We start from the raw sequence: 144,179 nt of genomic DNA on the forward strand, positions 1-144,179 counted from the left end.
CTCTGTTTTCTAGAAGATATCAAACCAAAATATGCCACCCAAGCAGCATGAGGAAAAAAAACCAACAGTGAACATTTCTTCACTAAAATATTTTAAGTCTTATTAAAAATGTGCTAAAATGACTATATATGTATATGTAGATAGATAGATAGATAAAATCTATATCAGATTGCCTTCTCAAGGAGAGAGTAAAAGAAGGAGGGAGGGAGAGAATATGGAACTCAAATTTTTTTAAATGTTAAAAATTTTTGTTTATATATAATTGAGGAAAAATAAAATTAAAATTAAATGTAAAAAAAAAAAGATGTGCTAAGGAATTGTGGGTAGGTTTTTGTTTTTTTAATGTTCATACTCTTTGACCCAAATATCCTACTGCGGGGAATATGCCAACCCTCAAAAACTCAAAGGCAGAAAGGAAAGTTATAGATGCAAGGTTCTGCTATTCTTTGATGTCTTTAATTATACTATACATAAATCCCCCACACTCCTCTACAAAATAAAAAAGAAAACAAAACAAAACCCAATTTGTGAGTAGATACAAGCCACTTTAGAGTGTGCTTCCCATCCTTTCCTTTTTCTTAATATTCTGCTCTACTTTTCTCCCAACCTGTAGGCTCTTCCTTTTCTTCAGCCAAAAGCCAGATTCAGGGTTTGGCCAGGGCTAATGAAGGGGGAACCATTATCCATCCTTCCTGCCCCCAACACTGAACCTCATTTTAATAGTAAGACTAACGAAAAAGGGTGGCTTGTTTCTTGGAAACACTCCCTTCTTATCTTTGCCCCTTAGAATCCCTAATTTCCTTTAAGGTTTCTCTTATATATTGCCTTTAAAGGAATCCTTTCTTAATAGAATGTAAACTTCTTGAAGGCAGAACCTATTTCATTTTTGTCTTAGTATTCCCAGCACTTAGCACCATGCCTGCCACATAGTACACATGTAATAAAATACTTGAGTTAAATGGAACTTCCTTCAGTTCAAGAGGTTTCTCTTTGTTGAGGACAAAAGTAGCAACAATGCTTGTGGAAGGAAGCCTGGGCAACATAAAGAGAAGAAAAGAATATCCACTCCAAGGTCTAAAATCTAATAATTGGTTAACCAGATTTCTGACTCATTTGGGTTCCCGAGATTGCCCCTCCAACAGCACACTCTACCTCCCACTTTGTTCTTCCTCCTTTTTTTTTTTTCAGTGAGGCAATTGGGGTTAAGTGACTTGCCCAGGGTCACACAGCTAGTAAATGTCAAGTATCTGAGGCCGAATTTGAACTCAGGTCCTCCTGAATCCAGGGCCGGTACTCTATCCACTGTGCCACCTAGCTGCCCCTGTTCTTCCTCCTTTTAACAATTGCAGTGGTTCTTTGAACTTGGACTTGGAGCAATAAGAATTGGACTAGAATCCAAGAGGAGGTTGTTCTGTGGACTCTCCCCATAAAAGGTCAGGTCATTCCGGGCAATCAGCTCCCTTGCCATTAGCATGAACACTTCATCAATATTCTTGGACTCTTTAGCAGAAGTCTCCAAAACTGCAAGAAGGCCATGTTTCTCTGCCAGAGTGCAAGCATCTTCGAAAAGAACATGACGTTTATCCCATAGGTCAGCCTTGTTCCCTGGAATTAAAGACAAAGCAACAGGACACGGAGTTGTGTAGCCTGATTTTTAAGAATGACATATTTTTAAAATAATGCTTTATCTCAACAAAATGTTCCGTAGGCTAGAAAAAAGACAAGTCTATTGAAAATAAAGTAATATCATAAACATCACAGTATGTCAATAAAATGCAATATTATCACTCCATAAGAAATTAGATATGAAGATTACAGAGAAATATGGAAACTTTATAGGAAGTTATGCAGAATCAAAACGGAATCTAGACAACTGTCAGTACTTTTTTTTTTTTTAAGACTCTTAAAAAGCCAGTATACTTTTGTGTATCAATGCTGAGGGAGGAGAGAAGTAGATTACCTAATTTGGGGAGGGGGGGGGGGGCGGCATTTTTCATTCCCACCATAGAATCTCGGGGTTGGAAGGGATCCCTGAGTTTATCTAGTATAATTTGAGATTAGAGAAATCCCACCCTACAACACCTCTGAGAAGTGGCCATCCAGCCCTCCCTTGAAGATTTCTGTCGAAGAGACATCCATTCCCTCTTCAGGAAGCTAACTGCACTTTCTGTTGTTCAGTCATTTTAGTTGTGTCAGCTCTTCATGAGTTGGGATTTTCTTGGCAAAGATACAGGAGTGGTTTGCCATTTCCTTCTCCAGCTCATTTTATAGATGAGGAACTGAGGCAAACAGGATTAAGTAACTTGCCCAGGCTCACACAGCTAGTAAGTATCAGAGGCCTGATTTAAACTCATGAAGCTGGGTCATTCTGATTCTAAGTCCAATGCTCTACCCTCTGTACCATCTCGCTGCCACTGCACTTTAGGATACCTCCAATTTGTTTTTCTTTATTCTGAGGCTTAATCTGCCCATCTGGAACTTCTGACCATTGCTTCTGGTTCCATCCTCTGGGGACTAGTAGAACAAATCTACTTACTCCCTTTCCCCAAAACAGTTCTTTAAATATTTGAAGTTTCCTTTCATATCACTTCTGAGTCTTTTCTCCAGATGAAATACCACTAGTTCCTTCAGCCAGTCCTTGTGTGGCTTGGTCTGCGGTCACCTCCAGACCTCATTGCCTTCCTTGGAATGACTTCTTCTACCATGTCAGTTTGGGGCTGGGCCTGTGACTTCATAGGTGAAAGAAATTTGCTGTGAGGAAGCTCCTACCAGTATGGCATCTGCTTTGTCATTTCTAGCCTTAGACACTTCTAGCCTAGGATACTTAAGTGATTTGCCCAAGATCACACAGCCAGTATTAGGACTTGAAAGCAAATTTTCCTGACTCAGATTCTTTATCTACTACTCACTTAGGCCAGATTTACCCTTGGCCTTTCCCCTCAGGACCAATGGTAATATTAATATTCATCATCCCAGAGTGTGCCAACATACAGGGCCACACTCTTTGTATACAATTTTTTTCTTCTTTGTCTACTATATGCATCATTTGTGCTATTCTTTCGTTTTTAAATTTTTTGTGCTATTCTTTAAAATATGGTGCCCAGAACTGATCCTGGTAGTCCAGATGTGGTCTGGACCAAAGAGGTGATCATAAAATGATAGATTTAAGGCTGGAAGGGACCTTCAACGTCCTCAAGTCCAACCCCCTCATTTTACAAATGAAGAAACTGAGGCCTTTATCATACCTATCAAACTACCTAGATAAAGACTAGAGTTAATAGAGTTGGAATTATTAAATTCCACATCCTACTCTTGAGCAAATCCAAACAACTCCCTGGTTTTTGCCCTTACTTCTTCTCTTTCCTTACTCTAGACTTGTGGCTGGGGTTGGGAGTTGTGGAGTTTCTGTCCCCTATGACTAGAATACTTTTCATCCTTAGCTTGGCCTCCTGGCTTCCTCCAAGCCCCAGTTAAAATCTCATCTTCTGGGGCAGCTAGGTGGCGCAGTGGTAAAGCACCGGCCCTGGAGTCAGAAGGACCCGAGTTCAAATCCAGCCTCAGACACTTGACACCTACTAGCTGCATGACCCTGGGCAAGTCACTTAACCCCCATTGCCCCACAAAAAACAAAAACAAAACAAAAAATCTCATCTTCTACGATAAGCCTTTCCTGATCCTCCTTAATGCAAGTTCCCTCTGTCTACAATTTACCCTATACATATCTATATGTAATATGTACATATTTGTTTTCATATTGTCTCCCCTCATTGGACTCTGAGCTCCTTGAGAGCTAGGACTATCTTTTGCCTTTCTTTGTATTTCTTTAGCTTGGCGTAGCCTCTGGCACGTAGCAGGTGCTTAATAAATGTTTAGTCAGGGGCAGCTAGGTGGCACAGTGGATAAAGCACTGGCCCTGGATTCAGGAGGACCTGATTTCAAATTTGGCTTCAAACACCTGGCACTTACTAGCTGTGTGGCCCTAGGCAAGTCACTTAACCCTCATTGTCCCGCAAAATAAATAAATAAATAAATAAAATAAAATAAAAATAAATGTTTTGTCCCTGCCTGGTATATACTGAGATTTTTTTTTTTTACAACTCTTCAGAAGGACTGTATCAGAAGACAAGTTGTATAAGTTGTTAGTTACATTGTGACCATTGGATGAAAAATTAAGGGAGAAGGTGCTTTCCCTAAAACAATGAAGTGGCTGAGAGTCCAACTTTTTTCAATGGAAATAGAGAGCTGCAGAGGTTCACACTACCATTGAAGAAACTGAATTATATATGTGTGTGTGTGTATATTTTTAAATTAATTTATTTATTTTCTCCCAGTTTCTGCAAGAGTTCTGAAAGAGACAGAAATTTACATTTGTGGGGAATTGCTTTAGCGGCAAGTTGTGAAAGATGGTGACCACAGTAATGATTTTTTAAAGTGCCCATAACCACATTTGTAAGAAATGACATGCATAGGCTTTTCAAAACAAGCTGTCCTCAGTCTCTATGTATGGGCCCAGGGAAAGGGTTTCAACTCTAAGGGAAATGAGTTGTTACAAAGTAACATTGTAATCAAGTCTTTACATAAGATTAGAACCGGAAAAGGAAACCGTAATCAAAGATGTGTGTAGGATTAGAGTGAAACAAGAAATGATATAGTTAATGCTTAGAGACAAAAGTAACCAGATTATACCCAGAATGCTATTTCTTTCTCCTTTTATGAGTTCCTATGACTAAAATTTGGCTATTTGGACCACAGGGCCATAACCAAGTTCAATGTATATAGTACTGACTAGGGTAGAAGATGTGGGCAATAAGTACATAATTCAAGAAGGAAAATTATCTGTGGGAGCTAGTTATCAGGGAACGATTAGTGGGGAAAGTATGACTGGAGGAGAGCTCTCAATAATGAATTATAAATTGCTCGGGATTTGGGGAACTTGAATTTAACCCAGTGGGGAAAACTGGCAAAATAGCTCTGGTCTTTCTATTTCAATCCAGATCATAATTTTCCTTCTGGTGAGAAACTGTGACCATCTCATCCAGAACAGAGCCTCTAAACGCTAAAGAATTAGAATAATTTAAGGTCTATTAACAATGAATGATTAAGTAATTAGTTATTTATAAGCAGTAGTAATTTATTCTGAAGGCTCTAGCACTGTGCATCAATAGCAGTTTACTACAGCAATATATTCACATTTAAGACTATGAAATCTTTCTCTGCATTTCCTTCACTGTCTGTACCTATCCCTCTTATCCCCACTTTCTGTCCCTTTATTCTTTTTTCTTCTCCTTTCCTTTTCTTCTTGCTTTCTCTTTCTCTTTGACCTCCCTTCTTTTTGTCCTTTATTCTTTACTTCTTGAATCTTCTCTCTCTCTCTCTCTCTCTCTCTCTCTCTCTCTCTCTCCTTCATTGGGTCACGCATAGTATGGAATTAAAATATATGTTTGCCATTTTTATCTATGTTCCCTGTTAATCTGAAAAAGGAAAAAAAAGAGTATCCAATGCATGAACATTTTGTATTTCACTTAAAAAATACCCAAAGACCAGTTGCTTCCTATTTTTTCCTTCTAGGCTAGTGACCCTTTATATTTAGAAAGGGTCCTCATTCCTTTTTTAAGCTTTATGGTAATGGGCTAACTTGTTTCCTGCAGAATTAAGCTTAGATAATTTTGAGTCATCTATAAATAGATTCAATATTTTATGTCGATGAGCTCTTCCTATTACGCCAAAAAACCATAAGTACACTGGTGGGTAACTGGTTTAATGTGATGTGCCTCTCTTGATGCTTCATGAAACTTAACCTGTTAAAAACCAAATAACTAATAGGGGATGATGATGTTAAATGCCTTTAAAATACTGTACCAATAAGCATTATGACCAGATTTGCTGCCCCGTATTTTTCTATTTCATGGATCCAGTGAGGAACAGATTCAAATGTGGATCGCCTTGTCAGGTCATAGGCAATGATAGCAGCATTCGCACTTCTGTAGTAGCTCTGGGTGATTGTCCGGAATCGCTCCTGGCCAGCAGTGTCCCATACCTGCATCTGTCCAGGTAAGGAAAAGAGAAGAGCTAAGGCAACCCAGCATTACTACAGAACAAAGGCAGCTAGAACAAATCCTCCTATAGTCCAAGACCTCCAAATGAAACATCTCCAAGCACTGACTCACTTAAAAAAATATTATTGGGATTTTCATATTCTACTATATCCACTGCTAGACCACATGGACCCCCACATTCCCAGCCCCTCACACTGCCTCTTCCCCATACCCTAGAGAGCCATGCCTTATAACCAAGAATAAAAAAGCAGTTCAGAGAAACTAATATTTCAGAGGTCTGACATCTTGCATGTATGGTCCCCACTTCTACAAAAAATGGGGAAAGGTACTTTCACATAGCTCTTCTTTAGGACTATGGAAGACTTATTGAAGTTGACACTGGATTCCAGTGTGACAAAAGAATTTGAACACTCACTTAAAATTTATTTGTAACAGGATTTTTTTTGGGGGGGGGCAGGGCAATGAGGGTTAAGTGACTTGCCCAGGGTCACACAGCTAGTAAGCGTCAAGTGTCTAAGGTTAGATTTGAACTCAGGTCTTCCTGAATCCAGGGCCGGTGCTTTATCCACTGTACCCCCAGTTGCCCCTGTAACAGGATTTGTTAATGGGCCACCCATCCGACTACTCCTATTTCATTACACACAACTACTAGAAGGATTATGGCACAGTAGAAGAATTGTTAAACTTGGGCTCATGGGACCCAAGTTCAAATCCTACTTTTAATGCTTACTAACTTTATGACCTGGTACTCCTCATTTAATCCTTTAGGCCTCAGTTTTCTTATCTGTAAAAATAAAGGGATCTGGGGGGCAGCTAGATGGCGCAGTGGTTAAAGCACCGGCTCTGGATTCAGGAGTACCTGAGTTCAAATCCGGCCTCAGACACTTAACACTTACTAGCTGTATGACCCTGGGCAAGTCACTTAACCCCCATTGCCCTGCAAAAACAAAACAAAACTAAATAAATAAATAAATAAAGGGATCTGACTAGATGACCTCTGAAATTCCTACAGTTCTATATCAATGATCCTTTGATATTATCAGACTGTAATTTTTTTTTTTTTGCAGGCAATGGGCGTTAAGTGACTTGCCCAGGGTCACACAGCTAGTAAGTGTTAAGTGTCTAAGGCCGGATTTGAACTCAGGTACTCCTGAATCCAGGGCCAGTGCTTTATCCACTGCGCCACCTAGCTGCCCCCTATCAGACTGTAAATTATGTGAGGGCAGAAGGATCATCACCACCACTACCACAACAGTCTAATATAATAGTACTTTCTATATATTGTCATTTGAATCTTACCCGGGACCTTAAAAGGAGATATTATTATTTCTGTTTTATAACTGAGGAAACTGAGGCTCAGAGTGATTTATCTGTGGTCACATGACTAGTGACACCTATGGGTTGTGAACCCAGGTCTTCACGATTACAAGTCTTACATCTATCAACTATGCCAGGCTCTCTCTTTATGTCTTCCACATCTCTGAAGCCTTCACAGCACTAATCAGGATGCTTTGCCTCTTGTAGGCCCTCTGTAAATAATGTTTGTGGAATAAACAACTGAATGAATGAATTAATGGATTGAGAAGCTTTAAGAATGGAGGGATTGGGGCAGCTAGATGGCGCAGTGGATAGAGCACTGGCCCTGGATTCAGGAGTACCTGAGTTCAAATCCGGCCTCAGACCCTTAACACTTACTGGCTGTGTGACCCTGGGCAAGTCACTTAACCCCAATTGCCCTGCCAAAAAAAAAAAAAAAAGAATGGAGAGATTATGTAGCTGAGGTACAGACAGTGCAAAAATGTGAGTATGGATTAAAAAACTACCACCCACTTTAAATTATCATTTTTTTAAAAAAACAACTATTGACTTTCCAGGATGATTTCAGAAAAACCTGGAAAGAAATGAATAGATACAAAATGAAGTAAGCAGAACCAGGAGAATGTTGTACACAGTAAAAACATTATTGAATGATAAAGAACTGTGAATGCCTTAGCTATTCTCAGCAATACAAAGATCTAAGACGATAATCCCAAAGGACTTATGATGAGACATGCTATCCACCTCCAGAGAAAGAACTGGTATTATCTGAATAGACTGAAGTATACTATTTTTCACTTTCTTTTTTTTTCTTCCTTTCATTCTTTTAAAAAATTATTCAAGTCACTGTACAAAATGACTGATATGGAAATGTTTTACATGATTGCACATGTATAACCTATATTAGTGGAAGGAAGGGAGGAAGGAGGGATAGAATTTGGAACTCAAAACTTTTAAAAAGTGTTTTAAACTGTTTCAATATGTAATTGGAAAAACAATAAAATATTATTTTAAAAAATTTTAATGGTCCTGGAGGAAGAAAAGGATAAAAATAAACTAGTGACTTGCCATGGTAGAAAATGCTCTACCCACTAATAACCTTTTTTGGTTTGGGTTGTTTTTTTTTTTTGCGGGGCAATGGGGGTTAAGTGACTTGCCCAGGGTCACACAGCTAGTAAGTGTCAAGTGTCTGAGGCTGGATTTGAACTCAGGTACTCCTGAATCCAGGGCCGGCGCTTTATCCACTGCACCACCTAGCTGCCCCTTAATAACCTTTTTTATAGTCAATCACACCAGATTGTTTCACTATCCAAGCATGAAAATCATACAGCAAATTTAACCAGCCCTTATCTAGGAAATCATACTTTGTGGTTTGAAAGGAGTTCTGTATTGCCTTATCAAAACAGTAAGTTTGACCGACTAAGATTTAAGCCTGATTAGTTGCATGAGAAGCTTGGTAATACAGTGGAAGGAGTGGAGACAGGACAAGGCAGGACACCTGGAATTGTAGTCTGACATTTGTCCTTGTCAGATAAATTGCTTCTCTTTTCTGGGCCTCAATTTGCCTTTCTTTGTATCCCTAGTCTTTAGTGCTGGCACATAGTGATTAATTAATAAATGTTTTTTGTATTGAGAAGGCTTCACAAGATTGCTGAAGAGATCCTTGACATAAATGTAAAAAAAATTTTTAAAGGTTAAAAACCTTTGATCTAAGATAAGCATACTAAGATCCTAAGAACAGATTTTCAAGTCCTCAGTAAACTAGAGAAGGAAGTAGAGACCCTATCAAAATAGAGAAGTCACTGGCAAAATAAGAAGTGTATTTAGGTGATAAAAAAAGGGGTGTAGATTGGGCTCCCACAAGATCTGGTAAATGTAGATCACTTGAGTACACCTAAATGATTATCAGTACTAAAGACTAATTCAACTTTTTGGGACAGCTATGAGATATAGTGGATAGAGTGCCAGGTCTGGAGTCAGGAAGACTCATCTTTATGAGTTCAAATCTGGTCTCAGACACTTAACGGTTATGTGAACCTGGACAATTCACTTAACCCTGTTTGCCTCAGTTTCCTCATTTGTAAAATAGACTGGAGAAGGAAATGGCAAACCACTCCAGTATATTTGCCAAGAAAACCCCAAAAGGGGTCATGAAGAATCAGACACAACTGCAATAAACCCAACAACAGCAACAATTCATCTTTCTAGAGTGCTAAAGTGATTTAGATACGTTGTTTAGCCACAGAGTGGCAGGATAAGTATTCTTCTTAGCCAAGAGAAGAAACAATAAAAGTTCAGGGTGATTGAATGATTCCTTATATAACTTTGAGGGTGAGAAGGGAGAAAGACAAAGAATTAAAAAGAATTAATGCTGCAAATGAATGGAGATCTTTCATTCCCCTTAATTGTTTGAAATCATCTAGAACAGAGGTTCTTAACCCAAAATCCCCAGACTCCCTCCCCAGGTCTGTTAGTAGTTTTTAGGGGGTCCATTAACATGGATGGAAAAAAAATTACACCTTGACTTAACCATAATTGCCTTCTTTTTGTGTATTTTGTTTTTTTACATCTAAGAACACTATTCTCAAAAGAAGTCCATAGGTTTCATCAGACTACCAAAGGAGACACAAAAAAGGTTGTGTCCTTGGTCCACAACCAACATCTCTCCTGTCCATTTCCATTGCTCTGTCTTCACTGCCACCACTCTTTATACAGATCCACATTTCCCTCCGGCATACCACAACAGCCTACTTTCATAAACTATCTCTATTTTCTTTTTCCCTCAATCCATTCTGTATGTCCTGTACATGCATACAGGCAGGACAATCCTTCTTCCTTCTATCTATTCCCTGAGTCAAGAACTTTCAACGGCTCCATAGTATCAAAGGACTAAAATTCAAATTCCACAGCCTAGCATTCAATCCAGCATCAATTCACCTTTCCATTTTTATATTAATCTTAGCACATTGCCTAATACAAATACAAAGTAAACATTTAATAAATATTCTATCTCTATCTCTCTTCTGTCTAATCTAATATTATTTCTCTCTACATTCCTATCTGCCAATCAAATTGGGCAACTCTGTACTCACACAGTCATACCTTGAATGTTTGTCCTGCTATACACCCATCCCCCAAAGCCCAATTCAATTGCCATTGCCTCTGTCAAGCTTTTGCTGATCTCACTCATCAGAATCCCCTTCAGATCTCTAAGAACACATTTTTTTAGTTGTTTAATGTACTTTTTTTGGGGGGGGGCAGGACAATGAGTGTTAAGTGACTTGTCCAGGGTCACACAGCTAGTAAGTGTCAAGTGTCTGAGTCTGGATTTGAACTCAGGTCCTCCTGAATCCAAGGCCAGTGCTTTATCCACTGCGCCACCTAGCTGCCCCCTGTTTAATGTACTTTTTAAAAATTGTATTACTTTTTTTTTTAAGTGAGGCAATTGGGGTTAAGTGACTTGCCCAGGGTCACACAGCTAGTAAGTGTTAAGTGTCTGAGGCTGGATTTGAACTCAGGTACTCCTGACTCCAGGGCCGGTGCTCTATCCACTGCACTACCTAGCTGCCCCAAAATTGTATTACTTTAAAAAAATGTTATCTGTATCCTTAGGGTTTAACACTGTGCCTAGTACCTAGTAAGCACTTAATAAATGCATACTGGTGACCAGATTTGTGATTTTAGCTTTGCAGGGGGTAGCCAGGAAGGAACTCTCTAACCAGTACAAATAAGCACCTTCTCTGCAATTTATACTCTCAGAAAATTGTCTGGGGCACTGAGTAAGTTGAGTGATTTGCCCAGGGTCATATAGCCAGTATGTATCAAATTAGAATTTTATTTTATTTTATTTTGTTTTAGTGAGGCAATTGGGGTTAAGTGACTTGACCAGGGTCACACAGCTAGTGTTAAGTGTCTGAGGCCGAATTTGAACCCAGGTACTCCTGACTCCAGGGCCAGTGCTCTATCCACTGCGCCACCTAGCTGCCCCTCAAATTAGAATTTTAACCCAGGTCTTCCTGGGTTTGAGGCCAATACTCTAACCATACTGCCTTTTAAAGTCATATAGGCAGTAAGCATTAGAGGCAGAATTTTACTGAGGTCTCTTGGCTCTTCTGAGCCCAGAGCCAGTGTCCTTTTCTTTGCCAAATTGCTTAATAACTGGTTTACACTTATAATAGTCATGTTTTCTTTACCTACCCCTTCCACAACTCTCTAAAATCTGGCTTCTGCTAAAATGGTTCTCTGAAAAATGGGGATAATAGTAACACCTTCCTCCCAGTGTTGTTGTGAGAATCAAATAATATTGGTGAAGTTCTTAACATAGTGTTTGACGCATACTAGGGACTTAATAAATACTTTCCTTCCTTCTTTTCTCCCTCCCTTTTTTCCTCCCTCCCTTCCTTTCTCTTTTCCTTCCTTCATTCCTCCCCCTTTCTTCCTTTCTTCCTTCTTTCCTTCCTTTCTTCCTCATTCCCTCCCTTTCTACATCCCTCCCTCCCTCCTTTCTCCTTCCCCCTTTTCCTTCCTTCCTCCCTTTCTCCTTTCTTTTTCCCTTTCCTTCTTTTCTTCCTTCCATCCATCTTTCCACTGACACCAATGTAGGAGGAGGTAGCATGATACAGCAGAAGAGACATTAGCCTGGGAGTCAGCAGACCTGGGTTTTAGTCCCTACTCTACTAGTAACTAGCTATGTGACTTTTTTTCCCCCTGGTGAGGCAATTGGGGTTAAATGACTTGCCCAGGGTCACACGGCTAGTAAGTGTCAAGTGTCTGAGGTCGGATTTGAACTCAGGTCCTCCTGAATCCAGGGCCGGTGCTCTATCCACTGCACTACCTAGCTGCCCCCAGCTATGTGACTTTGAACAAGCCACTTAATTTTTCTGGGCCTAAGTTTTTTCACCTGTAAGGTTAGAGAATCTTTTAGGTTCCCTTGAGTTCTAAAATGCTACGGTAAGGACTCTTGCTAAATCTCAAAGCCTTTTGTTCCTGAATTCCCCTGTACATTTGATGCTGTCTACCACCCCCTTTCTTACTGAAATTCTCTCCTAGCTTTGGCTTCCACAATGTTACCTCGTCTTGGTTCTCCAATTACCTTTCTAGTTGTTCCTTCTGTTTTCTGGCCCAAATCCTTTTTCCTCTTACCTCCTAACTGTGGATGTTCCCAGAGGCTAGTTCTTACCTCTTTGTTCTTTTTTCTTTACACTCCCCTCCGTGGAAAACTAAAGAAGTGCTATCAGAAATATAAACTGTGTACCCCAAGGAGACTGTGACAAAAGGTCCACAGTACCCACAGAAATACTTTTTGAAGTAGCGAAAGATGGGAAGCATAATAGGTGCTCTTCAATTGTGAAATGGCTGAACAAATGGTGATATATGAATGTAATGGAAAATTACTGTCCCTTAGCAGAAGTGTACAACTCACAAAAGTCCCAAGTATTCCTAGACTAGATTAAAATGTAATTGGGAGGGGGCAGCTAGGTGGCGCAGTGGATAGAGCACCGGCCCTGGAGTCAGGAGGACCTGAGTTCAAATCTGACCTCACACACTTGACACTTACTAGCTGTGTGACCCTGGGCAAGTCACTTAACCCTCATTGCCCCGCTCCCCAAAAAATGTACTTGGGAAATGTCTAACAAAAAATAATATAAATGCAATACAACATAGATAATGTTTATTGTTGGTTTTCTAAGTCAGTGTGCAGCCCACAGGGATTAATTTCTATATGAGTTTGACACCACTGCTTTAAGGTAACAATAGATATGAAGAAATGGGATATACATGAGAAGACTCCTTTGAACTGCTGTAGAGGAAAGGATCAGGAAGATTATTTATACACACACACATATATATGAATATATACAAATTATTACAAAAATATTAATGGCAAATATATATATGTACATAAATGGCAACAACTGGAATAAAACTCAAATCAAATGCAGTGATCAGGCTGGGTCAATATAATAAAAATGACAATGCTACCAAATGCCATGATCAATATTGGTTATAGATGACCGATGTTGGAAAGTACTACCTTCCACTTTGGAAAAAGATGGTGGACCTTGAGTGAGAAATATTGTAGGGGGCAGCTAGGTGGCACAGTGGATAAAGCACTGGCCCTGGATTCAGGAGGACCTGAGTTCAAATCCAGCCTCAGACACTTAACACTTACTAGCTGTGTGACCCTGGGCAAGTCACTTAACCCTCATTGCCCCACAAAAAAAAAAAAAAAAAAAAAGAAAGATTGTACACTCTGTTAGATGAGGTCACTATCAGTTAGTTTTGCTTAACTGTTGTTTTTTGTTGTTATTTGGCAGGGGGGCTTAATTGAAAGGGGATTTAATACTCAAAATCAAAATGCATTAATAAAATATATATATATGGGCAGCCAAGTGGTGCGGTGGATCGAGCAATGGGCTTGAAATCAGGAAGAATTATCTTCCTGAGTTCAAATCCAGCCTCAGACATTTACTAGCTGTGTGACCCTGGGCAAGTTTCTTAACCCTGTTTGCCTCAGTTTCTTCATCTGTAAAATGAGCTGGAGAAGGAAATGGCAAACCACTCCAAAGGAGACACAAAAAAAACCCCAAATGGGGTCATGAAGAGTTGAACATGACTAAAACAACTCAACAACAACTCTTTTTATTGATGATTCCCAAATCTAGATCTATGCTCATGCCAATTCTTCCAAGCCCTAGTGCCATTTTGCTAACCATCTAGATACAATTTTTACTTTCATGTCAAGCCAATGGCTTGTTTTCTGTTCCATATAATGGGGATAATAAAAGGACCTACTCCCTAGGGTTCTTGTGAGGATCAAATGAGAACCTTGGAGCACTTACAAAAATCTTAAGTATTATAGCTTTTCCCCCTCAGAAATCCCGGTCTATGTCAATGATCCTACTACTCACCCATACTCAAAAACTTGGAGTTATCTTTATTCCTCTGCCTAAAACTATCTTACAAATGCGTCATCAAAGACTGTTGTTGTTGTTGAGTCATTTTTGAGTCTTTGTGACCCCATCTCTAGTTTTCTTGGCAGAGATACTGGAGTGGTTTGATGTTTCCTTCTCCAGCTCATTTTACAGATGAGGAAACTGAGGCAAAGAATGTTAAGTGACTTGCCCAGGCTCACAGAGTGAGTTAGTGTGTGAGACCAGATTTGAACTCAGGAAGATGAGTTTTCTTGATTGAAAACCCAGCATTCTATCTGCTGTGCCATCTAGCTGCTCACTCAAAATGTCTCTTGTAACCAGGAATAAGTTGGAACCACTGTTTTTGTGACTGTGCTTCTCAGAGGTGATTGTAAAATTTTTCAACATGAATACTACTAGGAGGTATGGCTGCATCTAGGAGCCCTTCAGGTTCCCTGAGCTGGGTCTCCTGAGCCCTTCAACTGCATTCTCTTTTGAGAATTTGGAAATCATAATAACTTCAGGAGGTTTCTAGTAGGAGTATGGTGGGACCAGCTCCAACCAGGGAGCCAATTGTTGGATTTTTCAATGCGAGCATTTCCACCTCAGAAATCAGCAAATGCTACAAATCAGGACTTGGTTTATTGTTTTTGTTGATTCTCTAAACTTAGGAAAGCAATGGAGAAAATGTTAATGATTCAAATTAAACTTTAAAATGTGTAATGTACAAGTTTTTCCCCCTTTAGGGAGCCTATGATTAAATATCAATGATCATTATTATTTTTTATTATTACCCCTGGTTTCACCTATCCCATTTTCTAGTCTAGCCCTTTAGCAGCCTAACTAGTTTCCCTGATTTTGAATTTTCCCCATTTTAGGCCAACCTGCACATGGCTGCCAGATGAGTCTTCGTTATAGGTTTCTTACATCAATCAGTCACTCACATTACTTATCAAAAACCTTCAATGACCTCTTATTTCTTTTTGAGACATATCTAACTCCCCACCCCCAAACCTAGCTTTTAACTTCTTCCACAAAATGATTTCATCCTTACTTATCCAACACATTTATTTTCTCCAACACATACCTTCTGCTTTATTTAGGCATTCCCAGGAAAACAGCATCATTATTCCTATCTGGGCCTTGTTCCCCTGCCTTCGCCCATCTGCTTTTCCCAATCCCAGCTTCTACCTTTCAGGGCCCAATCCAAATCAAAGAAACCTTCCAGAACAGACAAAATTTTCCCCTTCTCTGAACTTCTCTAGCATTTATAGGCTATGCCATATAATTTAATTTTTTTATGCCATGTCATTTAGAACTTCATTCTATACTTCTCGGGTTTCCTTCCAGTGAGCAATCCTTTTTATCTATGCAGAGTGCCATTCTTCTAGAGAGCATTGGATTTAGAATTAGGTGACCTGGGTGTGATTCTTGCCTCAGATACTTACCACCAGTTTGACCAAGGGAAGTCATTTAACCTCTTAGAATTTCAACTCCCCCACCTACAACATGAGAATAACAGTATTTACATTACCCACCTCTTTGAATAGTTGTAAAGAAACACACACACACACACACACACAGAAACACAACAGTTTACTTTGCAAACTGAATCTAGAGTTAGAGGACCCTGGGTCCCTAGTCAAATCACTTAACCTCCCTTGCTTCAAGTTTCCTTTCTGCAAAATAACGGGATTGAACTAAATGACCTCTAAGGCTACTTACAATTCTAGATTGTTGATCTTAAGGAGCTATCTAAATATGTTACCATTAGTTATTAAAAATACTTTTTAAAAAATGGGTTTCAGATGTTTTCCTGGGGCCTCAATCTATGGGTCTAAGCCTTTGGGAAGTCATGCTTAGTGATTTAACCAACCTCCAAGAATTGGAATGAATGCCCTGGAAAGAGAAAGCTAAAGAGAAACTTAATTAGGGTCTCTAGTAAAGGATTTTTGTTGGGAAGAGAGGGGGTGTGTGGCTTTGAGCAGTTGTTCTTCAGACTGCTGAACAACAGAAACTCCACTTAACTGAAAGCAGGTAAATTGTGGGGTCCATATTAGGAAGAACTGCTTGGTGAAACATAAGTTACTCTATGCCAAGTATCACACAATAGAAGCGTTCATTTAAAGCTTCCAGAGGCCTTTAGATGACATTGGGTGTCACCCTTTCATTTTACAAATAAAAAAGCTAAGGCCCAGAAGTATGAGATCACTTGCCAAAAAAAAAAATCATTTATGTAGCAAAGATCAGAACTAGCATGTGAATACAGGTCCTTTGACTCAGAATCAGTGGGTTTATCACTATACTCTAGTACCTCCCCCAAACCTCCAATCCTCTATTTCTTGAGAATCTTCCTTTGGTGTCTGCCATCTAGCATAAATCACGCTGGAGCTCAGTGTCTGGAGAGTTAGTTATTTTGACTTGGGTTTGGAGGCAGAGAAAGTTACTAGTATAATGTTACTTGCTGAATCTAATAGCCTTTTCTCAGTCCTCATCCTTCTTGACCTCTCTGCAGCCTTTGACACTGGTGATCACCCTCTTCTCCTCTCAAAGGTTTTCCTCTGTCCTCTCTAGGTTTTTTTTACCTTGCTATCTGACCTATTCTTCTCAGCTTTCTTTGACGACTCTTCATCCAGGTCAGTGATGGTGATGATGGCTTTGTGCTGGGCTCTTTTCTCCCTCTCTACTATTTTGTGTTACTACAGACAAACTGAAGCCTGGGAAAGACCTTAGCTTAAAAAAGCTAACATCTTTTTTTTTTTTTAGTGAGGCAATTGGGGTTAAGTGACTTGCCCAAGGTCACACAGCTAGTAAGTGTTAAGTGTCTGAGGCCAGATTTGAACTCAGGCACTCCTGACTCCAGGGCCGGTGCTCTATCCACTGCGCCACCTAGCTGCCCCCCAAAAGCTAACATCTTCCACTGCATCTAGGGCCATTTCTAGTTGTCCTGATCTATATCTTGCCACTGGACCCAGATGGCTCTAGAGGAGAGAACTAGGCTGGTAACTTTACACAGCTCTGAGTCACTTAAATCCAATTCACTTGTAAGTCAAGACATAACTGAACTGATGTCATTGGTCATCTTTGAGAATTGTGAGGAAATGGGGATTGGTCTCCTCTCAATCTGGACCTGTTTGAGGAAAAAGGTCTGCTTCTCCCCCCCACCCCCCCCACCCCCTGTAGCAAACAAAATCACATGATTCAGGGAAACCCTAGGCTGGACACAATTAGATCTGCTCCTGAGCTGTGTCCATATAAGGGAGGAATTGAAGAATTGTCCCTGTATCACCTCCCACACTGGCTAAGAAATACTGCGTTCTGATTAGCTAGTTCTCCCTTGTAGATTGTAACCCTTGAGTCATCGGAATAATGGCGAAAAAGGGGAGGGGCTATTGGCATTAGGGGCTAGGAGATAAAAGGCCTGAGAGCCTCCATTTTGGTGGTCACTCCACAAGAGGACAAGGGGTGGCTCGTTCTCGCAAGAATGACAATAAATGAGCCTTTGTGAGTTCCAGAAGTTATTGAAGTGATTTTTCTCACAAGAATGAAGGACAAACAACAACAACAACAAACTACTTGGTGATCTCATCAGTTCCCATGGATTCAATTATCATCTCTATGAAGATTACTACTTGTCTTTCCTGAGCAGTCACACATCACTAAATGCCTACCAAACATTTCAAACTGGCCATTGTACAGGCATCGCAAATTCAACACGTTCAAAATAAAACTCATTCTATTTCTCAACCCTTTTCTGAACTACCCCATTTTTGTCAAGAGCATCACCTTCCTCCCAATCATCTTGGTTCACAACCTAGGAGCTATCCTGGATTTCTTACTATCATTCATTCTCCTCATCAAATCAGCTTCCAAATCTTGACAATTCTGTTTCCACAACATCACTTAGTATTGATTCATACAGAGTTCAGGACTATTCAAGAGAAGTGAGCAGAAAGGGGAGAACAATTTCTACAAAAACAATTTTGAAAGACTTAAGAAGTCATTTGAATGCAATGACCAACCAAAATTCCAGGGGAACAGTGATAAGGCATGTTATTCACTTCCAGACACAGAGGCGATGGGTTTAAGATGCAGAATAAGACATATTTTTAGATGTGGCCGATGTGGAAAATTGTATTGTTTAAGGAGGAACATCTCTTTAAAATGTTTTCTTGGGGCATCGAGGTGGCACAGTAGACAAAGCACCGGCCCTGGATTCAGGAGGACCAGAGTTCAAATCCAGCCTCAGACACTTGACACTTATTAGCTGTGTGACCCTGGGCAAGTCACTTAACCCTCATTGCCCTGCCCCCCCTCAATGTTGGTGTTAAAATGTTTTCTTTTTCCCCCAATAGGGGCTGCAGGAGGGGAAAAGAGAGAAGATAGAGAAGCCAAAAACAAAAAGGAAGAAAAGGAAAAGAAAGAAAATAGAGTCATTCAAGGGTTTAAGGGGGTGGGGGGCAGGCAAATACACAGAGAAGAACACAGAGAAGACCAGTACGAATCACATATGAGCAGGACAGTTTTGAAAGTTACATGTTAAATTGATTTTATTTTAAAAGAAAAACAAACAGTACAAAATAGAGATTTGCAGTTTCTTATACAATCTTCTTTCCTGTTCTACTATGTATATAGAAATGTCTATTTTACTTGGCATTTGTTAGGTCCAGAATTTTTTTAAAAATTAAAAGCAGTAGTGAGCCACTGAAGGTTCTCGAGCAGGGAATAGCACAGGCTTACTTTTGTTTTAGGAATATTAATTTGGCAGCTGTGTAGAGGATAGATTAGAGATGAGAGAGAATGGAAACAGGGAGAGCAATTAGGAGGTTATTACAGGAGTCTATGTAAGTGTTGAGGAAAGCCTTAACTAAGTAATAACGATGTGATTGGAGAGAAAGTGACAGATATGAGAGATGCTGAAGTAAAAATTGCAAAACTTGACAGTTGATTGTATTTGAAGCATGGGGAGGGGGCAGAGATAAGAGCTGAGGTGGGGTCTAATGTCACCTGGGTGACTGGGGGGAATGGTGGTTCCTCTCAACACAACTGGAAAGTATAGCAGACAATTCATGAGAAGCCACCCAGTACCTTTCGTGTGTCTGAGAATAAAAGACGTGGAAGTTTAGAACTTTGATACACTCTCGTTAACAAAGGTAGTATCAATCTCACTGGGTCTCTCTTTTGATTTTTCGGTCTCTTACCTTCACTTTTTTCCCATCCACCTCAAGAGAGCGCACAGTGAAGTCTACTCCAATTGTGTTTTGCTGTGTGTCTGTATAGAATCCAGATTTAAAGTGTTGCACCACACATGTCTTTCCCACATTCGAGTCCCCAATGAGGATGATCTTGAACAAATAGTCAAAGGTCTCTTCTGGAGCCCTGATGAAACTGGAAAACTGCATGGTTCTTAGGGCTCAAGGTGAGTTAAGGGAGACAAAAAGGAGAAATATAGATTATGGGATCCATTTAGATATTGAAACATGCTGTTGGAGGGGAGATGACCCTCCATAGTCTCATGATTATTATACATGTGATCTGATTTTAGGGATGCCTCTAAGACAAAGACTTTCCCTTCTGTGTCTAGCATAGGGCCACTGAATATATTCTGTGCCCTCTGTAGTTAACACCATTGACAAACTCTAGTTATAGTAAAATCAGCATAAACCAATTCCCACATACCAGAGTAAATCAATTTCTATAATGAAGACAACAAATCATCCATGCCAGCAAACACCTGATTTGCAAGCAGGGATATCTAGAGGCCAAGGGCAACACCAGTTTGGAAAATAAAATGATATGTAAAATGTAAGAGAAGAGGATGATGGGAGGTTATGATCAGTAGTGCCTCTTAAAACAGTAAAAGCAGTGGAGAGAAAAACAATTTAAGGAAGCTGAATGACAACCAGCAAGACAAAAAACATCCCCAGGGTATTTAAGGATAAAATTGGAAGGACAATGAACAGATTTTTTTTTTAAAAGCCTTGTAAAGATTTCTATCATCAACTTTTGTCCATCAATGATAATGGAATTACAATATTTGGATTCTATCCCCACAGTTCCCATTGTGCTGTAGGAAGAAGTAGAAAGCCTGAAGGTAAACAAAGATGAGAAAAGCAGCTGGACCAAGTATACACAGAAGTCCATATGGGAAGAGATAATGAGTACATTGAGGAATAGATTTTCAAAGTCTTTGAAAAAGGGCAGATCACTAAAAGTTTGTTTATTATTACGCCTCCCTAAAGAAAACGAGAAAATATTAAACACCACCAGACTAATTTCTCATGTTTGAAAAAAATTCTTAAAAGAATCATCTATAAGCGATCGAGGGAGACAGAGACGGACGTTGAGAGAACGAGGAGGAGGAAGGAGAGAAAATGGCGTCCATGGACTATAGTACCTACAGTCAAGCTGCAGCCCAGCAGGGCTACAGTGCTTATGCAGCCCAGCCAGCTCAAGGATATGCACAGACCACCCAGGCATATGGGCAACAAAGTTATGGAACCTATGGACAACCTACTGATGTCAGCTATACACAGGCTCAAACAACTGCAACATACGGGCAGACTGCATATGCCACCTCTTATGGACAGCCTCCAACTGGTTATACTACACCAACTGCACCTCAAGCTTACAGTCAGCCTGTCCAAGGATATGGGACAGGGGCCTACGATACCACCACCGCTACAGTTACGACTACCCAGGCATCATATGCAGCCCAGTCTGCATATGGCACCCAGCCTGCTTACCCCACCTACGGTCAGCAGCCAGCAACTGCGGCGCCTGCAAGACCCCAGGATGGTAGCAAGCCCGCTGAGACTAGTCAGCCTCAATCTAGTACAGCAGGCTACAGCCAGCCCAGCCTAGGGTACGGACAGAGCAACTACAGTTACCCACAGGTGCCCGGCAGCTATCCCATGCAACCAGTCACCGCAACTCCGTCCTATCCTCCAACCAGCTATTCCTCTACCCAGCCGACTAGTTACGATCAGAGCAGTTACTCCCAGCAGAATACCTATGGGCAGCAGAGCAGCTATGGACAGCAGAGTAGCTATGGTCAACAGAGCAGCTATGGGCAGCAGCCCCCCACTAGTTATCCCCCCCAAACTGGATCCTACAGCCAGGCTCCAAGTCAATATAGCCAACAGAGCAGCAGCTACGGGCAGCAGAGTGCGTTCCGGCAGGACCATCCCAGTAGCATGGGTGTATATGGGCAGGAGTCTGGAGGCTTTTCCGGACCTGGAGAAAAACCGGAGCATGAGTGGCCCTGATAACCGGGGCAGGGGAAGAGGGGGATTTGATCGTGGAGGCATGAGCAGAGGTGGGCGGGGAGGAGGAGGAGGAGGACGCGGTGGAATGGGGTAAGAGCAAACCTTTTCTCCTTTTACCTAATTGTGTTTCATCCATAGGATTTTCAGTGGAAAGAAGGGACTGAAAGATATAAGAAAAAATTAAATCTACATTTCCATGGAAAAAAAAAAAAAAAGAATCATCTATAAATAGATTGAGGGAAGCTTGATGAAGGTATAAGAAAGGGAATAGGCAAACTGGTTTTGTTCTGTTTTTAGTGGGGCAATGAGGGTTAAGTGACTTGCCCAGGGTCACACAGCTAGTAAGTGTCAAGTGTCTGAGGTCAAATTTGAATCCAGGTCCTCCTGACTCCAGGGCCAGTGCTTTATCCACTGCACCACCTAGCTGCCCCTTGGGAATAGGCAAACTTACAAATATATATAACTGCAATTCACATTTTTAACAATCACAAAACTGACTAACAGGTATTGAGAGTACAAGATCCCACTGTGCTTATTATTTGTTCACTATAAAAAGGTTGATTTCACAGTGGTTCCACACTTAACCAAATGGTTGGTTGATTTAGGGAATGTAGGTTATTCCTTGGGAACTGGAATCTACATCCAGTCTTTCAATAACTTATGCATCCTGATTTCTTCCAACCTCTCCATTGATGCAAAAGAGAGCTGGCTTTAGATGACTCAGGTTGGGCAAGATAGAGTGAAAGGTCATTCAGTAAGGGTCATTGGGAGAAGAGATGACTGGTAGTGGTAGGTGATGTTTGTTTAAGGGCTACAGAGGCAGCAGTTTGTTAACCTGATAAGAACAATTAAGAGGTCTGTTGTCTTCCTGTGGCATGGATTTAATGGAGAACCCCCAAATCTTTTCAAAACTGATGACTATCATAATACAAGGGACAACAAAATTGGATGATAAATTGGAAGCTTTGCACTTAGGTTTAAAAATTTAAATTTATACGTACAAGATGGGGGAAATATGAACAGATAGTAGTTACCTGAAAAAAAGATTTATAAGTCTGAATGAACAGTAAATTCAACGAATCAGTAGCGACAAGGTATCCAAGAAAGTTAAGGCAACTTTCAACTTCAACAAGCATTTAAAAATTTTTTTAATTTTTTTTTCGAGGCAATGAGGGTTAAGTGACTTGCCCAGGGTCACACATCTAGTAAGTGTCAAGTGTCTGAGGTCGAATTTGAACTCAAGTCCTCCTGAATCCAGGGCCAGTGCTTTATGAACTGCACCACCTAGCTGCCCCTCAACAAGCATTTATTAAACACCAACTATGTGACAGTTGCCTAGGTCACAAATACAAATTCAGTCATTGCTTTTATGGGCATCTATTAGGAATTTGAAATCCAAGTTGAATTCCCTGAATTTCTACTTTTAGAAGCTCCAATTAAAATGCTGCCTTTTCTTCCTTCCTTCCTTTCTTTCTTTTAGGTTATATATTACTATCATGTTAAACATATTTCCACACTAATTAGAACAAAAGGAAAAAAGTGCAAGAAAGAATAAACAAGAACAATGACAAAAAAAGCAACAACAAAGGTGAAGATAGTAAGCTTCAGTTTGCATTTTACATAGTTCTTTTTCTGAATGTGGAGAGCATTTTCCACCATAAGTCTTTTGGCATTGTCTTGGATCACTGTATTGCTGAGAAGAGTTAAGTCTATCACAGTTGATCATCACAAAATGTTGTTGATACTGTGTACAATGTTCTCTTCTGCCTTTTCTTTCAAGCCTTCCCTAATTCCCTCACTTGCTAATAAAGTCCCCACACAGACTGCACATGATGCTTTGTCTTGTAATTCTCTAATGAGCAAAGGCATGAAATATTGTGCAGTATAAGAGAACTAGGAAGACCTGGGTTCAAGTCCTACTTCTGACATATAGTCAGTTTGACCCTGTGCAAATCACTTAATCTCTTGATTCTCTAGGCAATACATTTAATCTGTAAATTGCAAAGCAGACTGCTTGGCACAGAAACTTCCTTACCAGCAGGTCCCCTAACCCAGCAAAATCATAGTTCCTCATCCCTTCCTATTGTAGGTTATAGCTTTCTTAGAGTCTTAACCCCCTACCAGATTGAGATCTTCGAGAAAAAAGATTGTATCTTATCTAAAATTCTTATCACCCCAGCAGCTAGTACTTGATAAATATTTGTGCCATTTAATGAGGTAACCCTTCACATCTCTTTTCAGGAAGGTCTGAAATCAACCTAACACTCCTTTTTACCTACAGCTAAACCATCCTTCTAAAAGATAAGCCATATAATCCATCCACCTTTTCCTTTTCTCCATTTAAAAGCCAAAGAATCACTTCCGCCCTTCTGCCACTGGAACATGAACCGAAACCTAGGGTTTCCAACAAACCTCTCTCACCTTCCTCCACCAAGAAAAAAAAAAAAACCAAAACCCCCAACACCCCCGCCCCAAACCCGTCAACTCTCACCCAGCAAGCAATGTAATTGTCTACCCCTACCTCTACTTCCTTCTCCTCCATTCTATCTTCTGCCTCCTTCATTTTCTGGGTCACCTGTTGCTTACCTGTTTTTTCTCACCTGTGCCAGCAGGTAATGATTTTTCTTTTGTTTTCTTTCCTAGCTCTTAGTCCCCCCCTTCTACCTCCTGTCTCACTGCTTGGTGGGAACTGTAGTTCTGTCCCCCAGGTGTTAGGTTTGGCGGCTACAGAAAGTGAAAGGAAAACTCAATCCCCTCCCTCCCAACCAACCCCCCCTCCCCTCTAGCCTGGAGCCAAATCCTAAATTGGCCAGACAATGCTGAGTGACAGCAGCTTTCCCACTAAACACTTCTTTGTCCACTGTGTGAAAACTGGAGACAAAAAAAAAATAGCCAATAACTCTCCCCAGAACCTACAAAGCTGCCACTTGTTTCTTTCCTTCTTTCCATCAATGTTTCCCACCCGTCCTTTTTTAGTGACAGTGGGAAATAATCAACATAGGCACTAGATATTGAGATGTCTGTGGGAAGGTTTTAAGTGATTGGGTCAGATTTGTAAAGACAAAATTATATGGGAGGATTAATTGAGGAAGAGGAGTGGATGTCAGGAAAAAATGAACACCTGAGCTGAGCTGAGCTGAGCTGGCAAAGGGTTTATTTGTCTGGAGGGGAGGGTTGGTCCTCCCCACCCTGAAAAAGCTGGCAAGGGGAGAACTGAACAATTCCTGCTTCACTTCTTTTTTTTTTTTTTTAGTGAGGCAATTGGGGTTAAGTGACTTGCCCAGGGTCACACAGCTAGTAAGTGTTAAGTGTCTGAGGCCGGGTTTGAACTCAGGTACTCCTGACTCCAGGGCCAGTGCTCTATCCACTCTGCCACCTAGCTGCCCCCTACTTCACTTCTAAATAACCACAAGGAAGGAGACAAGGTTAATTATCCAGGGACCATTAGGAGCTCAGAATTGATTAATTCATCATGGTGGATGCTGGCTTTGGGGGAAGTTGATTATTTTTTTTAAATATTCTATAATCTGGGTTGGATTCTACTTTAGGCTTCACAAAGGCTGGAGGGCTAGGTCCACCTTTTCTGTGGGGGTAACAAGAATATGGATACACCTACTAAACAAACAAGTATATGTAAGAGAGGTCCTGTGGTGCACTAAATAGAATGCTGGTTTTGGAATCAGCCAAGACCTGGTTTCAAGGTCTGCCTCTAACACATACTAGTCCCATTACCATGTACAAACCACAACATTTCAGTATCCTCAGATCAGAGAGTTCTCTGAGCTGAAGAAAGAAAGAAGAAAAGAAGGAAGGAAGAAGGGAGGGAGGAAAGAAGTGACATGGGGCTTGGGATATATCGAGGAATTAAGGGACTATTAAAGTTTAAATTGGCCAACTAGATATCAGGAGGAACACACCTAAGAAGTAGGGGGAGATTGAATTCTATATCAGGAAAGTCAGTTAGGCACAGCTATTACCTGAGCTAGGAGATAGATAACACCAATAGTCAGAACTATCATTACAAAAGAAAAATCTCCCTGACTCTCATGAATCTCTCCCCACCCCATCCCCAAAAAGAATTTTCTATTGTCAAGTGGTCATCCTATCTATCTTCTATAAAAGCTTTGGCCTCCCTTCCATTCTGGGAGAAAGATGTCTCTAAGTCATCTCTTCCCCTTGAGGCAGTCTTCCATTTCCCTCTTGGTCACTTTCTCCAGCACCCAAATAAAAGACCATTTTATTCTTTTTTTTTTTTAGTGAGGCAATTGGGGTTAAGTGACTTGTCCAGGGTCACACAGCTAGTAAGTGTTAAGTGTCTGAGGCTGGATTTGAACTCAGGTACTCCTGACTCCAGGGCTGGTGCTCTACCCAAGACCATTTTATTCTAATTGGACTGTGTGCTGAGATTCGGAATTCTTTACAGAGGTATACCTAAGAACCCCCATCACCTGTTTTCCCATGACAGAAGGAAGGAAGGAAAGTGAAAATACAGTAAAAAAAAAATAGGCTTATTCTGGGGGTGATTACTCACTTGATACAAGGATTCACATGGGGATTCCTTCAAATGGCAAACATCACTGACCATATAACATAGGATTTGTCTTTTTTTATTATTATTATTTTTTAGTGAGGCAATTGGGGTTAAGTGACTTGCCCAGGGTCACACAGCTAGTAAGTGTTAAGTGTCTGAGGCCGGATTTGAACCCAGGTACTCCTGACTCCAGGGCCAGTGCTCTATCCACTGCGCTACCTAGCTGCCCAGGATTTGTCTTTTTAAAATAATTTATGTATAATTTTCCAGGGATGTGTCTCTTGTATAAAGGTTTTTACACGGGGTGCCAAGTTGGAGCAAATTCTGCTAAAAGCACTTGCAGTTTTTCAGCATCTATTTATTAAGAACTGAGACAGGACCTGGATTTCATTTGGAATAGGGCACTCCCAGGTGAGGAAATTTCTTCTCCCAAGGTAGATTAGTACCTCCCCTGTAACTGATAGTCTTAGAGAAATATCCTCAGCACTTAGAGGTTAAATGACTTGTCCAATGTCACTACTTAATAAGAAAGTAAGAATATGGGACCCTACTTGTGAGTAGGAGTGTCTGAAACTCCCAAATGAGGAAACACTTAACAATGCAGATCGGCATCTTCTCTACAATTAACCCTGAGAAGTGACTTGTGCAGAGTCACACAAGCAGCATGTGTCAAATAGGACTTGAATGGAGGTATTACTGGCTGGGAGGCTGGTTTTCTAACCACTAATCCCTGCTTTCTTCTTTCAGACAAGAATAATTAGCTATAATAGGAAGCTACCAAGGGGCAGCTCCCTATGCACTCCCCAGCAGCAACTGCCTGGCCTATTCTAGTGCTTGGCGGGGAGGGGAGGGGGCTTCCTTAGTTATAGCTCTGCTCAAGGGTACTACTGATTTGAGATTTTATCTGTTTTGGTGGAGGAAGAGGAAGAGGAGGATGCCAAAAACAATGTAGAACTGGAGTCTTTGATTTATTCCTCAAATATATTGTGGTATGACTATTTAAGTTGGGGAGTTGAGGTAGAAGAAAGATATTAACATTTTTCATTGTGCTGGGCTTCCATGATTTTTTCTTTCTTTCTTTCTTTCCTTTTTTTTTTTTTTGAGGCAATTGGGTTAAGCGACTTGCCTAGGGTCACACAGTTAGTAAATGTCAAGTGTCTGAGGCTGGATTTGAACTCAGGACTCCCTGAATCCAGGGCTGGTGCTCTATCCACTGCGCCACCTAGCTGCCACTTCCATGACTTTTATGAAGCTTTTTCCTACATCATCTCACTTGTTCTTCCCAAATGTAAGGTAGGAAGGTCAGGAATTATTGTCTCCATTTTGCAGTTGAATAAATTGAGATCCACAGACTTCCCTGAATTTACAGGGATAGTAAATTGCTGAGCTTGAGGTAGGACCAAGTCTTTGGACTTTTAAGAAAGTGCTGAGGCAGCTAGGTGGTGCAGTGGAAAAGGAAAAGGCACAGGCCCTTGGATTCAGGAGGACCTGAGTTCCAATTTGATCTCAGACACTTGACACTTACTACCTGTGTGACCCTGGGCAAATCACTTAACCCTCATTGCCCTGAAAAAAAAAAAGAAAGAAAGAAAAAAGTGCTCTTTCCAGTTTAGGTTGCCTCTTGTTAATTATGTTCATCCTCCATTGGAAAGTAAAAATTCCCTTTCAGGACACAGCCTTGATCTACACCCCATTCCCTTTTCTTCTTAGTTCTTTAGGTCCCTGAAATTGTGAGAAACACTTGGGAGTCATTGTCAGGGATATTTGAGGAGTTTGTACTACTGTAGGATAAAGGCTTAGAGGTTAAAAACCTATGCTTTTATTTTTTGGTTATTGCATTTGGTTTTTTTCTTTAAAATTATATATATATATATATGTACATATATATGTGTATGTATGTATTTAACAATTCCATATCCAAAATAAACAAACAAACAAATACATAAATAAATTAAATATGCTTTAATCTGCATTCTGAAGGTATCAGCTTTCTATCTACAGGTGGATAGTATGCTTCATTATGAGTTCATTGGAACTGTGAAAACTCAAGCTTTTAAAACAGTGACTCCACATATCCCAAAGTTGGAAGAGTTACAGGAAATCAATGTAGTGAGGGGGAAGGGTGAAAACATGATTCTATTAGGCTGATCTAAATTTGGCCACCATCTCATAGGAATCATAGCATCATAGATTGTTAGACCTGGACAGGATCTTAGAGATGATCCAGTTCCATCCTCTTTTCATTTTGTTTTTGTCCTACAACACAGTGAGATGATTTTAGCTATTAATGGGATAGCTGTGGAAGAAGCAATGGTCTTGGAGTCAGAATTTGGCTTCAAGCCCCAGTACTTGGACAAGTCTCTTAACTGCTTGATCCTCAGTTCCCTTACCTATAAAATGGGCTTAATAAGGATTGCACTACCCACCTCACTGCTATATAAATGTGGGCTATTATTATAACTATGACTCAGGAAAGGAAAGGAGTCTCTCCCTTGAGAGCTACTTAGATTTTAATGTAGTGTTTTAGTGAGTAAATCTTTCTGCCATTGCTTAGGCTTTTTTTTTTTAATAATGAGAGAAATAGATCATAGGACCTAAAGAGGTGATTATAATCCTTAAATGGGGGGTGGGGTGGAGGATAACTGCCACAAAGCCATTTGCTCTATGAAAGGGTGGGATGGTAAATAATGAGAGGACAGCATATTAATTTTTTAAGATTATGAATTTAGCAAGTACGAACAGAAAAGACTGTGTATGAAATAAATTCTTTTACATATGATTTGTACATTAATTTTTAAAAACAAGGACAAGAACTGGGGGAAGGGAGGAAAGGGAAAGCTTTTTTTTTCCTATTTAATTATTCATGAACAATTCCTTCCAGACAAGATCAACAAAGCCTTGTTACCATAGGGACACATCTATCTCCTAAGCTGTGAATAGTGATCAGTTTTGCAACACTTTGCTACATTTTCCCAGATGGTATTTCTTTTCCATTTTTTTGCAAGGGGTGGGATGTGTAAGGGCGGATGATGATTTGTTCTCTAAGTCTCTATTCCTTGGGTAATATTCCCTTACAACTATGACAATTCTCTCTCTCCCTCAACACCCATACTTTCAGGTGAACCCATACTGAAAACATCTGTTTGGTTTGTTGGTTTGTTTTTTTGCCAGTCACTACATTACTAATTGAAACAGAATCAAAGAATTTATAGCTGGAAAAGATCTTAAGAGATTCCAATCCTCTAATTTTAGAAATGTGGAATTACTTCTTGGAAGTAATTCTTGGAAGACACACAGTAAGTTCTCCACCGGTATGGTTTGGGGCAAGTCATTTTCCTTCCCCAGAATTAGTTTTTCTTGTCTATATACTGACTTCCAGTTCTAAAAACTCTGCAAGACATGCCGCCGCCCCCCCCCCCATCACTAAATCATGTATACTCTTTGTGGGGTTTTTTGTTGTTATTTTGTTTGTTTTTTGGTGGGGTAATGAGGGTTAAGTGACTTGCCCAGGGTCACACAGCTAGTAAGTGTCAAGTGTCTGAGGTCAGATTTGAATTCAGGTCCTCCTGAATCTAGGGCTGGTGCCACCTAGCTGCCCTGTGTATATTCTTTGAATCAGCAATACCTTTACTAGGTCCATACCCCAAAGAAAGAGGAAAAGAGCCTAATTGTACAAAAATATTTATACAATCTTTTTTTTTTTTGTAGTGGCAAAGAACTGAAAACTAAAGAGGTGTCCATCAATTGGGAAAACGCGGAACACAAATTATGGCATATGAATGCATGTAATGGAATATAGCTGCATAGATTCAGAGAAACCTGGGAAGACTTGTAGGAACTTCTGCAAAGTGAAGTGCACAGAGGCAGAAAAAAATTATACAAATAACAACAGCAAAGTAAAAACAACTTTAAATGAGTTAATTAATTACACAGACCAACCCAATGATCAATCACTATTCATTTATTTTTATTTAAAAAAAATTTTTTTTAGTGAGGCAATTGGGGTTAAGTGACTTGCCCAGGGTCACACAGCTAGTAAGTGTTAAGTGTCTGAGGCTGGATTTGAACTCAGGTACTCCTGACTCCAGGGCCGGTGCTCTATCCACTGTGCCACCTAGCTGCCCCAATCAATCTCTATTGATGATGAACTATGCCATGTTCCTCCTGAAAGAGAATTGGATTCCAGGCATAGAATGACTCATACATTTTTGGACATGGATAATGTGATAATTTGTTTTGCTAAGTGGCTGAGCCTGGAGTCTGGAAGATCTAAGTTTAAATCTAGCCTCAGAAACTTAGTAGTTGTGTAACCCTAGCTAAGTCATTTAACCTTTGCCTCGGTTTACTCATCTGTAAAATAGAGTAATACCACCACCTATAACCCAGGTTTCTTGTGAGGATCAAATGAGATCATATTTGTAAAGAACTTTGTGGACCTTATTGTTGTTATTGTTTGTCTTTCTTTCTTAAAGAGCACCATGACATGGGGTGATGTCATAACTTAAAATGAATTGGATTTAAGTGAGGGAAGGCTTTGCAAGGTCACCAACCTCACTCTCTCCTCCAGAACCATCTGGGTCCAGTGACAAGATATACATCAGAACGACTGGAGATGGCCCTGGATGTTTAAGGCAATTGTGGTTAAATGACTTGCTCAGGGTCACAAGTGTTTGAGATGAAATTTGAACTCAGGTCCTCCCAATTTCAGGGCCAGTGCTCGATCCACTGTTCCACCTAGCTGCTGTGAACCTTAAGGCTCTATATAAAAAAGTGAAACATAACATTATAAAAAAAAACAACTATAACATCTTTGGGCATGGGTAATATGAAGATTTGTCTTGCTTTGACTATGCATAATTTGTTGCAAAGGTTTTGTTTTGCTTTTAAATTGCGGGAAGCAGAAAAAAAAAGACCTACCTGTTCACTGAAAACCTTTTTTAAAAGAAAAAAAGGTACGTGTCCTTGAGGTGCAGGTGAGACAGATGAGGGCGGGACTACAACTCCCAGAATGCACCACGGAAACCAAGCCGAGAGCCAGGGGCTCTTTGCTCGGTCTCGGAAAGGCCCACCCGTCACGTGACCGTCCGGAAACTCGGGTGACTGAGGTGAGGTGGCGGAGCTGAGCGCTGGGCGGCCGGGAGGAGCGATGCGGGGGCAGCGGCGGCGGCAGCGGCAGCACCAGCACCAGCTGTTAACTATGGGTGTTGGGTAAGAGGGCCCGAGCGGGTGGCGATGGCTAGGCGCGGCTCGGCGTCGCGGGGGAGGGATGCAGCTCGGCTGCACGGAGGGGACGAGGGGATGCCCTGAGAACCGCGGCCGGGCTGGCGGCCCCCCGTGGTGAGCTCGCGCCCCTTCTCCATTCCCGGGCTCACGAGCCCCTTCCTGTAGCGGGGACGCGGTCCGTGCTGGGGCTGAGCCCTGCTCGCGGGGATCGCTGACTGGGCCGAGCCAGGGGCGTGGGGGAAGGCGGGGCGCAGGGACTGGCAGAATGGGGGTGGGCCCGGGGGCTGGCAGGGTGGGGACGAGAAAGACCGAGCTGGCTGCGAGGAAGGTGGGAAGGGTCGGGGGCGCGGAGGGCTGGAAGGATGGGAGGCTGGCAGAGTAGGGGTGGGTCCGAGGGCTGGTGGGCTGGGGACGAGTAAGAAGCGGTGGCAACGAGGATCGTAGACCGGGTCGGGAGGTGCGGGGTTTGGGGGCCCGGCGCGGGGGGTGTGGGGGCTGGCAGGGTGATGACGAAAAGGACCCTGTGGCGTAGAGGACAGTGGCCTGGGCAGGGGGACTCGGGGGTTGGAAGGCTGGATCTCGGCGAGAAAGACCTGGGCCCACTCAGACGGGGAAGGGGTGGGGCTGGGATGCATCCCGCAACTGCCCCAAGTAACCTACCTCCCCTGCCCCTAGCTAAGAATTGACTCCAAACAATAGAGAGGGAGGGTTTAGGTTTAGGTTTGTTACTGGGTCTCCGATTTAGCAAAAGAAAGGGGAAAAGTTGTAAAGGATGATGATGCTCTTTCGGGTAGGATGGGAAGGTTTCAAGAGTGGTGGGCTGCTTTTTGGTGGTAGGATATAAAATTACAATGATGAGGATAAACGTGTATCCTGATGAGATGCTAGGCTGTGCTGTTCATTTGGAGTCAGACTTGAGTTCAAAATCTGCCTCAGATAACTTCAAGTGAGTTAACCTCTGTCGCCTTTACTTTCGTCATCTGTCAAATGGAGAAAACAGTAATAACTACTTTCCAGGGTTGTGGTGAGGACAAAGATGATATGACATGCTCAGCTCTTTGCAAATCTGAAAGCATTGTATACATATTAGCCTAACAAGGATTTCCCTCACTACCCTGTGAGGTCATTAAGAAACATAAACAGTGGAAAAGTGCCCTGGTTTTGGAGTCTAATCCTAGCCGCGATACTATTAGTAGAATATTTGGTAGTTTAGAAGAGAATTTGGTCCTTCCATGTTCTCTTAACTCAAAGGCTATGGCTTCTGTTTCCTTATCTGTAAAATGGACTTGGATTAGATGACCTCTTGATCTTGGTTTGATGCCTCTTAAGAGCAGACTAGAACTAAGATTTGAACCCAAGTCTTTTGACCCCAGGTACTGGTATTCTGAATTGAGAACAGGGACTGGAACTAGAATCAGAAGACCTGAATTCAGGTTGGACTTAATTAGATGGACTTAGATCTCTAAGAGGTCCCTTTGAACTCTAAAATCATATGATCTCAAGCCAGATTTTGGCCTTCTTGGAGGATCTGCTATCTTACCATACCAACATCCACATACATTTAGGTGGCTTTAAGGGGTTCTTAGGTCTTTTAGGTAGGACATGACTCTTTCCTATATCACTTTTATGTTTTTTAAGGGAAAAGATGATAAAGAAAATTAAGTTTAAACATTAATTTCACTACAGACCAAAGGTTTACATAGTTCTGCATCTGTTAGGATATGGTTTTGTTCATTATTTGTAAATGTTCTAGTTTGTACGTGTGTGTATACATACATTTGAATGCACACACCCATATGTGTATGTGCACACACATGCGAATTCTCTGTGACTTAGAGTTTAGAAAGTTTCCATCTTAAGGGTTTTGGCATGCATTTAAACCAAATTGGGAGGAACAATCTGGTTTCTAGAACTCCAGATTGGATGGGGAAATTTTTAATTGATAAACTTCACATCTATTGTAATAAAAAGCTTGATCTAGGTAGAGTTATCCATTTGAAAAATGGCATGTTTGTATATCTACAATTTGCCAAGTTCTGAAGGTAGAGACCTTCAGTCTTTTCTCCCACTACTTCACAAACTACCCTCCTAGATTGGATCATCAGTAGCCTCCTTATTAATCTCTCCTGCCTATCCTCTCTCCCCTCTCAGATTTATCATTCACGCTATTGACATTTATTACCAAAGCACAGGTCTGACCAAGTCATTCCGTTGCTCAGGAAACTCCAGTGGCTAGCTCCCTTACTTCCAGGATAAAATATGAAATTCTGTTTGGTTCTTAAAACTGTTTCCAACCTGGCTCACAATCTGCCTTTCCAGGCTCATTTCAAGTTCTTCTTTGTGTACTTTTCCATTCCAGTCAGACTGGTTACTTTGTAACATTTTGTTCTGTGCCTTGGCTCAGGCTGACTCTCATCCCTGGAAAGCAGCCCCTCCTCACTGCTGCCTCTTAAAGGTAGTAGATAGAGCCTGGAGTCAGAAAGATTTGAATTCAGATTCAGCCTCTGACACTTACTAGCTCTGTGACCTTAGGTAAGTCACTTAACTTCTGTTTGCCTCAGTTTTTTCATCCGTAAAATGACAGCATCTCTTGAATACAGTCCTCTTTCTCTGACACTGCCACCACTCTAGTGTAGGTTCTTATTATCTCATGCTTGAATTACTGTACTAACCTGCTGGTGGGTCTGCCTGTTTAGAGTCTCTCTCTCCAATCCATTTTCCCTTTAACCAGCTAAAGTGATTTTTTTTTTGGTGAGGTAATTGGGGTTAAGTGACTTACCCAGGGTCACACAGCTAGTAAGTATTAGCTGTCTGAGGTCGGATTTGAACTCAGGTACTCCTGACTCCAGGGCCGGTGCTCTATCCACTGCGCCACCTAGCTGCCCCCTAAAGTGATTTTCTTTAAATGAAGGTCTGATCATGTTACAAACCCCTACCACCAACTCCCTAAATCATTAAACTCCAGTGGCTTCCTATTACCTCCAGGAACAAATACAAACTGCTGTGTTTGGCATTCATAACCTACCCCCCTCCTACCTTTCAAGTCTTTTTATACCTTACTCCATGGTACCTATTCTTCCTCCTGCTCATAGTTTCTTACAGCACAATAGTATTCCATTACATTCATATACCACAACTTGTTTTAGCCTTTCTCCAATTGATGGGCATTCCCTCGATTTCCAATTCTTTGCCACCACAAAGAGAGCTGCTATAAATATTTTTGTCCATGTGGGTTCTTTTCCCTCTTCTATGATCTCTTTGGGATACAGACCTAGCAGTGGTACCACTGTAAACCCACATTTCTTAGTTTTGTTCTGTGGGACTAATCCCTCTTCCATGTGACAGTTCTTCAGATACTTGAAGATAGCCCACATATCCCTCTCTGTCTTTCTCTTCACCCCCTCCCTGCCATCTCCTTCTCAGTCTCCCAAACCCTTTTCTTTTCTTTTTCTTTTTTCTTTTTTTTTTTTTTTTTTTGCGGGGCAATTGGGGTTAAGTGACTTACCCAGGGTCACACAGCTAGTGTCAAGTGTCTGAGGCCAGATTTGAATTCAGGTCCTTCTGAATCCAGGGCCCATGCTTTATCTACTGCACCACCTAACTGCCCCCTCCTTTTCTCTTTTTAAGGCTACACATCATCTGTGGATCCTTTGTATAATATGGCTTGATGTGACTTCCTGTTCTGTCATAAACTTTCTGAGTACCTTCCTCTGGAGGAGTTGGAGCTTTTTATTACCCTTTCTGGGAGACTGGGTGGCTCAGTGGATAGAACATTGGAACTGCAGTCAGGAAGATCTGAGTTCAAATCTGGACTGACACTTACTTGTGACCTGGGGCAAATTATTTAACCTCTGTTTGCCTTAATCCACTGGAGAAGGACATGGCAAACTACTCCAGTATCTTTGCCAAGAAAACCCCTGTGGACAGTGTGGTCCATGGGGTCATAAAGAGTCAGTCAGACTCGCCTGAACAACAGCAAACAACAGCATCACCCTCCCTAAAATATGTTCCTAGAGCAGAACTCAGGCATTTCATATGTGGTCCGAGGGGACCCAGTGTAGTGGGACTTCTCCTTTTGGAAAGGATGCCTTTGTTTGTGCTGCCTGATTACATTTGCTTTGGAGGCTTCCCTGGGACTCTGATTAAGCTTGCAGACCACTCCCTTCTTTGGCACAAAATCTGTTTAGCCCTTTCCTCCTGGCCTGATATTTATATAGTTCATTTTTTTCTTCCTGAATAATAAGTTTTTTATATCTGCACCTTTCGAATTTCCCAAATCCATGGTGGCATGGTAAGGTCCAGAGTCAATCTAAGCCACCCCGGCTGGTTCTTCTCCAGTGTCTCTTGGAGACCTGATTGTATTGCCAATTTTCATTCAGATCCACTGAGGAACTGATGATCCCACAGCTAGCTTTCCGTAGATTTTCCATCCCTTTCTTTTCTTCCTGTTCAGCTGATCAGGAGCCAGTTGGAGGTGATGCTGAGCAGCTTTCTGCCATAAGACTCTGACCTTGCTGCTGCTAGAACCAAGGTTGTGCTTTTTTCTGGCTGCTCTGCTGGGACTTCACCATATCTTCCCACAAGAATTTCAGAAGCAAGAGGTTCCTCAAAAAGCAGAAGCAAAATCATCCAATTCCTCAGTTAGTTTTTTTGAACGGAAGTATAGAATTTTACATTTCTCTCTATTAAGTGTAATCTTACTAGATTTGACCCATTTTCTACTTTGTAGAGATAGTTGTCATTTATGTATTGTGTTATTTTTTATCTCATTTACTCCTCACTACACTGAGATATTTACTATAGATATTAACATTTCCATTATACAAATGAATAAACTTCAGATATGTTAAGTGACTTAATATAAATATTGCCTGAGGCAAGATTCAAACCCAGGGGGTGGGTTGTTATTTTGTTACTTCTCTGTTATTCAGTTCAACTCTTCATGACCCTATTTAGGGTTTTCTTGGCAAAGATACTGGACTGGTTCACCATTCCCTTCTCCTGCTCATTTTACATATGAGGAAAGTGGGGTAAACAGGGTAAAATGACTTGCTCAGGGTCACATAACTAGAAAGTGTCTGAGGCCACATTTGAACTCAGGAAGATGAGTCCTCTTGGCTCCAGGTGCGGCACTCTAGCTCCCCGACTCCCATCCTATACCACACTGCTCTAGTGAGCTTTTAAAATTCTGACTGTTGTGCAATATACAGAATGGGCCAAAAGTCACAAAAGTGTTTCAATATTTAATAACTTTCATTTTTTGTTTTTAATTTACAATACCATGGCTTCATATACATATGGGAAATGAATTTACATTATGTGTGAAAAATTAAATCTTATAAATGGTAAAAAAAATAAATAAAAAATAATTTTTAAAAAGTTGTTAAAACATCATGACTTTTGGCCCACTCTGTATTTTCCCTCTCACTTTTCTCTTTGCATGTTTAACAAATATCCCATCTATGTTTTTCCCCAAATTATTTGGAAAACTTTTCAATAGCACAGGGACTAGGACCAATTCTTGGGTTCCTCTAGTAAGAATCTCTCTGTCCATTGACATCAGGCACTGTTTTTTAGGTTCAGTCTTTCAACCACTTCTGAATCCACCAAGCTATTCATCCATCTCATCTCCAAAGTTAACATGAAAGATCTTGTCACATTACCTTGATGAAATTGAAGTTTACTGTTTACAGCATTCTTCTGATCTACCAGCTACGTGAAACAAAGAAATTAAATTGGTCTAGTATGACCTGCTCTGGTTGGAAATGATGTGGGGGATGGGATTAATTGATCAGATTGATGGTGAGGTATCCCAAAGAATGACAAGACTCTGACTCCATTTCCCAAGTTTTATTGAAAGACTGATGACCACAGGGAGAGCACTATGGAGATAGATGTCTCAATTAGGGGGAAGAAGAATAGTTATATTCATAGAAAGAAAAGGTAGATTTTCTCCTCATTATCTTAATTTCCTTGTGGGAGGTTCGTGGGAGGTCCTATCCTAATGTACTTCCTGGAGTCCTAAGACAACCTCCAAGGTAGGAACCTTTTTCCTTGGTGTGTTTTTGGGGTTTACACGTCATAAGGTGAACCTAAAGACAAATATGGCCTTTTCTACGCGTGTTCCTAAAGACGTGCTTAAACTTGTCAGACCCAGAGGGTCTTTGTGTTTTGGGTATCTTTTTATTTTAGATCTGGTTTCTAGGTTTCCTGACATCTAGGAATATTAATGGCTATTAATGGTTAACGGTCCCTAGTTACCTTCGCTAAGCTTCTGTTGATAATATTGGTTGGTAGGGACTTGAACCCTCTTGGTTACAGTAAGAACACAAACCTTAGTTTCTCTGTTACCCCTTTTAGGTACTGTTGATAAGGACTCAAGACTCAGTTTATCTGTTTAACCCTTTTTAGCCTTCTCCATCAAAACTATGTTAGCTCTTAGTGATCACCTCTTCCCTTTTTGATGTTTATAAGCAATCCCTTTAATAATATGTTTTAGATTTTTTTTCTTGGAAGATCAGAACAATATTCATCCAGTTCTAGTCCTTTGGCATCTCTCCCATGCTTCCAAATTTATGATGTCTGCTCATCAAAATATTTTTTAAAAGAATGCCCTGAGTTTATAGCCTTTAAGGTTTTTATATATTTACTTGTTCACCTGTAACCAGGCAAAAACAAGTAAGGTAGAAGTTGTGAATTGAAACTTGAAAGATGCTATAATTCTTTGGTCTGAAAATTCCCTTGTTATGAGTCTTATAGTATATTTGACAATATCTGTATTTTGGTAATTTCTTCATTATCTTAGTAAGGAAATGACTAATAGGATTTTGATAGGTCATTATATAAACATGATATAAGCAAATTTATCTGCATACATTTTTGGTTGATCTGTTGAAATATCCTTTATAAATTAATTGCGTTCTAATAATTTTTTTTTTTGTCTTGACAGACAGGAAAGATGATCTAAATCATTTGCCTTCTAAGCATTAAGATCAAGGCTGAGGTGAAAAGGACAGGAAGAAAGCATGGCTGGGCCTAATACTTTACAAAGTGGGTCTTGGCTATCCAGATTCACTCAACATCATGTTGTTGTATTCCTTCTCACTTTCTTCAGGTTGGTATATTGTTGAAATTCATTCTCCTAATTTACTTTTGGTTCAATCTCAGTCTTTGAATTATTGTTTCTATACAGATAACTCCCTAATCTATATCTCTAGCTCTGTCCTCTTTTCCAGATTCCAAACCACAACTCCAGCTGAATATAGGATATATTTCTACCTGGATATCCCATTACTGCATCAGATTTAACATTTTGAGCTATTTATTTTCTCACTAGACCTCTTTTTTCTACATTGCTGCTTCTTTCATTGTTGCACTAGTTCCCCATTCTCCCACATTCCAAACTTTAATGTAATCTTTACTGCTTTCCTTTCCCTCATGTCTAATATAGTTATAAAATCCTGTTTTTTCCACCTTCCACTATCTCTTATATCCATTCTCACCATTGGTTTTCATTAACCTTTATAGGTCTTTATCATGACCTGCTTATATTATTGCAATAGTTCCATAATAAGTCTTACTGTATCTGTTCTCTCCCACTCTCTTCTCTCTATTTTCTCCTCATCTTTCACCAGCTGCCAGACTTGTCTTCCTTTTGCTTAGATCAGTTCATTGTCATAGCCCTCTTCAAAACTTCTTGGTGGCATCCTATTGCTTACTGAATAAAGTTCATATTCCTTAGCTTAGCATTAATGCCTCTCCAAATCTGGTGTTAGATCACCTTTTTGGCCTTATCTCACGCTTCTCCCCTCCACATTTCATACTCAACCAAACAATGCAGTAAGTTCAATCCTGTATGCCAAAGGTGTCAGACTCATGGCACACAAAACTCCTGAGGGTCTGAACCAGATTAAAATGTCATTGAGAAGCACAGCACAGGACCCACATCTATTTGAGTTTGATGCCACTGCTATGCATACCCTTTCTTTTCCTACTTGTTTTTTCTTTGTTCATATGATTTCTTTTCAGAATGTAAACCCCCACCTCACCAGTGAATTTCCTCCCTACACACAGTACTTCTGTTAAATACTAATGTATTATTTTGTATCATAATTATTTGTGGCCATCCTCTCCCCTTAATAGTTTATAAATTCCATGAAGGTAAAGATCTTATTATATTTAAACTTTGTATCTGCCAGCATGATTCTTTGTACACAGTAGGTATGCCTAAAGATGTTGAGTTGAATTAAATTGGATCTGCTCAGTGCAGTGATTGCCAAGACTTTTAATTTAAGGGATATTCCTGTTTGCTTATGAGAATCTGGTGCTTAGGAATAGTGGAGACTGGGAGAGCTCATTTCTTTAATTCTTATTGTGTCTGGTGTTCTGGTAGCTGCTATTGAACAAATCTTTCCAAGGATTCCTCTTAAGATTGTGGAAATATTTTGACTTACTGGCCAATTTGAGGCACTAAAGCTGACTGGGGTACTAATTCTGGGACTCTTGACTGTTTGGCTATCTGACTGCTATTAATTTAATGTGGGTTGTTTATAAAGTTCCACCACACTCCTCCATTCCCAAATTGATAAGCTAAAGATTAATAAGCCTCTTATCTAAATAATCAAAGCAGAGTTTATTTATGAGATACTATTTAAAATTAAGAATACTGGGAAATAAAATGTACAACCTGACTGCTTTCCTGTGGTCTCTTTCCACTGTGTCTCTTTCCCACCTGCTGAGCTTCGAACTTCTTGAATACAATAAGGGCCTTAGCCACCTCTCGCCTCAGGGTATTCAGGTCCTTTATTCTAACTCCAAGCCCCTTTCACTTTGTAAATCCCCCTGCTTCTAACTTTCCTCTCCTTACTGCCTCTGCTGAACCCCTGTGTTTCTCTCTCACCTACCTTCTGTCTGTCTGCTCCGTCAGTCTGCCCATCAGTCTGCCCTTCGGCCTCTCTTTTCCCTGCTCCTAGTCCTTCTCATCTTCTCCTGCTCCTTGTAGCCCCGTCTCTAGTCTGCCGTGCTCCAACCTTTCTAATCTCAACAGCCACCGCTTGACCTCTGAGTCTTGTCCGCAGGTCTCCAATCCTCTTGTCAGCCCCGCCCCCCCAGTCTAATTCCCAGGTCTATCTATACCTTTTCTTCTCTACACTCAAATCTTGGGGCTTCCTGCGCCCCCACAGACCAAGCTAATCTGCCAGTCAGGGCTGTGGCTGGCGGGGGGGGGGGGGGGGGGGGGGGGGGGGGGGGGGGGGGGGGGCGGGTGTTAATGCTCAGCCTCACGTGCCTCAGCACAGGCTATCTGGGATCTTTCAGATAGCTCCGCTCAGGTTGGAGGGAGCTGGGGGCATTTTCCCCCAGCTGTCTGACCTGGGGTCTTGTACAGCCCACAGGGCTCTTTGGGCTCAGCTGAAGTAGAGGGGGAGGGGCACTAGCCCCTCCCACACAGAAGAGACCCTGAGGGCCTAAGGCTTTCTAATCTCAGCCCAAAGGTAGGGTCCCCAAATCAAAATAAATTTCCACAAGATAATGCTTTGGTGTTTGCCAGTGAGAAATCTCTAAAAGGGTCAGTGACTGTAACTGAGATACTTCCGTGTTAGCATTCTAGCGTTCTATAGCGCTACAGGGACCCATGCCAACAGATCCCATGTACCTCACATATAACACCCTCTTCCTGTGTCCTTGTACAGCCTGACCCTATACCTAGAATGCCCTACCTTCTAGAATCCCTCTTTTCCTTTCAGATGTAGTTCAGGTACCATCTTGTTGTCCATGAAGGCGTCCCCCCCTCCAAAATTGCTGGTGCCCTCCTTCCTAAACTACCTTTTATTTAATTACTTTGTTTATGTTTATGTATGATCTTTATATTCATGCTATATATCTATATGTGTCTTGCTGTATATTTTGTAGATGATTTCATTCTTTATACTTATTTTCCCAGGACCCAGCATGGTAGAAATTTAATAAATAATTGTTGATTGATTGATCCAGTAGTGTCAAGGGTATGTTGCCTGAATGCCAGTATTTCAATCATTTTGGTAACTACTTCTGAAGAATAGAAGTCATAATTTTTATTTGCCTGAAATTAAGTTTCATTAAGTAATCCCATTTTACTAAATGCAAAATCAAAATATGATTATGGGAAGACATTACTTTAAAACTGGAGCCAATCTTGAGGTATGTATGTCAATATGGGCTAATGAATGAAATACAGTAGACTAGTTATTTGCCTTGTTGCTTAGCAGAGGAATTGCCTCCTACTGCTGACCCTGTTCTAAGGCAAATCTATTTCTCCATAGAAAACCTTACATGAAAACTTTAAGGTAAAATGGAACCAGATGGGCATATGTATGTGATTTTATTGCTTGCTATTCCCTTTCTCCCTGTGCATTTACCTCTGTTTTCTTTATCTGTAGTTATTCACTTCTTCATGCTTCAAGAAAAACCTTTAGCAATGTGAAAGTCAGCATTTCTAGCCAATGGACTCCAACATACTTAAACAAAACTGCCGTGAACCTGGAGCCTGCAGAGGTAAGGAGAACTTTGTGCCAGAGGGGACTGCATATCTGTGTCTCCATTTTATTAAATGTTGCTTATATAATACTTCCCTGTTCAGAACCCTCATTTGATTCTCTTTGTCTCAAACTCCTCTGGCTGCTTTTCAAGACTTAATCTGGTCCCACCTTAATGAACAGATTAATTTTAGTGCTCTAAAAAAATGTACACTTGACTTTAGCCAGACTGTTCCACAAACAGTATGCTTATTTATTCCTTTGAGAACACACCCCTATTGTTCTCTTGGAATGTGTCTCTTGTCCTGTACTTGTTTGATTCCTTCCCATCCTTCAAGGAGGATCAAGCAGCCTCTTCCATGTAGTCTTTTCCAGATCCCATTTACCTTTTTCTTCTTTGAATTCTTAGGCATTTATCATGAGTACCAAGACATTTAGCATTCTGCAATTTAATTCTTCCCTGATCTTTCATGTATGTATCTTGCCTCCTAAATCTTTGGAGGGCACTAACCTAGTGTTACACTTCTTTGTATCTCCTCTGATGTCTAATTCTGTGCATGTGCATTGTTGATGGAGATGCGGAAGATCTCCATAAGCATTCGTTGCATATCCAGCTAGAGTAACACTCCCATATCTTTTTACCATATGTTTTGCTATTATAATCAATCATCATAACTATTTCCCTCCATCCTATTCCCTTCCAATGACATTTACTCTATTTTTCTATCTTCTTTTAACTTATGCTTCCTCAAAAATGTTTTACTTCTGACTGTCCGTCCATCCCGTCCCCCCCCCCCTTCCCCTCCTACTTTCCTGTAGGGTTAAATAGATTACTCCTCCCAACTGGGTGTGACTGTTATTCCTTCCTTGAGCCCACTCTGAAGAGACTCCCATATCTTTTTGGAAATACTTGTTTGGATATGCATTTTGTCATTCATTTTCAGTCCTTTTGGGTGAGATAATTCAAAACTGATATTATGGATATATTTACAGAGTTATGTATTGAGATTATTTTAATTTATCACATGAACTCTATGTATAACCATTTAAATTTAAGATATATATGTATATATTGGGAGCATTTAGGAAATGATGGGGACAGTAAGCTGGATTTCAGATTGTTTATTTTATTTTGGGTTTTTTTTGTGCAGGGCAATGAGGGTTAAGTGACTTGCCCAATGCCACACAGCTAGTAAGTGTCAAGTGTTTTAGGCTGGATTTGAACTCAAGTCCTCCTGACTCCAGGGCTGGTGCTTTATCCACTGCACCACCTAGCTGCCCCCTCAGATTGGTTCTTTTGTACAGTTCTGTACAGTGCTCCAATTGGCTTTTTGAACGGCCTATTTAGAATCATGGACTCTTAAAGTTGGAGGGGGCTTTAGGAGTCTAGTTTCTCATCTGATGCAGCAGATCCCTACATAGCATCATAAATAGGGAGGCAAGCAGCCAGCCAGGCTCTGAACACTTTAAGTGACACAAACCTTCCTTCTTCCTGAAGCAGGCCTTTCCACATTTGGGTAGCATTAATAGCGAAATGGGAGAGCCTTCAAGTTGTACTTCCATTCGGTCACAACCTCTTCCTTTAGAACTGCACAGGATGTCTCTTTCCAATTTTGTGTTTGGTTTCTTCAAATATTTTGATGACAGTTTTAATCCTACAGCCTGCTCCTTTCCTCTCCCCCTCCCCAAACTGAACTCATTTTTCTTTCCTCAATTAATTACCCTCAATGGACTAGATGGTTGCTGAGGTCTCTTCCAATTCTAAACTTCAGTGATTCTGATTCATGGGATGTGACTTCCAGACCTTTTGTCATCCTAGTCACTCTCTTCAGAACATGCTCCATTGGTGGGGGTCCTTCTTAATAGTATCCAGAACTGAATATGCTGTTTCAGACATGTTCTGACTAGTGCAAAGTAAAGTGAGAGTGCTTCCTTCCTGCATACTTCTAGTTCCATTACAAAGGTACCATTAACATTTTTCCCTCAAAGAAATCACACTAACTCTTGTTGAACTTATAGACAGATTATTCCAGACATTTTTCATTTAAATACTGTTAAGACAGAGCTATTTTGTAGAACAAGGCTAATTCCAGAGGTCTGAATTGGCGTTCTTAACTTTTTTGTCTCGTGTACAAACCATTGACAACCTTTGAACTCCTAAAGAGGATTTTTTAAAGTACACAAAACAAAATGTATAGAATTGCAAAGGAAAACTCAATTATATCAAAAGAAAGATGTGATTTTTGTTCCTTTCAAAATCCAAGGTCAAGAACTCTGTCATCTAAATGAATTATGTGTGAACTAAATACTTGGAACTCATGAAGGAACTCATGATCATTCATCTGCATGCCCTCAGATTGAACTGGTGCTACTTCAGTTTTCCCTCTGCCTCATTTATCTTTCTCCTGGCACCTAAATGGGTCATGTATAGGTACATCAAGTGTCTCTCTCACTTGTACTTTTGTTCTCAAAGCTGTCTACAGCTTTGGCCTTTTAATCCACTCCTTCCTGCTTTTGAAGGGGAGAAGAAATTAATTATACAAATTGAAAGAAGTTCTTGGACCAAAAAATATCCGTGAAATTAGATAACCCCAACTTTTCTCTTGTCTGCACATGATATTAAATATTTGGAAAATCATCAGAATGTCATCCTCAGAGAGTACTTCTTATACGTCTTTGTTGTTTGTCTATGGCATTGTCTCCAGGTTCTGTACAATAAATAAGAAATAGGGGCAGCTAGGTGGCACAGTGGATAAAGCACCAGCCCTGGATTCAGGAGGACCTGAGTTCAAATCCAGCCTCAGACACTTGACATTTACTAGCTGTGTGACCCTGGGCAAGTCACTTAACCCCCATTACCCTGCAAAAAAAAAAAGAAATACACAGACATAGTATCTTACCCATACAAGCCCCATTCCTTTTTTTTTTAAGCACTTTTTTTTTTTAGTGAGGCAATTCGGATTAAGTGACTTGCCCAGGATCACACAGCTAGTAAGTGTTAAGTGTCTGAGTCCAGATTTGAACTCAGGTACTCCTGACTCCAGGGCTGGTGCTCTATCCACTGTGCCACCTAGCTGCCCCCGAAGCCCCATTCCTTTTGACATGGCCAAGCCATAAGAAAAACAGTAAATGAATAAAGGATAAATACAGATGATTAATACTTTCTCTTCAAATACTTTAAGCATTTGTGGGTTTGTTGGTGTATTTCCTCCACCAACACAGACTTGAACCTTTCTAAAAGTTAAGTCACCAGTCTTTAGGGGGTGCTCTGGCCTTAAAATGTGTCACTTTGTGGTCCATCTGATGGCAAGCCTCTTCAAACTTAACTAGATTGGGCTAATAGATAAACTAATAGACAATTATGGGGGCAGCTGACTTTTCATATATACCTGTTACCTCAACATATGAGACTTTCACACATATGCTTCACAGCTGCCCTTAGATGTTGCTGTAGGTAGAGATATATTTCTTTTCACATGCCCATCCCTAATTTGACCTAGTTTGGAGTGTTCATATCTATTTATGTAGACATAGATATAGGTATGGAGAAGGTGAACTTTGAGTTGAATTTTGAAGGAGGCAGAAGTGAAGAAGCAGAGCATTTCATGTACAAGGGATAGATAATACACCCACATTTAACATGTTTCCTACACTCACAATGTTTTAGCATCATTGTATCTGTAACTTGTACATTAAACGATTTAACATGCACACTCAGACCAGTTCCTGCTTCATTGTATAATCTGCCTTCTTTGTGTTGTCTTGCTTCTATTATCTTATTCTCTTGAGGTTTTGCTTTGGTCTTGCCTTTTTTACCTGTTTGGTAGGCAAACAAATCCTGAAGTGGTGTTCTGCCTGAGGCGTTGTTCTAATACTGCATCAAAAAACAAAACAGAACAAAAAAACAGCTGTTCAGCCCTCCCTTCCTCCTTGTCAGAAGCTGCCGGTTGTTGTGAAAGCAGCTTTTGCAAGGAATCTGTTCATCGCCCTGTGAGAAACAGAAAAGAAAAAAAAAGCCACAGCCTTACAGAAACTTTATATGAGGCCTTGACTCTGGCTGTCTCCATTTGCACTTCCTTTAAAAAGACAGAACCATTTTACAGTCACTTTAAGTGCATAGCATTTGGGAATCACTAAATGAAAGATGTAATTAAAGGGAAATGATGTGTTGTACAGCAGTTATCTTTGAAGACATAATGATCAAAGGGCCTTCAGTTACACCTCTAGCAAGACAAGGCTTCTTTTTCCCTTGCATAGGGTTTATAGAATTGGAACTAGAAGTGACTTTAGAGCCTCTCTGCCCACCCCTTTTACAGATAAGGAGACTGAAGCTCACAGAAGAAAGGTGACTTGACCAAGGTCAAGATTGCACTGGCAGAGCCAGGATTCAAAGCCAAATCATTTCACTGTCTCTACCCCATTCCTGACTTCTTTTCTAGTAGGAGCTATAGGCTCTAGTACAGTGCTATAGGAATTTTGACTATAAAATAAGCCGTGCAATAAATCAGTCTGTTTTCTAGTTACATCTGTTTTTGGTATGCTATTTAGTTTATTGAATCCTGCTGATTTTAAAAATTCTCTTAAATATGTGTGATTTTAAAAGATTTGTTGAATTCTTGCAGGATTTTTTTTAAGTCCCAAGACCTAATTTTTTCCCCCCAGAAGATAATATTTCCAAAATCTTAATGGAAATTGAGGAGAAAATAGTTTAATTTATGAAAATTCTGCTTATAAACAACTCAGGAATACTTGTAGGAAAAGATGAATATTCAGAAGAATCACAGAATTTAGCTCTGGGAGGACTTTCTGGGGTTATCTGCTCTAAATCTCTCAGTTTACACATGAAAAAACAGGCTCATAAACATAAAATCGATGTGTTATCTAAGGTCACGTCACTATCTAAGTTCAAAGGCAGAACAAGAACTGAGATCTTAGGAGTACTATTTCAGAAGACTAGGAGGGGAGATGAGTTCCAGGTGAGAAGAAAGTTTTTAAAAAAGACAAGGTAGATAAAAGATTTCCTAAATCAGAGAAGTAGCCAGTTTATACAAATTTCAAAATGTATTTTTAAATACAGTGACTGCAAATGTTAACTTTGTGGGAAGAGAGGTTTTGGGTGGCAGGTGGTTAGCTAAAGGTTCTGTCACTGACCTTGTTTGTTGAACATTTTAATATGGACTCAGATCAGTCATTTATTAATCAAGCATTTATTAAGTCCAACAAAGAATGAAGCAAGCTCTCCTGTCAAGGAACTAGATGCCATACCTATCAGATTGGCAGATGACACCAAGCTTGGAGGGTTAGCATTGGACAACAGAAAGGCTGCAGGAGGATTTCAGCAGGTTAGGCCAATGGGCTAGATCTAATAAGATAACATTTCATAGTAAAGTCTTAATAATTAGGTTAGAAGATCAATTTTATGCGTACAGAATGGGAGAAATGGGACTAGGTTATATAAAAAGGAGCTGGGACTGGGGAGTTTACTAAATTTGATATGTCAGCAGTGTAAAGTGACAATTGAAAAAAGCTAATGTGACCCAAGCCTTCCTTAATAGAGACCTAATGTCCAGAATGAGGGAGGTTGTAGGTCTCCTCTAATTTTCCCTGGTCAAATCATGTCTGGAATATTATATGCAGTTCTGGATACAACATTTTAAAAATGAATAATGACAAGTTGGAGTCATTCCAGGGAGGAGCAACTGGCATGATGAAGAAATTTAAAATAATATTATTTTGAGAGTCATTTGAAGGAACAGGAGCTGTTCTGTCTGTAGAAGAGAGGACTTTGCAGGGGAGGCAGAGCATGATGATTGCTTCATGTATTTGAAAGGTTATTATATGGATGTTGTATAGAAGGTATTAGACTTGTTTTATTTACTAGAAGGCCAAGTACATATGGGTGAAAATTGTAGAGACATTTTTCAGCTTGATAAAAGGACCAACTTCCTAACTGTCAGGGCTGTCCAGAAATGGAATGATTGGTTTGCTTCAGAGCATAGGGATTTCCTCAACCACTTGTAAGGATCTGAGATGTAGGGAATCAAGTTAAACTGGATGACCTCTGAGACTCCTTATAACTCTCATATTCTGTGATTGATTTTTTCCATTTAGAATTTAGAAAGTATATTTCCTCTTATGTCATTTAATTGTTCACATAAAATGTCTAGTCAGTAATTGCGTTCTGTGGGTCAGTAACCGCACTAAGTACTGGAGGTGCAAAGAAGGGCGAAAAAACCCCAAACCAGCCTGTGCTCTTGAGTAATAGATATTCTTTTTGTTTGTTTGTTTTGTTTTGTTTTGTTTTTGTTTTGGGGTGAGGCAATTGGGGTTAAGTGACTTGCCCACGGTCACACAGCTAGTAAATGTTAAGTGTCTGAGGCTGGATTTGAACTCAGGCCCTCCTGAATCCAGGGCCAGTGCTCTATCCACTGTGCCACCTAGCTGCCCCAGTAATAGACATTCTAATAGGGGAAAGAGCAAGTACATGTAAAATATATACAGAATAGACGGGAGGTAATGGGGAAGGGAAAGGTACTGATAGCTAGGGGAGTCAAGAAAGGCCTGTTTCAGAAGGTAGAGAACTGGACTGGATTTGGACTGAATCTGGAAGGAAGCTGAGAGGCAGACATGAAGAAGCAAAGCATTTTATGCCCCAGGGATGGCCATTGCAATGGGAAGCTGGAGGGTGGTATTTGAGGAACTCCAAGTAGACCAGCGTCAGCCGGGTCATTGAGTGTGTGGAGAGGAGTGAAGTCTAAGGAAACTGGAAAAACCCTAGTTCAAATGTGACCTCAGACACTTACCAGCTGTGTGACCCTGGCAGGTCACTTTAAAGAGGTTTTAGCCTTAAATAAAATAAATACTTATTTATTGTTGGTATTAAATATTTTATAAATAGAAATTTTTTATGAATATAAATAGTAAAAATCTTTAACCCTGAATGCTCACTGGTGATGATGACGATGACAGTGACATAGGCAAATATGGGAAACATTGGGTCAGCAGCTGTTTGTTGCTGACCAAGTCACTTAATTTCTACTTTTTAAACTATAAAATATGAGTGATACTTTCCATATCTTCTTGGCAATGGTCTGGTGATAATAGAATGAGATAGTTGTGAAAACACTGTAAAATATAAAGCACTGTATAGATTATTAATGTTGTTGTCATGATTATTATTGTAGCTTTGGGACAGCAGCCATTTATTCCCAAATGCTGAGGAAGCAACCCTTTTCCTAGGGACACTGGACACCATTTTTCTCTTCTCTTATGCTGTGGTAAGTTTTAGAATCCCTAGTATTAGGGAAATGGAGGGAAGAAGTGAAGTTTGGTGTTTTGGAGTTGAACAGTTTTCCATTTGTCAATGTTACTTACTGTCCTCTCCATTTTCTTTCTTAGTGCATGACAAAGAATTCTTTGTATAGTAAGGCAGTTTTTCTCATCATGGCCGGTTGGGATCCTCAGTGGACCATAACATTTCTCAGAGGCACTTGATGAACCTATTTGTGGGATTTTGAAAAACTATTTAGTGTTGCCATTAGCATTGATAATGAACTATGTGTATGGAAGGCAATGGCTTCCTTCACTTTTTGGGGCTTCCTTATTTCTACAATTATGTGTGATTTGCTAAGATGTCAAGGAGATCCACATTTAGTTTTGTTTGGCCAGGTCATGGGAAATGTTGAATGAAAATTTTAGATCAATCTCTAAATGTTTTTGTTAATATGAACAGTTTCTATAGTGTCTTTTCTTGGAAGAGCAAAATATAGACTTAGAGTTGAAAGGAATTTTAAGAGTCATTCCGGTCAAATTCTTAGGTAAAGTAGGAATCCCTTTTCCAACACAACTAATAGATTGTCATACAGTGATGGAGAATGTATTCTATTTATGAACAGTTTTTTTTGTTTTGTTTTTGTGGGGCAATGGGGGTTAAGTGACTTGTCCAGGGTCACACAGCTAGTAAGTGTCAAGTGTCTGAGGCTGGATTTGAACTCAGGTACTCCTGAATCCAGGGCTGGTGCTTTATCCACTGCGCCACCCAGCTGCCCCCTATGAACAGTTTTAATTGTCATATAGAGTCCCTTACATTCATCTGAATTGGCCTCCTTCTGACTTCAGTTTACCAAGATTTTGTGAAGCTGACCTGGGCAGTCTATCCTTGAGAGGAATTTAAAATGATTTTAGTGCATCATTTGCTGAATCTGTTTGCTTTTGGAGCACTTAGTGTCTTGTTACTATTTAGTCTTAGCTTTACTCTTGTTCAAAGCTTCTAAATAAATATTTCCTTTTTTAGGGTCTTTTCATCAGTGGTATAATTGGGGATCGGTTTAATATGCGATGGGTTCTGTCTTTTGGCATGTGCTCCTCTGCAGTAGTGGTAAGTTGGAAAAATCTAGTGTTTGAATAAATGCTTTTCAAGTCAGAGTTAGTTCATCATCTAATAGTTTCTTTAGTCTCTGCCATATACATCCTTTTATAAAAACATATTTTGGTTACAGATTTTTTACCCCCAGAGGGCTGTTTTATTTAAACAGACCCCAATCTAGTCTTGCTGTGAATGTGTCAGTTGTTACTTCCTTATGCTGGTGACCTTACCTCTCTCCTCTCTAGCTGCATCCCCTTGCCAGCAGTAGTTTGTTGCTTCAGGTCTGTAATAGAGGGTCTTAGAAACCAGTTAATTGGGGCAGCTAGGTGGCGCAGTGGATAGAACACCGGCCCTGGAGTCAGGAGGACCTGAGTTCAAATCCGGCCTCAGACACTTAACACTTACTGGCTGTGTGACCCTGGGCAAGTCACTTAACCCTCATTGCCTCACCAAAAAAAAAAAAAAAAAAAAAGAAACCAGTTAATTAAGCTGGCCAGAACTGTATATAAAGTAAGAATAAAGAGGCTCTGTGCCAGGGTAAGGGTCGTTGGGCCTTTCCTGTGAATGAAGTCTGCCCATTTTATGACATTTACTGTGGTGGCTGAGATCCTTTATTTACTTCCTTCTCCTCGGCTGGGCTCATGGATAGGTGAGGTTTTACTGTACTTTCTCATTTAAAACAGAGGTTTTAAATATTCATAATCATATGAATATACAAAGTTATATATATTTCAAAAAATGAAGCGAAATGAGACAGAATTACATCCTAAGGATTGGTTGTGATCTGTTTACTTTGCTTGGGTAATTCTAGAAAAAACAACCCCGTCAGTTTCTTCTGATACTGGTTTTTTTTTTAAGAGTCTCTATCCTTTTTTTTTTTTTTTTTTTTGGTGAGGCAATTGGGGTTAAGTGACTTGCCCAGGGTTACACAGCTAGTAAGTATCAAGTGTCTGAGGCCAGATTTGAACTCAGGTCCTCCTGAATCCAGGACCAGTGCTTTATCCACTGCACCACCTAGCTGCCCCTCTTCTGATACTTTCAACCAAATTCATTCTACTTTTTTATTACCAGTATACTTATTATTTTTCAAACACCTTCACTTGCTTCAACCACCCAAACAATTTCTAAAGTACATTAGAAGAGGTGCATTACATTTTCCTAACAAGAAACAAGTACTAAAGAGAAAAAAGCTTTTAAAGAAATTTGTGTGTTTTGTTTTTGTTTTTTTAGTGAGGCAATTGGGGTTAAGTGACTTGCCCAGGGTCACACAGCTAGTAAGTGTTAGTATCTGAGGCCGGATTTGAACTCAGGTTCTCTTGACTCCAGGGCCGGTGCTCTATCCACTGCGCCACCTAGCTGCCCCTAATTTGTGTGTTTTGAAAATAGGAGAAATAAACTAAACATAATGGCTACATTTGAGGCATCTCTTAAAAAAATTTTAATAGTATTTTTTCCCAAGTACATGTAAAGATAGTTTTCAAAAATCGTTCCAAATTTTTCTCCCAAAGTCAGCAAGCAATCTGATGTAGCTTATACATCACAATCATGTTAAACATATTTCCACATTAGTCATGTTGTGAGAGAAGACTCAGAACAGAAAGAAAAAATGAGGCATCTTTAAAACAAATTTATTAGGCTTCAAATATCACATTTCGTAAGCTAACCAGTATTAAATTAAACTGTATGATTATATTCAAACAGAATTGTGCTCTTATGTATGTATGTGGATGTTCCCTCCCATCACTAAGATTGAAACCCACTCATGCCTGTCTGTTCTGTGGCTTTTTTGTCTTTGTCCTCTCATCCTTCACAATGGATCCACCTAGTGTGAATGGGTGCTGGGAACCATCCTTAATTTCTCTTGAAATAGAAGATATACTAGTAGAGCCTAGAGGTTTTTCCACTGGTTTTCCCTCATTTTGCTCATCTTCTTTTCCAATCATGTATAGTATCTGTATTATTAGTAAATTTTAATTTGTTTGATAAGAATTTGGGACTTTTATTGTGTGACAATTGGAGTGTTGCCACCTGCTGGAGAGTTACTGTAGGAAAGCTCCGCCATGAGGAGAAGGCGTCTGAGGGCAAGCCATGTGGCTTGGAAGGTCAGTTTCTTGGTGTCAGGAAGTAACATTTGCTTGTGGGTACTGTCGATCAAAGCTACCAGCCAATTAGCTTGGAGCTGTGTGTGTGTGTATGGATGGGATATTCCTGGTTTCACAAGAGGCTTGTGGGATGAAGAAGGGGTGAGGCTCTCTCTCTCCCGCTCGCTCGCTCACTCTTGCTCTCTCACTCTCTCTTTCTTTTGCCAGGACCTCGTGGGGAGTGGAGCTAGAAATACTGGCTCCCTGAGATAGATAGATGTAGGCATCTAGGCCTCTTTCTCTCTTCACCAAATTCTTATGCTCCTTAATAAATGTTTAAAAGTCTAAACTCTTGCTAAAGCTTCTAATTTATTGGTGACCACTCATTAGAGTTTTAGACAGTACGGCTAGAATTTTAGTCACATCACAGCAATTTTCAATTGAAAGTTTAAGTGGAAATGCTATGATATTTCACTCTTGTTTATAAGGTTGACTCCTGATTGTTCAGGATGTTTCTTTTAGCTGATGACTTAGAACATCTTCCAGGGCAGCTTCCTACAGGTGAGTATGAGAATCAGGGTGTATATAGCTACATTTGAATGATATGAAACAGGTTGGAATAAGTTAGGAAGATGGAAACAAAACATGAGGAGACTTGAAGAAAGCTGACTGCAGGGCACAGAGAAGGTATATAATGATTTTTCACCTTTTTGAGTTTTACGATGTTTGACTTGATTTAATTTCTCTACAGTCAGTTATAAGTTGTGTTTATGCCCATTATAGCTGACCTTATGGGAACATCTGAGCATTGGTCCCATGTCCTTTAAGTGTCACCTCAGTAGGAGTGATACCCAGAGGGCCATCTTGCTTAGCAATATGAGACGTACCAAGTAGAAAATGTGAGATTTAATTTGGGTTGTTTTTAAATTATCATTTGGTGATGTCATAATTCTGCTGTCCTTTTTGTTTTCTCTTCTAAGGTATTTTGCTTTGGCACCCTTACAGAATGGCTTCACTTCTATAACAAAGGGTTCTACTGTTCCTTGTGGATTTTGAATGGCTTGCTACAATCCACTGGTTGGCCATGTGTTGTTGCAGTTATGGGCAACTGGTTTGGGAAAGCTGGGTGGGTGTGTTACTTTTTTCTCTTTTAATTATCTATTAAAGTATTTTATAAAGTAAATTATATTATTCAGACTCGTAAAAACTGAACTACTATGGCTTCCTCATCTTTTACCCTTAGGTATCTATAAAGTCACATACCCTACTTTTCTGGTGAAAGTGTATTCACAGATAAACAAGATACTTACACTTAGATTGGTGAATGTGCATAACTTAATACATGGATCATATTTAGGGTTTGAATAAAGTAGAAAATTCTTTAAACCCATTAAAAAGATAGTGCCTGGGGCAGCTAGGTGGCGCAGTGGATAAAGCACCGGCCCTGGATTCAGGAGTTCCTGAGTTCAAATCTGGCCTCAGACACTTGACACTTACTAGCTGTGTGACCCTGGGCAAGTCACTTAACCCCCATTGCCCCACAAAAAAAAAAGATAGTGCCTGTTATTTTGTCTAGGGGAAACATACTAAATTATCTTATTGTCCTTTTAAGTACCCTGGTTTGATTAACCCAAATTAGAATTTGGTTTTGGTTTTTCTCATTGCTTGCTAGTGAATTTCATTCAGAAGTTATAAAAGTCATTCAAACTTTGAGGTTTAAAAAATGTAACATTTCTGCATCCGATTTTGTCATGTGTAAGCTGTTTTTACGTGTCTTATAACATGTAATTTAAGCACTTTCTGGATAGGGGACTGTATTTTTAGCTTGTGAACATAGTGGCTTAATGCAAGTATAGGCTTTCAGCAGATGTGTTAACTCTTTTTCCTATCTTAAAAACTCCATTGTTAGAACGTGAAAATAGAGGTAAAAATAGGACTTGCTTTGTAATTATCGTTATGGTTGAGAAAGAACAAACATTACTGTTACCATGTTGATTTTTAGTTGAATATTAACTTTTGTGATAATAGAGTGAACTACTACTAGTTGTGATTCAAACCAACCACTTATAACAAAACTGCTTTGTCAGTAGTCATTTTCTTAGAACAATTTGGTTTTCTGTTTTTGTTTTTGTTGGGGTTTTTTTAGTGTGGATGAGTGGAACTTGGCTTTTATAAATCTAGGGAGGAATGCTGATACATCCCTTCAGTTTCACTGCTAGGGGATGCTAGCAGGTGTCAGATGTTTTCTAGCTAACTGAGTACCCTCAAGGAATTGTGTGGCCCAGACCAACAAAGGAAACATCGTTTACAAAAAATTGCTTAAACAAAAATAAAACATTAGTTTCCCTTGTATTTCACCCAATTAGAGGAGGAGGGAAAGACTGACACATACATTCTAAATTTAGTGGTTCATGAAGGGGTATATTACTACTTTCCATATTTAAAAATCCCATAAATAAATATGTGTTATTTAACATACATGAGCATTACATAGTTGTATTGATTTAAAGATAGTAAAATTAACAATTTTATGGCAACATAATTGGAATGTATTATGTGTAATACATTATATTTTTTAAACTATAAAATTAAATTTATGGTGAGGGAAATCATTGTGATATTTACTAATGTGCATTTAATAATCTCCTAGGATCCCCTTCTAATCCTAATCTCTCTTTCTTAGACGTGGAGTTATTTTTGGGCTCTGGAGTGCTTGTGCCTCAGTGGGCAACATTTTGGGAGCATGCCTAGCATCTTCAGTCCTGCAGTATGGGTATGAGGTGGGTATTACTTGCTTTTATTGAAGGGACTTCCAGGGAAAAGTTAGAATATTGTATTTGGTTCAGCTTCTATTCTTTGTAGGAATATTTGGACATCTATTTAAAACTTTAACTCTGCTAGGTTCTACATTAGAAATTGATCAACTTGTAAATGAGCATGATATTTTCTGCCATTTAATTATTCTTTCTGCAGTAGACACAATGAAAAAAATCTGTCTTCAAATTAGACTTTTCTTTTGGACTTCCCCCCCGCCCCCATCATATCTAGACTGCCCTAAATGGTTCATGTAGAAAACTCAAACATCTAGAAACTCCACATTTGATTATTAACTCAGTTTTTCTTCAATCTCTGTGATAATTTCTTTTCCTCCTTCATTGACTGTCTTTTTTCTTATGCTCTTTAGGAATTCATTTCCTCCAAGCATTGATCCTTGATCTCTTCTGTATCTACTTCCTTGTAAGCATATCTCTTCTGTAACTTCCTTCAGCTGTCATTCTCTGTCATGAAATCTACATTTTAAATTCATATCCCATATTTATGAAATCTTTACTTGGATGTCCAACTGTTCCTTCCATATCTAAAAATGAATCTTCCTCCTTCATCTAGTCACTTCCTCATTTCAATCACTTGGGTTCAGTATTTTGGAGTCATATTTAATGCATTCCTCTCCTTTTCCACCAGTTTCAATTAATAACAAAGACTTGTCAGTTTTTTCTTAATAATGTCCGTCATCACTATTTTAAAAAATATTAAAAGTTGACAAGCATTTTTTTCACCTCCTTCCATTAAACAAAAAAAGAAAGAAAGTGAAAACCCTTGTGGCAATTATGCATAGTCAAGTAAAGCAAATTCCCTAATTGACTCTGTCTAAAAATGTATGTGTCATTCAACTTTTTGAGTCTGTCACTTCTCTGGCATGTGGTGAGTGGCATGTTTCATTTTTGATCTTCTATAACCATGGTTTGTCATTGTATCGATCATAGTTCTAAAGACTTTCAAAGTTGCTTTTTAAAAAATAATGTTATAATTCTTCTGGTTCTCATTTTACTTTGCATCGGTTCATATAGATCTTCCTGGTTTTCTCTGAAATTTTCCATTTCTAGTTTGCCAGTTCTTATGGTGCGATAATATTGCATTACATTCACATACCATAATTTGTTTAGTCGTTCCCTAATAGGAAGACAGACCCTTAATTTCTAATTTTTTGGCTCTTCTGAAAAGAGTTGCTATAAATGTTTTTATATCTAGAGACTCTTATTCCTTTGATATCTTGAGGTATTTAGGTCTAGTAGTGTTATCTCTGCGTCAGTGGAAATCAGTCAATAAACATTAAGCACCTACTGTGGATCAGGCACTAGGCTAAATGCTGTGGTTGCAGAGAAAAGCCAAAAAGAGTCCCTGCTCTCAAGGAGCTCACGGTGTAATGGGGGAAGCAGAATATAGTCAATTGTGTACACACAAGTGACAGAGACAGTATAAAAAAAGAGAGATTTTTATTGTATTTAGCTGCAGTTATTTTCTTTGTTCCTTTGCTTACTGAACTAGATTATTGTGGAACTGTAAAAATTAAACTAGTTATAAAAATTACCTGATATTAAATCAAAGCAGTTGTGAACACATACATGGTATGTAGGAGGCCATAGTGATAGGAATAAAATATGAATAGTTAAAGGAGAAGTTGTACTTGTTAGGAAGTCTTAGTAAAAGCATTCCTGACTTCACAGAGAGTCAGGGAAGAAGTAGCAGCCAGTTCACCAGCAGCTCCGGCAAGATGCAAAATGATTGAAAAGAAAATACAGATAGATAGGGTTTTTTTTTACTGAAGGATGATTAGCCACATCATCAAGATTCTTGAATTCACTTGGACCCCATTCACAAATATGGAAGTATTTTATTATTTATTATTTTTATTATTTTATTTATTTTATTATTTATTATTATTATTAACCATTTTAGTTAAACAGCGGGATTATCTCCAGCAGAACAAATAGTTGGAAAAATTTACACTTTAGAAACTTTTAGAGCATAGTTCCAAATTACTTACCAGAATTGCTAGACTACCTCACAGCTCTGTCACCAGTGCATTAGTGTGTCTGTTTTTCTGCAGACTCTCCCAGTTGTCATTTTCCTTCTTTGTCATCTTTGCCAGTCTTATGCACATGAAATAGAAGCTCAGCTGCTTTACTTTGCATTTCTCTAATAGTGATTTGGAACATTTTTTAATATTGGTAATGATAGCTTGGATTTGTTCCTTTGAAAACCGCCCATTCATGTACTTTTTTTTTTTTTTAGTGAGGCAATTGGGGTTAAGTGACTTGCCCAAGGTCACACAGCTAGTAAGTGTTAAGTGTCTGAGGCCGGATTTGAACTCAGGTCCTCCTGACTCCAGGGCCAGTGCTCTATCCACTGCGCCACCTAGCTGTCCCCCATTCATATACTTTCACCATTTCTCCATTGGAGAATGGATGGCAGCACTATTTCTTGTTTTATCACTTTATTTCAGGGTGAGTGTAACGGCTTCCTAATTCATCTTTTGGCTTCTAATCTGTCCTTCACCAAATCACCTTTTCACCACTAAAGAACTGGCAAATTAATAATCATAAGTATTTTGCGTAGTGTTTAAAGATCTGCAGATCACCTACCTTACAGTAGCCCTGTGAGGTGGCTGGTGCAAGTAGAAGCATTCCTCTTTTGCAGATGAGAAATTTGAGACTGATGGATTGTGGCTTGTTAATGCTCAAGGAGCTGATGAGTACTTGAGGTGGGGTTTGCCTATAGATAACCTGGCTCAGGGGCAGCTAGGTGATGCAGTGGATAAAGCACTGCCCCTGAATTCAGGAGGATCTGAGTTCAAATCCAGCCTCAGACACTTGACACTTAATAGCTGTGTGACCCTGGGCAAGTCACTTAACTCTCATTGCCCTTCAAAAGTAAAAAAAAAGACACTTCAGATAACCTGACTCAAAGTCCTTTACACTAAGTCCTTTCACATTTCCATTTTACTTTCTGATACATTTCACCATAGCATTCTTCTCCCTTAATAAATTTAAATTCAGGTAATGGCTCCTTAATCTCTTAATCTAAGTCCAGGACTCTTCTTCCTGGCCTGCTTAGACTTCTGTCATAAAGTGCCATCTTTCTTAGTCAACTTTATACTCCAGTATTCCCCAACATAAGTTCTCTCCATTAAACCCAGTTTGGTCTCCCCACTGTCTCTTTCTCCCTTACGTTGTGTTCTTCATATATGCCTTTGTTCCTTTGTATTGATTTGTCTACTTCTGCTTTAGACTGCAGAGCCTAGCTCTATTTTGAGTCATAGATCTTTCATAAAACCTATTCTTGTTACATTAACTAGCAATCATCTTTCAATCCTTTGACTTTGGGGGGAGGGGGCAGTGAGGGTTAAGTGACTTGCCCAGGACCACACAGCTAGTAAGTGTCAAGTGTCTGAGGCTGGATTTGAACTCAGGTCCTCATGAATCCAGGGCTGGTGCTTTATCCACTGTACCACCTAGCTGTCCCCAATCCTTTGCCTTTCAATGTAATCATTGTATATGTTACATAATCTGGCCTTGTTTTTGTGTGTCACAGATCCCTTGGACAGTCTAGACTTGAAGCCTCTGGACCCCTTCTCAGAATAATATTTTTAATGCATATAACATTACATATATGATTAGAAAGAAACCAAATCATATTGAAATACAATTATCAAAATATTTTTAAAAACAAGTTCATGGATATCAGGTTGAAATCTAGCAATTGATTGTGTCCTCTTTCATGTATATAGTTCTTGTTTCATCCAATTATAATGTGGGGTTGAGGGCAGGAATTTATATTTTTTTAGTTTCCCAGAGGAGCTAACATAATTTTGAATACAGTGTATTTGCTTAAAAAATAACTTATTCATAAGAAAATGTTTTTCTTTTTTGTCTCTAGTATGCCTTCTTGTTAACAGCATCAGTACAGTTTGCTGGTGGAATAGTTATCTTCTTTGGGCTTTTGATATCTCCAGAAGAAATTGGTAAGGAGAAGTAGTCTGGTTTGTTCAGAGTTCCTCACTGTTAGGGGAAGTCCAGGGCAGGGATTTTAAGTACTCATTCTAAAAGGGAAAAATTATGAAATCTGTTCTGCTTGGGCACTAAGTTTTTGTTGGCTGTAAAGATTGTGACACTACCTCTTTTGGTGGTGGTGAAACAACCGAAAGACACCACTGGTACACAGAGGGACTGAAAGGTGATCCTGATTTATGCTTTGCAAATTTTTAAGATAGCAGTAGGGAAGTAAACCGTTTTTTCCATATCCCTCCAGTTAGAACTTCCAGTTTACCTGTTAGGACTTTTTATACGGACCACAGAAACAGCTTAAAGTCTAACCAGAAAATAGAAGTGCCTAAAATGTTTGTCCCTAGGAAGCAATTTGATTCACAACTCACTTCCAAATAGGAATGTTGGTACTGGTAACTGCTGAACATTCTCCAGAAAAGACCCATTAATATGAACCTCAGCTCTATTTCTTTCAAGATGGGGAATTCCCAGTATCTTAAAGGCATAAGTTTGGGGGTTTCAGGGGTTTTTGGTTTGGGTTTTTGGGGGGTTTTTTTGCTTACCAGTCATAGGATCATAGGGTTTAGAGCTGGAAGGGACCTTGAATGTTGTCTGCTTCTGTCCAGGGCCCGAGAGGTTAAGTGGTTTTCTGGATCATACAGGAAATCAGGAGCAGAATGGAGACTCAAACCTGAGTCCTTTGGCTCTGAAGCCAGTGCTCTTTCCATTGCATTGGGCTCAATTAGGTAATCAGCAAGCATTTATTAATCATCTATCATGTTGCCTGGTGGAGATGAGCACTGGAAGTACAAAGAAAGGCAAGACCAGTTCTTGCTTTGAATAAGCTTACATTCTAGTGGAGTAGATAGCATGCAGACAGCTATGTACATCTGAGATATACACACAAACAGGGTAAACTAGAAAGAATCTCAGAGGGAGGGGGCAGCTAGGTGGCACAGTGGATAAAGCACCGGCCCTGGATTCAGGAGGACCTGAGTTCAAATCCGGCATCAGACACTTGACATTTACTAGCTGTGTGACCCTGGGCAAGTCACTTAACTCCCCATTGCCCCGCCAAAAACAAAACAAAACAACAACAACAACAAAAAACTTAGAGAGAAGTATCTCAGAGGGAAGGCCCTTGCAGTAAGGAGACCGGGGAAGCTTTCTATAGAAATTTCCTGTAGAAGGTAGGATTTTGGGCAGCTAGGTAGTACAGTGGATAAAACATTGGCCCTGGATTCAGGAGGACCTGAGTTCAAATCCGACCTGAGACACTTGACACTTACTAGCTGTGTGACCCTGGGCAAGTCACTTAACCCTCATTGCCCTGCCCCCCCCCCCCAAAAAAAGTGGGATTTTAACTGAGACTGAAGTTAGGAGTTATATGTGAGGAAAGAGCACATTCAAGGCATCAGGGACAACCAGTGAAAAGGCACAGGGTCAGGAGATGGAGTGTCCTGCAAGGAACAGTAAGGAAAGGAGGCCAATGTCACTGGATTATGGAGTATGTGGAGGGCAGGGAGTACTGTATGAGAATATTCAGGGGTAGCAAGGGCCTAGTTTCTAAAGGGTTCTGAATGCCAAATGGGATTTTCCAGCTGTTGTATCATTTAGCTGTTTTAGGACCACAGCAACCAACAAAAAAAGGAAAATCCTGAACTAGAAAATTGAGTGTTCCTCAAAATAGTCTAATTAAACTATATTATCCTTACTTCATTGCTCCCTGGGAGTGGCAAAGCACTCCCTTGGTATAGGGTTCATGAAATCCCAGTGGCTAAACCATCTATTTACATCTCTTTTTAAAAATTAAATGTTTTATTAGGATATTATATTATTAAATGTTAGCTTCAGGGAATAGGAATAACTCATCCATGTCATATTGTTTAACATTTATTCAGTCACAGCAATCTAAAAGAAATTAGAATAAGAAGCATACACTGCTTATCCAATAAATGTTTTGTCTTTTTAGAAATTAAATTTAATTTTATCTTACATTGACAAGCAAAGGCTTTTGAATTATATAATAAAGGGCATAAGAACAGAAAATAAGAACAGTAAACATGCAAGATGAAAAGACTCCAAACTCAAGAGTGAAAATGGTCATACATGTGTCTGTAGACTTTAGCTGTTTACCAGTTATTCACTCCATCCTTTAAAATGTGTCTATTTCATAGAACCTGCTTTGTCCTTTTTACAATGTATGTAATATGGACTTATTTATTATTATTATTGTATTTAACAGGTGTAGTTAATGTATATATCCTTCCCTTGGTTCTGCTTTTTTCATTCTAACTCACTTTATCCAAGTCTTCCCATTAAAAAAAAAATTATTTAGTAGATTAGTAGCTTAATGGGGTATGTGCGTTAAGGAGAAAGATCATAGTCCATATATAACTTTGTGCTTTGGGCCATATCTTTATACATTTCAGGTCTTCCAGGGATTGAGGAAGAAGAAGGTTCTGAAGATGACCCTTGTAGACCATTGATTAACAATCCTGACAGCGAGGATTATGAGCCTAATTATTCAATCCAAGAAGTCAGTACAGTTCATCAGCCCAAGGCAATCAGCTTTTACCAGGCTTGTTGCCTTCCTGGAGTTATCCTGGTAAGGACGACTTCTTCTATGTCTGTCATTTTGTGTTTACCCTGAAGGTTAGCATTGCCTGACATCAAAACAACTTTGAATGCTTCTCTTCTCTTTACTGTTACCCCAGAAAGATGGGAAGGTTTTTTTGCCTCTTCTAATTAAAATTTAAAATGAGAGATTACACAGTGGGTTTTTTGTAATGCATTCAAGTGTTACAGCCTTTATAGAAAGGAGTTAGGAAAACTTTTCCTGACTCGTGGAATTTCAAGTACTACAGTGGAAGTAAGAGATCCAGGTTATGTTTCCAACCCGACCTATTAACTTTCTTTGTGGCCTGCTGTAGGTCTGTGCTTTTTAATTCCTACCTGCTCTGTGGAATAAACGTAATACCACATTTCTCTTACATATTATGTTAGGTTATTTTCTTTTGAATTTTAGTGTGGATGAGAAAGCACTTGAGCTCTTTAGAATAGAATACTTTGTAAATATAAAGTAGTATTGCAGGTTTCCAAGCAGGCCCAACGTTTACAAAAAACCAGATTGCAGCGGCCTCAACCACACTTATTAATTAACTCCATTATTATTTACCTTCTTCGTCAGACAGTGGTAAGAAATATTTTCACTCAGATGGTTAAGTATGAATTTGTGCCTAAAACATAAATTTACATAATTGCCTAATGGCAGTTAAATGTGATAATATATGTATTATCTTTGCAAACCTTAAAGGGCTACATATGTAAATAGCTATTATTATTGTTATGTTATTAGCAATGATAATAATAGAAATAAAATAGAAAGGAGATGGAGGATAGAGATTTTTTTTTTAGGTTAGTTTCCCAACCCACATACTCTTAGGTATTGTTTAGCTGGAGTTATTTAACTGTTATGCTAAAACTTTTAAAATATTTTATTTTTCCCCATTACAAACAAAAATAAATTTTAACCTTCACTTTTTTTTTTTTTTTGTCAAGGCAATGGGGGTTAAGTGACTTGCCCAGGGTCATACAGCTAGTAAGTGTTAAGTGTCTGAGGCCGGATTTGAACTCAGGAACTTCTGAATTCAAGTCCGGTGCTTTATCCACTGCGCCACCTAGCTGCCCCCTAACCTTCACTTTTTACAATTGTAAGTTCTAAATCCTCTTCCCTCCATTCCCTCCCACATCATTGAGAAGGCAAGCAATTTGATAAAGGTTATATATGTGTAGTCATGTAAAACATTTTCATATTTCTTAGTCATGTTGTGAAAGAAAACATAAAGTAAAATAACAGTATATTTTAATCTACATTTATATTCTATCTGTTCTTTCTCTGGAGATTGATAGCACTTTTCATCACAGGTTCTTCAGAATTGTCTTGGATCTTTGTTTTTGCTGGTTAAGTCATTCACAGTTGGTCATTGTACAGTATTGCTGTTTCTATATATGTTGTTCTTTTGGTTCTGCTTAGTTCATTTTGCATCAGTTCCCATAAGTCTTCAGGGTTTTTTTTTCCCCTTGTTTTTTTTTGGGGGGGTGAGGCAATTAGGGTTAGGTGGCTTGCACAGGGTCACACCACTAGTAAGTGTTAAGTGTCTGAGGCTGGATTTGAACTCAGGTCCTCCTGACTCCAGGGCCAGTGCTCTATTCACTGCGCCACCTAGCTGCCCCTCAGGTTTTTGTAAAAGCATCCTTCTCATCCTTTTTTGGGGGGGGGGGCAATGAGGGTTAAGTGACTTGCCTAGGGTCACACAGCTGGTAAGTGTCAAGTGTCTGAGGCTGGATTTGAACTTAGGTCCTCCTGAATCCAGGGCCGGTGCTCTATCCACCATGCCACCTAGCTGTCCCTTCTCATCGTTTTTTGATAACATAATAGTATTCCATCACAATGAAATACCACAGATTGTTTAGCCATTCCTCAATTGATGGGCATCCTCTCAATTTCTAATTCAAGATGAAGCTTCCTTGCTTATGTCTTTTAATTAGATCTGTGTTTGTTTTTGCTTTGTCTGAGATCATGACTAGTACCCCTGATTTTTTTACTTCAGCGGAAGCATAATAGATTTTGCTCTAACCTCTTATCTTTACTCTGTGTGTGTCTGCTTTAAGTGTTTTTCTTGTAAACAATATATGGTAGGATCCTGGTTTTTAATTCACTCTGCTATTTGCTTCTGTTTTATGGGTGGGTCCATTTTTAACTGTCTTATTTTCTTCCTGTTTTCCCAATTTTTTTCTCTCCTGTCATCCTGTCCCTCCTCACAAGCATTTTGCTTCTGACTACTGCCTTCCCTAAACCTCCCTTCCTTCTATTAGCCCTTCCCCTGCTTCTTTTATTCCTCTCCCCTCCTAGTTCCCTGTAGGGTAAGATAGATTTCTTTACCCAATTGAGTGTGTATGTCATTCCTTCTTTGAGCCAGTTATGATGAGAGAAAGACTCAAGCATTGCTCACCACATCTCCTTATCTTCCACCCTCCCATTTCCCCTCTACTATAAAAGTTCTCATTTATCTGAGGTAATCTACCCCATTCTAACTCCCTTCCCCTTTCTCCCTACCCCCTTTTTCTCACCCCTTCATTTGGGTTTGTTTTTTTCCCATTATAGTCAACTCATACTTCTGCCTTCTGTCTGTGTATAGTCCTTCTTACTACCCTAATAGGGATAAAGTTCTTAAGAGTTGTAAGGGTCATCTTTCCATATAGGAATGTAAATAGTTTAACCTTATTGAATCCCTTGATTTCTCTTACCTCTCTACCCTTTTATGCTTCTCTTGAATTTTGTATTTGAGAATCAAATTTTATGTTCAGCTTTGGTCTTTTCATCAGGAGTGCTTGAAAGTCCTCTATTTCCTTAAATATCCATTTTCCCCCCAAAAGGATTATACTTTTTTGCTGGTAGGTGATTCACAGTTGAAATCTTAGCTCCTTTGCCTTCTGGAATATCATATTCCAAGCTCTCTGATCCTTTAATGTAGAAGCTGCTAAATTCTGTATTATCCTGACCGCCCCATGGTATTTGAATTGTTTCTTTCTGGCTGCTTATAGTATTTTTCTCCTTGACCTGAGAGCTGTGGAATTTGGCTGTAATATTCCTGAGAGTTTTCATTTTGTAATCTTTTTCCAGAGATGACTGATAGATTCTTTCAATTTCTATTTTACCTTGTGGTTTTAGGATATCACGGGAGTTTTCTTTGATAATTTCTTAAAATATGATATCTAGGCTCTTTTTTAAATCATGGCTTTCAGGTGGTCCAATAGTTCTTAAATTATTTCTCCTGGAGGCAGTTAGGTGGCACAGTGGATGATAGAACCCTGGCTCTGGTGTCAGGAAGACCTGAGTTTAAATCTGGCCTCAGACACTAACTGTGTGATCCTGATTAACCTTTATTGCCTCCCTTCCCTTCTCCAAAAAACAAAACAAAACATGCTAAATAAAGAAATGCTTTCTCCTGGATATTTCACATTTTTTATTTTCTTTCTTTTGATTTTGTTTTATTGTTTCTTGATGTCCTTTGGAGCCAATAGTTTCCATTTGCCCAATTCTGATTTTTAAGGAATTGTTTTCTTCATTGATCTTTTGTTTTTCCTTTTCTATCTGTCCAATTTTTATGGGGGGGGGGGGGCGAGGCAAGAGGGTTAAGTGATTTGCCCAGGGTCACACAGCTAGTAAGTGTTAAGTGTCTGAGGTCAGATTTGAACTCAGGTCCTCCTGAATCCAGGGCTGGTGCTTTATCCAGTGCACCACCTAGCTGCTCCCCCCCCCATTCTACTTTTTTTATTTGTTTGTGGGTTTTTTTTGGTGGTTTTTTGTTTTTTGTTTTCATTTTGGTGAGGCGATTGGGGTCAAGTGACCTACCCAGGGTCACACAGCTAGCAAGTGCATTAAGTGTCTGAGGTCTGATCTGAACTCAGGTCCCCCTGAATCCAGGGCCGGTGCTCTATCCACTGTGCCACCTAGCTGCCCCCCAATTCTACTTTTAAAGTTGTTTTCTTCAGTGAATTTTTATGTATCTTTTTCTATTTTTTGTGCTTCCTTTACCAAGCAGTTGACTCTGTTCGTGATTTTCTTGCATCACTCATTTCCCAATTTTCCTCTTTTTCTTATTTGTTTTTTTTTTTAGTTACTGAGAGTCATTCTTTTTTATCCATATTTAAAATAGATAACAGCTTAAATAATGTTTTACCAATATGTTCCAAAACATATCTAAACCAATGCCTACTATATGCAAGGAGTGATTTATCCAAGGTCAGATTACTAGTTAGTGTCTAAGGCTATAATTTAACTTGGATCTTCCTGTCTCCAGGCCCAGCATTCTATTGGCTGCCTACGATTAGTATGATTTCATGATTTTCTTCAATCACCCTCAGTGCAGGGGACTAGGAGCAAAGAAAGCAGATGATTGGAATACCACACCTTGCATATAGCAGACACTTAACAAATGTTTACATTGATTTTTTTTTAAACTTTGTGTTATCTTATTTGATTTTTAAAATCCTTTTGAGTTCTTCCAGGAATTCTTTTGGGCCTGAGAGCAATTCAGATTTTTCTTTGAGGCTTTGCCTGTAGCCAGTTTGACACTGTCATCCTCTTCTGAGTTTGTGTTTTGATCTTCCCTTTTACCATAGTAATTTTTTATGGTCAGGTTCTTTTTGGGTTTTGCTCATTTTTCTAGCCCTTTTGGTGACTTTTAACATTATGAGTTTTTGTTTGTTTGTTTTTGTCAAGATAACTCATTGTTCATAAAAAACACTCTTTTTCAACAATCCAAAAGGCAACTTTACATATAGACATCACCAGATTCTCAATATAGAAATCAGATTGATTATATACTTTGCTGCCAATGATGGAAAAATTCTATACAGTTAGTTAAAACAAGACATAGAGCTTACTATGGAACAGATCATGAGCTTCTTTTTTTTTCCTCCATTCATTTAGAATTTTATTTTTCCCAAATTACATGTAAAAACAAATTTTAACATTGATTTTAAAAACTTTTTGTTCCAAATTCTCTTCCAACCTCCCTCCCTACCCCACCCCTTAAGAGCTCAAGTGTTATACATGTGTAGTCTTGCAAAACATTTCCACATTAGTCAGGTCATGAAAGAAAACAGACCAAAAAACTTTAGAAAAAAGAACTAACAAAAAATTATGCTTCAATTTGAATTCAGATACCATCAGTTCTTTCTCTGTAGGTAGACTGCATTTTTCATAAGTCCTTCAGAGTTGTCTTGGATAATTGTATTGCTGAAAATAACTAAGTCATTCACAGCAGATCATCTTACAATATTGCTGTTATTTTGTGTGCAGTACATTTCACTTTGCATCAGCTCATGTGAGTCTAACTTTATGTTAAAGTTGGGCTCTACTCCTGGTTTGGAGGGGGTACTGTGCTAAGTTTCAGGGTTTTTTGTGAGGTTGTTTTCAGAGCTAATTCTAGGGACCTCTAAGTTTTCAGTTCTTCCAAAGTGGTATGACTTAAAGAGAGGTGTGGTAACTTTTCTGGCCAGTGCTCTCATATGTGAGTGACCAGAAGTGACTCTTTCTCCCTAGAACTGTGACCAGGATCCCCCATCCTTTTTTGTTTGTTTGTTTCTGTAATGTGTTTTGAGGCATTATTTTAAAGTTGTTTGGAGGGGAATTTGGGAACTCTCTGGGAGAGTTCTTGTCTTTGTTTGCCATCTTATGCTAAAACTTCTAAGTATTATTTCCTATCAGTTCACTCATTCATGTAATTTAAATTCAGAAAATGATTTAATTTGCTCATGACTAAATAGCAAACCCTTCTATATTATTTGTACTTGACAAACTTTTGTTTCAGTGGCTACAGGTATAAGGATGTAAACGGAGCCCAGTTAACCTCTATGCATTGTGTTTGTGATGGCTTCTCTGGATAAAATAATGAAGATGACTTGGGCTTGGCAGAGGCAAGGGATTGGGGGTGGGGGGTGGGGGGTGGGAGGGGTGGAGTGGAAGACAGCCTTATCCTCTAATGACAATAACTGGCTGTTCCAGCAAAAAAGCCGACATAAGACAGACATACTCTGTTTTTTGTTTTTTGTTTTTGCCGGGCAAAGGGGGTTAAGTGACTTGCCCAGGGTCACACAGCTAGTAAGTGTCAAGTGTCTGAGGCCGGATTTGAACTCAGGGACTCCTGAATTCAGGGCTGGTGCTTTATGCACTGTGCCACCTAGCTGCCCCTGACAGACATACTCTGAAAGAACTTAGTCTTCCTGCTTCTCCTACCTTTGCCTTGGTTACTAAGTGTTAGTTTTTTTCTGGTGGCTGCTATAATGGACATTGAAATCCTAGCTCTAGCCCAGTTTTAAGGCAGTCACGACTTTTTTTAATCAAAATGAGAGACATGTGACAGAAATTTTATACTCATTTTGAAGGATTGGCAACTTGTTGACTATTTGTGTTGTAAGCTTTTTAGAAATTATTGTATAGAACTATTTTTAATAGTTAATGCTTCTGGTGATTGACTTATGAACTGCATCATTTAGTTATAATATCCTAAGCTTTTTAGGAAATAGTCACTCAAAAATAATAGAATCCTTGAGGTTTACTAGATGCATTTATCTGGGGCACATGCTTGCTGTGGAGTACATACTATTTGTGTTTGTCTGGCTAATCTTTCTGAATCAAAGTATAGACATAAGTGTGCCATTCCCCAAAGGCTTCAGCCACTGATGTGTGTGTGTGTGCTCTTCCTAGAAGCCTGAAGGAAATAACGAGGGAGACCAAATATAAAATAAGTTTGTGTATATATCCTGTGCTAATGACACATCACATTCTCATGCTTTTCTAGAAGCTGGAGAAGAAAAGGGATGTTGGAGAGTGGTGGGATAGGCAAACAAGGATGTGTAAAAGCATTTAATTTCTAGTACTGTTGGAGCCAGATTCCCTTAACACCACCATATTAAAAACTACTGTTGCCTTTTTGTATTTTATTCCTTATTGATTACTGACTATTTTTTTCTAGTATTCTCTGGCCTATGCCTGCTTGAAGTTAGTGAATTATTCCTTCTTCTTCTGGCTGCCCTTTTATCTGAGCAACAACTTTAAATGGAAAGAGGCTGAAGCTGACAAGCTCTCCATTTGGTATGATGTTGGAGGAATTATAGGTATGCTTGGGAAATGCCTTTAACTTCTTGTACTATGTTTGAAAAAAATGTTCTGGACAACATTTAAAATGCAATGTTTTGTTTCATGCCTTGTCTTCTAGAATATCTTCCCACTTCAAGAAAATAGTCACAATCCTTCCAGGGCGTGTGTGCATGTGTGTGCGTGTGTGTGCGCGTGTGTGTGCGTGTGTGTGTGTGTGTGTGTGTGTGTGTGTGTGTGTGTGTGTGTGTGTGTGTAGTCTCTGAGAAAGGAACAGCAGAATGAAAGGATCCTTATGGCTTGTTTTTTGAGACTCTTTGCTGGTCCCTTGTTGATTATACTTTCCCTCTGTCTTGCCTTGTTAAGTTTTTTTTTTTTTTAAGTTTTATACCGTTCTTCCGAATGTAGTGGCCATCTCCCTCCTATCCAATGATGTTTCAGAGCACTATAGTTGTTAATGCATTGTTTCTTTAGATTGAAGTTAGGATTTTTTTCCAGATTCCTCAGAAAAAGGCAAAGTAATGGCCTAGTTACAAATGATAGGAGCAGGAATGAAATAATAACAGTAGGGAACTTCCTGAATGTTCCAGAGGGGCTTCATTCTAAGCATCTTGTTTTATTGGGGTGGGAGTACTGGGCTCAGGTAGAAGTAAAAACAGCCCATAATCAGCAGGCAAGGGTCTTTCCTCATACCAGTTGAAACATTTTTAATAGATGACTACTGATACAACTAATGCAGATCGTGAGTGCCCCTTATATGTTTAAACCTAGAATTGTGATCAAGTCAGAAAGTACTTTGAGCACATAGAAGGAAACCACTCAAGTTGTGTCCTGCTCCATTTCAACGACTTACACAGAATCTTAGGCCACAAGCTGAAGGGTTAGTTTTGCTGCTTCCCTGGGATTTAAAGTAGTGTTTCAACCTTAGCTGCCCACAAGGAAATAATCAGATGAATTTATGGCTTCCAGAACTTGAAGGTGTTTGTAAAAGTTGAATTCGATGGGTGCGGGGGTCACTTCAGCTGGCTTGCCATGCATCCTATGATCAAACCCAGCCATAATTACTGCATTTATACTCCTTTCTTGGTGGATTTTTGTTGAACTGAGTGAAAAATAATATTCAGGAAGCATATGCATTTTCTTTAGAAGGATAGCAACTAGGACATTGCTTTTTGTGTTGATAATAGTGTCCATCATCACTAGTTTTCACGGGAACTAAACATCCCAGGAAATTTTCATAAAAGTTGTCACTTAGGAGGAAAGCTTTCCAAGAAGATAAGGCTTAGTTTTTAGATAGGTTCTGAATGATTCTAATGATGAGACTTAAAGAGAAGAATGAGAGATATAGACTAGTCAGATAAGACACAATTGAATAAAGTTGAGAATTTTTCTAAAATGTATATATTTTCTGTACTTGAAGGTGGAACGTTACAAGGCTTCATCTCTGACATGCTACAGAAGAGAGCACCGGTGCTAGCTGTGAGTCTGCTTCTGGCAATTGGGTCCCTGGTTGGATATAGCCGTGAGTATATACCTTGCACAAAAAAGTGCTTTTCTGGACTTTGAAGAAAAGGTACTAGCCTCTAGTCTGAGGCCAGTTTGGGGGGAATTTTCCTTGAAGTAGGCTACACAGGGATAATATAGTGCCTTTGCAGCTGATTGTAAATGTCTGGAAAAACCATCATCATGTAGTTTTGTTTTTGTCTTGGAGGAAACTAGCATCTCATCTGCTTTGTGGATTTTTTTAAAAGAGCTTTCTTGCTAACATACATGCTTTGTTTAAGGACAGGCTCCAGAGAGTCAGCATTGCAGCCAATAAAACAATAAAAGGGCCCAAGGTTTCCAAAGAGGAGAGATGTAATTAGTAGGTGTGGTATATGTGGTTGAAGATAATGTTGAGGTGGGAGAAGTCTTGTTGCTTAGGACTTCCAACAAGAGGCAGAAATCTCCCAGCCAGAAAGTGGGGGGCAGGAGAGGCAGAAGGAGGCGAGGCAGCATCTTATCCATTTGCAGTGTCTGTGTTTGTGAGCTTCACACAGTGTTAGATCTTAGTGCCATTGAGCTGTGGAAGATGGAACTCTTAAAAGCCAAGGTGTTAACAGAACATTATTTTTTGCAGGATCTCCAAACAATAAGACTATTAATGCACTTCTAATGGCTGTTACAGGTATGGTGTGCTTGATCAAACTTGTTGTGATGTCAATAGTAGATAGACATACCTTCTCATTTGTCAATTTGGAATATGTTACAAGTTTTATTTAATGGTAGCTGTTGATTTACATGAAAAGAAAGATGTGTACTCATCCAGATTGTGTTTCTGCAAATGTATGGTGATTTGTCCATATAAGACACAAGATTCCTAGTGATATCAGACTAATCTCTGAGTTAGAAGTTTCTTGATTTGAAAACTTTTCCTAGGTCAGTTATTGCTGCCCCAGATGTTTATGTTTCAGAGGAGAAACCAGTCCTGCTGTGGCCTAAATAAAAGGAAATAACCTGCTGGGGACTTGAAGGGAAGTCATTGCCCTCTAAACAGGAGGTGGAGAGAGGGGGATGGAAACTACTGGCGAAAAAAACCAAACACACAAAAGCTTTCTAAGCAGTTCCACCTTTATGGAGACAGTGCCAGAGAATGTCAGAAAAAAATCTTTGAGAAAATTTAAAGTAACCCTTTATCTCAAATGATTTAATGAAAAAACATTTAATTGTGGATTATCCTCCAGGCACTTGTGTTAGAAATACAATTTTTTTAAAAGAGAGAGAGAGAGAGAGAGACATATTCCTTGCCCTCAAGGAGCTCACATTCTAATGGAAGAAAATCATAAATAGGGAGAGAAGTGCCATGGGAAGAAAATTTTATTCTAGAGAATTGGAAAGTGGAGGAGGGGAGTATATGCAAGGAGTAGCCAGCAGATGGTGAGTTTGGGTGGCTGAAGGAGATGTGGAGCTGTGAGGCATGACTTGGGGTGCATTCAAACTCTATGAGTAAATGCCTTTGTACATAAGACCCAGATTATTCTGTGTCTTGGTAGTTTTGACTTTTGTTGTTTTAAATCCAGGTTTGTTTTTTTCTGCTCTTTCTTCAGTCTTATGTATGTGTTTTAAAAATCTAAATGGAGGAGGGCGGGGAGCAGCTAGGTGGCACAGTAGATAAAGCACCAGCCCTGGATTCAGGAGAACCTGAGTTCAAATTCTCTGCAGCCACATCAAGGTCTCTGAACAGAGCAGCTCTCCTATTTCTTGCACATTTCCTTAATGTCCTTAGATTTCTTTACCAGCTTTCCAGCCCTCCTGGCATGACTTTCATTTTAGAATCTTAGGCCATAGGATAATATTTATTCTTCTTTTGACCGTTTGAACTCTGTTCTCTCCAAATCTGGGGCACGTGTCAAACAGTTCCCAACTTTCCTCTCCTGTCACAAACTCTAAGACAGAGTCGCGATTTCCCCTCATAGCTCCCATCTCTTCGGCCCCAACAACCAGTTCTTCCATGTTAAAATACTGGATCAGTAGAGGTAGAAGGGCTGTGCAGTCAAACCTCTTTCAGAGGAGTCCATTGAATCTCCTAGGGAAGTTTATTCAAAGGCACTCGTAAGAGTTAGAGCTGGAATATGCCTGAAAGACCATCCAGCCTCTTAGAGATGGAGAAACTAAGACCCAGACAGGGGAATTAACTTTTCCAAAGATAGCCAGCTAGTAAAGTGGCAGAACCAGCATGTGAACCCAGGTCCTCTGACTCCAGATCCATCGTTTTTTCTCTAATAGCCCATTGATACATAGAGAAACAAACTTGAGACCCAGGAAGACAAGCAGCCTAGATAGAGCTTCCAAGCTTAGGTTAGGCTAGGCCCTCTTCCCTTTGCACTTGCTGTTCTTGGTTCTTAGAGTTCCCCTCTGTGGAACAGACAACGGTAAATTCTCTCTTGGTGGCCTCACCATGCGGTGGCTCTGAGGGTAGTCAGTGAGGTCCATGGCCCAGACCATACTGCCTCTCTCATTCGAGTACTCATGTTAGCAGATACACTTCCCATTGACCTTGATTCATTCACCTCTTGATGTGAAATTCTTATAAAGTTCTGGTGCATCTTAAATTTTAATAATCCATTTAGTTAGCACTGCGACCTTGAACAAATTCCTTAATCTCTCTGATCCCTTATTTCTTCATCTGTAAAATGAAGGTATTTTTCCAGCTCAAAAATCCTTATTTGCTCTGAAGTAACAAAGTTATGATTAGAATAGGTACTGTCTATAACTGATATCTAAAAGCAAATCTGTTAAAGTTCAGTCATCTCCATCCTACAGTTGTGCCCAATCTCTTCTTACTTCAGAATAAGACAGAATAAATAGATGAACAATAGCAACCATGTGCAGAAATGTGAATTCTGGGCTTGTAGGACTGATGTGACAATCAGCAAGGGAACACACAATGGTCTTCATCCAACATCTAAACTAACTTATTCCAGTCTACAAACTGCATGAGGATTTCTTAAGATAAATGGCCACCTGACAAGCACGTGCCCCATTCCCCAAAACCCTCGCACAAACGCTTATTCTGCCCCTGCCACAGATGCAGCCTTCCAGGTACAGCTAATGGTCTCTTTCCCTGAGAGCAGTTGTATGCATGCCACCAACTCCCGGAGAAACAGCCTCTCCCTGGGCTTGCTTATTCCTTTTTCTCTATGGAATGCATGTTTCCCTCTTTAGATGGTCCCCTTTCTGATGAAGCCAAGAAGAAACTAGCATATGTTTCATATGAAAAAGAGAGAGGGTTGTTAGGGAAGCAGTCACAGGGTGCTATTAATAAATGCATTTCAGGAGCTCTTGCATATCCTAATGGCGTAGATCAGATCCTGTTGAAGCACACCCCAAAGAGCTGTCCAAATTATTTCACTTTACTGTCATTTTCTCGTGTTGATTATTGCTTAAAATAGGTCAGTTAATGGTGGGCTTGGAAGCATTTTAGTTACAAAAGTTTTTGTAATTAGATTTTTTTATGGGTTTATGTTTGTGTTTTTGGTAATAAGGTGTGACCTGTATTGGACAAACCAGTAGAATTTCTTGTTCTTTAATGAATCCTCAGAGGTGTGACTAACATTTGTGTGTTTTTACAAAATATGATGGCAGTAAGCTACATGAAAAGTGCCCTGAAATCAACTTTTTAAGGCAAATTCAGGTGGGAAAATAGAAAGAAATCTTGGGCCAGTCAATTAACAGTGGGGTTGCTTTGCTGGCGTGGGAGAACTACCTAGGGGTTTAGCAGACTGAGCGAGGAAGCCACCCAGGAAGATCTGAAAGCTTCCTGTTCTGACTAATTCTTAATTTGGTGCTAAGCCCAATCTTTTCTGTGTTCCTAGAGGGAACTTCCCAATGCCCTTGGAATTTTGACACCCTATGTCACTGCCCCAGTCACCTTGCCCTCCTTATGACACATTGCCAGTGGCTTAGGTAATGAGTGGTGTTATAGTTTATGGAAACTGTGGGGTCTCTTTATATGTTTGGGTTTCATGTACTCTAAAAGAGGGGAATTCAGGATCCAGATACTTCTTACTTCAAGGCTTTTCACAATGGGCTCCAACTCCTTTTCCAGCATTATCTGACCCTACTTATTTTATCTTTGACAGTTTTCCAGCCAGGTTTTTGGATTTGCTGTTCCCCAAACATATTGCTTGTTTTCTTACCTTCTCATAAGCTCACAGGAACAGGAAAATAGGATCTTAGCTTTAGTGTGCTGGAGGGGAGCTTAGAAGACTTCTAGGCCAGGCCTCTTAAACTTTTTCTTCTCACAACCCCTTTTTGCCTGAGAAGTTTTCGTGTGACCCCGGGCATAAAGGTACATAAAACAGGGACACATAACCTTTTACTGCTGCCAAATTTATCATGACCCCCCACATTCAGTTACACCACCCAAATCAGGTCTCAACCCACAGTTTAAGAATCTTTGATCTAGTCCATGCTTTTTGCTTATGCCATTGCCAGTGCCTACAGTGCCCTTCCCCCGCTTCTGGTCTCTTCTTCAAGGCCCAGCTCAAATGCTACTGCTTTAATGTAGCCTTCTCAAATTCTCACAGTCTATTGTATTCACTTCACCCTCTACTTTGTGTTATTACTTTCTTTGTATTTGTGTACATGACATAATATTCATTCTGCTTGTCTCACCTCATCCCCACCCCTTTTAATACTCTCCCACCACATATACATTTCATGAGTCCAAAGACCACATTTTTCTTATATTTAACTGCTACCTCTGGGGTAAGGGGTAAGCAGTCATACAGCTTAGCTGAAAAAAGCAAGATAATCTGGAGAGACAGAAGACGCTACCTCTACTCCCACTCAGATCCTGATGGAAATATCCCAGACCCTGGACCTTTCCATCCACAGCCTCAACCTGTGAAGAAGGGGCCCACCATGCTTTCCACCAACAATGCCATCAGCAGGCAGGGCTACAATTTCTGCCTCCTTAGTAGCCACAGCTGCTGAAGATCTAAAAATGAAAGTTCTCACTTCCAAGTCTTTGGCACTTCCAACAGTTCAGTGTGAGAACTGGATATGGTTTTATCAGCGGAAATGACATTGAAGAAGATGCATTACCCTCTCTTTTGTCACTGTAACCTGAGGACCATAGGACTTCTCCCATCTGATTTGCAATTGATAGCCCGTATGTGTATTGTCTGCCTTATTCAAATATGAACTTGATAGCAAGACCGTTTCCACTTTGGTGTTTGTCTTTCCAGTACTTCTCACAGCACTTTGTGTACAGTCATGCTTAATGAATATTTTTTCATTTATTCCTCCATATTGTATCTCCTTTAGTATCTGCAGTAAAGTGATGTGTACATAGGGCCTTAATAAGTATTTATTCAATTGGATTTATCAGTTTGGGGAAAATAAAATACTTGGGGGGAAGAAGCTGGAGATGAAGGCTCTGCTGTTCTTGCCTTCTTGGCATCTTTTGCATCTAGTTTAGAATGCCTTCCTGTTAGAAGATGAGGATGGTATTTTGAGATTTATGGGGTTACCCTGAACAGTGCCTCCCTTTCAGAGTTGTGGAAATCAAATACAATGGTATTTATAAAGCTCTTAGCACAGTGCCTGGCACATAGTAGGTCCTGTGGAAATGCTGCTTCCCTACTGGCTGTAACTTACCAGAAACTATCTTGTTCACGTTTTCAGGGTTTTTCATTGGAGGACCCTCCAATATGATTAGTGCTGCTATTTCTGCGGATTTGGGTCACCAGGAGCTGGTACAAGGGAGCAGTGAAGCTTTGGCCACAGTTACAGGAATCGTTGATGGAACCGGGAGTATTGGAGCAGCCATGGGCCAGGTGAGATTATCAAAAGAAAATTGTAATGTCTCAGCATATTGAATATTTCTCTGAAGATGGAAGAAGTCATCTTTCCCTTGCAGTATATAGGGTTACAGTATTTGGTGTTCCCATAGTATCCTGGATTTTTCAACTTTTTTCTTCATGGGTGTCAAAAACTTGTGACTTATGGGGAAATCCTTCTCCCTACCATCTTCTGTCATAACGGTGCCATTTAGATATATCCCTCATTCTGTTCTCCTTTCCCCTCTCATAGGAGCCTTCCAGAGCCCATTATTCTCTTTTTTTTCCTAGCCTCTGAGAATGAGACTCTCCTCTTTCTTGAAGTGCTTTGTTTGTGCCTTTGACCTCAACTTTTCCTGTCTCCTTCAGGATCTTGCTCCCATCAGTCATTCCCTTTCTTTCTCTGCCTATCAGCCTCTTCCCTGCTACCTACAGACAAGTTCACCCCTTCCATACCATCCTTTTGAGCCCACATATTATATTTTTCTTCCTTTCACTGCCAAACTCCTTGAAATTGTCTTTGGTTGTCTCCATTTCTTTACCAGTGCTCATTCACAAGTGCTCAGTCTTGCTTCCAGCCTCACAGCCCTGTTGAAACAACGCTAACAAAAGTTAACAGTAATCTCTTCACTACTAAGTCTGATGAGCTTTTCTTGTTTAAAAGTCCTTGCCCTTGGGGCAGCTGGGTGGCACAGTGGATAGAGCACCGGCCCTGGATTCAGGAGGACCTGAGTTCGAATCCAGCCTCAGACACTTGACACTAGCTGTGTGACCCTGGGCAAGTCACTTAACCCTCATTGCCTTGCAAAATTAAATTAAATTAAATTAAAAAGTCCTTGCCCTTTATTTTTTTGTGTGTGTGTGGGGCAATTGGGGTTAAGTGACCTGCCCAGGGTCACACAGCCAGTAAGTGTTAAGTGTCCGAGGCCGGATTTGAACTCAGGTCCTCCTGAATCCAGGGCCGGTGCTCCATCCACTGCGCCACCTAGCTGCCCCCTTGCCCTTTACTTTAACAAACATAATTATTTCCTCAACCCTCTCCCCTACAACCGGTACCCCTTTTCTCCCATTGAACTTCCCTCTTTGTAACAAAAGCCTTTTTGCAAAAGCCATCAGCACAGTGACCAGTTCTAAAAATGCAAACTAATCCACCTGATCTCTTTTCTTAATCTTTATTCTCCTTGGTCTCACTGGTTTTTTAAAATGTTGGTCATTTTTTCCTCCCTTGGCTCCTCCTGGTATTCTGACACTCCTCCTTTCTGATTTTCTTTTTGTCTATGTAACCATTTCTTTTTCTGATCCCCTAATCACAGGTGGCATTCCCCAAGGCACTGTTCTTAGTCTTCTTTCCTTCCTGTGCTTTCTCCCTTGCTGATCTCATTTATTCTCATAGATTCAACTATTATCTTTATGCAGATGATACCCAACTCTATATATCCATTTCCCTCTTGAGCTTTAGTCTCCTATCTTTAACTTTTGTTGGTCATTTCCACCTTGATGTCCTATCAGTACCCTCAACTCAGAGTGTAAGCCAATGCCAAAGTCATCAAAGAAAGTAGAAATGGGGCCAAAAGAGAGGTAGATATCAGTATCCTTTATTTGAAGGAATATTATAGATAGATGGTGTCTACCTACTGAGAAACAGATAATGGCAATTAAATGACAAGCAGTTGAGAGATCATGGTGGTTCGATAATGGCATGGCATTGGAAATTCTAAAGAGTTGGAGGAAGTGAGACCTCTGTGAGAGAGAAAGTATTTTGAGGTATGTTGTCTTTGGGGGAAGATTTTGTGTTTCATTTAGGAGTCGTGAATATAGGGAAGAGGAGGGAAGAATGAGAGAAGGGAGTATAGGATAAAAGGGATTTTTTTTCCTGCAAATACAATGGAGATCACACAGGGCAAAGTAAAAGACAGTACCAAGTGACAGTTGATGGGAGGTGAGAGAGATGGGCATGAGGGATCAGGTAGAGGTGGCACAGAAGGGAAGTGGCACAGTGGTTTGAATTAAAAGGATAATAGAAGCATTGGGTGGGAAGTAGAAAGGAGGTGTGGGGACCAATTTTTAATTGGGGAGTGTTAGCTAAGCGGCTCGCCGCAATATTGGGGCAAGGAAGGAGACTGGCAGCCTCCCTCAAAACAGAACAGGATTTATTTTAACAAGAACGAACTTAAAAAAAAAAACACAAACAGGATCAGTAGGATCAAGAGAAAGGAAATAAAATGGGGAAAGGAGAATTATACAACCTGAAAAAATACCACTGCCCAGGAATCGGCTGAGAATACACAGCAGAACTCCTGTCACCTTCCAGCGTCCAGCTAGAATGCCCAATTCTCCTCCCCCAATCCCAGAAAAACCCCATACAGCCCCAGCCAATGGGATGGCCGCTCTGACAGTCACATGACTGCCCTCACTAGGCTTCCAATCATTATAATTTTGCCAGGCCCATGTAGGCGTTGGCGAGTGGTGATGACATGAGGTGCCAGTGCCATGGCAACAGCATAAAAACCTCAAATAATAATTCTTTACAGAGGCAAATGCCAGAAGCAAGAGAGGAGAAGTGGAATGGTGGTGCAGCAACCCACGTGGTGGGAGAGTCAGAAAGGGATAAGCCAGCTTCACTGAGGGAAAGGAGGAGAAGGGGCACAGGGACAGGGAGGACATGCCAATACACACATGCACAGAACTGCCTATATGCAGTTAGCCCAGAAACTTAACGTTTCAAATGAAATCTTTATGGGGGACCATAAGCCTTTTCAAAGCAGGGGCTGGAAGAGCTCCTCTTGGGAACATATTGCTGTGACACTAGAGGGGGCATGACTCATGGAATTGGGGACTGACCTTTTTTAATCTCAGCCCTGGCTGACTGAGCTTTGGGTATCCATCCACCTTCTCTTTTTCAGATAATATTTACACAGCCTGCATATTATCACTAGGAAAGCCTTGTGTCCTTTTTGTCACAGAACTTCTCTCAGAATTCTGAAGTTATTTAAAGCTTAAGACTCCACTGAGACTTTGAAGACACTCTGTTTATAAGATGGTAGTGAAATCCTTATTTCAAGTATTGAATTTGAAAAGTGAGAAGCCTGTACATATTCTTTGAATACCAGTACTAATTCTCTGCCCTAAGAAAAAGGACCCATATGCATAAAAATATTTATAGCAGCTCTTTTTAAAAAATTTTTTTCCCAATTACCTGTAAAGATTGTTTTCAACACTCATTTTTGTAAGATTTTGAGTTCCAAATTTTTTTCCCTTCCCTCCTCCCCAAGATGGCAAGCAATTAGGTATAGGTTATATATGTACAATCATCTCACATTTTCATATTAGTCATGTTGTAAAAGAAGAATCAAAACAAAAGAGAAAAACCACAAGAAAGAAAAAATAACAACAGATAAAGTGACAATAGTATATTTTACTTTGCATTAAGACTCCATAGTTCTTTTTCTGGCTGTAGAGAGCATTTTCCATCATGAGCCTTTTGGAATTGTCTTGGATCATTGCATTGCTGAAAAGAGCCAAGTCCTTTCTGTTACTGTGTATAATGTTCTCCTGATTCTGCTCACTTTACTCAACATCAGTTCATCATGTAAGTCTTTCCAGGTTTTTCTGAAATCCACCTGCTCATCATTTCTTACAGCACAGTAGTATTCCATAACATTCATATACCACAACTTGTTCAGCCATTCTCCAACTGATGGAAATCTCCATAAATTCTCATTCTTTGCCACTACAAAATGTATAGCAACAGCAAAAAAAAAAAAAGTATAGTGGCAATGAATTGGAAACTGAGGGGATGCCCATAAATTGGGGAATACCTGAACAAGTTATTGTATGTGAATTTAGTAGAATACTATAGTGTTGTAAGAAATGATGAAATTTCAGAGAAATTTGGAAAGACTTATATGAACCGATGCAAAGTGAAATGAGCAGAATGAGGAGATAAATTTACACAATAATAGCAATATTGTAAAAATGATCAACTGTGAAAGACTTAGTAACTGATTAATACAATTACCCAACACAACTCTAAAGTACTTAGAATGACAAATACTTTCCACCTCCAGATAGAGAACTGATGGACGCAGTGCACATTGAAGCATTTTTTTCCTTTATTTTTCTTGTTCTTTTTTTTTTTTCCCACTGGAACATGGCTAATACAGAATTATAATTTATATAACTTTTTATATAGAATGGATATCATTTCTTGCCTTCTCAATGGATAAAGTAGGGGGTGGATGAAGGGAGAGAATTTGCAACTTAAATTTAAATATAAAGTAAAACTTTTTTTAAAAATGAGAGATCTACTTACAAGTCTAGGAAAAGTGTTTATAAAAACATTTGTAATGTATTTTAAGAGGGGGGAAAAGTTGCCTGAAAATATTCACCTTTGTCCTCCTAAATGGTGAAGTGGATCAAAAGTTAAGCCTAATAATTTTTTTTTTTTTTTAGTGAGGCAATTGGGGTTAAGTGACTTGCCCAGGGTCACACAGCTAGTAAGTGTCAAGTGTCTGAGACCGGATTTGAACTCAGGTCCTCCCGACTCCAGGGCCGGTGCTCTATCCACTGAGCCACCTAGCTGCCCCATAATTTTTTAATTTCTAAAATTTTCTAAAATCTACTTCTACTAATTGTTGCCTGTCATACTTGATAGGAGACAGTTGGGTTTAGAAAAGGCTTTTATGTATGGAGTAAATTACTAGGCTCTCAAAAGTGGGCATTAATAGAGAGCATCTCCACCTTTTAATCCTTTCAAATAGTTGCGTTTGATTCTCTGTTTTAGCCATTCAATTTTATTAACGGATATACAATCATATTGTAATCTATTTTTTCCCCAAAGTTTATATAACTCTTTTTTTTAATAAACATTTTTATTTAAAATTTTGAGTTCAAAATTCTATCCCTCCTTTCCCCTCCCTGAAGCGGTGAGCAATCAGATATAGCTCATACATGTGCAAATATGTAAAATATTGCCATATTTAATCTATTCTTTTATGTTCAGTTTTTAGTGTCTTTGATTCAAGAAAACCTAGGCTGGATGTGGGTTTTCTATTTCTTCATTTTAATGGTAAGTGTATATATTCTTTACCAATTTTTAAAAATTCTGTTTTATCTTAAGAGACTGTATTTTAAAAACATTCAGGCAAGGAAAGACAACTGAATTTTTTTTTCCTAAAGACTCATTTGTGAAAAGTACCATATTAGTCCATTAGGTACCTCTTTTTTTCAGGGGAAAAATAGGCCTAAATTAGCCTACATTTTATAGTCCATTCAGTGTTGTTGTATGTCTGATTCCAGGAAAACCAATAATACAAGACAAATTAGCATCCTTGATTATTAATTTACTCAGGATTATTCCCTGGTGAAAGTCAGTTGTCCCTAAATTCTCATACTCATTGTCTACTTATTCTACATATAGGTAGCAACAAGCCATTACTTGTCTGAGAGCCTCAGCAGAAAGACCTGGATGCTCAAGGCTCTGTTTATGGTCTACATTAGAAGCATACTGAAGCTAATACTAGGATTAAAACATTAGGATAAGGATGGTGGTGGGCAATGACAGTGGATAGAGAAATGCCACTCTGTTTGCATGCTGTCAAAGAAGACATTTAACTTCCCTATAGTACCTGTCAGTGTCTAGAAGTTGGCACACTTTAAAAAAAATTTTTTTTTGTGGGACAATGAGGGTTAAGTGACTTGTCCAGGGTCACACAGCTAGTAAGTGTCAAGTGTCTGAGGCTGGATTTGAACTCAGGTCACCCTGACCCAAGGGCCAGTGCTTTATCCACTGCACCACCTAGCTGCCCCGAAGTTGGCACATTTTAATGGCCTAATTCTAGCAAGGCTATATAAGCCTCAACATCCATGGCACTGGAAATGTCACCTTGTGTCAACCTTCTAGTGCTCATGGTGGGAAAGAAACAGGACCAATAATTTAAAAATCCTCTACTTAATCCTAATTCCATCAATCATCTGCCCTATGGGCAAATGATTTTGTTTTTCTGCCTCAGTATTTTCATCTATACAATGGAGATAGTACCAGTTGAGAAGTGACTGCATCTACCCAGTTGGGGTTTTCTGTAATATTCTAAAAGAAATCAGTTAAAAGTGTGCTTTTCTGATACTCTTTTCTTTTCACAGACAAGTTGTACAGTTCTGTTCATCTCACCATTAATAGTAAGAGAAATAAGATCTCTTGTGCAAAGAAGATAAAACACATGTTGAGTGGATAACCATTGCCCCTGGGAGAGAGGCTGTTGTAGATAAAACAACAGGACACAAACTGGACCGTTATTTTATTTTAATTTCTTTTAAGTAACCATATTTGGAGGAAGTTAGGTGGTTGGTGGGTTAGACTGCTGGACTTGGAATCAAGAAGACCTGAGTTCTATTCCTGCCTCAGACTCGAGCTGTATGACCCCAGGCTCATCACATAACCTCTGTCTGCCTGCCTTTACCTCCCAGGATTGTTGTGAGGATTATTTATTATGTAAGGTGCTTTTTGAATCTTAAAGCACTATGTAAATGGTAGCTATCATCATCGTTGTTGTTGTTATTGGGGGAAAGGGAAATCATCCAAAATGACTTAACATAAAACTTGAATTAAGCCAAATCCAGCATTCAGCACTATCAGCCACTGGAGAAACAGACTCGGAGCAGCCACAGGGCAGAGCAACTGTTACACTACAAGAATGGACAGACTGGCCTCAACAGCCGCAGGATGGGCCATTTTCACTCTCGTGCTCTTCTGGACCCTGTTCAAGTTTATACCTGCCACCTTGATTGTTGCGTCTGTTCTCCAGCAAACAACACTAAACCTTGAGCTTTCAGATTGAGAAGGTGAAGTGAAGATGAGGAGCCCCGACTTTATTTCAGTGAGCTGCTTCAGCCATGCTGTTTGTCCATAGTGGCAGTGAACTGAAGGAATAAGTGATTCTGGAAGCATTCTGTTCTGATCAAGTACATGAGTTGGACTTGGGAACTGTTTTAAGCCTTCCTTGGTTGAAAAATTCTTCTGGCATTTCAGTTCTTAGAGGAAATGATACAACTTGCTTAATAACTTAACCAGCTTTCTAGCTTTAATTAATTCTTATGGCCACCCTTTCAATCCACTTGGCTTCATTAAGCATTACTTTAACTCCTGGAAGTACAGATTAGCCTTCCTTTTCAAGGACTTATAAAAGATACATTAATTATCTTGGACATTCCAAAATATAACTAGCGACTGAAGTATGTAGTGGCCCAAATTTGCTGCCAGGGGACTTTAATAACGAATGTAAATTAGTTAGAATCCTTAGCCCTATATTGGGAGATTGATCTCTGTTCCAGGTAAGTTCCCTGCACCATCTCAGCAAAGAATCAGAATTGGAAAGGAGGTCGGGACTTAGTGGTGGGAGGGAGCATGTGACAACTGAGAAATAAGGTTAGAAAAGTGGTAAGGTCTGAGAGGCAACTGTTTTGTAGAAAAATGAAAACCATCTTCAAGAACATGGATTCTATGCTAGTCACCAGCATTAAGGTCATTGTGTGTGTGGGGGGGGGGTTAGAGTATGTAAACTAACTAGCTGGGGGGAAAGTGCAATTTTTGAGGTATTTATGATTATTGGATTGGTTAGGGAGCAATTTTCAGCCTCCTTATTTTCTGTAACATGTTATATTTATGGACTTGGAGAATCACTTCTATCAACCAGATTTCTAATCACTTTGTTTATTGCTGACAAAAAGGGAAACCTTCTTAGTGAGCTAACAAGGGCTGGAAGTCATGGGAAGAGAAAAATATACTGACATATATTTTAAAAAATTTTCAGTTCCAAATTCTCTCTTTCCCTCCAGCCTCTCCCCCACTGAGAAGGCAAGCAATACTATACCCATTATACGGGTCATGGTTTTTGTATTTTTTTTTAAGTATGTAAATTTTTTTAAATTTACATATGTTAGCATTTCATTGTGTGATCTGTAAGAATTAGAATATTATTAGTGCCTTAAGATTTCCCCAGATATTGAATGTTGGCCAGTGATGGCTCTCTAATCCTGCGGTACTGGAAAGATTCATGGCTTCTCCACTTACTAAAGACAAGTGATGGCCTCATTTCTGTTATGTTGTTTGAGAGCCCTCCCTCTCTGCTTTGTCTAATATTGGGCCTATTTTCAGCTAAGTTTAGATAAATTGAATACTTTGAATTTAATTACAGGTAGTAGACCAAGCTCAGTTTAATCTTCTTTCTGCATTTAATGTAGAGAGGGGTTTTTTTTTCCCCCTGAATAATCTATATTATTTCAGGACTCACTTTATCCCTTATTCTGTGTACTTCTGATCCACATGTGTCATTAAGAGTTTTTCATCATGATATGAAATAACTTATTTCAACATATACAATCTAAAATGGGAGATGTTTTAAAGAACGTGTTTATGTATGTGTACACACGCATGCACACGTGTGTGTACACATGCATATATACATGGGTATGTGTATAGATTTATAAACATACGTATGTGTATATATACATGTACAAATATACGTGTATGTATGTATATACCTTTTACTTCCTAGTTTATATCCCTTAAGGAAATGTAGCATAATAGAGGCCAAATATAAAATGCCTTCATCCTTTGCTATACAGCAAAATTATTGAAACAAAACTCCTAATTTTTTTATTTTTAAAAATCTGAAGCAACTTTGGTTTCTTCAAAGGATCAGATAGGGGAACATTCTGATAATGTTGAAAAATGAGGTCACATGAATAAATTTTTTATAAGAAATGAAATTGGTATTTGTGTTTATTCCCTGAGAAAATGAAGACTCTTCTCTGAGTTCATCAGTTTCCCTCCCCTCAACACACATCCCTCTTCTTCTTTCCTCTTAGCTTCCCAATAGTTTTAGAGGAAGGCAGTGTCCTTTTTCCTGCTTTCTTTTTTTTTTTTTTAATATTTATTTATTTATTTTTGGTGAGGCAATTGGGGTTAAGTGACTTGCCCAGGGTCACACAGCTAGTAACTGTTAAGTGTCTGAGGCCGGATTTAAACTCAGGTCCTCCTGATTCCAGGGCCGGTGCTCTATTCACTGTGCCACCTAGCTGCCCCCTTTTTCCTGCTTTCTAACCCTGTGTTTCCATACCTCCTTCAGGCTCAGACCCTCCAGATGAACACTAGACTTATGTTTTTCAACTTGCTCTCACATTTTTTGGGGGTGAGGGGCAGGGAGTCTCCTGGCTGCTAGATGTAGAAGGTTCTTTTAGACTAGTGCTTGGCCTGCCTTTTTTGTGAGATTGCTCTCCAGCTGCTTTTATCTGCTAAGAGGTTTTAGTTATTTTACCTAGTTTGCCTAAGATAGTTACCTTAACTGGTGCTTAAAATTATTTGGTTTCTCATTGGGGTTTCCATTTGTACTTTGGCCTTTTAAAAACACCTTTTTGATCCTTTTTCTTCTGCCTGTTCCCATGATCAAAAGGACAGCAAGGGATTACTTTAATAACTGGAAGTTTCTCCTCCATCTGGATTTTACTTCACATTCTGATCAAGATATGCTCACCTTGGGGAACTTTTAATAAGAGATCTTATTCCCTTTTATTTTAGCCTTTTTCCCATATTCCTTTCTCTTAGAATACTTGATTAACACTAAATCAGGTTCTAGAAGGTAGGTAGGTGTTCTGTGACTTGGGAATTTTATAGCCTGCTTTTAACTTTTTTTTCCTTCTGAATATTGCATTTAAAAAAGAAAATAAAGCAGTTTTAAAAAGTAACTGTCTAGATCATTATTTAGACTTCAGTGATCTAGACTTGAGGTTATCTCCCTCCCTTTTGGTATATGAATGACCTACCTCCTTCTTCACACATTTCCTGGCTGATAATGTTTAAGAAAACTTGTTTAGAAATTGCATATGTTACAGCCTGTTCTTGCTATGCATCTACATTGTCCTTTGGGTTACATAAAATGTTTATTATTCTAAGAATGCTTCATGATTCACAACCATATTAATATCTTGGGAAGAATATTGGTATATAACTTTTTGTCTACATGGAAAGGAGCATCTTGGGATTGTAGAAAATCCATCATTATTTTCCAATCTATCCCACTCTTCTTTCTTTTGAATTTTGAGCTTATCTCATAGTCTAAGACATGTGCTGGTGAACTAACTCAGAGACTGCCTATCCAACTACATGTAATAGCTTGGCTCACAGACAAATCTTTTTTTTTTCTTTATAGACTAATAGGCTAATTTTTTTTTTTCATTTCTGTGGGACAGTGAGGGTTAAGTGCAAGTGCCCAGGGTCACACAGCTAGTAAGTATCAAGTGTCTGGCCAGATTTGAACTCAGGTCCTCCTGAATCCAGGGCCAGTGCTTTATCCACTGTGCCACCTAGCTGCCCCCAATAGGCTAATTTTTTAAAAGTTCTTTGTTGTTCTTTGTCTTTACTTCCGTTATTTCCCATCCCCCACTTCTCCATATTGAACCTTTCCCTATAACAAAAAAAAAAAAGGCATCCTTGATGAGAGACTTACTGATGAACATTCTATCCTTGTGCCCACCTCTCTGCCATAAGTAAGGACTCATTCCTTCTCTAAAGACCTTCATTGATTTTCCTCTTACTCAGAACTCAACTTCCTTTTGGTGATTGTAGTAAAAGGTATATCTTCTCTTCATTCTCCTTATTTCTGCATAATTTCATCCAAATCTTGCCATATTTCTCTGAATTCTTCATAGTCATCATTTCTTAACTGCACAGAATATTTCATTCATCACATGCCATAGTTTGTTTTTTGTTTTGATTTGGGGGGTAGGGGAAGGTGGCCATTTATAAATAGGAATTCCCTTTGTTTTCCATGTTCTTAAATGTCACAAGATGGCTGCTATAAATATTTTGGTATATGTTGAATCCCTGCTTTGGTCTGTCTTCCTTGGGGTATATACCCCAAAGCAAGTTGAAGGGTGTGATTGGTTTAATCACTTTTCTTGCATAATTCCAAACAAATCAGAATGATTAAACCACTTCACAGTTCCATTAATGGTGCAATGAGGGTTAAGTGACTTGCCCAGGGTCACACAGCTAGTAAGTGTCAAGTGTCTGAGGCCGGATTTGAACTCAGGTACTCCTGATTCCAGGGCCGGTGCTCTATCCACTGTGCCACCTAGCTGCCCAATGGTATATTACTTTTCACAGAAGCACTTCTACTCCAACATTGACTGTCCCCAGTTTTTCATCTTTATAAGTTTCATAACGGTGTGATATGAAACATGAGTAGTTTTAAATTATATTTTTTCTCTTAGAACTAGTGATTTGGGACTTGTTTTCATGTAGTTATTTATCATTTGCAATTTGGAAAATTTTATGCTTATGTTTTAGTTACTCATTTATTGGGAAATAGCTCTTGGTATTACCTCTTGTTTGTTGGTTGGTTTTTGTTGTTGTTTTTTTGCTTTTTACTGGGCAGTGAGGGTTAAGTGACTTGCCCAAGGTCACACAGCTAGTAAGTGTCAAGTGTCTGAGGCCGGATTTGAACTCAGGTACTCCTGAATCCAGGGCTGGTGCTTTATCCACTGCGCCACCTAGCTGCCCTTCTCTTGGTATTACCTCTTACTGATCTCTTCAGAGGGGTCTTGGATGTCATTGAGAAGGTGCTTTAGTATTCTAGAGATTGGAAAAATTAACATGTTATCTGTTAATTGGAGTATTGCTTTGTTTTCATTGTATCCTTTGAAGGAAGGATACCCTCCATGACAGTGGCAAGCGCCCTTTTGGAATCTCTCCCTGTTTTATGCCTTGCTTTCTATTCTTAGTCAGAATGAAGTTATTTCTGTTGTATCTATCAAGGAATCAAGTGTATATTGAAAGACTTCATTTCTAAACAAAACCCTGAAAATTGGAGTGTACACAAAAAAACTTTTTCATTTCTAATCAGCCCTGAAGACAGGTCACTGTATTATGCCTAATCGCTCAGCAGAGGGAGACAAAGTTTCAAAGACCCTGTCATACTTTTTTTTTTTTTTTTTTGGCAGAAGGGTTCAGTACATTGCCACATTGTTTTTATTATTACCCTGTTCATTTTGGCTTTATAGAAACCTTTTGTCTATTTGCTCTTACTATTTTCCCTCTTTTTAAACTCCCATTTTCTTCTCTCTACCCTTAATTACAGCTGATGTCTTCCAGCCTGAGAGTATCTGGGGCCAACTCCCTTAGCTATCTACCCATCTTCAAAACTGCTGTTTTTATATTATCAGCCTTTCCTCAAGCCTCTAAGGGGATGGAGGGAATCTCTCTAGTCTTATTTAGTGCTTGATTGATTGATTGATAATCTATTGCTTTAGCCTTTTAGCAACATTTCTTCAGTCCCCCAAAAAACCTTCATTTGCTCCCAGAATCCATTACTAGCATCTCATTTATCCTTTACTTTTCAAGAACAAATGGCTTTCATATGGGCAGTCTGTACCTACTTACTTCCATTTCCTCATCAACTACTTGCTCTTTGATCCTGTGAGTCTGGCTTAGAATCATAGAATTGAGAGTTGGAGGGAACCTTAGAAATCATTAACCCAGCCATTCACCTAATATAAGAATTTTGTCTACAAGGATCCGATAGATCATTTGGTTTTGTATAATTGCTGCCAGTGAGTAGGGAGTTTACTGTGGAACTTCAAGATCAACATAAGGCTGTCATCTCACAGTTCAGTTGTTAGTTTTTCATTCTGCTGGGCCCAAATTGGCTTTTTTATAATTTTTACTTAGTAGTTTTCATTCTGTTCCCTGCGGTCACACAGGATATCTAATCTCTAGTATGGCTCTTTAAACCTTTGAAAACAGCATGTTATCCATTCTCTGAACTCTACTGTGAACTGCCCCAAAGTCACCAGTGACTGTTTCTTGTCAGAATTCAGTGAACATAATTCTCCTTCACTGCTACATTTGAAAGCTTTTAAACATTTTTTACACCTTTAGCTTCTGTCATAGGAGGATCTTATCTCTTTGAGGTCTGCCTCATGGTCTCTAGCTAGATTTCTTCCAAAGGCAAGTCCAGAACCTTCTGTTGCCTTTCTATAGCTCCTTAGGGAGCAGATCAGCTTCCTATCACTGATTTGCAATCTGTAAATGGAGCTTTCCATTATCTATGTTTTAAATAATCTTTTATTGTAATTTACAAATGTTCTCCACAAATATAAACATTCAAATAAAATGAATGGAGGAGAAAATCTTCAATAAAGCTTTAAGGTCCAAACTATGTTTCAATTTCTGTATTTGTCATTTTTACAGAGCAATAATTGGTCTTCTACACAATTTACTCATTTATTTCCCAATCATTAAACATTTAGGTGGTTTGTAAGGTTTTTTTTTTGTTATAACAAAAAGCAGTTATAAATATTTTGTTTTTCCCCCTATTAATAACAATCTTAGGATAATACTGGATTTGTTGGGTATTTAAGTGGGTATGTGGAAAATTATAGCTAATTATATGTTGCCAGATTGCACATTAAAAAGACTATACTGATTATAATGTTACCAGAAATGCAATAGGTTAACAGTTCCCCCATGAGTCCTACCAATATTGAATTTTGTCATTTTAAAAATTGTTGGTTTTCAGGTTGTAAGGTGATACCTTGAAATTGTTTTTAATTTACCTTTTTCTGCTTATTAGTTGGAGCATTTTTTCAAGTAATCATTAATAATTTGTACTGCTTTCTTCAAAATACCCCATTATATCTTTTGACCATTTATCCACTGGGGAATGAATATTACTCTTGGAAATTTGTATCAGTTCCTTGTAGATTCTGAATTTTGCATTTTTACCAGATCTATTTTATCTGTTTCCTTTCTTTTTTGCCTTCATTGTTTTAAATTGTGGAACATCTTTTAAAATTTTTATTATTCAAAACACTTATGAAACAAGATTCATTTACTTTGTATACAATAATTCTTTTTGATAGATTTTTTTTTTTTGGTGAGGCAGTTGGGATTAAGTGACTTGCCCAGGGTCAAACAACTAGTAAGTGTCAAGTGTCTGAGTCAGATTTGAACTCAGGTCCTCCTGAATCCAGGGCTGGTGCTCTATCCACTGTGCCACCTAGTTGCCCCTTTGATAGAATTTTGAATCTACAATTGAGATACCAGAAAAAAAAAGATATTTTCTAGTTGTGATAGTTGTTTCACATTGCCTAATTGGAATTTGTATGTGGGGTGAGATATGAAGAGACAGTAGCATAGGGGAAGGAACAGTGGATTTGGATTTAAGACCTGGCTTTGAATAGAGATCTCCTTGTGATAGTCAGTGTAACCTTGGGCAGGCCACTAAAGCTTCTCTGGGCCTCAGTTTCCTCATCTGTAAAATAAAGTCTTGGACAAATTTCTAAAGCCCTTGTCAGCTCTTATTTTTATAATTTCTCATTTCTAGAATTGTGTTATATTTTGACATCTGGTTTAGACATATTGCCTTTCAAATTTATTCATAGTTGCCAAAATCTTGCTCATTTGTTTTTCCATATACATGTTGATATTGTATTCAATTCTAAAAAGTGGTTCATTGACATTACATTGGTATTGATATTGTCTATAAATTAATTTGAAAATTTTTGATATTTTCACCATATAAGTTCAACCTAGCTATTCCTGATATTGTACTCATCTAGTTCTATTTCTTTTAAAATCTTTTAAAAGTTGCCTTTGGTGTGCATTTGTTGCTTTATGGTCAAGTGTTTGATACATTTTATCAGTATTATAGACTATTTTTCTTATCAATTTTGTGATTTTTGCTAATCAAGATACTCTGATATTTTTATAGGTTTGTTTTATACTGCAGTACTTTGCTAAAGTGTAACTTATTGAGAAAACTCAGTTATTAAGAGAGCTTGATTTTCTTGTTGAGTCTATGAGATTTCCTTAGATGTTGTTGTTTAGTCATGTCTGACTAAACCTGACCCCCTTTGGGGTTTTCTTGTCAAAGATATTGGAGGGGTGGGGCAGCTAGATGGTGCAGTGGATAGAGCACCGGCCCTGGAGTCAGGAGTACCTGAGTTCAAATCCGGGCCGAGACACTTAACACTTACTAGCTGTGTGACCCTAAGCAAGTCACTTAACCCCAATTGCCTCACCAAAAAAAAAAAAAAAAGATATTGGAGGGGTTTGCCATTTCCTACTGCAGTTCATTTTAAAGATGAGGAAATTTCTGGGGTCACACAGCTAGAAAGTATCAGAGGCCAGATTTTAACTCATGAATAGGAGTCTTCCTGACTCCAGGCCCAATGCTCTACCCACTGCACCACCTAGCTGCCCCTTGCTAGATAAACAATCGTGTTATCTCATTGCTTCTTTCCCTGATTCCAGTCTCTCCCTTGTCTCCAATTCATCTTTCACACGTCTGCCAAAACAATCTTCATAAAGCACCAGCCTCCCCACCCTTCTCAAACATTTTCACTGGCTCTGGGTAGACAGAGGGCATTTAAAATTCCATATCCTGGCCCTGACCCACCCTTACATTTACAGCTCTAGGCAACCCTACCTCCTTGCTGCTTCCTGAACGCTGCATTCCTGTCCTACTTCCCTGCTTTTGCCATGGCTGTCTCTTTACCCCCACTGTGGTGTTCGTGGTACCATGAAGGGCCACCCCCTCCATTCATAACCTTAAAAAGACATTTTTTATTCATTTGCTTCCCACTACATGATCAGGTTCTGCTGATTCTTTTCTTTGGTTTTTATTTAATTCACCTCTTTCTACCAATCTGGCCACCACTTTAGTACTGGCAGCATCACCTCTTATCTGGATTATGGTCATAGTTTCTTATAGGAGCCTCCTTTCCTCCAGTTTCTCTCCCCATCTTGTCTGCCTTATACCTGTTAGAATAACCTTCATTTTATGCCAGCCCTCCCTACTCAAACACATCACATTTGTGTGGCAATTGGCAAGCACCTGTTAAGCACTCTGTGGGGTATACAAGGTGAGATGATCCCTGTCTTCAAGGAGCTCCCATTCTCATGCAATAACAAGCACGTGTATCACCAGTGCCACATAACATGCGATCCCAGTACTAGCTATCAGAGGGCTAAGTTAGGTATTCTATTGGCCCCCAACACATCAAACGAATAGCTTCGATGCCTTCACCAATAGGTCTACTTTTTCTCTAGTCAGCCAGAGGACAAGATTAATTCAAGACAAAGGCATTTCATGGAGATTTGCAATGGCATATTACCCTATCTCTCCCCTCCCCACAAGTGTGCAGGACACACTTCCACAAATATGCCCATCATCAAATGGGCGCAGTGAACATGCTCAGGGGTCATGCTGAGGGGCCCCTGTGTGTGGAGGGATACCTCAATCCTAGGCCAGGTGACGATCATGCTGCTCTTACCATGGCTGCTCCTCACTGGTCCATCTGTGGGATAGGGCAGAGTGCCCTAGCACAGGGCAGGCTGACCCCTCTTTGTCATCTCCTCCATCCCCAGCTAACAGAAATCAGAGTGGCCACAGGCTAAGATTAGATACTTTCTTTTAGTCCTGTGTCTGGGCTGGAGATCAAAAGCCTTCTATTACAGATATCTTAGGGTTAGCCACTCATATATACCTGAGAGCCTCTCCAATTTAGTTGCAAACTCATTTGAACTAGAACAAAAGGTCACCCAAGGAGCCAAGGTCAGTGTGCTCTGTCTACCTAGCTCACGTTCCTACTTTGATAATATATACCCAGCAGCAGCAAAGCCTGCTGTCGTTTAGCTAGTGAAAAACCAGTCTTCCTGTACACACAAAACAGATCCAGAGTCAATATAAAGTAGGCTGACTGTTGGGCGTTCTGGACTCACCCACTGTCTATTCCCTGATGTCAAGACCCCTGCCATTTGTAAGAACCCGCAACCACTTTCTTCTTGAGATTTCTGTTGTCTAGGGATAGCTCCGTCTCAGTGCGCTTCTGTGTTTTGTGGGACACGGCTTCTTCAGACCCCAAGAGCAATCAGATTGTCGCAACATGTATGGGAGTTAAATAAGTGGCTCATAAATTCTGTCCTGTGTAATTATGTGGGTCTGTAGGTATTTATCTGAGTCTTGCTTGTGGGGTCCAGAATTTAAACTTAGACACTACTTGGGTCTTTGGGGCTAAAATAAAGCATCAGGTGATTCATTTGAGTAATTCCACAAGCCCTTCCTTTTCCTGGAATAGTTTTTCTCCACTGCAGCTAGGTTGCACAATGGATAGAGCCCTGGCCTAGAGTCAGGAAGACGTGAGTTCAAATTTAGCCTCAGATACTTACTAGCTGTGTGACCCTGGGCAAGTTACTTAACCTCTGTTTGCCTCAGTTTCCTCATCTGTAAAATGAGGATAATAATAGCACCTACCTATTGTACAATGACAGCACAGGGTTGTTGGGAGAATGTAATGAGTTAATAATTATAAAGTGCTTGGCACATAGTGTGTACTATATAAATGTTTGCTTTTGTTGCTCAGTCACATCCAACTCTTCATGACCCCATTTCAGATTTTCTTGGCCAAGATACTGGAGTGGATATAAATGTTAGTTATTATTTTTATTACTAGTCCGTTGGTAGGATGAAAGAAAGATGATTTCAATTGGAGCTTCTGATCAGTGATTTCTAAGAGCTACTAAGAGAAGCAGGCTGGACAGTAGGAGCTAGAAGGTTTATGTCTAAGAAGCTCAAGGCACCCTTACATGTCAGCACTTGTATCCTGGCAGACTGGGAAAGGAGCGCACCGGGGAAGGTGCCAAGGGGTCTGCCAGAACACCCGTGCCCTTGGCAGAGCTAGGAATAGAATCCCCAGCTCCCAGTGACTCATCATTCCTTCAGTCGGCTCCAGCAGTGATGTAAGAGGCTGAGGACAGGGTGAGTCAGGCCTCCCCACAGCTTGCTCACCGAGGCATCTCAGTTCAGCGCCCTCCCCGGGATTGGTCATAGTGCTGACACTGCGGCTGCCTGCAGGGATGTGGGCAAAGGGGAAGCTGATGATGCAGGAGGCAGGACTGTTCGCTCTGAGTCAGTCTTGGAGCAGGTCCCCCCTGAGACTTGGTGAAAGGCCCTTTGCTCTTCCCAGAAGGGCATCCTGGGTGGGTCTGGAAAACAAGGAAAATACTGAAGTTTGGGTGGAAACTAGGGAACAGATCGACCCATCTGCCCTGTTGGGAAGGTCAGGTCTAGATTTTAAGTTTACTTTCTTCCTTGATCTGACTCTTCCTGTCACATTTTGTGTGTCTTCATCAGCTCTCTCACCATTTTCTTTTTTTTTGTTTTTTCGGTGAGGCAATTGGGGTTAAGTGTCTTGCCCAGGGTCACACAGCTAGTAAGTGTCAAGTGTCTGAGACCGGATTTTAATTCAGGTCCTCCTGAATCCAGGACCGGTGCTTTATCCACTGCGCCACCTAGCTGCCCCTCTCTCACCATTTCCACCTCTCTTCTCTTCTCTGTATTCTTAGTAAAATGGAAAACATGCTGAACTGGGAATCAGGAAAATCCAGGTCTCAATTCTTCATTTTATAACCATGATCAAACCACTAAACCTTGGGGCAGCTAGATGGCGCAGTGGATAGAGCACCGGCCCTGGAGTCAGGAGTACCTGAGTTCAAATCTGGCCTCAGACACTTGACACTTACTAGCTGTGTGACCCTGGGCAAGTCACTTAACCCCAATTGCCTCACCAAAAAAAAACCAACAAAAAAAACAAACCACTAAATCTCTCCAAGCCTCAATTTTCTCATCTGTAAAATGGATATAATATCTGAGATACCTATCCCATAGGACTTCTGTGAAGATTAAACAAGGGGGTCGGCTAGGTGGTGCAGTGGATAGAGCACCAGTCCTGGAGTCCGGAGGACCTGAGTTCAAATCTGACCTCAGACACTTGACACTTACTAGCTGTGTGACCCTGGGCAAGTCACTTAACCCCAATTGCCTCACCAAAAAAAATAAAAAAGAAGATCAAATGAGGGCTCAATGCTTTGCAAAACCTAAAGCATTAGAAAGATCCAGTTATCATTATTGCTACACTAAGGCCCCTGGAGCTCTCCTTTCCGGGGCATTTTGGGGTCTCTGGATTCATCTGTCTCTTGACTCCGTATCAGCCTTTTCTTCTAGTCCCACCAACAGTGCCCCAAAGAGATCCATTTCCCTTATCCTCGGGCATAAGCTTGACTAGCTCTTCCCTGTTGTGCTCCAGTCACTATTTACAGTGAGCCCAATCCCATAGTGAACAGTTTAAAATGATGCTTCTAGTTAATGTATCTTGGCCCAGTTCCATGTCAGCTAGAGTCCATGATTCCAATGCACTCTCAGCTCTCCAAGGCTCTGACCCTTGTCCAGCTCTCCCCTGCTCTTTCTTTTGCTCCGTGCCTTCAGGACAAGGCTCATTTCCTCTTTGCCACATATGAAGAGCTGATTTCCTTGGATCCACTGGAGTGAAACCTGCAAAACCCTCAGAAACATCTCTTCTCTCTTACCCCTGCTTTTTGGCACGTCCCTATAAATGCTTGTGTCCCCAAAGGGCCTTAAGCTAAGCCAGCTTCTCTACCAATGGCTTCCTATAGCGTTAATCAGCATCTTCCCATGGTGCTTTACAGAAACCAACACAAGTTCATTGATTTGCCTAAGGTGATGTGGCATGTTCACACCAGAGTAAATGTTCCCATTCAGAGTTCTAGAGGAGGGAATGCATCTTTTGTTGCTCTGCAGCATAACACACCCTGTTCTTTGGGTGTGCCAAGATCAAGAATGTCTGGTAGTATCATCAGTGGCAGGAAACAAGAAGTGAGAGACAAAGCCTTTGCATTTGTACTCAGGTCAGATCTCGTAGTGAGTATATTTCTGCATCACAGGCAATTTCTGAGCCACAACATACAATATTTCCATGGAATTTACTGTTTAATGGGGTGTGATCTATGGCATTTATGGGTCCCCCCATTTTTCTTATTCAGAACTTTGTTAAGTTTAGTTGGCTTGTTAGCCAACTAAAATGAACACTTTTGCATACAGAGTAGAATAGAAGGGGGGCTTTGAAATGAAATTGTGAATCTTTATTATGTGCAGCTTGCTTTTAGTTTTAAGTCTATAATGAATACAACATATTACTTTAAAATGTGTCCTGGCTGTTATTCCTTTTGGTCTTCCTTCTCTTTTGTGCATTAAAAACAAATCATGGGGGGCAGCTAGGTGGCGCAGTGGTTAAAGCACTGGCCCAGGATTCAGGAGTACCTGAGTTCAAATCCGGCCTCAGACATTTGACACTAGCTGTGTGACCATGGGCAAGTCACTTAACCCCCATTGCCTAAAAAAACAAAAAAACACCAAAACACCAACAAACAAACAAAAAATCATGAGCCTCTTATTTTTTCTTTCCTTTTTTCTTCAACACACCTCCTAGGTTCCCTCATTCCCCACCCCCACACATACCCCAAGAAAAAGAAAAACAGGGGAATTTAGGTGGCGCAGTGGATAAAGCACTGGCCCTGGATTCAGGAGGACCTGAGTTCAAATCCGGCCTCAGACACTTAACACTTATTAGCTGTGTGACCCTGGGCAAGTCACTTAACCCCCACTGCCCCGAAAAAAAAAAGAAAAGAAAGAAATTGATTGTCTTTACAATAGTGTTGTTACTGAATAAATTATCTGCTCACTCCCCTCTGTATCAGTTTATACAAGTCTTCCCAAGCGTCTCTGAACCCGTCTCTTATGTCATTTCTTATGGCACAATATCTCATGGCATTACTATACCACAACTTGTTCAGCCATTTCCTAGTTAATGGGCTTTCCTTTAGCTTCCCGTTCTTTGCTTGGTGCACTAAAGAGGTCAAAGCATTTTCATATTCTTTGCCTTGTTTTGTCCTCTCAGAAATCTCTTAGGCCAGGTGGGACAATGATCTCTTAATTGCTAAGTCTAATAACCTCTCCTAATTTCCTGATTCCCTGCAGCACATGATGCTGATGACCACCTTTCTTCTTTTATACTCCTGCCTGCCTCTCTTGAGTATTGATGGCATTGATCTCTTGGCTCTGCTCCTGCCTATCACCTTCTCAGTTTCCTTTGCTAAATCATCTTCTAGGTCAGGGCTTCTTCATCTTTTTTTTTTTTTTTGGTGAGGCAATTGGGGTTAAGTGACTTGCCTAGGGTCACACAGCTAGTAATTGTTAAGCGTCTGAGGCTGGATTTGAACTCAGGTCCTCCTGAATCCAGGGCCAGTGCTCTATCCACTGTGCCACCTAGCTGCCCTGCTTCTTCATCTTTTAAACTGAAACTTCTTAATATTAAACCCCCCATAAGCTCACAGGATAATAGGATCTTAGCTTTCATGCTGGAAGGGTTCGTAGAAGCCTTCTAGGCCAGGGCTTCTTAAACTTTTTCCACTCACAACCCCTTTTCACCTGAGAAATTTTTACACTGGTTGTGTCCTCAACACCTGGAAAGCTCTCCGTCTCTTTCTTGTGGAATCTCAGCTCAAATGACACCTCCTCCATGAAGCCTTCACTGATTTCTCAGGCTACGACTGAGCTCTCACTCCTCAAACTACCTTGTATTTCTTTGGTATTTACTTTGTATGTGAATATATAAATATATGTTTATTAACATGGAAATAAATAGAGGTATGTACATATGTGTTTGTATGTATATATACATGTATGTGCATTTACATGTATATGTATATATTATATATGTGGAGAAAGAGAGAGTGTGTGTGGTCTCTCCCATTATAATGGAAGCTCCTGAAGGGCGTGGCCCATTCCACTTCTGTCTATGTATCCCTTGTCTCGGCACCGCGCTTGCCGTGTAGTAAGCAGCTAAGTCAGAAAGCATTTATTAGTTGCCTATTATGTACCAATCACTTCACTAAGTTCAGGGGATACAAAGAAAGGCAAAGACGGGCAACTAGGTGGCAGAGTGGATAAAGCACCAGCCCTGGATTCAGGAGGACCTGAGTTCAAATCTGGCCTCAGACACTTGACACTTACTAGCTGTATGACCTTGGGCAAATCACTTAACCCTCATTGCCCCGCCAAAAAAAAAGAAAGAAAGAAAAGAAAAGAAAAAGAAAGGCAAAGACAAACAGAAAAACCACACACAGAGTCCCTGCTCTCAGGGAGCTCCCAGTCCAACAGGGGAGACAACAGGCAAACAATTCTGTACAAACTAGATATCCCGGCCAAACTGAAGATCAATTCAGAGGGAAGGTGGTAGAATTAAGAGGTATCTGGAAAGTCATTTTTTTTTTTTTGCGGGACAATGAGGGTTAAAGTGACTTGCCCAGGGTCACACAGTTAATAAGTGCTGAGTGTCTGAGGCCCGATTTGAACTCAGGTCCTTCTGAATTCAGGGCTGATGCTTTATCCACTGCGCCACCTAGCTGCCTCTGGAAGGGCTTTCTAAAGCAGGGAAGACTTTAGCTGAGACTTGAAGGAAGCCAGGAGGTGGAGATGATAAGGGAGAGAGTTCCAGAAATAGTGGACAACTATTTAAAAAAAAAAAAATCTCAAGTCACGTGCGAGGATGCACAAATTGGAGATTGGGAACAACTCCAGATTGAATGAGGAGGAGAGAGTGACATGGTCACTCTTGCTTTACTTAAGTAACTCTAGCTGGTTGATTAATGAAATAATCCCTTGCCTTCAAGGCGCTTATATGCCACTAGGGGAATCCAATAAGTATGTTAAAATTGGAGACTGGGGGAAATACAAGTAGCCCTAAGCAGGAATCCTCACCTGAACACCGGATGTTTGCTATGTTCATTTCCCTGGAGTTATAAAACAGTAAGGTGGATTTATTGCTGCAGTGTGCTGTGGGTAAACATTTCACAACAGGTCCTGGGGAGTAGGGACCGAGGGCATTGTATGCAGGACACACTTGTAATCTGCATTATTAACATTTTACCTATCTTTTCCTTAAGCCTGGGCAACCAACAAAACAATAAAACTCCAACCCTGTTTTTAAGCGGAAATGATCAGGGGCTTTTTGAGTTGGCTGCACCACATGCCAGAGTTGTGAGGTTTCAGTGAGCCAGCTCCTCAAGTGGTATCAGTAGATTTGTACCCAAAGGGTAGCGAGCTGTCCAGGGAAAGTACAAAGAGTGTAAGTGCATGGTGCGGGATGTGTTAGTGCGTCTGAGGAATGATTGTGGAGAAGCTGAATTTGGCTCCTTGGGATTTTGGTTGGAGGGTGAGTCACTATCTTGGTTAATGTGAGTGTTCAGAATAAGGGACCTAGTCATTAGCATGAAAATGGTCAGGCCACTTCCTACCAGCTTGTGAAGAAGGCCCAACGTCTCTGAATTAAAGGATCCTTGTTGAGATGAGGACTTAAGGGTTAATTTAATAGGAGTTTCCAGTGCTGATTCTTCTGTCTCACATCCAGAGGCACAGTCCCCCTCATGATCTAGAAAATCCACAGACAATTTTTTTGGCCCTCCCTTCAAACCAGAGAAGTCTGATTTTTTTCTTTTTCTTTTATGGGGTGTTTACAGTACCTTATTGTAAAATCTGGGTTGAATGCAATACTATACATATATTTTATGCATTTCTGAGTTTCTAAACTTTTTCTGTGTTATATGCTGGCTTTTGTGTGTCTTCTGCAACTTTCACAAAACTCCCCCCAAATTCCCATTTAATTTCTTTTGATGACCATCATGGGGAAAGTCTGGTTGTGGAAGGGATAACTGTAGTGAAATAACTAGTATAACTTTTGGGGTACCCCTTCACGTGTGAACCCAGAAAAGACATTCCATGTTCAAAGCATTTCAGTTCAGTATTCACTCAAAAACCAAGAGCCCCCAGCAGACTATTTACTTCATGAGCCAGCCAGAAGACATCCTAGTTTAAAACAAAAGACATCAAATCAAATAACATAATGTTCGGTTGTTTCAGTTGTGTCAAATTCTCTGTGACCTCATTTGGGGTTTTCTCAGCAAAGATACTGGAGTGGTTTGCCATTTCCTTCTCTAGCTCATTTTACAGATGAAGAAACTGAGGCAATAGAGTTAAGTGACTTGCCATAGGGCACACAGCTAGATAGTGTGTGAGGTCAGATTTGAACTCAGTAAGATGAGTCTTCCTGGGGCAGCTAGGTGGCACAGTGGATAAAGCACCAGCCCTGGATTCAGGAGTACCTGAGTTCAAATCCAGCCTCAGACACTTGATACTTACTAGCTGTGTGACCCTGGGCAAGTCACTTAACCCTCATTGCCCCACCAAAAAAAAAACAGAAAGAAGATGAGTCTTCCTGACTCTAGGCTTGGCACTCTATCCACTGTGCCTGCCACCTAGCTGTCCAAATAACATAGTAATGGCACACAAAATCAGAACCCAGCATGGTACCAAGGCAGATGGTTCTAGGTTCCAAATTTCTAGTGGGGGGTAGGTGGGAAGGATAGCACCAAGGTTTGTATGAGGTAGTTTTATTTGTTTCCATGTTTCCAATTCTATTGAATCACATTGAATGTCTGGTCAACTAAAGGCTATAGTTAGAAACATTCAGATATAAACCCCATTTCCTCAGGCTCCTAGTTATAAAAAAAAGTCTTTGTTACTTAGTGTCTTTCATATGTCTAGCCCACATTCCTAACCTACTGTCGGTAGAGCATGTACATTGAAATGTTTCTCCCAAGAGTGGCGTGGGTTGTCCCACACTATTTACATGCTTTCTGCTGGACTTTCTTGTGACTACTAGCTCCCATTAGTGAAATGTCTGCCTTAATTTTAGGGAGGGAAGTCTATATAACCATCGAAAGAAACCAAGCTAACTACTCGCTAGTCTGCACTAGATGCTATGAAAAAAAATCTGACATAGGAAAATAATTTTGAGAGCTAACCATCTCCTGTATGAAGAAAACTTTAAAGACTCATTATTCAGTCATCCCCACCCTTAGAGGTGAATCACCTAGCAGGTGAATCATGAGGGATAAACATTTGTTGTGCAAATGCACGAATACAACTAAGGCCCAATGCCACTGAGCAAGTTAGGCAAAGAATTGGAATCCAAATGCAAAAAGTCTACATTAGTAATTTTAATTTTATATCACATAACAAGAGGCATCATGGTGTAGGGATCAAAAGCTATCCTTGGAGGGGGCAGCTAGGTGGCGCAGTGGATAGAGCACCGGCCCTGGATTCAGGAGGACCTGAGTTCAAATCCGGCCTCAGACACTTAATACTTACTAGCTGTGTGACCCTGGGCAAGTCACTTAACCCCAATTGCCCCGCCCCCCCCCAAAAAGCTAGCCTTGGAGTCTTGGAGTCAGACCTCAGTTTAAGTCTCACTCCTGACATAAAGTGGCTGTTGCAAGTTACATAAAGTCTCAGTGCTCTCAGTAACTCACTAAGACTGTAAGTTGTAAAGCATGTACCAACCTACATTGGTATAGGGAGTTTCTATATTAGTAGAGGGAATTTTCTCACCACACAGATGATGCCAATAAAATCAAAGATCTGATCAAAAAAAGAAATTACACAATATAAAAAGTATATATAACACATTTAATATCATCAATTGGGGGGTATAGGTAAGGGATGGAATGAGAGTGGGCTGGGGCTCCATAGGCCAAATCATAGTGGTAGGACCTTTTTTTTTTCTTTTCTTTTGTGAGGCAATTGGGGTTAAGTGACTTGCCCAGGGTCACACAGCTAGTAAGTGTCAAATGTCTGAGGCCAAATTTGAACTCAGGTCCTCCTTACTCCAGGGCCGGTGCTCTATCCACTGCGCCACTTAGCTGCCCCTATAGTGGTAGGATCTGTCCCAAACCTGGACAAAAATTCAACCCAATCCCAGTGATGAGGGTAAAATGAGTGTGGCAGCTAAAATACTGAGTCAGGAACTCTTGGAGAGTTATCGAAGTTCCTGAGAGAGATTATGACTTGCCCAAGGTCTCACACCTAGTGTGTGTCAGAGATAGGTCATGAACCAAGGTTCTTCTGACTCTCTAAACTTAGAGAATGTAGTCTAGTTATTTTGGGAGGCTCTTACTATAGGGAAGGCAACTCAAACAGACTCTACTGAGAGACGGTTTCCGTTGGCCAACAGGAGCATCCTACTCCAGCCATCCTGCATCCATCCTCTTATAAAGAGCCCCATTAAAGACAAAATCTTTCCACAGATGATGATTGTTGGGTAGTTGAGAACAATGAATAAAAGGTTCAAAGGGACCAGTCAGTGACCCAGTTAAAATAGAAAATAATGAGCTGGAAAATGATCCTGCCGAGAGCAAGGCCAGGTTTTTGTGTCTGTTTAGAGATCTTCATTCATTTTTCCTCTCCACCCTCCACCCCCACGCAGGGTTGAGTCTTTTGGAAAGGTTACTTCTAAAGGCCTTGAGAGCTAACTGGGATCCAGCACAGACTGAAAATAGTTATTTGGGAAAGTAGGTATATAAGGTAGAAAGGCTTGGGAGTGGGGAGGGGCCTGACTGAGAATTCAGGTCAAGTTGGGGTGATAAGGCAGGTGTTGGCAAACAGAAAGAACTGGCAGAAAATACAGAAAATATTGTAGACTTGCCAGCAAATTCACAAACAGATGCTAATCTATCTTAGATCAGAATACTAAATTAGAAAGGTTGTCTGTGTTAGGCTCACATTTCTAGAGATGGCCTAGGATAATTAAACATTATTTTAGTCAATGGCTTTATTTGATTGATTTTCCCAAATTGAGAAATGCCTTTATGACTGGCCTCTTCCCCACTTTGCTTCCATTGTGATCAAAGGCAAATACTGCTGGACTCTTGTAGGGCAGCTAAGTTTTATCTGTGCTCTACAGGCTTCCATTTTTTTTATTACTTTTATTCTGCACAATGAGTCTAAATTGCCCCAATAGAGGTTTCTTTCTTTTTTTTTTTTTAATTTGGCAGGGCAATGGGGGTTAAGTGACTTGCCCAGGGTCACACGGCTAGTAAGTGTCAAGCGTCTGAGGCCGGATTTGAACTCAGGTACTCCTGAATCCAGGGCCAGTGCTTTATCCACTGTGCCACCTACCTGCCCCCCAATAGGGGTTTCTTAGAAGTAATTCTTTCTTTTATTTTTTTTGGTCTGGTAGTACTTCATTTTATTTTTCAATTACATGTAAAGATTGTTTCCCTGCAAAAAAAAAAAAAAGAAAAGAAATTTGGGGCAGCTAAGGGTAAATATATATATATATATATATATATTCTTTCCTCCTGCCTGACCCCCAAACCTATGCCCTATAATAAGAAATTTTAAAAGAGGGGGAGAAAAGCAGTTTATTAAAACATCAAGCAAGTCTGATAGTATACGAAGTGTTCTATACCCACAGACCCCCACCTCTGCAAAACAAAGAAACAAACAAAAACTGGAAGAGTTGCATTTTCTTATGTCTTCTTCCAAGGCCAAACTTATTATTATGATTATGTACCATTCAGGTTGTGTTTGTTCTTCTGACTTGCATTGCTTTAGTCATTTGTATACTATTTTTGTGGTTCTATTTATTTCATTTTGTCAGTTCATGTTGTCTTCCCATACTTTTCTGTATTCTTTATAGTCACCATTTCTTATGGCACAGTAATATTCCATTATATTTTTCATGCATAAAGTTTATTACACTCATGTACCACAATTTGTTTTAACCATTTCCCAAACAATGCATCTGTTTTGTCTCTGATTCTTTAATGCTACAAATTTTTAAATTTCTATAGGACTTTTCTATCTTTAACTTCATATGCTTAACAGTTCCAACAACAGTGCATTGGTTAGTTGACCTATCTGCACAAATCCTAAAGTGTTAACTTTTCCCATCTTTTGCTATTTTTGCCAATTTTCTAGTTGCAAAATGAAATTTCAGAGTTGTTTTGATTTACTTTTCTTTATTGTTGGTGATTTGGACCAATCACCCACTGGTGAATGGTTCTTATATATATTTTCAGTTCTCCTTTAAACATTGTGGATAACATCTCCTTTAACATTTGATGCTAAGATTTTTTTTTCCTGATCAATAGTTTCCCTAGTTTATCCTAGTTGCATTGATTTTCTTAATGTAAAGACTGTTCAATTTCATGTAATCAAAATTATCCATTTTGTCTTTTATGATCATCTCTGTTCTTTGTTTGGATAAGAACTTTCCCCACCCCAGCCATAGCTATGAAAGGTATTCATCTGGCCCTCTTTTCATTTTTTTTTTTTTATGGTGTGACCTTTAACATTCGGAGTGTGAAAACATTTTAAGCTTATTGTGGTATGTGATGTCCAAATTGAATTTCTGCCAGACTGCTTTCCAGTTTTCCCAGAAGTTCTTGTCAAATAGGATGTTCTTTCCCAAGTAGATTATGTTCTCAGCTTTGTAGAACACTGGGTTATTTTGTTCAGTTGTTTTTGATTTTTCCTTATCTAGTCAATTCCATTGATCTACTTTTCTATGTTTTTAATTAGTATCAAGAGTTTTGATGATTACCAGCTATAGTATAATTTGAGGTCTCAAAATGCCATCTTCTTTCAGGGGTAATTCTAATTGGTATTCTTTTACCTTCAGTATCGGCAAATTTCTGATACATATATCTATGTCAAATTTTGTCTCACTCCTTTTTATTAGACGGGTTATTTCCAAATCAGATATTAAGTTGTTTGGAATCCTATAGTGATGTATTGGTGTGATGACCCTGTTTGTGAAATTTCCCCTCAAATTTTACCAACTTTCCTATTTACTCTCTTGCTGCAGCTCTCACTCGCTTTAAAACTGTCACTTACTCTGCAGCTTATGTGGAACTTGTTCTGTGTTGTGTAAATCTTCCAGAGGCCTTTAGCCAAAAGCAATAAAATCTGACCTCAATATAAAAGGTATAATTTTTAACTACAGTAAGGCAGATATCAAATAACCACATTTAACTGATTTACCCTTAATAATTCATTTTCAAAGCATTACCCTGAGATTCCCATGATGGAAATAAGGTGTTTATCTTATTTCATGAGGTTCCTGGACGGCCAACACTGATTTCAGGCAGGATGAACAAAAAAGGGTTGCATGACGCAGAGGATAGAGTACTGGATCTGGAGTCAGAAAATTCTGGCTTAGCTCTGCTGCTTAGTTGGGTGATCTTAAGTAAGTCATTTCTTGGGTGACCTTGAGCAAACCCCACTTCTCTGCCCCTCAGTTTCCACATCTTCAAATGAGATGATTGGACTAGGTGGTTCTGTGATTCCTTTTAGTTCTAAATCTATGATCCTGTGATTTGGGGTTCATTATCATGCACTTCCTCCAGACTCTTTGTCAGCTTATCCATCAGTTTCAGCACAGAGTAATTTGGAATAATTTTCAACTCATTCATTTTCATCTCATTACTCTCACTAAAGAAGAAAAGATAGCAGGAGATGATCGGTGGTAAAGACATTGAGGCAGGAAGGCCTTGAAGAGAGTGGGAAGAGGAGTGAGAGTAAAGACACCATCCTGACTCGAGTGAATGGAGAGGTGTCAGTGTGTAGGGAAGATGGGAGATGAGAGCAGTTTATGTAAGTCCTTAAATAACAGGGAGGACTTTGGATTTCATCCAATGGGGATAATAGGGAATTACCCTGGGATGGCTGAAAAATGAAATGCTAGAAATAGGACTCTTTTGTGGGAAAAGCCCATACCCTAAATATACATCTTCAGTAACTTATTTGGGGATTTTAGTAATGAAGTAATAGAGCAATTAGGACCTTTTTGGGACTGTTCCCATGAAATATGTGGAAATAAAAATAGTTGTCAGTCTTATACAACCCCCTTCCACATCTTTTTAAAAAATTAAATATTTTTCAGTTAACAAGTCTATTTTCTCTTCCTCTCTTCTTCCCTCATTGGAAAAAGGAAAGAAAAGCAAAATTCTTTTAATTAGCATTCTTAGTCAAACAAAACAAATTTCTGCATTGACCACATCCAAAAAAATCTCATGTCTGCACCTTGAGACCAAGACCTCTCTCTCAGTAGGTGAGTAGTTTCCTTTATCATTGGTGCTCTGGAATTATGGTTGGTCAGAGTCCTTAAGTTTTCAAAGCTGTTTGTCTTGGCAATGCAGTTGTTACCATATAAGTTGTTCTAGTTTTGCTCACCTCACTCTGCATCAGTTCATACAAGTCTTCCCAGGTTTTTTCCCCCTCTCCCCCAATTATCAAGCATTTGCGTAAGTTCTTATTAAACTGATATTTTTTCCTTTTGGGGGTATGTGTGTGTGGGGCAATGAGGGTTAAGTGACCTGCCCAAGGTCACACAGCTAGTGTCAAATGTCTGAAGCCAGATTTGAACTCAGGTCCTCCTGAATCCAGGGCCGGGGCTTTATCCACTGCACCACCTAGCTGCCCCCTAAACTGATATTTTTTTGAAACATCACTATGATTTCCCTCCTCTTTCCCCTCCCAGAGAACCATACTATATATTAAAAAGATATTTTTACAGATAAGAAAGAGAAAAAAAGGGAAAAAAGACCACCATCTGTTATAGAGGATAAAGAGGTAAAGAAATAATATGCAGAACTTGATAAGATCTTCTAAGATAAACATATACTTTTACACCCTAACTTCCTTGCAAAGATGGGAATAGGTGAAAATCATGAAAAATACATTAGAAAATATACATCGGGAATGAAACATGAGAAAGGGCAGAAACTTGTAGGTTACACAGAAGCTTCATGCTGCATGAAGTCATGAATACTTTGTGAGAAGAAATCAGAAAACATTGGACATGAGAAATGCTGAATAACATCATAAAAATTGAAATTGGTTATATTTTAACAGACAGGGAATAACATATTACTGATGTGAGGGTAATTTCTGAATCCCTCAGATGTTTGTGTATGATCAGACCACTGACTTGTGAAAGCAAAGATTAAAATTTAAATAATTCCAATCTGACCCAGATTGATGATGGACATAGATGGATGAAATAACAGAGGCACCAATGACAATAATTTTGTACAGAAGTTCAACCAATATGAATCAATTGCTATAACAAAGAGAGCAAAAGAGCCTCAAAAAGACCTTAATCAGCAAACACTTGATTTAGATGTCAGTCAAAGAGGAGCGGTGGCCATGAGTAACACTGGTTTAGAATAAATTCATTTGTAAAGCCTTATGGGAAAGGATGCTGGAAGCTTATGAGGTAAATTGCCTCATAAAACCGAGACAGTGGAGGGTAAGGCCAATTTAAAGATAGCTTGGTACGAGACAGAAGGTCTATGTTTGAATACTGGTTTTACTACTTCACAACCTGTATGATCCTGGGCAAATTACTTCCTATCTCTGGGCCTCAGCTTCTTTATCTGGAGGTGTAGGGGATAAAATGCTGGGCTTGGAGTCAGTTCAAATCCAGCCTCAGAAATTTACCAACTATATAACCCTGAGCAAGTCATTTAAGCTCTGACTGCCTCAGTTGCATCATCTGTAAAAAGAGAATAATAATAGCACTTACCTCCTAGGGTGGTTGTGAGAATCAAATGAGATAATATATGTAAAATGCTTAGTCCCTGGCACATAGTAGGTTCTTAATAAATGGTTATTTCCTCCCTCCCTCCCTTCCTTCCTTCCTTCTCCTCTCCCTCTTCTGACACCAAGTCCTCAGCTAATTCTACTAGTCCAGTGGCCTGTAAGTTCATTTCTAAGACCTCTTTCAGCTCTAAATCCATTCATTCTTATATCCCTTAAGGTCCATGTCAGAAAGAAGATGGCTCCTATACCTCAGTGGTTCTCAAACTGTGGTTCACAGATCCCTACAAGTCTCTGAGACACTTTCATTGGGTCCATGAGGTCAAAAATATTTTTAATCTTTTTTTGCGTGTGTGTATTTTTTTTTCTGGGGCAATGGGGGTTAAGTGACTTGCCCAGGGTCACACAGCTAGTGTCAAGTGTCAGAGGCCAGACTTGAACTCAGGTCCTCCTGATCCAGGGCCAGTGCTTTATCCACTGCACCACCTAGCTGCCCCCAAAAATGTTTTTATGATAAAACCAAGACATTATTTGCCTGTTAAACTACTCCTCCCTTTTCCAATTACATATCTGTGTGAGGCTGGATGTTCTCCCTATACTTCAACCCAAACAACAGATTGAATGCAGAGCAGATATGAAAATCCAGCTGTCTTCCATTAAGCCAGACATTAGAGAGATTTGCAAAAATGTGTAAAACAATGCCATTCTCTCACAAAATTTTTTGTTTTGGAAAATATAATTATATTTTATTAAAATGTCTATGTGAACACACAATACATTTATTATTTCTTTAATGAATTAATGGGTTTTTTAATGTCTAATAATGCAATAAGGACGACTAGATGTAACCCACATAAACAAAAGCTCTTTGTGGTCCTCAGTCATTTTTAAGAGTGCAACTGAGACAACAAAGTTTGAGAATTGTTGCCCTACTAAATATTAACTCTTCAAGGAGGCAGTGGGTGGTTGGAATGGAGCCGAGCCAATAATAACCCTAACTTCAGCTCATGCAGGAGACCTAAGAACAGAGAACCCGGTACCAGGGTTGTTGCAGAAGGGAGGTGGCTACTTGCTGAACTAGTCAGTGCGAGAAACTGAATCATAGAATTATGATCTTAAAACTACAAGGTCCCACATTTTCGGGGTATGGAAAAGGGGCTGCTACAACTTTTTACACCAGTCAAGGGACTCTCTGAAATTGTGAGAGTCGGGTGACATTTTCTGGAAATGCCTTTCCAGGGGGGAGGGAGGTCAGCTGCAACCTGTTTCTTATTCTTTTTCTCACGACCCCTTTCAAGGAAGCAGCTCTCAGTAGTTTTAGTCCCAAATAGATTAACTATAATCTGCAATGACCACTCCCCCCTTTTCTCTACTTCATCAGTCTTCTACTTCCTGATTCTCTCTCCTCCTCCAAAGACCCCTCTTTCACTTAGATGCTTGAGCCATCTTAGAGTCATTGGTTTGGTGCTGGGCCAAGTACTTCCATGCTTATAATCAAACCTTGTTTGTCTAGAGTGAGAGATCTTGACCTTTTTTTTTTGGTCATGGTTCCCTTGGGCAATCCGCTGAAGACTATGGACCCCTTCTCAGAATAATGTTTTTTAATAATTGAAGGAAATAATAAATTTTTGTTAGAGGGTAGTGAAAATAAAGATGTAATTTTATTTTTCCCATCCAAGTTCATAGACTCCTTTGGAATCTATCCAGGGACCCCGTGGGTGGGTGTGGACACCTGGGTAAGAGGGCCTGGACTGGAGGATATTGTATATTTTTGTGGGCTAGGCCTGGCTCGAGCCAGTCTTGTGATTCAGGGACTGGAATGAAGAGATAATCATAGACCATCTAACAGGGTGTTTTGTTTTGTTTTGTTTTGTTTTGTTTTTGGCAGGCAATGGGGGTTAAGCGACTTACCCAGGGTCACACAGCTAGTAAGTGTCAAGTGTCTGAGGCTGGATTTGAACTCAGGTTCTCCTGAATCCAGGGCTGGTGCTTTAACCACTGCACCATGTAACTGCCCCCCCAACAGGTTTTTTTTTTTTAAGTGTTTTACTTAACCATATCATAAAAAGCATATTTGAGGGGCAACTAGGTGGCGCAGTGGATAAAGCAATGGCCTTGGATTCAGGAGAACCTGAGTTCAAATCCAGCCTCAGACACTTGACACTTAACTAGCTGTGTGACCCTGGGCAAGTCACTTAACCCTCATTGCCCTGCCAAAAAAAAAACCAAAACATATTTGATAAGGATACAGCATTGATTCAATAGGGTACAGCTTTCCAATCTTTGTGCTTACCATGCTAGTGTCAGGTCAGAGGTGTGAGTCAAGTCTGAAAGAAAAGCTCTTACCTCCTCCTCTCAGGCTGATATTTGTGCTTAGGGCACCTGGAAGGTAAATTATATTATTGGTTAGAGCCTTCGTCCTGTGCACCTGGAGTTTCAATAGCATTTAAGGAAAAAATAGCCTAGTCTGAGTGGGGTAGATGTTCCTGTGACATATATGTGTATGTGTATTATACATATGTGTACAGATATTTATATATACACATATTTATACAGTAATATATGCATATTTATATAGTTAATCTCAGCTCCAGTTCACTGGCTGGGTGACCTTGGACATGTTAATTTTACCTCTCTGAAACTCATTTTCTTCATCTTTAAAACGAGGAAAGTAATAGTTGCACCCGAGGAAAGTGATTTTGTAAACCTTAGATCACTACAGAATGTGAATTGTTATTATTTTCTCCTTAACTAAACTGTAACATAAAGACTGATTTCAATATTTCTGGGATACCTTAGTGGAGCTACTTCTTCCAATAACATGAATTGCAATCTGCCCTTTACCTTAATAGCCTTATTTTTAAAAATTTATATTGATGTCTTTTTTTTATATGAACTTTATTTCACAGTTATTCTCCCTACTCTATCCCTTATAGCTAAGGCTGAAAAAGAAAGAAAAGGAGGGGGAATCAGTTCAGCAAAACTAACCAATTATTCATATGTGATTTTCCATACCTGTATACACTAAAAATGAACCAATTATACATATGTTATGTTCCATTTGGAACACATTGGATAGAGTGTTGGGCCTGGAGTCAGGAAAACTCCTTTTCCTGAGTTCTAATCTGGCCTCAGACACTTACTAGCTATGTGAGACTGGGCAAGTCACTTAACCCCATTTGCCTTAGTTTCCTCTTCTGTAAAATAAGCTGGAGGGGCAGCTAGGTGGCACAGTGGATAGAGCACCGGCCCTGGAGTACCTGAGTTCAAATCTGGCCTCAGACACTTAACACTTACTAGCTCTGTGACCCTGGGCAAGTCACTTAACCCCAATTGCCTCACTAAAAAAAAAAAAAAAAAAAAGCTGGAGAAGGAAATGGCAAGCCATTCTAGTATCTTTGCCAAGAAAACCCCAAATGGGATCACAAAGAGTTGGACACGACTGAAAAAATAACTAAACAACAATATAATGTATCCTCGCCTCTGGAAAAGGATATATATATATATATTTTTTGTGCAGGGCAATGAGGGTTAAGTGACTTGCCCAGGGTCACACAGCTGGTAAGTGTCAAGTGTCTGAGGCCAGATTTGAACTCAGGTCCTCCCGAATCCAGGGCCAGTGCTTTATCCGCTGCGCCACCTAGCTGCCCCCTGCTATATACCTTCTTGTACCTCTTCTTTAGCATATACTGTCTTTTTATAGGGATCATAGATCATAGATTTAGAGGTGGAGGAGAACTCAAATGTCAGCTAGTCCGATGTCCCCTTTTACAGGTAAGGAGATGGAGCACAGGAAAGCTATTTGATTTGTCCAAAGTCACATAGCTAGTAATTGGCAGGATCACATTTGTACCTAGGACTTCAGATTCCAAATCCATCACGCTTTCTTCATTTGTCTGAATCATGGTGAGTGATAAAATTCATTACCTGGTGGCCAAACAGCTGATGATGAACTTCTCCAGACTTAATTGGTCTGGTCCTTGGATAACAGACTACAGTCTGTCGCTGATTGTAGATCTGAAATCTAGAAAAGATCTGAGAGGTCATGTAGAATGCCACATTACCACCACCTCTCCTGCTTATGTTACAGATGAAGATGTTAAAGGAAGGTGACATGCCCAAGGTCACACAGAGAGTAAAGTATTTCATGAAGGATTTGAGGTAGTGTTTTATTTTATTTTCCAATTACATGTAAAGATTATTTTCACCATTTATTTTTGTAAGATTTTGAGTTTCAAATTTTTCTCTTCCACCACCAAGAGAGCAAGTAATCAGATATGGGAGATATATAGATAGATAGATGATAGATAGATAGGTAGGTAGATAGATAGATAGATAGATAGATAGATAGATAGATAGATAGATAGATAGATAGATAGATAGATAGATAGATAGATAGATATAGATATAGATAGATAAAATCATGTTATACATATCATGCAGGATTTGAACCCAAGTTCTCAGTGCCTTTTCCATTGCCTCCCATATCCCACAACTGAAGCTCTTTCATCATGGTAGAACCTGATAGAGCTTGTGCTTTGTGGCATGTCTTTCGGGAAGTGAATAGAGCAGGGATTTTCATTCCAGTCTTGCAGGAAATGGAAGCCCAGAGGGGGTTAGTGACTTCCCCAGGTTCTCACAGCAGGTACAAGCTTACAAAAGCTGAGGTTTTCTGAGCCCCAGCCTCGTGCTCTTTCCCTTAGACCCTCTTATCCTGCTGATATTTCTTCCCCAGCCCCAACTCGAGGCCGGCTGCCTGGTGATGAGAATGAAAACGTGTTCAGAATGAACAAACTGACCTGGAATTCTCTGAGGGGGGAATAATGGGGAGAGAGAATTCAATTCAAGAGAAAGAAGATTCCTAACCCAATCCCCCAGCCTGCCTGCTGAGTGACAGTTTCCAGCCTCATGCTTTGATATTTTTAGCTGGCCACACCTCCTGCTTTTGAGGAGACTGCTTCCCCTCCGATCTCTTCCACATTATCAGACAACTCAACCAGCTGCTCTGGGGGAGGAAGGGGGAGAGACTGGAGGGGATGCAGAAGGTGCAAAAACTGACCCTTGGAAATGAATGAATGAGCTAGGCTGCCTGATCCTAATCAAAGCGATAGCAAGACTGGGCTTGGGGCCTCCAGGTATCAGTCCCAGCCCTTTTGGGGGTGGTGGGGAATTCATTTTATGTAATCATGTTTATGAGAAATTGCATGTAACTAGAATTTTTAGAAACTGAATCATATTTCTAGTGCACTAGTGGATTTCACTATTCAAAGGAAGGCTCTTGTAATGCAAATAACAAATTCTCTACTTTTTAAAGGCTGGATTTTTATATATTAACTTAATTTTTTAAAAACAAGACTCTTTGGGGCTAGCCTATTAGTGAGGCTGTCTGGTATTTAGCAGCTATTAAATCAAGTCTAATAGATCATAGAAATATTTCTAATATTACAGAGGTTAATTTTAGGGAGTGGGATGGAATAGAAGTTTGCTTTTTCTTTACACTGGAAGTCACAGGTTAGAATCTTGTTTTGCATACCTAGCTAAGTGACTCTAGGCAAGTCGGTGATCTTTCTGAGCCTCAGTTTCCTCATCTGTAAAATGGGAATGTAAAGCACCAACCCTGGATTCAGGAGGACCTGAGTTCAAATCTGGCCTTAGACACTTGACACTTACTAGCTGTGTGACCCTGGGCAAGTCACTTAACCCTCATTGCCCTGCCAAAAAATAAAATAAAATAAGATAAAATAAAATGGGAACAGACTAGCATAGGATTGTAGTAAACTGAAATTATAGGGTCATAATTTCAAGCTGGAAGGGATATTAGAGTCCCAGATAATATATGTGATGCACTTGGAAAACCTTGAAGTGTTCAAACCTATATTGTCATTATAGGCACATGGAGAATGTGTCTGGGAGTTGAGGGGAAGATGAAGGGCTTGGGTGAGCAACAAGACTGCATGGTCTGTTATGTATGTGATCAGTCCATCAGCAGATATTTATTAAGCACCTGATATTTGCCTAGCAAATAGAAAAGACAGTGCCTATTCTCAAGGAGTTGATATCCTAGGGGAAGTCAACAACTGGGGAAATCCAGGAAGGCTTCTTGAAGGAGGTGGCATAGGAGCTGAGCCCTGAAGGGAGCTGATAGTAGTAGTATAGTAGCAAGCATTTATTTAGCACTTTAAGATTTTTGAAAAGGGCAGCTAGGTGGTGCAGTGGTTAAAGTGCTGGCGCCAAACTCATGAGGACATGAGTTCAAATCCTGCTTCAGCCTCTTACTGACTGTGTGACCCTGGGCAAGTCACTTAACCTGTTTGCTTTAATGCACTGGAGAAGGAAAATGCAAACCATTCCAGAATCTTTACCACGAAAACCCTACGGGCAGTATTAATGTGCTATGGTCCACAGGATCATAGAGTTGCACTTGACTAAATACACATAAGGCATTTATTAAGTACCTACTATAATCTAAGCAGCATGTTTGATGCTGGATTTACAATAACAGTACCTGCCCTCAAGAAATTTAGATTGGCCCTGGAGTCAGGAGTACCTGAGTTCAAATCCGGCCTCAGACACTTGACACTTACTAGCTGTGTGACCCTTGGCAAGTCACTTAACCCCAATTGCCTCAGTAAAAAAAAAGAAGAAGAAGAAATTTAGATTGTATTAGGGGAGACAAGATACATACACATATTTATATGTTGTTTTTTGTTGTTCAGTTGTGCCTGACTTTCCATGATGCCATTTTGAGATTTGCTTGGCAAAGACATTGGAGCATCTTGTGATTTCCTTTTTTATCTCATTTTATAGATGAGGAAACTGACGCAAACAGGGTTAAATGACTTACCCAGGGTCATACAGCTAGTAAGTATCTGAGGCTGAATTTGAACTCAGGAAGATGAGTCTCCCTGACTCCAAGTCTAGTGCTCTATCCACTTTGCCACCTAGTTATCCATGTATATGTAAATACATGAAAAAAAATACCAAAATAAGGTAATTTCAGGAGAATACTGTACACAGTAACAGCAACATTGTACATTGATCAACTATGATAAAGTAAACTCTTCTCATTAATGCAAACTACTCCAGTATCCCTTCTGAAAACCCCCCAAATGTCAGAAACAACTCAAAAACAACTGAAGAACAACACAATATTAAGCGGCTAGGATTTGAGGATCTTTCTGTTATATGAAAATACAATGTAGCTGAAAAAGTACCAGCCTGGGAACTGGGAGGCCTGGGTCTGAGTAGACTTCTGCCATGGACTTGCTGTGAAACCTTAAGACAAGTCCTCAGGAGCAGCTAGGTGGCACAGTAGATAAAGCACCAGCCCTGGATTCAAGAGGACCTGAGTTCAAATCCGGCCTCAGACACTTGACACTTATTAGCTGTGTGACCCTGGGCAAGTCACTTAACCCTCATTGCCCCACCAAAAAAAAAAAAAAAGGACAAGTCCTCTGTACCTCAGTTTGTAAAATGAAAGGGATGGATTAGATGATCTGTTAAGTCCCTTCCAGCTCTTAATCTATAACACTGTGATCCCTGGGAACCAAAACCGTGATCTTCTGTCTCCCCACCAGGTGCTCTGGAAAATATACCACCATATCCCTCACTAGGCCTCCATCCTCATAGAAACCACCTCAACCCAACTGAAGGGGAAGAATAAATTCTCAGCCTACCTATATATTTGGACAACTTTGTTCAAGCAAACAGACCTGCCCAGAACAAATAGGTGGGCAAAATGGCAATAATGCAAGCAAACTCAAGTGAACCACAGGTCCCCCAGTATTTCAGCTAAAAATGCTTGAAGTCAGGGAGTCTTAGCCTTTTTTTTTTCTTTTTTTTTTTGGACCCTTTGGCAATCTGGGAAAAGTCACAGACCCTTTCTTCAAATGATCTTTTTAAATAGAGAATCACAAAGGGAACCAGCTACAGTATATTGAAATACTGTCACTTTTTTTTTTAAAGTTCATGGACCCCAGGTTAAGAGCCCCTGCTTCAGTGAATATGCTAAGTATCAAAGAGGTACAGGAAGGCCCTGGCAATATTTGGAAATAGAGATTTTTTTTAAAAAAGAAATACAGATATTCAAAGTTCAGCAACCTGATTCCTTGCTGTGTGTGCTTCCTAAAGTCTAGATGACTGCCCGATTTTCTCCTTTTTCAGTTCATCCCTTCCCTCCTCTTCTTGCTCTACCCTCCCCCTCTCCTGGGAGAAGAGGTAACAACCAGCATTTTAAAGAAAGACTGGTGGGAGATGGTAACTCTTAAGGGAGAGGACTGAATTCCCAAGAGTGGGTATCCAGGGATCAGTAGGGAGATATTTTGGGGATGAGAGGCAGGACTCTAGCCAGGAATTTAAAGGAAAAGAAGAAAAAAAGCCACTTCTAAAGAGGCCTTAGAAGCTGAGGGGCCCTGTTTATTTTAAACACATAAATCGAAGACTACCACTTATCACACTCCCTGCACCAGGCTAGTGGAAGGATTTAATGCAACCTTGAAGTTAATGATTAAGACACACACGTGGCCTGTTTGGGCAACTCTAGCGTGGTACTGGTGTCTAAATAGGATTTTCCTGTGTTGGGGGGATGGGGCCGGGCGAGGGGGAGGGAGGGGGATGGGCAGATCAGAAGCTGAGGAGGAAGTCCTTGACATGGTTTCTCATTGCTTAGAGGAAGGCAACTAAGGTGACCTGAGAATATTTCTCAGGCTGAGAAAGAATTATGCCTTTCCTTAGCAAGGTACCCTGTGTACTTCAAAGCCAAGCGGAAGGAGACCATTTGACTGAACACAGTCTAGCTTCAGGGGATAACCATCCAATTAGACTACCACCTCCTAGGATCCTTGGAAAGGTGTTAGGTGACATGAGGAGGGAGGGGGAGGGGATATTAAAGACCTGGGCTTCTCAAGGCAAGTACTGACCTTTTCATTCATTCACTCTCCATGGACATGGAGTACTAACTGTGGGTCTAGAACACGGGTTTTCAACATATGCCCCAAGACCCTTTCAGGGTACACAAGATCAAAACGATTTTAATAATAATACCAAGACATTATTTGCCTATTAATATGCTCCTCTCTTTTCTAACTGCCCATCAGTATGAGACTGAACTTTCTTCATATTCTTCAATCAAAGCAACATATCATAACAGAATGAATGCAGAAGCACATATGAGAATCTAGCTGTTTTCTATTAAGTCAGACTTTAAAGACATTTGAAAAATATGTAGAACATTGCTACTCTTCTCACTAATTTGGGGGGAGATAGATTTTTCATAAAAGTATATTAATGTTAACATATCATGGGTTTATTATTGTTATTTAGTATCAATTAATAAATACATTTTAAAATTTTCTGTTTTAATTTCTAATGCAGTAAACTTTGACCGATATAACCCATATAAACAAAAGCTCTTTGGGGTCCTGAACAATTTTTAAGATTGTAAAGAGTTCTGAAGACCAAAAAGTTTGAGGACTGCTGAGCTAGAGGGATGCATCTGTCATAGATGCCTCTGTCCCTCAAGGCATTATGATTTAGCTGATGTTTAGCAGTACTTTGTTCCAGGAGGCCTTGCTCCAAAGGACACTGATTGAGATTCTGGGTGGTTTATAAAAATAGCAGCAACTAAGTATATGCCCTTTAAGGTCTGCAAAGGGCTTTCCATACATTATCTCTTATTTGAACTTCACAAGAACCTATATGAGGTCCAGGTAATACTGGCATTGTGACCTCCACCTTACAGTCATTCAATAAGCATTTATTCAATGCTTATTGTGTTGTCAGGCACTGTGCTGAGAGCTGGGGGGGGGGGTAAAAAAGAGGCAAAAGGGGCAGCTAGGTGGTGCGGTGGATAGAGGACCGGCCCTGGAGTCAGGAGGACCTGAGTTCAAATCCGACCTCAGACACTTAACACTAGCTGTGTGACCCTGGGTAAGTCACTTAACCCCAATTGCCTCACCAAAAAAAAAAAAATTGAAAAAAAAAAAAGGTGAAAGATAGTCCTTGCCTTTAGGGAACTCTCAAATTGGAGAGAAAACAAGCAAACAAATAGGTACAAATAAGCTATGTACAGGATAAATAGGAAATAATGAACAGAGGGAAGGCACTAGAATTAAGAGAGGTTAGGAAAGGAGGCTTTCTGTAGAAAGTAAGATTTTAGTTGGAACTTCAAGGACAGGAGGAGGTGGAGAGGAGGGGGGAGAGCATTCTAGGCGTGGCTATCTGGTATGCCTTCCTATCCCACGATCAAAGGACTGGAAGAAAATCTTTAAGCCCAAAAGAATGTTTCTCCCACTGTTGTGTGTTCACTTCTGGATCATCTGTTTTGAAAGGATTTAATACATTGGAGCAAGTACAGAGGAAGGTAAGTTGATGGTGACAAGAACCATCCATGGATCATACCATAAGAGGAGGGGGTGAAGATGATGGGGAAATTTAGCCTGGAAAAAAGAAGACTGAGGTGGGGAGGGATGACATGATACTGGCTTTAAGTATTTGAAAGTCTGTCATGTGAAAAGATACATTTGCTTCTAGTTGGTCTCTAAGGAGCAATGTGTGGAAGGAAAAAAATCTCTAATAACTAACGAGATGTTAGAGAGTGGAGTGAGTTGATCTGGGGTTCGAGTTAGCTCCTCATCAATGGAGCCCTCTCTTCTCACGGAGGTTGGACAACCATGTCAGAGATGCCTCGGAGCACATTCCTCCTCCAAAGTCCCTTCCCACTCTGGGATGTTGTGTGTAACAGGATCGGGCTCTTGCACAGAGTGCCTCTGCTGGCATCTCTCCAGGTGGACAGCCCTAACGACACCTATGGGAAGTGCCTTGGACAGCCAGTTGGCTAACCACAGAATAAGGAAAGAACTTTTCAACTGAATATGTAGCCAGAACTGCGGGTGTCTTCAAAAAGGCCTGAGTCAGTCTTGACCTGCCGTCTTCAGGCCAACTCTCTTCAGCCGTGGTGGTTCGACTCCTTAATAACAATAACAGCAATAAATAATAATAGAATCGGGGGCAGCTAGGTGGTGCAGTGGATAGAGCACCGGCCCTGGAGTCAGGAGGACCTGAGTTCAAATCCGGCCTGAGACACTTGACACTTACTAGCTGTGTGACCCTGGGCAAGTCACTTAACCCCAATTGCCTCACTAAAAAACCCCAACAAAATAATAATAATAATAATAATAACATTTATACAGCACTTACCATGTGGCAAGCATGGTACTAAGTACTTTACAATTATTATCTCATTTGATCCTCACAACAACCCTGGGAGGTGAGTGCTGTTAACAGCCTTGTTTTACAGATGAGGAAACTGAGGCAAACAGGGATTCAGTGACTTGCCCAGGCTCAAAAGCCAGTAAGTCTCTGAGGCTATATTTGAACTCAGATATTCCTAACTCCAGGCCTGGTGGGTGCTCTACCCACTGCACCATCTAGCAGCCGTTGGACTTTTTGGTAGATGGTGTCCAGTGAGAGGGAGTGCTGCAAGAGCAGAGACTTTGGCTGAGAAGAGGGCTTTGGTTTTGGACCCTGCACTTGTCCAACTCCCTTCCGATCTTGTGAAGTTTTGAAAGGTCAGCAGGGTGCCCCAATACGCTGATGTTCCAGAGTCCAGGTTTGTGTTGAGAGCTGCATCAGTGTCCTGAGGAGCAAACAGAGATCTTCTGGAGTGACCTTCAGGGTCTAACCTGACTGTAGCTGAGATGAGGACTCATCCAGTAGTTGATGCTGCTTCTGCACGTGAACTTGGTGGGACCCATGCTATGGAGGAACTGAGCTAAGAGGTTGGTTGTTGTTGTTCGGTCATGTCACTCATGTCCAACTCTTCATGATCCCATTTGGGGTTTTCTTGGCAGACACTAGAGTGGTTTGCCATTTCCTTCTCTGGCTCTTTTTTTTGTGTGTGTGAGGCAATTGGGGTTAAGTGACTTGCCCAGGGTCACACAGCTAGTAAGTGTCAAGGGTCTGAGGCCAGATTTGAACTCAGGTATTCCTGAATCCAGGGCTGGTGTTCTATCCACTGAGCCACCTAGCTGCCCCTCTCCAGCTCATTTTATGGATGAGGAAACTGAGGCAAACAGGGTTAAATGACTTGCCCAGGATCACACAGCTACTATATATCTGAGGTCACATTTGAACCCAGGTCTTCCTGTTTCTACTACACCACTGAGCTGCCCCCTAGCTGTTATAGGGAAATGTTTTTTATTTTGTATTTACTACGTTATCACTGTAAAAACTAATTGATTTGGGGCAGCTAGGTGTCTCAGTGGATAGAGCACTGGCCTTGGATTCAGGAGTACCTGAGTTCAAATCCGGCCTCAGACACTTAACACTTACTAGCTGTATGACCATGGGCATGTCACTTAACTCCAATTGCCTCACTAAAAATAATAATAATAATAATAATAATAATAATAATAATAATAATAATATCTAATTTATTCTGGGGGCAGCTAGGTGGTGCAGTGGATAAAGTGCCAGCCCTGGATTCCTGAGGACCTGAGTTCAAATTCGGCCTCAGACACTTGACACGCACTAGCTGTGTGACCTTGGGCAAGTCACTTAACCCTCATTGCCCTGCCAAAAAAACCAACTAATTGATTCTATGTGGTTAAATAGAAGTCTGTTAAATCATTGGGACTTAACAGTAGAAGGAGCACTGTGGTGGGGGCTCAATCAGATGGTAGTAGGGAAACATCACCAAACCCCTCAGGATACACTATCATTCTGAGGGGGCGGATGTAGCCTTCATTCAGGGCTGGTGAGCCACTGTGTTCTAGCTTCATATAAGTCGATCATCATAATGGTGAACACTGAGCATCCTGATCTATTCTAACTAAATGGACTTTGATTCTGAACTTCTATTAAGATAAGGCCTTCATTTAGGGAAAAAGAAAGAGATGAGAGGAAATAATATCATATCCCCGTTTAAAAATTATGTTCTGTTCAGATGTGCTTAAATGGACATTCTGATGAGAAAATATACTATTGATTGGAATATAGTCTGGATCTCTATAATGAAAGTCCTTCAAAAGGAAAAAATATATAGTTATGTACTAAACAAAACATGATTACACAAAATTACATTATTAAAAAACAAACAACAAAAAACCAAGGGACAGCTAGGTGGCACAGTGGATAAAGCACTGGCCCTGGATTCAAGAGGACCTGAGTTCAAATTTGGCCTCAGACACTCAATATACACTAGCTGTATATTGAGCTGGGCAAGTCACTTAACCCTCATCTTCCTGCAAAAACAAAACAAAACAAAAAAAACCAAAAACGAACAACAACAACAAAAAAAAAAGCCTGGACTGTTTGTAAGATAACTTATTTTAAAAGTAAAAGTAGTCAGGATTGTGAAACTTTCTCTTCTCAATGACTTGTGCTCTAGCTTTCTCTGCCCACGCCATGCTACTGCCTACCAAGGATGATACCACAGGAAGGCATTTGGAATTAACTCTGCCAGTCCCCTGTGTGAAAGATCAGGAGAGCTGACTGGGGCATGAGAGTGAGATGTTATGAAATTTTCCAGCAGAGTGGAATGATGCCCAAGTTCATTTAGGGCTACCCAAGAGATGCTCCTAATGGTGAGGTGTGCTTGGGAAGTTGAGAGACTTTCAGAGTTGGTACGAGGTCCAGCCCAGAGCAGAGTCCTTTGCTGGGCACTGAGCCTGAGATGTAGGTGTCACAGTCTGCCTTGAGGCTGGGCTGGCAAGAAGGCACCAAGAACTGTCGTCATTGTCTTCTTCCCCACCCACCTACCCACCCCTTTTTATGGGTGGAGTTACTCTTCCCTTGGGGTGTGGCTTTCTCTCTAGCCACCACCTCTACTTCCCCTCCTCTCAGCAAGAGTGGTTTCCTTTCAAACCTGGCCACAGGTAATGGCAGATGGCTGCCTCACTGTCTGCCAGTTAGCTTCCTGGGTTGTCATTGACTTGTCTTGATGTCTGGAGTTACCCTGGGGAATGTGGGAAATTGTTCAAATAAATCAATAATTCTTTCCTTTGGCCCAAAGTCTCTGGCTCTATAGAAATTTGACTGGCAAATACAGTAGTTTTAAATCTCTGCCTTTCTGGGTCATTTCCAATAACTGCTCACTCCCACTCCCACCACCAATGCAGCACTCAAGCAATAGCCTGCGCGCGCACACATTAGCAATTCAGTTGATCAACAGCTTTATCATATTTAATGGTTTAAAATAATAACAATGGGTTTTTTTTAAAGAACAAAAGGTCAGGAGCTTCAAAGAAACCAGGAAAAAAAGAGGTAAAGAAAATAGTTTCAGCAGTATCAGATGTTAAGCTATAGGTTTATAGGTGAGAGCGTTGTTGAAGTGTAAAATGGATAATTCTGATTATTTTAAATTAAAATTTTCTTGTATAAATAAAACCTGTGTAGCTAAGAATAGAAGGAATGCAGAAAACTGAGGGAAAAAACGTTCATAGACAGTCTCTCAGATCAGATGTGATTGGGTTGGAATATTGCTGTGGTGTAGGAGATGATGAATTGTTTGACTTGGAAAGGCATGAAAATACTTGGACCTGTGAAGGAAGGTGCCATCCACCTTCAGAGAAACAGATGATGAGTGGAAATAAGCACAGTATGATCTTACATATATGTATATGGGTGTATGTGTGTATATATGTGTATGTGGATAGATATCTATGTGAATGCATATATGTATATATAATCCCTATCTCTATATCTGTCTATCTATCATCTATCGATCTATCAGCTATCTGTCATCCATCTATCCATCCATCCATTATCTATCTATCTATCTATCATCTATCTATCTATCTATCTATCAATCATCTATCTATCATCTATCTATCTATCTATCATCTATCTATCTATCATCTATCTATCATCTATCTATCTATCTATCTATCTATCTACCTATCTATCATCTATCATCTATCTATCTATCATCTATCTATCTATCTATCTATCTATCTATCTATCTATCTATCTATCTATCTATCTATCTATCTATCTATCTATCATCTATCTACCTATCTATCTATCATCTATCTATCATCTATCTATCTATCTATCTATCTATCTATCATCTATCTATCTATCTATCTATCTATCTATCTATCATCTATCTATCTATCACCTATCTATCATCTATCTATCTATCTATCATTTATCTATCTATCTATCTATCTATCTATCTATCATCTATCTACCTATCTATCTATCATCTATCATCTATCTATCATCTATCTATCTATCTATCATCTATCTATCTATCTATCTATCATCTATCTATCTATCTATCTATCTATCTATCTATCTATCTATCTATCTATCTATCTATCTATATCCACACTTAACTGCAGCCTTCTTTAGGGTGAGGAAGGGAAGGAAGGGTGAAAAATAACAAAGTAAACAGTTCAGAGAACAAAAGAAAACCAACAAGGAATCAAAGAAAAGCTGGGCAGATTTGACAACAATGTATAGTATTTATTATATAGGTTTTCTTGAAATGGAAATTTATTGTTTTATATTGAATCCTCTCCTATGTTCTGCTGTGTACGTGGCAACATTTTTTTCTTTTCTCATTTTGTATTTAAGTTCAAAATTAATTTTTTTAATTTAAAAATGTTTTTAATTTTAAAAATAAATTTAATTCACTAAAAAAAGAAATAAACTTTTAAATATACAAAGGTAAATGCCTCCCCAAAGGGGGGCGGCACTTGTTCCCTTGGGAGAGAGAGGTAAAGGGGAGGGGTAAATGAAGGTCATCAGTCTTGCTCTGAGCCTGAATGGATTTTAGTAGTTCCTGTACCACTGAGACTATGGATTATGTATGCTTCATTCACACTGCTTCTGCTCAGGAATCCTGAGAATAGAAACTGGTGACCTCCTATTTTTCTTGGTGCTTTTCCTTTTCCTTTTTTTTTTTCAGGGCAATGAGGGTTAAGTGACTTGCCCAGGGTCACACAGCTAGTACATGTCAAGTATCTGAGGCTGGATTTGAACTCAGGTCCTCCTGAATCCAGGGCCAGTGTTTTATCCACTGCACCAGCTAGCTGCCCATGACCTCTTATTTTTGTTGCTTAGTTGTTTCATAATAGGGTTTTCTTGGCAAGGATACTGGAATTGTTTGCCATTTCATTCTCCAGCTCATTTTACAGATGAGGAACTGAAGCAAACATGATTAAGTGACTTGCCAAGGGTTACACAGCTAATAAGTATCTGAGGTCAGATTTGAATTCAGAAAGATGAGTCTTCTTGACCCCAAGCTCAGTGCTCTAACCACTGCACCTCCTAGCTGGCTTGACCTTCCATATACTCTTATTTTATTTTATTTTTTTTTAGGGAGGCAATTGGGGTTAAGTGACTTGCCCAGGGTCACACAGCTAGTAAGTGTTAAGTGTCTGAGGCCAGATTTGAACTCAGGTACTCCTGAATCAGGGCCTGTGCTCTATCCACTGCACCACCTAGCTGCCCCCATACTCTTATTTTTAATTTAATTTTTTTCAGCTAATAATCATTTACTTTCTCTTCTACCTGAATTTATTTTTTACAGAGCCCTCTAACAAGTAAATAAAACAAGTTCCCTCATTGATGTCTAAAAATGTATGTTTCATTGACAGCCTGAAATATGCTATTTCTTACTTTCATTTTTTCTTTTATTTGAGTCTTCTTATACAAAATGATTAATATGAAATTTTTTACATAATTGCACATGTATAACCTATATCTTATTGTTTGCTGCCTCAAGGGAGGGGGAAAGGGAAAAAGGAGGGAGGGAAAGGATTTGGAATTCAAAACTCTAAATAAAAATGCTAAAAAGAAAAAAAAAAGAAAAATTTGAGAAGCTAAAATAAAGAATGAAAACATGAGGGGAAAAACTATATCCTGAGTCCATCATCAGCTTTTTGTCAGGAGGTGGGTAGCAGGCTTCATCACTAATCCTCAGGAAGCAGGGACAGACATTGCATTTATCAGAATTCTTAAGTCTTTGAAAGTTTATCTTTACAATATTATTATATAGTTTGTTCTCTCGGTTCTGCTCACTTCACTCTGAATGAGGCCATACAAATCTTCGGAAGTTTCTCTGAAACTATCCTTTTGGCCGTTACTTAGGGCATAATAGTATTCCATGGCAGTCATAGACTATACTTTGTTGATCCAATGCCCAGTTGATAAAGACCTCCCCATATTCTTCCTAGTGGTACACTCCTCCTTCTTAGAGGCTTTTGTAGGTGTCAAACTCCTCCTTCCCCTTGGGTAGGAGATTCTTTCACCTTCCCCAAAGCCCCAACAAGCTGGAAGCAATGATTCCAAAGTGTTCTGTCCATTCCTTCTCCCGGCTCTTTGGCAGCTTCTGGAAAGGTCTTTACCATGGGATTCCTGGGGCCATGACTGAGAGCTACAAAGAAACTATGGGAGTGCAGGTGAAACCTTTTGGAACAGCCAGGGAGGACTAGTGACATCTGCCAGAGGACTGTAGGCAAAGCCACGCTGCTCCCAAGACACAAGGAACCACAGAGAGAAGCAGCAGGGCTGTGAGGAGCAATGAGAGGAGAGCTGTGGATCAAAGAAAGGATTCTAATGACTGGTCCCTGAATGAAGATGCTTCTTGTGATGTGGCTTCTTATGACACAGACTTTTCAGTCTCAATATCCTGAGGGTAATGTGTATCCCGGGCTAGGAACTAGGAGCCATTTCAGAGGGCCTGGTTGTTCAGTTCCCTGGGGAACTGAACGGAATTTGTGTGCTTCCTGTTCCAAATCATGACTCCATTTGGTATGTGGTGCTTCTTGGAAGCCTCGGATTACATCCCTCCCCACTTCCAGGTGCCATCTTGACCCACATTCCTTCTCTCCTCTCTCCATCTCTCTTCAGCTTGGTCTCATGCTTCTCCTTGATGTGTCAACCCGGACTGAACCAAAGTGACTAATGAAACTAGGCTTTTAATTCCCCATCTGGGTTTGATTTGTGCCGGAGATTTTCATACTTTGCAGAAACCAGGTTTTGCATTTAAAATGTTGATATAAGGGGCGCAGTGGATAGAGTACCGGCCCTAGATTCAGGAGGACCTGAGTTCAAATCTAACTTCAGACACTTGACATTTAATAGCTGTGTGACCCTAGGCAAGTAACTTAACCCTCATTGCCCTGCCCCACTCCCCAAAATATGTTGACACAGTGTGTGCTGCTGAAGACACACTGTGAGAATGGGATATCTCAGGAGAAGTGAAGGGGAAGGAAGACTATGATATTCCAGGGCTCTATCTTTGGAGGAGGATGGGGTCCAAGAAAAAGTTCTCTAGTAGAACTTTGCATATGATTCTGTTCTTGATGGGCTGTCCTATACTAGGTGGTATAGTGGATAGAGCACCAGATCCAGAATCAGGAAGACTTGAGTTCAAATCTAGCTTCAGACACATACTAGCTGTGTGACCTTGGACAAGTCACTTAACCTTGATTGCCTCAGTTCCTCATCTGTAAAATGAACTGAAGTAAATGGCAAACCATTTTGGTATCTTTGCCAAGAAATAGGGTCACAAAGAATTGGACACAACTGAAATGAATGAGCAACAACAACACACCCATTTCATGAACATTATCCTTTTAAATGCTATGAGTTATATGCTGTGACTGGTGGTAGGCATAATCTGCTAGAACTTTATTTTTTTAAATTAAATTACATTTTATTAAATGAACAAAAATCTATTTTCTCTCCCAACCACCTTTCCCCCATTGGAAAGAAAAAGAAAAAAGAAAAACAAACCTCTTGCAAAAAATAAGCATTGTCAAGCAAAACAAATTCTCACATTGGCCACATCCAAAAAATACACTTGACTTCCATTACCCTGAGCCCGTCACTTCTCTGCCAGGAAGTGGGTACTGTTCACATGTAAGTGGTTTTTGTTTTTCTTTTTTGTGGGGCAATAAGAGTTAAGTGACTTGCCCGGGGTCACACAGCTAGTAAGTGTCAAGTGTCTGAGGTCGGATTTGAACTCAGGTCCTCCTGAATCCAGGGCCGGTGCTTTATCCACTGAGCCACCTAGCTGCCCGCACATGTAAGTTTTGAGGCTCTCTGTTCCCTCACCTAACTTCCCCTGCCCCCTATCAGGTAGTTGGCCATTAAAAAACTTTGAAATCTAAAAATGGAAGGAGAAAAGTGTCCAGATACAATTGCATCTCTGGATACCATGGCAGAGTAACCATAGGAAGAATAATGGTAGAGGGTTCATTCAGCAACTCTCACAACAAAATAAATCCTACAAACCAGAAAGAGGGTGGAAAACAATGTTTATGAACTCAGCTACCTACAGGTTTTCCTATGTGAATGGAATCATCATAATATGCTTTAAGAAGAATTCTCTTTAGATTGGAAAAGGTAAAACCAGATATGACTAAGAGGAAATTAAAGCTGAAGATAGGTATGAATAGAAGTTTTTTGTGTGTTTTTTAAGCCCATTAACAGCTCTAGATGACTTAAAATATCCTGTCTTAGATGAATTGCACCATAGGCTTCTGGAGGTATTTGCAGATGTGAGAGATGAGCTACTGCTGGGAATTTTTTTTTAGTAGTTATAGACAATTGGAAATATAGCAAAGTATTGGAGATGAGTAACTGTTTCCATTTTCAAAAGGGGCAGAAATATTCTACAAACCATAGACTAGTGAATTCTATGCTGATTTCTGGAAGATTTCCGGACTAAGTTTGCTAAATGGATAGAAGGGAAATCAGCGATCCCAGGGAGTTATGAGAAGTTTACCCAAAGCAAGTCCACCTAGACTTACCTCATTTGGGTTTTTGAAGGCTTTAGAGGAATGCTTTAGATATGGTATATCTGAAGACATGAAGCTTGGCAGCATAGCTACCCTGTTGAATGATGGAATTAGGATGTCAACATGCTAAAATATGGCACAGTCTAGATGAAATTTAATAGGTACAAATGGAAAGGAATTCATGCAGGCTGATGGGGGGCTCAGCCTCTTCCTTCATAGAGAGGGAAGGGGACATGGTAATAGCAGCAGCCGAATGTGGCTAGTGAATTTGCAAGTATGGTTAAGTAACTTGCCTAGGGGCACACAGGTGAGTATGGTGGGATTTGAAACCGGGTCCTCTAGCTCCAGAATCAACGCACTTTATGCAATATGATGACTTTTCCCCCATAGAGTGGCATCCACATAGCATTAAAGATATTGCACAATGTAAATATCCCTTTCTCCTCATTCTACATGTGATTAGTATGTTTGTACAAACACAGCAACTTCCCTACCTTGAACTGACACATCTTGGAACTACACCAATATTTTAGTGTTTTGTTTGATTATAGAACATTACATTCCTCAATCACCCTGGGTCACTCTAACCTACCCTGTAGATCTAGTCAGAGTTAATCTGTCCTGTATGCTTGTTCCTCCAGGGACTGGAACTAAATGAGGCCCTGTGGGTGATGGAAGATGGATGGGAGACATACCTTCTGTAACTCTTGACTACAATAAGTTTATACATTGTAAATAAACTATATTTGTTATATATCTTAAGGTTAAAGACTCTATCTCCATTTCTTGAAATCCTAGACAAAACACTGATATTCCCCACCCCAAGTCCCCCAAAAGTCATTCTCTCTCTCTCCATCTCAGTCTTTGTTTCTTTGTCTTTCTCCTGCTTCTCCTTAACTCAAGCTTCATATGCAAGGGCCACTAATAGGTCCAAATTCACCTATAGCCAGTTCACCTCTCCTTACATAGCCTGGTGCCCCCCCAACCCTTTCTGAGGTTTTAACATATTCTTTCTTTTTTTTGTGAGGCAATTGGAGTTAAGTGACTTGCCCAGGGTCACACAGCTAGTAAGTGTCAAGTGTCTGAGGCCAGATTTGAACTCTGGTCCTCCTGAATCCAGGGCTGGTGCTTTATCCACTGCGCCACCTAGCTGCCCCAAGGTTTTACCATATTAATGGTGGCCTTAGTGAGAACATCTGATCAGCTTTACCTCTCTGGAGCTCACAACTCCCAAACTCAAGGGATTCATTAACCTCAGACTCTCCAGTAGCAGAAATGACAGGTGTGTTCCACCATGCCTAAGGGCAGTTCCAAAAAATTATCTGTACTAGTATAGAATGGAGAAGGCATGGTTAGGCAACAGATCATCTGAAAAAGTCTTTATAGGGGACCTCAAGTTCATAGGGGTCAGCAATGTTGCAATAAGAATCAATGTTACCATAGGCTACATAGATACCTGGCATCTAGAGCAGGGTCTGTGACAGCCTTTTCAACATAGCCTAAGATTACATTGATGCTTTTGGCAGTCCTGATCAGATTATATCTGGAGTATTGAGTGCCATGTGGGAAGGACAATAAACAGAAAACTGGGGCATGTTCAGAGGAGGCCAACTTAGATGGTGAGAAGTCTGGGAAATTTGCCATATGGGAATCAGTGGAAGAAATTGAGTCTGTGTAGCCTGGAGAATGGAAGACTTAAAGAGAATATGATAGCTCTCTTTAAGTATTTGAAAAGCCACCACATAGAGGAATGATTAGCTTTGTTTCACTTGGTCCAGGGACGGTAACTAGGAACATGGGTGAAAACTAAAGAGAGAAAGGCTTCTGCTCAATACAACAAAATTTCTAGCAATCACAGCTGTTGAAAAGTAGAATCAGCCGTCTTTGGGGTTGGTGAATTCCCTCTCACTGGAGGTCTCGAAGTAGATGTTGGATAAACACTTGCTGGAGATATTATGGGGTGGGGGGCAGATTCCTGTTCTGTATAGCTTGGCCTAGGTGACCTCATCTGTTTCCTTCTAAATTGGAGATTCTATGAGTCTGAGACTTATCAAAGATAAGGCAAGAGTCTTCAAAGTTTTGAAAACCTCATTGGTGAGGCTTTCAACTTATTCCTTGTAGTTCCATATAGCAAAGCTAGAACCAGTGAGTGAAATTCACAGAAAAACACATTCAAATCCATCATAGGAATGAATTTCACAATTAGAACTATCTGAAAATATAATAGGCCACTTCTTCAAATAGTGTGATCCCCATTACTAGAAGTGTTCAAGCAGAAGCTGGATGATCATTTGCAACAGATATGGAGGGATTCCATACATCTTGTATGATGCTAGACTAGGTGACCTCTAACAGCCTTTTTCAACTCTATGGTGAAAGATCTACCATCAACACTTATGTTCCATGTATTCCCTTAAATATCAAGCTCAATTAAGGGAACCTTGTGAGTTATTTTTATAAAATAAAAAGATTTTATTAATGTGGTTTATAAATTATGATGTCTGTAGATGGGAATAAGAATAGTACCTATCTCAAGTTTGTTGTGAGAGTCAAATGAGGTAATGTATGTTAAGCACTTTGCAAATCTTAAAGTGGTATACAAATGCCAGCTATTAGTATAATTATTATTTGTGATTTTCTTAAGGTGAGACACACTTGTATATCAAACTGTAAATTTAAGTTGTGGTGAGGGGAGAGGAAAATCTCAAATTGAAACGTCTAATATAGCTTAAGCAACATGGCCAATGTCAGAAGGGAACTTTAGGTCAAGTACAGGACTTGTGGGCAGAATACAAATTTAGTCTAATAGTGTTGAAAAAATGTAGCTCTTAATACCAGTCTGGACCAGTTGTCCAGACAGTAGCCAATGGGAATAGCCCTATTAAGCACCTGAAGTGTTTAATGATCAACTTTCCCCTTTTGTTTTGAGGCACATTCCAGTCCCCACTAAATGTTTTCCTTGTAACTTGATCTGATCCCTGCAATTTGCAGCCCACACCCAATGCTCAAGATTTCAAGAGTTCAGTGAACCCCAGGAAGAACATTTGACCATTATTTTAGTTTGAAGGCTTCCTGGCACCCAAAATGTGGTTTGGAGATCCTCCACTTTTTATGAAATGTGACTTAGGAAAGAGAAGGAAGAGCAGAGACTGGAGGCGGTGTGCTGAAATGGGGCTCAGGACTCTCTTCAACCCAGACAGTTCCCAGAGGAGTTAAGCATTACTCCAGAGTACCCCCTGGGAAGTCTAAAGCATTGGAAGGAAAAAAAGAGAAACCTTGAAAGACTTTGACAGAGTTAGTCCCCAAAAGCCACATATACAAAAAATAATTCCTTTGGCTTCATTGGGGGATTAAAAAACAACAACCTTAATAGGAAGGTGGTTTAGAGATTGAGGGGAAAAAGGGTGGGGGGAGTGATGAATGGGCACTTCTGTGGATGGAGAAATATTAGCATTAAAATCTTTTACTTTTGAACTCTTTTTTTTAAGTTTTAAAACATTTTCCTAGGTAATCTGGTTGAGTGAGTGTACAGTATTACTGGAGCTAAACTCTTCCTGGTACTGAAATGCCAAAGTGATGGGGAAATACTGGAGGGTGTACTAACAATGGCTGCGTAAATATGCCAGTGAGTTTCAGTGTGGGCAAGTGTAAGGTAACACATTCAAGGAAGCTTTTAAGCCAAAGAATGTTGGTCGTCCATAGCTCCAGTAGCCAAACTGTTTCTGGTCCCAGTCACCCCCTACCACTGCATGAGCGGAACCTATGTTTGTGATGAATTGCACCTTTCCCCAGATGCACACGAATGGTGTATATTCCTTTTTTCTTTTCTTTTCTTTTTTTCTAGAGAGAGAAATCATCTTCTGAATTGTATCAGTTCATATCTAGTCAATGCCTTCCCCCCCAAATCTGGTTTGAACAAAACCTTGAGTGAAGCCTATAGTTGTTCCCTAATTGTCCTTTTTCTGTCCCATCTCTAAGCCTCCCAGAGTTAGGGGTAAAAAGGGTTGAATTTGGACATTGAAGTTGATCCCTAATGGCCTCTTTTCCCTTCACTAGGTTGTTGAGTTGTGAATTTTCCTCCAGTATCTGTTTCCCTCCATTGTTACCACATATCCCAAGTCCCCTCACTCTGGCCCCCAGCAGAGACAGCTCTTCTACCCACATTCCTCAGTCCAAAAAGCAAATCAATGTACCAATCAATTAACCAGCATTTATTAAGTACACTGAGCTAGGTAGATACAAAATAGTCCCTGCTCTTGAGGAGCTAACATTCTAATCTATATTTCACAATATATATATTTCTGTACAGTGATTTGGTCAATTTTGAATATGCATGTGTGTATATAAACACACATATACATATATGTGTATATATGTTCTTTCAAATAAATGTATTTTTAGGTCCAGTACATTTGGGCCGGTACAGTAATATAAATTTAACATAAACATGGATTGATTTACTTATATATATATAGTAGTCAAGAAAGTAACTGGCAAATAGGGTTCGATAGTGAAAAGAACATTGGACTTGGACTCCAAAGACCTGGGTTTGAGTCCTGGTTCTACTGTGATACTGAACAATCACTTTACCTCTCTGGGCCTCAGTTTCTTTATTTGTAAAATGAAGAGTTCGAACTAGATCATCTCTAAGTTCCCCTCTAGCTATGAACTCTTCACTTTCCTTCTATGAAATGAGTGGGCAAGAGATTTGAGGTTCTGGCATCCAGGGTAGAGATGGGAAATGGAAATCTACAAAGCAGATAAGAGGGGTTAAAGAAAGAAAAGAATGGGGGAAAGTCCAAATAGAGAAGGGAAGCCATTGAGTTAAGAAGGAGCAATGGGCTGGGGCAGCTAGGTGGCGCAGTGGATAGAGCACTGGCCCTGGAGGCAGGAGTACCTGAGTTCAAATCCGGCCTCAGACACTTAACACTTACTAGCTGTGTGACCCTGGGCAAGTCACTTGACCCCAATTGCCTCCCTAAAAAAAAAAAAGAAGAAGAAGGAGCAATGGGATTTCAGCAAGGAAGAAGCTTGAAGAGAAAATGGCCAAAAAATTAGCCTCTCTGCCCACAGCAAACAGACTCATTGGAAAATCATTTCTGAGTGCAGGGATCAAAGAAGACAGAAGTCACTTGGGAGTGGGAGGGGTTACTTGGAGAGTATTTTAGGCCTTCATCTCTGAACAGGCTGGGCCTAGATAAGTAGTCAGGCGACTCTTTCCTCAAGCATCAGTGGAACTGAGAGATATAACTTTAGCTGGTAAAGGGGAGAAGGGGAGAACAGGAACCCAGACATCTCTTAAACTTGAGAACCTGGGATCCTGTTTTCCTGTTCTACCTGGCCTGGCCCAAGTTCCCACAATATAGCTCTTCAAACTCTGCAAAGAGCAACAAGATGAAGGTTTTTCCCTGACTAAGGAGCCGAAGGAATGAGGAACCTTTTGAAACAGGAGCAGGAGAAAGTTTATCCAAAGTGTAATGAATGCTAAGTAGCAGTAAACCAGAGCCTGAGAGACCAGATGAAAAGGGTGTGTTCCTTTAAAACAACAGGTCAGTGAATCAGAACAGCAAACTTTATCTAGGAGACAAAGATGAATTTAAATTGAGGTCAGAACATTAAGATGGTTACTGCAGTACAATTCAGTTCAATTCAACAACAATTTATTAAGCGCCTACTAAGTCAATCATAACATTTACTATGTACCTGGAGCTGTGCTAAGGCCAGGGGATACAAAAAGAGGCAAAATCGGGGCAGCTAGGTGGGGCAGTGGATAAAGCACCACTGGCCTTGGATTCAGGAGGACTTGAGTTCAAATGCGGCCTCAGACACTTGTCTACTGTTACTATTACTATTACTATTACTATTACTATTACTATTACTATTACTATTACTATTACTATTACTATTACTATTACTATTACTATTACTATTACTATTACTATTACTATTACTATTACTATTACTATTACTATTACTATTACTAGCTGTGTGACCCTAGGCAAGTCACTTAACCTTGCCCCCTCCCCCGCAACGTGAACAATTGATTTGCATTAGTAGAACTTTCTCTCTTAGGAAATCCTTATTCCAAAGCAATTAAAGGACTAAACAACAACAAAAACTTGTGAAGTGAGCTTGGGGTTTGGGATTTTTTTTTTTAAAGAGAGAAAAACTCTGTTCTTGCCTTTAGGAAGTTTACTTTGGATTGGAGGTGGGGCTGGGATGGGGGGAAGGAGACTGGGGGGCGGTGGGGAGAAACAACCTGACATGTACACAGATAAGTATACAGATAAAAAAAACAGTATGAGGAAGACCAGAGAAGCAATTCAGTGTATTGGGGGAAAAACACCACTGGATTTAGGCTCAGAGACCTGGGTTCAAGTCCCAGCTTTGATATCTATCAGCCACGTGACTGTGGGTGAGTTGTTAACAGGAGGCTAGCTGGTGCAGGGAATAGAACATTCAGCTGGAGTCAGGAAGATCTCAGTTCAAATCCAGCCTCAGACACTTACTAGCTTTGTGACCCTGGGAAAGTCACTTAACCTGTTTGCCTCAGCTTCCTCAAACTTGTCGAATGGGGATAATAATAGCACCTACCTCGAAGGGTTGTTGTAAGGACCCAGTGAGATGACAGTTGTAAAGTGTTTGGCACAGGGCCTGTTGAATTGTGGATCCTTAATAAAGGCTTGTTTCCTTCCATTAAACCTCAGTTTCCTCAACATTAAAATGGGGACACTAATGATACTTGTATTAATCTCTCCTCTGATTTGCCATTTCACAGGATTTTTGTAAGGAAAGTGGCTGTGGGACCTTTGAAACACATTAGAAAGGAATTCTTTTCCTTGTTTTTTTTTTTTCTTTAAAGGGCAAGACTCCAGAGCAACATCAAATATTCAAGAGCAAACCCCCTTTTTCTCTCCCAGGGGAAGACATTTGTGTTAGAGCCCGCAGCAGATGTTCCTCTGTACAGTACATATTCCCTGATGTTTTCAGGGCTGGAAAGGACCGTAGATATTATGTAATTCAATCCCCACGTGGGGAAACTGAAGTCCAGAGAGGTTAAATCAATTGGGAATATAGGATCCCGAATCATAGATTTAAAGCAAAAGGAACATTAGAGAAAAGCTAGGCCAAATTCCTTATTTTAAGATGATGGGCATGCCCAGAGATGTTAGGTGAGCTGCCCGAGGTCACAGAGAAAAGCCAACGTCAACATTCGTACCCAGCTCCCCTGACTCTACCACATCTGGCTCTTTTTCACCATACCCATCTCTGTACCATAGTTTTTCAACTGTCATATAATTTGTGTCCCAGGTTATGGTCATTCAAGTGTGCTGCACTTTATGGAATACAGTTCCCAAAAGTTAGCTTATAAATTAGATTTCTATGGGGGGGGGCGGGGCGGGGCAATGAGGGTTAAGTGACTTGCCCAGGGTCACACAGCTAGTGTCAAGTGTCTGAGACCTGATTTGAACTCAGGTCCTCCTGAATCCAGGGCCGGTGCTTTATCCCCTGCACCACCTAGCTGTCCCTAAATTAGATTTCTATAAAGAAAATCACATTTCTTCATTGATTTACATTTTGGAAAAAATCTGAAATATGTTTCTATGGGGAAACTCCCTCTAAGAGAAGTGGAGTAGAAAACCTCTTAGAGTGGAAGGGGTTAAGAGGGTGACCAGTTCTGGGGCCTCCTGGGCATAGTAGTAGCCCCGTGCCTGCTGGTAGCTGTAGAACCTTTTCCATTTCCCCCTCCCCCACCAGTATTTCATTCTTCCTTGGCAGTATTTGGTAACACCTTCCCCATTGGGCAAGACAGTCATCTTCCTTCTCAGCTTTCCTTTTCACTCCTTCAGGTTATAATGCATTATGTTGCCTTTAATTATAAATAGCTTTTCTTCTGCATGCTGGTAAGAGCAATACCCGGAGAGACTGGGGACCTGGCTTTTAGCTCTGACTCTGCTACGAAGCTCAGTGACCTTAGGTGTCGCATAATCCTTCAGGAGCTTGGTTTCTTCATCTGTGCGATGAAGGGCTTGGACAAGATTTTTAAATGCCCTTCCGGTTCTAACATTTTAAAAGATCCCTTCTTGTGCAAATTTATCTTTTTATTAAATGAAATACAAATCCCTTGGTCCTTCTCCTCTTCGATACTCTTTCCACTCTGCTGCTATAGATTCTATCTGGGAGCACCTCTTCTCTGTCCTCTTCTTCCTCCATCCCTTCTGACTTTCATCCAGGGCTGGTTCGGGGTAGCATCTGATTGGCATTGGCAAGGAGAGGGAGGAGAAAAGAGAGCCCCACTGTGGCTTTGATTCCCCCCCCTCAACACCTGCTATCTTTCCCTAACCCCACCCTCGTTTTGTTTGGGAGCACCTCCCAACCCTGGCTCCCTCTCCTAATCCTACCTGCCTACCGGGAACCCATCCCATTACTCATTCCAGAGCCTTAATCCCTAACCCAGTTTTTCTGACAAAATGTTTGAGACAGCCAGTCTCATTTTCCCCTGAGATAGAAATGAATTACTTTAACTATTTGTGTACCCAAGAGGCATCAAAACATGGAGATAGAGATCTGTAAGTGGTTTAGGAGCGGGGATGTTTTAGCCCCTGTCTGTATCCCTGGTGTTGCTAACAGTGGAAATCCCTTGCAAACTTCAAAAGAGATTACTACTGAGAGAGGCAATTAGGGGAGAAGTCATGAGACTGTTTGCTTCTAAGGCAGGACAGGAGGGAAGAAACCCTTTCTGGATGCAATAGGTGTTGGCCGTAGAAAGGCCTGGTGTTCATGGAAAAGAAGAAAAGCACCAGAGAACAGTCCCAGACAGAAATATCCAGCACTTCATATTGTTTTACAGCCTAGATTTCCCCCTTCCTCTCCCTCCTCTTTCTCCACACTTTCTCCCCAGGATTTACCCTTAATCTAATCTGCTAGAATATCTGCTTTAGGCTATAAGAGATGCTACCAGGGCCGTGGAATCAAGAGGCCCCCACTCCCCATTGTCCAGAAGGTAGGGAAAAGCTTTAGAGTTTGGTATTATTCTTAGAAGTTTGTTTTGTCATCCTGTTTATTTTCATTGTAAATTCCCTGAGGCAAAAGACCACATTCATCACTGTGTCCAAGAGTGTGCTAGTAAATGTTTAACAACCATCTCTTAGAAAGAAATAATGTAGGGCAGCTAGGTGGCGCAGTGGATAGAGCACCGGCCCTGGAGTCAGGAGTACCTGAGTTCAAATCCGACCTGACATTTGCAGCTTACTAGCTGTGTGACCCTAGGCAAGTCACTTAACCCCAATTGCCTCACAAAACAAAACAAAAAAAGAAATAAAGAAAGAATGTGCCCAGGACACACTTCTAGGTTTAATCTGCTTTATAAATGTTTTCTCCACTACTTTAAAAAAGTCTAGACAATCAACAAAACAGTAGCTCAAGCCCTGATTTGTAGCTTCTACTGATTAACGAACATAGTGTCAATCCTCACACTGAACATTTAACAATCAGCTTTCCTGAGAAAGCTAGCTCCAATACACTTGAATGTTGTATCACACTTAGAGCCTAGCACAGTGCTCTGCTGTCAGTAGGCACTTCATAAACCTTTACTGAATGGAACTAAAGGATTCATGATCCTAATGAAGGGAAGGGGAATTCTATGCATTCCTTGAAATCTCAATGTCCCCGTGAATCTATTTTCTCATAGAAAGTCTTATCCATGGGAGTGCCACTAAGAGCACAGAACTATATTTCAAGGATGTGGGGGGTTAAAGAGACTTTTGAGGATTGGCTGGAAACCTAACCACCATTGCTAACGTTGTTTCTAATGGGGAAAAATACCATTTGGAATTCCAAACAACCTTACAAATAACTTTTGGAGCATGCCCAAGTTTATAAATTGGGGACTACCCCTACTTGGTAATATAATAGAAAAAGCACCGGGTTTGGAGTTGGAAGATGGGGCTGGAACACTGGTTCTGGGACTTGCTGTGTGACCTCAAGGAGGTTAATTCATTTTTCTAGGCCCCTTCATCTATAAAATAAGAAGATGGTACTCTAGGATTGAAAACCATTGAATTGAAAATCAAAACTAGGGTTTAAAAGTTTCCCATGTGGGGCAGCTAGATGGCGCAGTGGATAGAGCACCGGCCCTGGAGTCAGGAGTACCTGAGTTCAAATCCGGCCTCAGACACTTAACACTTACTAGCTGTGTGACCCTGGGCAACTCACTTAACCCCAATTGCCTCACTAAAAAAAAAAAAAGTTTCCCATGTAAACCCTGTGATTCTATTTATAAGAGGGTTGAAATGTTGTTTATATTCAGGAGGAGTCTTCTCTTTGACTTCTAGCTTTGATCTAATTTCCTTTCTTTAGTTAGGCATCAAGGCTCCTCGTCCAGTTATTATGACCCAGGATATAACCTTTGCCTATAGTCTTCCTCTTATCCCTCAACCCTCCAGAGATGGAGGCAAGATCTCTGTCCCCTTCTCCGGACACAGAGAGAAGAGAGGCTGCTATGGAAAGATGGGTAAGAGGGGAAATCCATTAAGATAAAGAGAAAGAATAAACAGAAACAGATGTCCCTCCTGCCCCAGTCCTTAAACTGACTGGGAAACAGGAAATTATGATGGGAGTTGATAAGCAGCTTTTAACCAGGGCCAGGCCTAGGCACTTGGGAACCTGGAGTAGAATTGTTTTCTTGATTGCTCTTCTCTCTGCTCTTACCTTGTTTTGCTTCCTTAGAGGACATGCTGGGGGGCAGTTTTCCTGTCTCCCCTGGCCTCATCAAAGAAAACCAATTCAAATATATTTCTGTCTATATATCAGTTAAATTTAACACCAATGATCCTCTTTTGGTTTTTTATTTTTTTAGTTATGAGGAGTCCAAAAAGCCTTGCCAGCTCTTTCCTCTAAGCTGATATTCCATCTACCTCTAGGACTTTGTACTGGTAGTGGTCCCCCAGCTCCAGAATTCCAGTGGACCTGGCCTCTACTTCACAGAATCCCCCCCTTCCTTCAACTCCTCCACACAGGAGTGAGCTACCTATCTACTTGGCACATCAATCATTCAGTTAACTGGATAAAGATCTTACATTAGCATACCAAAAGAACTTCTTAAGACCCTTTTCTCCTTTTTAGGCTATTCTACTATCACTACCTCCTATAAAAGGGAGTGTGGGGGCGGGGAGGAGGCTGCATAGGACTGGGAGCCATTTTTAATTTTTTTTTTTTTTTGGTGAGGCAATTGGGGTTAAGTGACTTGCCCAGGGTCACACAGCTATTAAGTGTTAAGTGTCGGAGGCTGGATTTGAATTTAGGTCCTCCTGAATCCAGGGCCAGTGTTTTATCCACTGCGCCATCTAGCTGCCCCTGGGAGCCATTTTGAATTTAAAAAAAAAATGTCATGGGTTTCCATAGCCGAAAATTTATTACTTACTATTTGTCTTTTTTTTTTTTTTTTGCAGGGCAATGAGGGTTAAGTGACTTGCCCAAAGTCACACAGCTATTGTCAAATGTCTGAAGCCGCATTTGAACTCAGGTCCTTCTGAATCAAGGGCCGGCGCTTTATCCACTGCTCCACTGCACCACCTAGCTGCCCCACTGCTATTCATCTTATTGGAGGCAAACCTCCCCATTTTAGGTGTGCAGTATTTGGAGAGTAGATTCTGCCCATTGCTGGGACTAGACTTGAAACTTCTGGTATGGTAGAACGTTTCACAGCTAATGTTCTGGTTATATAACCTTATGTCACCCAGGTTCGTTTCTGTGCCATGATGAGGCATTGGAATAGACCTTTTAGGGAATTTCAAAATCTAAGTAGATCATATCCACAGATTATTATACCTTCATAATGCTTAATCTCATCTCAGAACTCAATACTTTTATTTATTTATTTGCTTACTCACGCATTTATTTATTTATTCACTTATTTGTTTGTTTATTCATGCCTTTGTTAATTTGTTTTTTGCGGGGCAGTGAGGGTTAAGTGACTTGCCCAGGGTCACACAGCTAGTAAGTGTCAAGTGTCTGAGGTCACATTTGAACTCAGGTCCTCCTGAATCCAGGGCCTGTGCTTTATCCACTGTGCCACCTAGCTGCTCATCTCAATAGACTTTTTTTTTTAATCCACAGACTTTTGAGGCATCATTAATCTTTATGGAAACTATTGCTTTCCCCCCATGGGATTGTTTGCCCAAGTGCCTGAGATCTTTCCCTTTATCAGGGAATTCCAAGTGCATGCCAGATATGAAAGTGAGACTCACTGGCTTGTAATTGTCCTCTGGAACCCTTCTTATGACAGAAAGGCATACTGACAATCTGCCAGTCCTTATGCGTGGTCAAAGCCATAACTAGAAATTTTAGTGCTTCTGACCAAGGCAAATAACATGAAATGAGTCCTCAAATTAATTTTTTAAAAAAGATTAACTTGGTAGCGAGAGAGAGAATCTGAGACTCAAGTTGCTATGGGCAAAGATCCTGATATACCTTGAGGTCACTGCTGAGGAGGGCATTGAGGGAAGTGAGAGAGGGTAATAAGAAGGGAAGGAAGAAAAGAAGGAAACAAGTAGTTGTTAAGGGTCTGATTTGTGCCTGGCCCTGTGCTGAGTGCTTTACATATATTATATATTTGTTATCTTTACAGCTACCCTGGAAAGTAGGTGCTATTATCATCCCCTTTTTACAGTTGAGGAAACTGAAGCAGAGGTCAAATGAAGCAAGGTCACAAAACTCATGTGTCTGAGGCTGTACTTGAACTCAAGTCTATTCTTACTCCAAGCTCAGTGTTCTATCCACTGTGATACCTAGCTGCCAGGAAATACTTCCTCTCTCCCACCATCACTGGGAACCACTGGAATAGGGGATTAAGTCAAATCTGTGCTTTAGGAAAATCATTTTGGTAGCCAAGTGGAGGATGGATTGGAATATGGAAAGCCTAGAGGCATAAAGACCAATTAAGGATTTCTTACAATAATCTTGATAGATAAAAAAAGGTTTGAATTAGTGTGTGGGCGTGTGAATGGAGAGAAGAGAAGGGAACCGAAGGCAATGAGTGTAGGCAGCTTTTTCATGGAGTTTGGCTGATAAAAGGAGGTAAGATACAGGAGTAGGGATTTAGTGAGGTCTTTTTGTTTTGTTTTGTTTTGTTTTGTGTTTTTGTTAAGAATGGGAAGACTTAGGTGTGTTTGTAGGCAGCAGGGAAGGAACCAATGAATAGGGGGAGACTAAAGATAAGAGGGAAGCTTTGATGATGGGGCAATCTGATGCAAAAGAAGATGGAAAAGGATGGGATCAAAGGAACACGTAAAGGGGTTGGCCTTTCCCAATTATTTGTCTTGGAATCCTTGATTTCCTTCATGGCTCAACATGCCACATTCTTTAGGAAGCCATTTCTGGTCTCTCTAGTCCAGGGGTTTTTAAGTTCTTTTGTGTCATGGGCCACCTTAGCAGTCTGGTCAAAGCCTGTGTACCCCTTATCGATGCCTAAAGTAAAAATATATATAGGATTATAAAGGTATCCAATTATACTGAAATAAAGAGATAATGTTTTCTCCATCCAAGTTCATGGATCCCTTAAAATAAATTCATAGACTTTTGGTTAGGAGTCCCTTCTCTAGTTGTTAACACTCTTCCTTAGAGAAATCTAACTGTGTAAATGTTTTTACTCTCCAGAAGGAAGAAAACAAGTCTTTGTTAAGCACCTACTAAGTGTCTAGGCACTTTGCTAAGTGCTTTATAAATACTATCTCACTTGATAGTATTTATAAAGTAGGCACTATTACAATCCCCACTTGAAAGCTGAGGAACTTGAGGGAGATGGAGGTTAAGTGATTCACCCAGGGTCACACAGCATTCATAACTTGCGGGGGGGGGGGGGGGGGGGGGCGGTTAAGCAGCTATCTCAGATTTGGACTCGTCTACCTAACTCCACTGCACTGCCTAGCAGCCCAGGTTGCTAGAGAGAAATGTAAGCCCGTTTAGGGCAAGCATTATTATTCATTCTGTCTTTCCAAGTTTTTATGGGCCCAAGCCACCCCAGAAGTTGTCTGGTGAGATCAAGGAAACTTCTCCTTGAGAAACTAAACCAAAGGACAGACACACCTAAAGAGATAAATGGCACCGGATCGGGACTAAGCTCCCGGACCACCACCCTTCATTCCAGTCTCCCCCACCCCTGGGGAGATAAGATTAGGTGTGGCTGCTTGAGAGATTCCCAGCCACCCCTCACCCAGCTCCCCCAGCCACCACCAGTGGGGGATGGTCCTCCCTCAATAAGGGAACTTTCCACAGTCAGATGATCACCCCCAACAGTCCTCTATAAAAGTATCTGCTGTCTCCTGCTCTAGGAGATAGGTATCTCAGAGCCATGCCTCTGTGCTATGCCTTCTTCCCATGAGAAGTCCAAGGATTTCTCTCTTGGTTTCCCTTCCCTAGCCCCTAAATAAACTATTATCTTATTCTATTGGATTTGTGTGCAAGAGGGTGTAATTCTTTTTTTTTGGTGGGGGGGGGTGTAATTCTTTAAAGAGGAATTCCTAAGGACCCCAACCTCTATCTCAACCCCCCACCCCTATTTCCCCATAAGTAATAAAAACTCGTTGAATTGAATTGAAGGAAAGGCAGCCTGGGTATAGCACATTGCCCCAATGCCCTCTGTACCAAGGCTGACTTTCAGTGAAATTAAGGGACAGTGGTCATTAAAGAAGTCGAGGTATCCCGCTGTCAAGGGTTACTTACTCAGTCAATAAGCATTTATTAAGTGCCAACTGTGTGCCAGGCCTTGTGCTAAGTGCTAGTGATACAAAGAAAATTGAAATAAAGTCCTCGACTTCAAGGAGTCCAAAATCTAATGGGGGAGACAACACGCAAACAATTGCCTACAAAAAAAAACTAGCTGAGGAGAGGGCAGTACTTACAGATTTTGCCCACCCTAGTCACCTGGGGATAAAGGAGGTACCCAAGGAGGTACTTTGATGGGCAGAGAGAATAAACATAAGAGACAAGATGAAGAAATATTTTCTGTATAAATTACAGGGAGAGGAAATCAAGATTCATTGTTCCTGAAGATGAGGAAAGAAGCGCATTATGGAAGCAAGGCAAAGGCAGAATCTGGAACCTTGGTCTCAGCCTTTGATGTTATTCATACCTCTGATAATTATGTTTATGACAAGGAAGACTGTCTTTGGAAACATCCCTTTATGACAAAAGTGATCACTTCAGAGGAAAACTTGTATGAACCCCCACAGCCCTGCAAAACAAAAACAAAAACAAAACACAAAGAATTGATGGAGAAGTATGCTACCCATCTCTTTATAGAAAGATAATGGACAAAGGATGCTGATTGAGACATTTTTGGATGTGGCCCATGTGGGAATTTGTTTTGCTTGACTATGGAGGTTTAATAAGTTCAGTCTTTTCTTTTTCCATCTTCTTTTCAATTCTTTGTATTTTGATGTTTATCTACTTGGCTTCTTCCCTCTTACACATTTTTTGTTTTTTATTTTGTTTTTCTGGTGAGGCATTTGGGGTTAAGTGACTTGCCCAGAGTCACACAGCTAGTAAGTGTTAAGTGTCTGAGGCTGGATTTGAACTCAGGTCCTCCTGACTCCAGGGCCTGTGCTCTATCCGCTGAGCCACCTAGCAGCCCCTCCTCTTACACATTTTAACATCTTCCTATTGGTTTGGGAGTCCTTTGCAAGTAGCCCCTTAAGGTGTTTTTTTTAACCTTCCCAATTTCTAGTTTGAGCTTCAGGATAATGTAATAGTGAGCCCGCTGGTCTTTGAGTAAGGAAAACTAGGTTCAAACCCCATCTGACACACTGTGGCTATGACCAAGGGCAAATCATTTCAGATCCTTGAGTCCCAGGTAATTGTCTAAGGACTTTGAAGTTAGAGAGAAGTAGCTGATCTGCACCCGTGGAGGGAGCTTGCTTACATCAGTGAAATATCCCTCTAGTCCTCCCAACCCCCCAAAATCTTGTTCATATCTAGCCAGTCATACTTTGTAGACTCCCCTGTTTTTCCTTAGACCATCTACTTTTGTTAAGACATCTTTGTATCTGCAATAGTCCCTTTGCCCTGTTGGGTGTTTTCTTTGAGTGTTTTTTGTTGTCGTTTTAAATCCTTGGCACACACATTCTGGGTTTCTGTGATGAAGGCTCCCTGGCTGGTTTCCCACAGCCATCTCTCTTGGGTAATGATGCATACCATTTAGGATCCCCATTGGTCCAAGAACAATCTTCGAGTTCCTATTTCATTGGCTCAGAGATTGTTGCTGAACTAAATGACTGCACTGCCCCACTGGGAAGGCATGGGCACCATCTGAGGTTTGCGAACAGAATCGTTTGTGACTCCTCTCTCTCCTCCACCATCCCTGCTCCCCCCATGTCCAATTCATTATTTTGATCCCCCCCGTCTACGATGTGCTTTCCTTTCCATTTATACATCTCCCACCCTAATCTGCCGTCCCTGACCCAAATCTCTCCTCCTTCCAATCCTCCACAGACACTAAACCCACTCAAAGCACTTCTCCCTCCGGGAAGCGCTTTCTCTGATTAGGCCCCACCCACTCCGATTGTTCTTCCACCTAGAGCATCCTTGTTGCAGGACTCAGCCGGGGCAATTTGCTTAAGCTCCAAGTCTGCTCTTTGGCCAGTGCTCACAAGAATTTTCATATTATCTACACGTAAACTTATATTTCTCCCCCCCACCCCCCCACCCCCCCCCCCCCGCCATTCTGGGGCTAGGCTTTAGGCTATTTCCTGATTCGTAGTTGATCCAGATGAGGGCAAAGGTGATTAAATATTTCGGGTCACAGACAACAACTCAATTAAGTGGTTTCTATCACTTCACTCCTACGGAGAACCTTTTTCTTCTGCCTTTTTTTTTTAACAGTTGCCTCACATCCAGCTTATTTTTAGCTACGGCGGAGAGAGGGGGAAGCATCAGGACGTTGGTGTAATTAAAGGAGTGCTCCTTGTCAAACTCCACAAACCAGCTCATCC

General features: G+C 40.2%; 3 protein-coding genes across 5 annotated transcripts; 2 read left to right on the forward strand and 1 right to left on the reverse strand.

Moving 5' to 3' along the window:
- Window positions 1-366: 366 nt before the first annotated feature.
- On the reverse strand, window positions 367-31,206 carry RAB19 (RAB19, member RAS oncogene family). Its single transcript, XM_043966301.1, has 4 exons — window positions 31,004-31,206; window positions 19,489-19,700; window positions 5,860-6,043; window positions 367-1,605 (listed from the first exon to the last, which is right to left on the reverse strand). The coding sequence occupies exons 2-4, from the start codon at window positions 19,687-19,689 to the stop codon at window positions 1,337-1,339; spliced, it is 654 nt and encodes a 217-aa protein (XP_043822236.1). The 5' UTR covers window positions 19,690-19,700; window positions 31,004-31,206; the 3' UTR covers window positions 367-1,336.
- Window positions 20,609-21,619, forward strand: LOC122728119 (RNA-binding protein EWS-like). Its single transcript, XM_043966300.1, has one exon. The coding sequence runs from the start codon at window positions 20,662-20,664 to the stop codon at window positions 21,553-21,555; it is 894 nt and encodes a 297-aa protein (XP_043822235.1). The 5' UTR covers window positions 20,609-20,661; the 3' UTR covers window positions 21,556-21,619.
- Window positions 31,157-85,021, forward strand: SLC37A3 (solute carrier family 37 member 3). Of its 3 annotated transcripts, none has more exons than XM_043966298.1 (15): window positions 31,157-31,294; window positions 38,259-38,423; window positions 41,725-41,839; window positions 49,005-49,097; window positions 50,114-50,197; window positions 53,247-53,392; window positions 54,950-55,046; window positions 58,984-59,068; window positions 61,523-61,698; window positions 68,636-68,777; window positions 70,178-70,279; window positions 70,877-70,924; window positions 75,928-76,079; window positions 81,085-81,150; window positions 82,224-85,020. In XM_043966298.1, exons 2-15 carry the CDS (start codon window positions 38,335-38,337, stop codon window positions 82,293-82,295), a joined length of 1,467 nt encoding a protein of 488 aa, XP_043822233.1. In that variant the 5' UTR covers window positions 31,157-31,294; window positions 38,259-38,334; the 3' UTR covers window positions 82,296-85,020. The 3 variants fall into 3 exon arrangements, with proteins under 3 accessions (XP_043822233.1, XP_043822232.1, XP_043822234.1); XM_043966297.1 differs by lacking the exon at window positions 31,157-31,294 and adding an exon at window positions 31,343-31,423 and having other exon boundaries at window positions 82,224-85,021; XM_043966299.1 differs by lacking the exon at window positions 31,157-31,294 and adding an exon at window positions 31,596-31,637 and having other exon boundaries at window positions 82,224-85,021.
- The last annotated feature ends 59,158 nt before the right edge of the window (window positions 85,022-144,179 follow it).

This window comes from Dromiciops gliroides, chromosome 5, assembly GCF_019393635.1.
Source record: "Dromiciops gliroides isolate mDroGli1 chromosome 5, mDroGli1.pri, whole genome shotgun sequence".
NCBI classification, from domain to species: Eukaryota; Metazoa; Chordata; class Mammalia; order Microbiotheria; family Microbiotheriidae; genus Dromiciops; species Dromiciops gliroides.

Coding starts and splice junctions, on each gene's coding strand:
- LOC122728119 (XM_043966300.1), top strand. CDS start 20,662: ATGGCGTCCATGGACTATAGTACCTACAGTCAAGCTGCAGCCCAGCAG.
- RAB19 (XM_043966301.1), bottom strand. CDS start 19,689: ATGCAGTTTTCCAGTTTCATCAGGGCTCCAGAAGAGACCTTTGACTAT. Junction 6,044..19,488: donor TGGATGGGAAAAAAGTGAAG/GTAAGAGACCGA, acceptor TTACCTGGACAG/ATGCAGGTATGGGACACTGC. Junction 1,606..5,859: donor TCTGGTCATAATGCTTATTG/GTACAGTATTTT, acceptor CTTTAATTCCAG/GGAACAAGGCTGACCTATGG.
- SLC37A3 (XM_043966298.1), top strand. CDS start 38,335: ATGGCTGGGCCTAATACTTTACAAAGTGGGTCTTGGCTATCCAGATTC. Junction 55,047..58,983: donor TCCTGCAGTATGGGTATGAG/GTGGGTATTACT, acceptor TTTTGTCTCTAG/TATGCCTTCTTGTTAACAGC. Junction 59,069..61,522: donor GATATCTCCAGAAGAAATTG/GTAAGGAGAAGT, acceptor TATACATTTCAG/GTCTTCCAGGGATTGAGGAA.